The 110435-nt window shown below is 33.8% G+C and overlaps 5 protein-coding genes across 8 annotated transcripts; 4 read left to right on the forward strand and 1 right to left on the reverse strand.

The window, feature by feature from the left end:
• The first annotated feature begins 1044 nt into the window (after positions 1 to 1044).
• Taf4 (TBP-associated factor 4) lies at positions 1045 to 23453 on the forward strand. 2 transcript variants are annotated; one of them, XM_090105860.1, is made up of 10 exons: positions 1045 to 1863; positions 4679 to 4843; positions 7497 to 7652; positions 8415 to 8624; positions 9442 to 9591; positions 19268 to 19614; positions 19714 to 19909; positions 20800 to 20973; positions 21262 to 21417; positions 21928 to 23453. In XM_090105860.1, exons 1-10 carry the CDS (start codon positions 1045 to 1047, stop codon positions 22054 to 22056), a joined length of 2502 nt encoding a protein of 833 aa, XP_089961986.1. In that variant the 3' UTR covers positions 22057 to 23453. The 2 variants fall into 2 exon arrangements, with proteins under 2 accessions (XP_089961986.1, XP_089961993.1); XM_090105867.1 differs by lacking the exon at positions 4679 to 4843 and having other exon boundaries at positions 1216 to 1863.
• A 4175-nt stretch (positions 23454 to 27628) lies between these two features.
• beta'COP (coatomer subunit beta') lies at positions 27629 to 48645 on the forward strand. Of its 2 annotated transcripts, XM_090105890.1 has the most exons (19): positions 27629 to 27747; positions 27957 to 28115; positions 30201 to 30393; positions 31144 to 31292; positions 31759 to 31933; positions 32929 to 33115; positions 33412 to 33545; positions 33813 to 34112; positions 34466 to 34556; positions 38799 to 38964; positions 39645 to 39814; positions 40515 to 40683; positions 41171 to 41319; positions 42006 to 42118; positions 42995 to 43151; positions 43977 to 44106; positions 45021 to 45190; positions 46380 to 46530; positions 47582 to 48645. In XM_090105890.1, exons 1-19 carry the CDS (start codon positions 27745 to 27747, stop codon positions 47612 to 47614), a joined length of 2799 nt encoding a protein of 932 aa, XP_089962016.1. In that variant the 5' UTR covers positions 27629 to 27744; the 3' UTR covers positions 47615 to 48645. The 2 variants fall into 2 exon arrangements, with proteins under 2 accessions (XP_089962016.1, XP_089962007.1); XM_090105881.1 differs by lacking the exon at positions 27629 to 27747 and having other exon boundaries at positions 27945 to 28115.
• A 2944-nt stretch (positions 48646 to 51589) lies between these two features.
• On the forward strand, positions 51590 to 81591 carry LOC149911388 (proton-coupled amino acid transporter-like protein acs). Its single transcript, XM_090105900.1, has 9 exons — positions 51590 to 51722; positions 68421 to 68485; positions 76834 to 76968; positions 77352 to 77502; positions 77795 to 78004; positions 78180 to 78452; positions 78656 to 78834; positions 79157 to 79326; positions 80228 to 81591. The coding sequence occupies exons 2-9, from the start codon at positions 68421 to 68423 to the stop codon at positions 80467 to 80469; spliced, it is 1425 nt and encodes a 474-aa protein (XP_089962026.1). The 5' UTR covers positions 51590 to 51722; the 3' UTR covers positions 80470 to 81591.
• On the forward strand, positions 73541 to 75786 carry LOC149911389 (uncharacterized). Its single transcript, XM_090117019.1, has 2 exons — positions 73541 to 73787; positions 74144 to 75786. Exons 1-2 carry the CDS (start codon positions 73785 to 73787, stop codon positions 74765 to 74767), a joined length of 627 nt encoding a protein of 208 aa, XP_089973145.1. The 5' UTR covers positions 73541 to 73784; the 3' UTR covers positions 74768 to 75786.
• A 6229-nt stretch (positions 81592 to 87820) lies between the features above and the next one.
• Positions 87821 to 98006, reverse strand: LOC149911390 (GATOR1 complex protein NPRL2-like). 2 transcript variants are annotated; one of them, XM_090105919.1, is made up of 9 exons: positions 97644 to 98006; positions 97417 to 97508; positions 93613 to 93769; positions 93227 to 93338; positions 92762 to 92997; positions 91624 to 91734; positions 91277 to 91408; positions 89749 to 89909; positions 87821 to 88412 (listed from the first exon to the last, which is right to left on the reverse strand). In XM_090105919.1, the coding sequence occupies exons 1-9, from the start codon at positions 97758 to 97760 to the stop codon at positions 88220 to 88222; spliced, it is 1311 nt and encodes a 436-aa protein (XP_089962045.1). In that variant the 5' UTR covers positions 97761 to 98006; the 3' UTR covers positions 87821 to 88219. The 2 variants fall into 2 exon arrangements, with proteins under 2 accessions (XP_089962045.1, XP_089962037.1); XM_090105911.1 differs by having other exon boundaries at positions 92762 to 93000.
• Positions 98007 to 110435: the final 12429 nt, after the last annotated feature.

The raw sequence follows: 110435 nt of genomic DNA on the forward strand, positions 1-110435 counted from the left end.
GCACGTAGCGACGCAACTCCCCATACAATTGATGGGAGAGACAAAATAGTTGCGGAGACAAAGTTGCTCGTGCGCGCTGGCTCTAATTCAGTTAGCTTTATTAAGCTATTACCTAGAAATTATTAAAAAAAATGTTAATAAGTAACTACATATTAGTATTTTAAATAAATTGAAACAGCATGAGTAGGTATCCGTTACTATTTGTTTAATTTGATAAATAATGATTTGTAGTTCTACCTAAATAGTCGTAACTTTAGAGCTAGCGCGCACGAGCAACTTTGTCTCCGCAACTATTTTGTCTCCGCAACTATTTTGTCTCTCCCACCTATGGGCTAGTATGAAAGTGCGCGCACGTAGCGACGCAACTCCCGGGAGACTTTTTTGTCCGCGGGTTCGGAGACAAGCCCGCGACGCAACTGTCGCCCTATCTATTGGTTTCAATGCAAGTGCGCGCACGGCGACAAAAATGTTGCCTGTCGGCGGCCGCAGGCCAGTTGCCGCGTAACTGGCGTAGCGATAATACGTATTTATGTCAACGTATTATACAAGTTTGTTGAAACTTGTTGGAACTTGTCGGCGCCGATCAGCGCTTATAAGCGCATGTTCATATATTTTCCTGCGCGGGTTACCAGCGCTTATAAGCGCCGATAAGCGCTTACCAGCGCTTGTCAGCGCTGGTTCGTTCTACACAAAGGAAGCAGGTTGAAGCAGTCCAAGACAAATTTTATATGGCAGCGCTGACAAGCGCCGGTAAGCGCTTATAAGTTTCTAGTTTCCATCTTTCTTTCTGCATACGCCATAAGACGTGTGTAAGTGACAAGACCTACTGTATGCTGTCACAAAAAAATATTATGTAATACAATATTACGAGCGTATTATATATTTGTTAGTAGTTTTTGTTTAAATATTTAATCAAATAAATTGTTTTAAAATAAACAATCTAGATATTATCATTGGTTAAACTTATATAAATTTATCAATTGATGAAATTTGACGATTCAAAAACTGGCAACATTGTTTACCATATCTGTCGATTTTTATAAAATGGCGTCAGCCGAATTTTTAGAGCAAGCACTGTCCACAGACGTTGACGAGAACGCAGTAAGCGCGATTGTTGGTACACTTGAAAATCAACTGGTGACGTCCGTACCGTCGGTATCGTCACAGAACAATATTGTAAATGTTATCCCAAGTAATAATATTAATACTTCTTGTCCAAGTTCTATTATTGGACATAAAAATATATACAACAAGGACCGCAGTGATGGTGAAATAAGTGGTGCTAGCTTTCAATCATCTGTTTCTAGTGCGTCATTCAATGCGCCAACCACGTTTTCTACACAAAGAAATCTAAATCAAATGTTATCCAGCAATGCAGATTCAATGAGTTCTGAATACAATCCAAACCAAATAGACAGTCGTACTATTGCGCACTCTATAGCTAGCGGCACAGTTAGCTTTCCTGCGTCTCAAGCGCAGGTGATACATGCTCAAGGCGGGAGTATCCCTCAGTCAGCAACCAAAACAATAACAATGCAACCTCCGTTAGTTATAAAGCAGGGTACGACGACTGGTCAAGTCAACATGCAGACTGGAATGATGACTGTGCCCATGACTGTAAATTCTAGTATGGCAAATTCTATTCCAAATGTAATGGCCATAAATAAGCCGGGAACACAGAATGTTGTTGTTACTACTCAGAATATGGGGACAGGACAACCTGCTATCATTCCTAATGTCCAAATACTAAACACGCGGCCTGGGGCACCTGCGGTAGCTGCACAGAAATCAGTTGCCACAGTGTCGCCCAGAGTTGTTATTGGAACTCCACAAGTGGTTGGCGCAAGAGCAGCAGTGCCTGGTGTAAGTCTAATATAATTATAGTTCACTGAGTCTTTAATACATAGCTTTTGTGAAACCTTTGTAGAGAACAAATCCAAATTATCATGTGACATATACATAATATGTTTTTAGCTCAGAGCTAAGTAATAAAACAATGTACATAAATGTTTATTTACCTAAAAATGACCTTGTCTTTTAACATAATACAACAAATTGGCTTTTTTCTTTAAAAGTATATAATATTATGATGACTTAAAACAAGTCATAAGCTTAAACATACCTTTGGGTGATTGAAAACTAATTCTTAACACCAAAATCCAATGCAAATCACTGCATGTCTGGTTTCATCAAGTTTCATTATGCATACCTATATAAAATCACAATTTTATTATTTTTATGACACTAAATTCTTTCACATATTTTGTTATTCACAATATTTTGTAAGTTTATTTGGAACATTTTACAGATCCCAGATAACATTGAGCTTTTCAATATAATTCAGAAAATAAAACAATATACAATTAAATTCAATAAAATTCTGTACTAAGTTGAAAATATGTTTAGTTTGTTCAGATAAGTTGAAAATATATTAAATTTTAACAAAGGGGTTTGGGTACTTTTGTATGAGTTAGTAGCGTTGTGGTGACATTTTGCAGCCAGTAATGAAACTTGGATATTTTTAAAGAGCAATTAATTGCGTACATGTAAACATTGATATACATTATTTTGATTAGAATTCTTAAATAAATAAAGGAGAAAACTAAAAAACTCAGAAAAATCTAGATTTTAGGTAAATGAATAATACAAAACCAAATATCTCTGTTCATAATATGTTTCGAGATTTATGTCCATAATAACTATTGCTCACAATATATTGCTCTTATAAAATATCCAAGTATCATTACTGGCTGCGAAAGTTCAACTTGACGCCAACTTTACCCAAACCTCTTTGCAATATTACTTGACATTTGTATTAAATTTAATTTTTTTCTAAACATGATCTTGAAATTATTAATGCATATTATTTTACCAAATTAACTAACTACATATAATTTTAATTAAAACTGTAATTTCCTATAGTTAATTAAAGGTACAGTAGACCATGTATGTAAATAATCTAAATATATATATATACAATGTAATCTGTATCCTTTGTTGGAAATTCTGGAATAACAGATTGAAAACTGGCAAGAGATGGCGCAGGATAGAGTCAAATGGAGGCTCTTATTGTCAGAGGCCAAGACTCACTTTGGGTCCCTGCGCCACTCTAGTAAGGAAGTAATTAGTAAAATTAAATTGCCCTAAAGATGCAGTAAAAGTTACATTTTCATAACTAAATTGTTTATTATTTTGTTAATTTAGATGTAATAACTGTAATATTGTAGAAAACACATTTGCCAGATTTCAAACTTTAATTAAAATAAAAATTTCTAAAGTGATAAAGAAATCATACATTCAAGAGTTTGAATGTTTTTAGATACATCTAAATTTTTTATAGTTTGTCTATTGTCTCGTTCTTCTATCATAAAAGACATCACTTTTTTAAACAACAAACATTTCTTGCAGTTAAGTTTATCTTGTTAAAGGTGATTGGGTATTTTGTTCTGGGATTTGACACACGGCATACACAAACAAATTTGGGCATATAATATAATGTACAGGCATATGGGCATACAAATACATTCAATATCCTTCAGGATTTTATTGACATAAGTTATAAGTATATTCAACTTTGGTTAAATAATATGGTTATTTCTATTATATCGTTTTACACCTATTCTACAATCATAAAACGCATTTCAAAATGGGAACAATCTACCCAATTACCTTAGGATGAATTATGTGCGTTTTCAAGATGGGAAATAACATATTATAATTAATGTTTATTATAAATCCCCTCTAAAAGCGATACGTACGATAGCAATATCTAAAATACGATTTATTTCTTACCCAAGAACTATATGTATAAGTATCTTTTATCATATTTATGTTTTCCTCAATATACCATGCAAAAACATACATTTGACAAATATATTTCTTTTAATTTTTGTGTAATTCTTGTATAAATATTGTATTGTACATATAAAATGTATTAGTATAATAATTAATTATTGCTCTAACAATCGATGTTGCAGGGCTGTCAGATGTGTGTCCATGTTTAATAAATAAATCAGTCAAGTGCGAGTTGGACTTGTGGGTTCCATACAAATAAGCTAAAAAGCAACTTCAAAAAATGGTCACCTGTCTAATTGATGATCAAACTTAACATTGGCTTTTAATTATTGTTCTAGCAGGAACAGATTTGAAATAATCTTTAAAAATTTCTACTGTCTTACTATCATCATACATGAGAAACAGCCTGGTGACAGATAGACAGACAGCAAAGTGTCAGTATTGGTCCCGTTTTATCCTTATGTATGAAACCCTAAAAATTATATTGAAGAATATAGTTAGTAGTTTATACTCATTTTGGCTCATATCTGGCAACACTATTACATGTCATGGCAGCTTCACTTCTATATGTACTTGAGATGATGGAACTGTATCTGAAAAGAAAAAATTCAATTGTGTATTACTTGTACAAAGTTTTTTTGTATGTAGTACCTGTTAATATACCAAAGACGGCTTCTTAGTTTTGTCATGTCCGGTACATATACAAACTGTAGATAATGTCAGTGTTCACTATCACATGCATTTCACGTTCATTGTTCATCGTTATCCCTGTATCCTTTGATGTGTATCTAACAAATGACCTGCTTATACATTTGCTCGGTTTCCGAAACCATCAATCGCATACAGTCACAAAATCGAAATTGAAACGAGCGTTCATTTTTAGATAACGCTGCAAACACTGCAAAGTCTTCAACAGGGGCAGCAGGGTCATTTGTTGTTAAAGACAGAGAATGGTCAATATCAGCTGTTGCGGGTCGGTCCGGCGCCCGGAGCCAACACGCTAACTGCGCCTCAGCCGCAGACCCTCCGGCTGTCGACTGTGCCGGCAGTAAGTAGGACCGACGGAGACCGGATGCTGGACACGAGTCCCCCCTCCTAAAGTCACCCAAACTTGTCCAATTTCAATTTTGTCATGCATGTTATGGTGGTGGTGCATGTGAGGTAATCTATTAACCAGGTAAGACAGGTACTCAATGTCATTTTGTAATAACTATTAACTATCTCATTAGCTTGATTTGGCGGGGATGTCGAGCACGCAAATGATCCTAAACTAATGGGTAACATGGTTTTATAATATATATTGGGTTTATTTTTATTATGAGTATAATTTATCCTGCCAAAGAGTGTACTCGAAATTTCCCAATGACTTAAAAGAATTTATATATTGATAGAGTATTATCTATCTATTTAGTATGCTGAATGCTATTATTTTACTTAGCTTAATAGCAAACAACAGTTTAGCAAATTAGTTTTGTGTTGACTATATTTTGTGGAACAAATAATCCTTTGGCTTCGCTTTTAAATGCTTTGTACTCATCGTAATCCTACGATAAAAAATTTACCCAGTAAATGATTACCTATTGAGCATATTTTTTTATATCAATTACTAAGCATGATGACTGTTAGTCATATTATAATTACAATGATATTTAATATATAATAATATATATTTCTATTGAGTTTGTATCCTCCTTAATATCCTTTCTATAACCACTTGGATTTTAATGGATATATAACAATGAGAAATATGTTTTTGTAGGACTTTTTACAAACACACTTATTTAGTGTAGGAAAATAGAATATAGTCACCGTAATGTCTTAGTACTTGGTAGTTGTACATTTTTTATACTTGTATTGAACTGAATACCTACTTTATTTACGTGTTTGTAAATTTTTTTAGCATTTAAATATTATAAGTAGTAATATTCCAGAATATTAACCAACATTGTTCATGTTTCAACGAACCGACACACGTTGTCCTAGCCTTTGCTAACTGTCTCTTATGCGAAAGCGAACTTCCTGCGTTTCTTAATTTTTAAAAGTTTTGCGAGATTTGAGATTGTCCTGACAATAATTTAAAAAAAATTATAAATAAATTGGTGGAGTCGACTAATTGGGGAATCATTTTTATTTTTGAGTTTGTTTGGTTGAACGTACTTTTCTTAGGAACTGCTGGTTCGAAGTGAAAAATTATCCAGCCTAATTATATATCAGGGAAAGGTATATACTATATAATATAATATCACAATACGATGAATAAGAGCGAAGCAGCAATAAATCACGTTGCAAAAGCAGGAAAAAGATTTTCTTTTTAAGGCTTCTTTTGGGTACGTTGGGTAAACGGTTATGGACAATTTTTTTTCCTCAAATTAATATTATGGATGAAATCGCGGCGCACACCTAATCTATCTATAATAATCTATGTATCTAGACATACAGTAAACAGTAACCAGACGATTTAGTAGTTTATATTTGAAAAACCTATGTTGTATGTGCATCAAGCATACGTAAAAACTACCGGCCAGATTTTGACATAATTTTAAATGGTGATAGAAATTAGATTAAAATTACAGGCTTCCTTATTTTCGAATAATAAATAAAAAATAATCCATCCACGTAACCTCATAAATTAGCGAATACGTAATTACTTAAATGGCATGTCATTGGATAAATCTTTAAAAAGGAAATAGAAGTTTTCTGAATAGAGCTAAAATGTAAAGTCATAAAAAAATAAATGGACCCTTATCTGAATAGTCACAAATAAAAAATTATTCGAATACATGAGCGAAAAGCTATACTGGCTCTAACATATTAATATCAAAATAGAGAATATATAGCCTGTTGTCTGCGTTAAACGCAAAAACAACTACGGATCATGATACTTTTTTTTTGCTATAAATCAATTACGTAGTGATCGGCAACTAGGCTATACATATCGAAATTATGTTGAAGGATTTAATTTGGGTTTGAATCTACGCACGCGCGAACGAAGTCGCGGTCATAGATAGTATTGTAATATATGAGTACTTAGCTGCGACCCTTAAAGGTTTACATGCAAGCAATACACTGGTATTTAATTTTCTTTCTAATTCTAACGTAACAAGAGCTCAAGTTCGTGTATCGGTAGTGTAGCTATAGGAAAGATGTTTATATGGGTATGTACCTTGGTATGTACCTTTCGTTATCTTTCCACGAGACAGTTGCTAATAGCAACGCGATAGATCGGTCAAGGATCGGGCTGCATTTGACATTAGTCGGAGATGAATTGCACTCGTGTAAAGTGCATAACAATTTCGCGTCTCTTGTAATTTTTTTTAGAACTGCTTGCAATGTTTGATCAAGTAAATGTTTCAATTAAAGTACTTCCCGGTTTAAGACTCGCTCAAAAGTTTTGCAAGTAAAATCGATGTATAGCGTACCTGTTGATTGTGTATATACCTATAGTCCGGGTCGTATATATACACAAATGTTATTTATAACCGATTCCAACCCTCTATCGATTTTGCACGCTTCGGCGTACGATGCATATCAGTTTCCCTGATTAAATGCAGTATGTGATTGATGAAAGTCGTTAAAAGTAGCATATATAGCTCGCGACACGGTTTTTGGGGTTTGATATTTAGTAAATTTTTTGATTTTTGTGTTTTTGGTTTTCGGTGTTTTAGAGTGGAGTGAAATGATTTTGTTTTTATTTCGGTTAGCATCCCGGTGTGGTGACGGTGTCGACGAGCGTGGCTGTGCCGACTCAGATAGGGCAGATGCCATCTGGTCCGGTGGCTACGCCGGTGGCTGTATCCTCAGTGTCGACCGTGCAGGCGTCTGCGCCAGTGCCACAGCCTCCCGTTGTTACCACACAGGTACATTCCAACAGGTTTTTCGGAAAAATTGTGTAAATTCATTTTTCATATGAGCGAACGATGGAAAATTTACGTAATAGTTTAGATTTAAAATATTGACATGATAATAAAAATAAATATTTAAGTTAATTAAATAGATAATAGAAAATAATTTTGGTATTTTTACAAACTGCGCATATTGTCTCGGTTTTGTTCTAGTATCAACAAAATTTATTCGAGATATTACGACGCGTGTAATAAGGGAGTACTTAAGAATACCTATATTGTAGCTAATGCATAAATATTTAAAAGAGCAATAGATCAAGGAACTCATTGTTATGGGATTGGTATTCTGGGAGTTTATGTCATGCTAAAATTGCACTTTTGTATTTTTCTCAATTGACAGGCACAAGAAATGGAACGACGCAATTTCATAGCCAGCGCAGCGCTATAAAGGGCTCCTTTCTTAATTGAGAATTAATTACTTAATATCGAGTATTTTATATAATTACCGGTTTAGTTTTAATTAATATACTTAAACGTTTAATTTTAATATCGAAGTGAAAATTCTTTTTTATTTATTATGCAGCTATTTCCAGGATCAATTCATGTATGTAACATATTTGTACATATTGCCTTTTCTATATCCATCCATCGTTTAAAGAGATCAAAATTCACGAATGTCTTCTTCTAACGTTATAATATCATAGAAACCTTCATGCAAGTTTCTACAATTTGAGTTATTGCTGGCTTATACGTACGATTAAATAAAAATTTGACCAGAAACCGCTGGACAACACGAAGGAGAAGTGTCGGAACTTCCTGGCGAACTTACTGGACCTCTCAAGCAAGGAGCCGAAGTCTGTGGAGAGGAACGTGAGGAACCTCATCCAAGAGCTGATCGACGCGCAGGTGGAGCCGGAGGAGTTCTGCGACAGGCTGGAAAGGTTGTTAAACGCTAGTCCTCAGCCGTGCTTGATTGGGTTCTTGAAGGTATGTGGTTCAGGGTTCGGGTTAAAATAGTACTGTAGTTTTTAGTATTTAGAAGGTGGTCGGGGTAATGGAAGAGTTAAGAGTATTTTGTATTCGTTTGTATCTATATGTTTGTAATCGTTTTAAAGTACGGCGGTTAGTAAATGTGAAATAAACTAATAAATAATTGGGTATCGATTAAATGATGGCCAGGAATTTTCTTGGTCGCAAAGATTACAAAATTTGATAGTTTTTCAGGCTCTTTGTTACGTAACTATATACTATACTAGGTAAGTTTTTCAAAAATAAATGTAAAATTTAGTGAGTGAGGTTCCTAAATACATTTCCAATTTCTAAGAATATCTTCGAGTATTACTCAACAGTTTCTACGAGGAATTTTTCACCGGATGAAGGCGATACCGGCAAATGGTGCTCATGTCAATTAAATGATTCGCACGCTTGATTGGACTTAGCCCATTCGAGATATTTTACAAGCAATTTGTACCTTATATCACTTTGATCACGGAATAGCGCAATATTGCTCTAATCATTTCGAGTACTCTTAATCACCAACAATGTTTTACCCTGATATTACTCGCTCGGGCCGGTTAAAAATTTTCTTTAAAATTGAGCCGCTTTGTTGTACGCACTTATTGTTTCTACAATCGCGATGACATATACACCTTTGTCTTGTTATCTCAAGGCAGATGTGTAATGTGTGTCATTGCGATCCTACAATGACATGATCGGAATCTTAAGGATTCTGAACTGGATCGCGATTATATTTTTGGCAGAATTTTAGAATATTAACTAGATTGGGATGTATATTTTTTCACAGAAAAGTTTGCCTCTCTTGCGTCAATCAATGTGCACCAAGGAGCTGGTGATTGAGGGGATCAACCCGCCGTCACCGCACATCGCGTTCTCGTCGATACCGCCACCGGCGTCCCCAGTCCAACCGCAACCGGTGACGACCAACATGCAAATGGTGAGTTTATATGTTTATGTATGGAGGTCTTCAAGAACAGGTACCTTCCAGCGAAGCGAGCTCTATTTTCCACATCTCAGCTTACCATTAGGCGAGATCGTGGTCAAGCGGGTCCCTATCGTACGATAAAAAAAATGTGTGCGTGCGAAAACTGTATACACACGTAAGAAGTGAAACTTCTTTATGTCCTTATTTTTCACAAAATAATTTACTATGTGCAACTTTACAAAAATACGTCGAATCACGCGTGGTAGGGATAAGAAAAAGATGGCGCGTAACGGAAAAATGTTACGCGTAACGAAAAAATGTTACAATAAATTTTTTTCCAACCCCGATAAAGAAGTTTCACTGCAAAAATGTATGGAACACACGCTTGTAGCTTCGGTGCCGCTAATGGTGCGGACGGAACTGTGGACTTGTCATTACCAGTTCGTGCAAGCCAGTGCAAGTGTGTAGGTAACGCATTGCAGGGGCACTTGTGGTTTTTTTTTGTGTGGTGTCTCTCAATGTTAGCCAGAAGGGCTTCTACATTTTAACGAGGACGCGGGGGTGAACTGAAGGTTCACCCTGGTAGCGACATGCACAAGGGCGTCCCCCCGCCACGGGGATCTCGAACCTCGGCTTGGGCTGTCGCTTGAGTGGAGGAGGCCAGAAGGCCCCTAATCGGACGGGGCACTTGTGGTCATAGGCGATGGTGATTACCATCAAGCGTAATATGCTTGCGATTATGTCTAAGCAAGTATTTAAGTGGGCACATCTGCAAATGCTTTTACCATCAGGTGAAACACCAGCTCTGTTGCCCGCTATGACATAAGTCTCATCGACGCACGTGTGAAAAGGCCACGCTGCTTGCTGATAATGTCACTAATACAATTACTGTCTATCTACCATTATTTGTCATTTTAACGGACAGATGCAAGATAAACAGAACATATTATTCAGAAATTCATAAATTATGGATATAGGCTGGCAAGCTCGCAGTTGCGTGTGGAACTAGGAGTGCTCGTTTTGAAATCATCGTATTTCAGTATGTTTTACTGTTATACTCGGCACAGCAAACCTAGATTCCTATGACAGTTCGTCTTAGTGATTGCTCGTATAATGGGTCGTGTCGATACTTTATTTTTTGGCAAAGGCGTGGCTTGCATTCAGCCACGTCGGTAAACATGTTTTTACAAATATTATAAACTAAAATTTTTAACATCTATTATGTTGTTGTTGTATTTATTTAAGTTTTTTAGCATAGATTAGAAGGTAAGTAAAACGAAAGTTTTCCAAAACATAAAGATGCACCTTATCATTTTCTCGTAATTTTTAACCCGTTAAACTCGTATGCGCTAGTGTATATTTTATCATGAAAATGGATGTCCCCATTTAATTCGTCTGAAAAACTTTTGTTATAATTAGTTAGGTAAATGGATATTTTTCTGGTATAGTGTCACTATTTGGTTTGATTTTTCGGTTTTAAAAATATGTACTCATTTCCACTATCGACATTTGTTTATCGATACTTTCCGCACTAGTCGATAAATGCCAACGATGTAAATTTTTCAGGACGTAAACGTAAAGTCAGATTAAAATAATTTCTCGTAAATGTTAAGAATTGTTATAATTCCAACGGAATATCGTTGTAATGGCATAAAGCTACGTAAAAATTAATAAATGCCATTTTTAGACGCCTCTAATACATTTCTTACGCCATTACAAGTTTGTCCCTTGAGAATACCTGTCAGTGTCGTAGGATTCATCAATCGCCGAGCCAAGTATAGGGAATAGTTAAATTTATCCATTATGAACGGGATGGTGAATTTTTGTGACAGCAGCAAGTAATGATGAAATGGGCTCTTAAATTAACCAATTTAAATTAATATACGTAATTGAAGAAGGGCAAACTAAAGTTCTATATTATGTTGTTATTTTCTCAATTGCTCTACAAAATTAAATGTTTGAATATCTTTTTACAGATGATAAAAAATTTACAATAAATTAACATTAAAGTAAAGATACACTGTACATACAATGAGTAAATTAATATCTCAAATCTGTTCAATCTATCTTGTTAGCTTCAGTTAAGCAGACTGTATAAGAGGTTTCCGAAGGCACTGTCCCTGCTCAAATTTTAATTCTTATATTTATTATAGAAGGTTATAAATTATGGACGAAAATGCATCGTGATAGAAATTTTGGCACTATAATGCATACAAGAGTTTTTTTTTTAGATAAAACATTATTATTTGCATTGTTATTAAAGAGTTATTTTAAAATCGAGGCGGGTTTTGAAACACAGTTTTTAAATGTTGATTTTTTGCAAAGGTTTTGTGTTATTTCACAGTTTTTGTAGCGCTAGATGCAACTCATCTCCATGTATTTATACAGTAGCACCTCTATAAGTCGAATATCAAGGGAGACGCCAAAAAATTCGAGTTATAGAGTTTTCAACTTATGGAGGATTTCGACTTAGGCGGATTTTGATTCGACATAAAGAGTTTGAGGTTTATTCTTATCAATTTTGAGTTACAGAGGTAAAATAAATTAAAATTCAACTTGCAGAGGTCACAAACATGTTTTTATTTATATCAATATTATTTCAAATCATTTTAAAATAAAAAATATGGCATTAAAAAAGTCAGTATTTTTTTTTGCTTTAGATAATTTGGTTGTTCTCTAGCATTTTATAATCTATAAAGAGCAGAAAATTCTTCTTTTTCAAAGATACTGGTTTGCTTTATAAAATTTCGTAAGGTATTCAATACGGTTCTTGCCTCTTTGATGGAAACCAATGGAGCGCATGCGTACTATTCACGTCTTCTATGTCATCTTAATCATTAGTATCGGTTTTCTGAGCTACTGAATCGATAATTTCGTCATCAGATACTTAACGCAAACACGTGTTTCGTGAGTCATAAATTAATTATCGTATACTCCTAAAATGTTTTCTAAGAAACAATAGTATACTGGTTGTAAAATAAAACGTTGCTATGTTCGAGATACAGAGGTCAAATTTGATTTTTCGAGTTATAGAGTGAAAATATGTACCAAAATGGCTTGGAGGGACTCGGTGATTATTTCGACTAACAGAGGGACAAAATTTCAAGTAATAGAGGTTTTCGGGTTTGAAGGGAAGGGAACAAGACATTTTTTCGAGATTTGGAGGTTTTTGACTTATCGAGGTTCGACTTAACGAGGTGCTACTGTATAAATATTATTTACAACTTACAATTTAATTTAACGCTCCAATGAATGTTAATATTATTGCGATAACCTATTTTCCGAGATTCTTATCGGTGTATCGGACTATATTAATAAACTTATTTTTTTATAAGTATTAGTACGGGAGCCAGGAACAGATTTTATGACCAAGTTCCTCTCAAGCGGTAATTAGTAAAATGCATCAAAGTATAGTATTATGAAGCCTCGTGAACGTCAGCTGGAGCTCGGTTGGGGGGAAGAGCGGTTGTAGCCTCCCGTATCAGCTGACGGTTTTTCCACCAAGATACAGCCAGCTGACCTATATATTTATCCACAGTTACATATAAGCTATCATCAGGTAAATTTTTGTTTGAGAGGAAATCACGGAAAATAAATTTTTCTTTAAATTTAACTTTCATGTTCGAGACACCAGCTGACGTATAATACACCATGTTGTAACCAGCTGATTATTTTTTTTCGTTGAGATATTGGGTTAGCTACAATTTGACAAATTTTTAGCTGAGAGGAAATGAATGAATGAATGTATTTTTTTTCCTACGTGCGTGGGAGGCTACAACCGCTCACCCCCCCAACCGAGCGCCAGCTGACGTTCACGAGGCTTTATAATACTATACTCTGATGCTTCTGACGAATTATCTCTTGAGAGGAAATAATGAACCCAATTTGCACCTGGCTCCCTAACCATATAAATTGTAGTTGTCAATTGAAATAAATAAACAAGAAAAACAGAAAATGCTAACAAATGAAACAAATTCTAAATACAAACATATTTAACCGTGGAGTGCAATCAGATCCAAGTAATTAAGTACCAAGTTCAAGTATCAAGTTGAAGGCGTAAGTTTAATTGAAGAATAAACTTCGTTCTAGTATCTCGTATAACATCTAATTGAATTTGAGTTTTCTTTGTATTGCTAAATAGGTCTTCGCAAGTCTTTAAGCTTATTAAAGCTCTATCATGTTGATATAACCATAAATTAACTAGGTATTTTTTATGGATTTTCTTTGCACATTGAAGTGAAGACTTCACATAATAGCATCGTCAACATAAAAGATTTAGGCATTTTTATGAATTATAGATAATCATGGGATTTGTACGATCAGCAGAAATCCAGTATGTAAAATAAATAAACCTCCATGATTGTATATCGCGGAAACATGACTACGAGAACTATATCCACGTCAGCAAAAATAGGGTTATGATTAACTATGGGTTGACCATAAATTATAATGATTTGTGTACTGGTTGCCGTTGTGATACGTGAGCTAGCAACGTTTAAAAAAGTCATTTTAGTATAGTTGGGTTTTTGATATACTGTTTCTCTTGCTATTTCGGTTAGAGTCCGGGCTGTCTGGCTGGCAGTAGTGGTTGCGTTTATTAGTGCGCACATGAAAATATACTTAACCTTAAAGTCATTTATTAACGCGTAATTTTTTATCTTTTGCCTTTATAGATAGATCCATCAGACATATTTTTTTTATTGCAAGACGTTCTTTTCGTTGTTAAATAGGTGCCAATCGCAATTTATTATTTCAAAATAATTAAAATGTCATTGAAATAAGTGAAATTACATCAACATGTACGATTGACTCATTTTGAATATCGTTTAATAGATTTTCTATTGTGTCTGTGATTCCGGAGCCTGAGTTATTACGGGCAGCAAAATTCGAATCTGTCCACACTCCACAGTCATAAACAGGCCTCCACCTTTGGTGTATTACGTAGCAGTAGACTACAAGCCCACATATGAAAAAAATATGGGTCAAATGAACCACCACGGGACATATCTAGTACGAAAGAAGAGCAAAAAATAATAAGATTCATCACTATGCCGTCACTTGTAAGCTGTCCAACTGAGTGCAGATGAGAATTGAAAAGTACAGGTAGACTCGGTAAATTTTGGTCATATATTTTTGTACGGCATTCTTAACCATCGATAGATCCATTAAAAATAATAAGAAACCGCTCAGTGCCGTACAAAAATGTTGGTCCACCAAGTCGGAATTTTAATTTAATTTCCGAGAGTTACCGGGGGTAAATTTGGTCATTTGACCATGTACGGCATCTGTGTCATACTATTGCTATACTGCTTTTAATCCATTATTCCGCAACGCCGTACAAAAATCATGGGGACAAGGGGAAAAAATCGAGAGTTGCAATCCCCTCTCTTTCCCCACTCCAGGGGGTCATTTGACTAAGTACGGCTTCGGTTCCAAAACATTATCTAGCACTCAAAAGTACTATTAAAAGCAATGCCGTCAAAAAATAATTGTTCTTTTAAATGTATACCAATAATCATCTTAATTTCATCGAATTCTTGATATAAAGAGCTGTAAGGTCATTTGACCCTGTACGGGAACTTTTTTTTTAACATGATATTGTAAAATTCAATTGTTGTATAGTATTGCCGTTCAAAAGAAACCGTTCTAAAAAAAGTTATAGAGAAATGCAAAACCAGAAATTTTGTTAAAGTTTAAACATCGTAGATTAATGAAATATAATAGTTTTCTACACTTTATTCGTTGTTTTAAATAGTATTAACATAGATAAATTAGGAAAAAACGATGCCGTACATTTTTGTGCAGACCACATCTTTTAGGCTGATGAAAGCGACGAAAGCTACAATTTTAAGGGTGCTTTATGGCCATTTGATACAGTACGGCATTAACATATTTTTACCCAACTACGGCAAAGCAAAAGGAGGGTTATGGTTTTGACAGGTCATGTATGTATGTTCATCTATTCCCTCGTAACTTCTAAACTACTTATCAGAATTCGACAAATAACATATCATTAGAAGCATCTGAATTGTTCACTGGATAACCAGCGACCAGCTAGCTAAAGGCTATATGGGGTTTCACAAAATCTAATGTGGCGCCCTCTAGCGGACAAAACATACAGAGTAAAAAATAAAGTTAAGATAAATATGCCGTGTTTGGTATCATTTGAAAGCGCTTTACTTGTACATTTTGAATATGTATATAATACTAGCATTTGCTTGTGACTTTACCTGTATTCATGGGCTGATTGCATATAATTCACATCTTTTCGTTCATAGCTTTTTTATTAGTTCATCAATTTAACGGAGTCCATTCCACTTGACTCCGAATTTCCAAGGTGATAATTAACCACCTCGAGCTTCTTAATATTAATGTATATTTATATTTTATTATCAAAATATAAAGCAAACATGTCGTTATATGGATTTTTTCTTTTTCAGATTTTTCCCCTTTGAACCAACGAAAATGTACGGCACATGAAAAAATATTATCTATGCATAAAATACTTTTAAAATAAATTTATTTCGTGTTGTGTCAAATGACCCCCTGAAGTGGGGAAAGAGAGGGGATTACAAATCTCGATTTTTTCCCCTTGTCCCCATGATTTTTGTACGGCGTTGCGGAATAATGGATTAAAAGCAGTATAGCAATAGTATGACACAGATGCCGTACATGGTCAAATGACCAAATTTACCCCCGGTAACTCTCGGAAATTAAATTAAAATTCCGACTTGGTGGACCAACATTTTTGTACGGCACTGAGCGGTTTCTTATTATTTTTAATGGATCTATCGATGGTTAAGAATGCCGTACAAAAATATATGACCAAAATTTACCGAGTCTACCTGTACTTTTCAATTCTCATCTGCACTCAGTTGGACAGCTTACAAGTGACGGCATAGTGATGAATCTTATTATTTTTTGCTCTTCTTTCGTACTAGATATGTCCCGTGGTGGTTCATTTGACCCATATTTTTTTCATATGTGGGCTTGTAGTCTACAGTTGATTCTATTAAATTATAGAAAAATTCAAGTCAGCAAAAATTTATTAAAAATAAGTCTATTCACAATTATATACGTATATAACACGTTGCCGTTGTGGCAGTTTGACGACGAAGACGGTGGCTCCCCCACGCTCACGACGCTCCAGCCCCCGCCCGCGATGAGCCTCACGGGGCCACCGTCGCCGAATCTAAACGTAGTGCCCGTACAGCCGATGATTCAGGTTGGTTTGCGTACCCTCGTATGTTACGAACAGTCGCGTGGTCGTTTTACGTGAAAAAATTGAAAAAAAAACACAATAAAAAAATTGGACGGTAGTTGAAAAAAACAGTTTTTAGGCCGTAGTCAGATAGGTTCGTTAACAAAGAACAATTTTTTTAGGGAATTGTAGGATGTAAATATAGGAAAAAAGTAACAAAAAAAGTTTTTTTTAGTGGTAGATAGTAATTATTATAGAGCTCGTAAAAATAAACAATGTTGTAGGTAAATATCGCGTCCTACCTATGAGTATAGGTAATAGTGTTGTGATCTAAAGCGAATGTAATCACAGAAATAAGCTTATAACTTTGTACATCTCGTTATTAATAATACTGATCAAAGTGTCGCACTGCGAATGTCTATAAACATTTTGCAATTGATTCAAACATTATTAATTTTACATTTCATAATGCCAGACTTATTCATTGTATGCTAAGATATCATCATGAATATGAGATTAGAAAACGGACGAAAAGAAAATTGTAATACGAAAACGAATCTCGTATTATTCGATGGCCTAGATAGTGATATAGTCCAGGATCTATCGAAAACATCTGTCGAAAATAAAGCTACTCACGGAAAATTAGCTTGATAGTTGATAGTAATCACTTGCAAAAATGGGCGAAGGATCCTGGACTATAATTATCTTGATATTGAACGAAAAAAAATCAGTTACTAATAAATATATAAGAACCATCAAATCAACATATTTTATCCTTGTTACCTCTGTTAGCTACCACAATCGAGAGTTTCGTATAGGAAATTATTGGGCGTCTCATCAAAATAAAGCTACTCACGGGAAATTAGCTTGATACATGAATCATGTACAAAATTGGACGATGGATCCTGAACTAATAGGAAAAACGTATCTATGTATCTATCGTAATCGAAGTAGAACTCAATCGAATGTTCAAATTGGAAAATGTATTGAATTGAACAGAATATATAAATAAAATGTAAACTATCGAAGCGTACGAGGGTAACACATCAATGTTATGAAATATCGTCAAGTCCATGTTCAATTTTATTGCTCAGATGTTTTTAGTTAAGCTTTTTAAAGTTTAGTGAGTAGATAGTTTTGTCGGGTAATTTAGTATGTTGTTATATCGGAATGAATTTTGTTTTCATATTTTAAGTTTTCGATCTGTTGCTTTGATAGTAATTTTGTTCTGTTTTATTTTTGAAAATTTTCTCGGTCACGCAATGGAGAGTTTTTGTATACAATTTTTCATTTTTATTTGTCTTATTGTAAGACATACTTTTTCTTAATATGATAAGGTACTAAATGTTGTATTTTGGTAGTTATTATGCAATGTTTTATAAGTGGAAGGATATAAGCCGACTGGACTGAAATTATCCGTTTGAACAGGCATCATGGTCTATCTTTATGTTGCTTTTATCCAAAAGACACCATGCATGTCACATACGCTTACCTATATCTGTTATTCCATTTGATTTCTTCTTTGTAAACACAAGCCTTATTATCATACTGATATTTAAAAAAATAAGAAACAATTCCAAATCAGTATAAAATATATTAGAGTGTATTTACCCACATATAAATTTCATATTCCTCGGTGTGTTTGATATAGGTACTTTCAAATGTAAATCCAGTATAATAAAATGTTAATTTAAAAATAATGTGATACTTCATATTATTATACAATCAAATGCACTGACAGGGTGGATCAACGTTTATAAAAAAAGCTAGCTTATAAATTCATGGATCAAAACGGGGCACATTTTATATTGCAGACATTTTTTATTATTTGGTCCAAAACAAAAATATAATATTTTTTGGAAATAAAGATTATTGTATTATTGTAATTGTTACAAAATATATTAAATAAATGTTAATAAATAAGGCTAATTGTTTTCTGCAATTGTTTGACTCTATTTAATTTAAACAGCTTTTAGGTGTTTGCATGTTCAACTTACACGTTTAAATATTTAGCTCCTGGCAACATTGTTTTACAGCTGAAGTTTGAAATAAATCTCAATGGTTCATGTTCGCTTCTTATATCAGATGTAGTAGTTGTAATGCCTCCTCTACACTACTCGCGAAGTTGAACGAGGTTAGACGAATAGAATAATGTAGAGAGGCAGTTCGGCTTACTTTGTCCAACTTTACCTCGCCTCGGCCGACTTCCGTTTGCCGATCGAGTCAAAGGGCACGAAGTTACCCGAAGTGTGTTCTGAATATGAACGAATGCGCTCCTCGCGAAGTTGGATGAGTGTGAAGTGTAGCACCGCGGACTTCAGTCAACTTCGGCCGAGTACTTCGCCCAGGAACTTCGCGAGTAGTGTAGAGGAGGCATTACTATTATTGTTAAATGTCGTGAAACTTGTCTCTTGATGAACAAATACCTTCTTATTATCTAGTCTTAAACTTGTCTTTCGGATTCTAAAACGACGGATATTATTGCAGCCGAAGCCAGCAACTAAACCCGGTAGCTCGATAGCTGTGTTGCAAAATATACCACTGCACACGAAAATCAATGTGACCAAAGTCGGCAAAACCATGACGGTGAACAGCAAAGCCAATTTCACGAGGCCCGGTGGCCCGTCTGCGGCGTTGTCGACTGTTCTCACCGGCAAGTCGATGCTGAAGGATAAAGAGAAGAAGTCGACTTTGCAGTTCACTCAGCCCTTCGGTGATGACAAGATGACGGGAGATGATGATATCAATGACGTAGCCGCTATGGGTGGTGTTAACTTGGCTGAGGAAACGCAGCGGATCCTTGGATCCACGGAGTTGATTGGGACGCAGATCAGGTACCACTATTTTTTGAAATCATTCCCTATTTTGTTACTATAAAATATTATTTGTTCTTGCCTCCAAATTGCGGCAATAATTACCTTGCCCTCTTTCAGGTCGTGCAAAGATGAGTACCTAGTGCCGATGGGTCTGATGCAGAGCCGTGTCAAGTTGATCGCCAGCAAGCACGGGCTGGACGAGCCCAACGCGGAGGTGGCCGGGATCCTGAGCCACGCGGTCCACGAGCGGCTGAAGACCACCGTGGAGAAGCTGGCGGTCATCGCTCAGCATAGAAGCGATCTGCTCATCAAGGTATACGGGAAATGAGGTATAGTGGAGTAAGTTAGTAAATACAAATAGAAAGCGTTTATTTGCCACTATGTAGAAATAGAAATCTAAATAACAAGACACTATAGAAGTGCTACAATGTTATAATTAGTATGAAAACCACTGTCGCCAAATTCAACACATTTAAACCGATAGATAAACATTACACACAAGTAAACTATGCCTTTTATTGGACAGCTTCATTTTAGTGAAAACTAACTTTAAAAAAATAAATACAGCATTTTATTAAGTACCCTAACGCACGGTTTTACGGTTTATTTTCGAATAACATCCCCAGGTACATGAAATGATCTTTCTTTTTGCTCAGAAAAATACAAATTCGAAAAAATTCGGCTATTCTACAACAGAGGCCGTTAATTTTCAATAGATATAACTTTGAACCTAAACACATAGAAATAAGGTTGAAATTTGTGTTAAACGTGACAATAAGAACGGTCGACTGTGTTATTCATTGTTATTTAGATTACTATGGTGACATTCGGATTACTTGTAAATATTCTTTAATTTTAAGGAAAAACTGCATTATTTCTAAAAAAAAAATAATTACCGATGAAATATTATTTATTTATTAGTATAGCAGGATAAATTTCCGCAATGGGAAATGATGAAACACACTATGTTTACACACGCACGTCTCGAGAACAACTGAATAGCGATGAACGCACTGTGGCTTGGAAGTCACCTGAGTGGCGACAAGGTCACGCGTGCTTACGACTTCTACAGTCTTGACATGGCATTGAAGAAAGATTTCGTAAAGAGAAGAGTTTGGTTTTGAGTGAAATCTTTCAATCATTACAAAAAGAAACTGAAAAACCCCCTCTCAAATCATTATTATAACCCGCAACACATTTCAGACGGATTCCCGCTACGAAGTGACTGGTGACGTCAAGGGCCAACTGAAATTTCTGGAAGAGTTGGACCGCGTGGACAGGAAGAGGCGTGAGGACTCCGAGCGCGAAATACTGCTGCGTGCTGCCAAGTCGCGCTCCAAGAATGAGGACCCGGAGCAGGCGAAGCTGAAGGCCAAGGTTAGTGGAACTTTTGGGGCGATTTAAAAGATGACATGCAATACTGGAGTAAATTTAATGGTCTATCATGGTAGTTTGTGAACAAAGTACATGTGTACTGCCACTCTATACACTTAATGAGCCTTATAGGAAAAACATAAACGATTTTAATTATTATCGTTTTTCATTACTATGTTATCTCTTTTAGTTTTGTGAGATTGGAATTAGTCGTGTTTTGTCTTTCAAATGTAAAAAAACAGTGCTACGTGTTTGGCATAACTTATTAATATTACATTCCCCTATCACCAGGCCAAGGAAATGCAGCGTGCTGAATTAGAAGAACTGCGGCAGCGTGAAGCCAACCTCACAGCTCTGCAAGCCATCGGGCCAAGGAAGAAGGCCAGGATCGATGGTCCCGGTGGTGCGGACACTACTGTTTCTGGTAGTGGCAGCGCTAGCGGATATGTGAGTGTATTTTTTTTTATTGTTGATAGGGAAGCGCTTGACCACAATCTCGCCTGATGTTAAGCTAAGATGTGGTCTAAGATGGAACGCGCTTCCCTAGAAGGTAGGTGGAGTGTATTATTAAGTTATGATACATCTGCTGAATATCACTGGTTTTGCATGGAGTGGCAGATCTAATAGTATAAGATCCCACCGCAGGATTAGTGCGTTCATGGTTTTTTTTGCTAAAACCAAAATTTTATGTATCCTGCGGTGGGATCTTAGAGTATAATTTTGACATATTATGTTTACATATTTATTGTATTATTTCTTATTTATTTTTATGTATGCTGATTTGTATTTATAAACTCTTTTTGCTTGTTACTCTCTATGAGATGACAAAATATAAGAGGTGTACTTTCTAATATAGCACTTCTAGTATTTAATTTTACAAAATATATGTTTCAGACTACAAATAAGCATTCTTTAATTTCCAAAACAAGTGAACTAACAGATGTTTCCCATATTTAGCCCGGTCGCAGCCAGCTGGCTCTGCGTACTCGCCTGAAGCGCATCAACCTTCGCGACATGATCTATTTGTTGGAACAAGAAAAAGACACCGCTCACTCGACAATCCTGTTCAGGAGCTATCTTAAATAAATAATACACTTTGTAAATAAATATTTTTTTTGTAAATACCATTTGTACATAAATCAATTTTCTCAATTTTTTTTTGTATTTTACTCTGTGACGCAAGCATTTCTACACTGAAGAAGATTGTACTATGGAGTGAGTTACTTTTGATGAGTTCGGCTTTTGATTTGTGTGAGACTTGTGCCCATTATGGACTTATTTTTTTAGTGACTATTTTTTTTTGTGGATGTGGCACAAAATGTAAATATGTAAATATTATTTGTAATATAATTTCTAATGGAAAATAATTATGTTTATTTCTAAAAATGTTTTGTATATATGTATTTTGAAATATGAATTATTCAATTGTTTATAATTCAATTTTCACCAGCTTACTTTTTAAATGTAATGTCTGGCCTTATATTGTAAATTATTATATGATATATTATTAACGTTCTTTTTTTAGTATATTAAATGTAATCTGCTAGAACTTAACCAGAAAGATTCAGCGTTTCCGATAATTATAACGTGATTTGTTGACTGACTTCCGAAAAAGAAAAAAGGTTCTACGTTCGTCTGTGAAATTCTTTATGAATTGTATTATCTTCGATATGTAGTTTTATAGCACTTATAGCTACATATAAGTGTAATTAAGAACAAATGGGGTATTATAAATAATAAATAAATATGCTCAAATTATTTATGCCGTAGTTGGCACATTCAATATATGTCTCGTTGTAGTTATAAGTGTAACCATATTTTGTGTTTCAGTTTGTCCACTTTTAATTTACTTATGTGTTTGCTATATAGGATTTCGTATTTTATAAATATTGGTGTTATTTGACGTTTAAGTAAAATTTATTATTATAATTAAAATGATTGTGTAATTTTAATCTAAATAATATATTATGTTGTATAATCGAATTGATGATAGTAGTAAATGTGAATTAATGTGATTGTCTGCATCTATGTAACTTAACCCCGGTTTAATTCTGGTAGCAGTCTTCTTTGTTATTAATAAGACATTGATCATAATAATTGTTAATTGGAGTGTGTTGAAGTACCCTAAATTGAATTTGTTATTTAAGTTTTATTTAGAAAAAAAATTTAAGGTAAAAAAAGCATAGTTTTCTTTACAAAAATTATAAACAGACCAGATTGAATATAAAAGTGCAATTTTTATTATTATATTTTTTTTTATATGAAAAGGATTTGTCAATTTTAATGTTGTTTAAAATATTAACATTTTGTATAAATAAGAGAATAATTTATGTTAAAAGATGCATTTAAAGAACAAATTTTGCTTAATTATATAAGTTCATTGAAAATAGATTTCTTCTTTCTTCCGAACTTATGAACTGTGCTTTTGACAAGATTTATTTTTCACTCAGTGCATAATATAATGTATGTTTTTAATATATTTTACCATATAGAGCAGGCTCCAAGGAGATGTTCGTTTGCATAAATCGCGGACCTAAATCTGACTTCTGATATATATTGTATAGATCCCAGACATCCTATAAACAGATGTTGCCAACCAGTTTTGTGGTCCCCTTCCCCGCACCCCGGTAATTAAATATGGCATACAAAGAAAAAAATAAACATTTCCAAAACATGCCGCGTGGGGTATCAAATGAAAGAGCTTATTGAGTAGATCACGAATATATAGCATACTATAACATTTCTTACACTTTCTCTAAGATTTTTTAGAAAATTTACGAAAATGGTCCATTTTTGAGTTAACTTTAAACCACTATAGATTGAAAACTCATGAATATATTTTTTAAATTATTATTTTAAATAATTAACAATAGTCCATTGTTGACGATTCAATAGTTCGTACAGTGAAATAGTTGCATGGGGGAGTGGGGGAAGCATTCAAAGATGGCGAGTATATTTTCAAGTTTATGCCAGAAATAAAGGCCTAATACAAAAATATCGGTGTCAGGGCTTAGAATAATTATCTCTGCACTGTCGTTGTGTTTGACAGAATAAAAAATATGGCAGAACATTCTTGAATCAGCCTCTTAACTTCATCAGCCTCTTCTAAACTTGAAAATATACTCGCCATCTTTGAATGCTCCCCCCACTCCCCCATGCAACTATTTCACTGTACGAACTATTGAATCGTAAACAATGGACTATTGTTAATTATTTAAAATAATAATTTAAAAAATATATTCATGAGTTTTCAATCTATAGTGGTTTAAAGTTAACTCAAAAATGGACCATTTTCGTAAATTTTCTAAAAAATCTTAGAGAAAGTGTAAGAAATGTTATAGTATGCTATATATTCGTGATCTACTCAATAAGCTCTTTCATTTGATACCCCACGCGGCATGTTTTGGAAATTTTTATTTTTTTCTTTGTATGCCATATTTAATTACCGTTGTGGGGAGAAGGGGACCACAAAACTGGTTGGCAACATCTGTCTATAGGATGTCTGGGATCTATACAATATATATCAGAAGTCAGATTTAGGTCCGCTATTTTTGCAAACGAAACTCCACTGAGAGTCCGGTCTAATAGTGATTGTTATGTAATGCAATAAAAGTAAAGACTAGGCACCCAATCCGCTCACTAATTTTTATATTATTATAATTTTAAGATAAGCAAAGGATTTACTGTGTTAGTTGCATTCAGATTCAATTAGTTAATATTATTCTGTGTCTAAATAAATGATAATAAATCTGATTAAATGTGTAGATTTTTTACAGTTCGTTTTATTTTCATACTATACCGATATCAATTCCTGAACATTGATGTTCTGCGTTTTTACCTCTAGATAAATTTATTTTGATCCATCCTTATTAAAAAGTATATAAGATAAAAAAAATATTAAAGAAAAATTAGGTACCTACCTAAAGGCATGGTCGTATAAAAAAGACGGACGGAGTATCGCCTAAACATTGAGTGAAGCCTAGTAATGGCGGCGACACATCCATGCTCGGAGCAATTACGAGCATCCATGTGTGTGTGCCAGGTTGATTGCCAAATGCAATAAAATTACCCCACACTTTAGTATTTTTATTTTTCAATTTGTTATACTTTTTATGTGTACTCTAACTATTAGAACCTATGCATAAATACAATTACTATTTAGCTTTGACAAATCAACCACTGGACGCAAAACCAAAGGAAAATGTATGAGAACTTGTTCAACCAATATTGGGAGGAGGAGAGGAAATGTCTCCTTAAATATTATTTAAATAAATAAAATGTCAGTTTATAACCAAACAAAGAGGAAACATACTTCATACGATTTCAGTATACATGCACTTGAAATTTTCTAATTAACTGTCTTATAACAGACTAGCGACCCGCCCCGGCTTCGCACGGGTGCAATGCTGATACTAAATACACTACAGAAAAACTGTGAAAGTTGTATATAAAAACATAGCGGCCCGGCCGGCCGGTACCGCCGCAAACGCTACGTCCCGCAATTTTTAAATCTGTAATATCTTCGAAAATATTCACTTAAATCATACGGTGTAAAGGGCCATATAGATCTATATTAAATGAACAATGTATTCAAGGTATTTAATAATGCTGTATTGGTGAAAATCGCTTCGAAAATTAGCTATTATTTGTCGTAAAAAGTAAATGACAAAAAAATGTTATTGTGGGTTATCCATAAGAGATAGACATATACTATCGCGGACTTTTCTGTAGACCTTTTCAATGTGTATAATACTTGGTACATTATTTTGATAAAACTCGTAGGGTTCAGCCTGCGTTTGCAATATAAGCGGAAAAAATGTAATTTTTTACGACATCACATTAGAAACCTCAAAAATAACAGTACTTCTCCACTATTTAATGGATGTAATTATACATATAAACCTTCCTCTTGAATCACTCTATCTATTAAAAAAAACCGCATCAAAATCCGTTGCGTAGTTTCAAAGATTTAAGCGTACAAAGGGACATAGGGACATAGGGACAGGGAAAGCGACTTTGTTTTATACTATGTAGTGATGTCGTAGACAGTATTAAGGGGGCGCATAAAGCAAAATAACCAATCTTCTATTAGATGATACGTGTAATATGCAAGACCAAATCTAAAAAATAAAATATATATCAAACTAGATGATATGTTCAACGATTCTGTTTAATCAAAAACATAAAATATTAAAATTTACTCGATAAAAAAAAATCACCAAGTTAGCTCTAATTTTCACACTTTTACGTTTTCTACTTGACATGGTAATACTTATTATGATTTTTTTTTCATAAACAATTATATTAAAACATTTGCAAGATATTTGTCAGAGCATTTTGTGTAATTACTTTTAGTTTTGGTTTTATCTGCGATAAACCACTTTTGGCGCTCTTTTTTTCTCGAGATAAACGTTTGATTTTGTCACGATAATTACTTATTAAGATAGAAGCGAATGGTTTTTGCAATAGAAAACATTTAGGTTAGGTTAGGTTAGACTTTAATAAAGAACGCACTGTGGAACGCACGAGCCGAGCGAGCAAAGCGAGCGTGCCGCGGTAGCGGCCGGCGAATGCCAGAAGCGAATCGCTTTTTAAAAAAGGAACAATTATAATAACATAGGATATATAAATATATTTATGTAAACGATTTTAGACGCATTTTTTCCTCAATATAAGATATCCGCATTTTCCATAGTACTCGAACCTCTTCGTCGTAAATTATTTGCTATGTCTTTCTTCATATTGTAATAAAATGAACTATGAAGTTTTAAACTGCGAATAATTAAATTTTCGCCAGCGCGGCGGCCGCCATCTTATCACATAAACACAGCGCTTGCAGCGCCTCTACCAATAATTAATGTAACTATTTTACGATATGATCAAATAATTTTGATCATTTCATGAAAAAACCGCGCGTTTAGTGGGCCATATCGAGAAACGATTTCTTATCATTGATCTGCCCAAACCACAACATGATGTGGCCAATAGACATTCGAGCATTTCATGAAATGCGACCATTTCACGAAATGATCGATCATATCATGAAATGAGCAAATCTACGATATGACCACGACATATACATATATTTTTAAGATGTATCTACACTAATAATATTATAAAGAGGAAAACTTTGTTTGTTTGTTTGTTTGATTGTAATGAATAGGCTCATAAACTACTGGACCGATTTTAAAAATTCTTTCACCATTCGAAAGCTACATTATCCACGAGTAACATAGGCTAGGTTTTATCCCGGAAATCCCACGGGAACGGGAACTATGCGGGTTTTTCTTTGAAAACGCGGGCGAAGCCGCAGGCGGAAAGCTAGTTTTATATAAAAATAAAAATATTTGAATTTGTCGTTTTAATTCTAGGCCATTTAGGGTTAGGTTCTGTTTTAATGAAGAAAATAATTTAAACTGTTTTTGCATAAGATTTAAATGGGTTTAATACGTGTCCATTTTATTCTCAAAGTATCCTGCTATCGTAGAAAGAGGAAGCTAGTTTGTCTTTCTACGCCTGCTATTTAAAAAAAAATAATTGGGTTTATGTGGGTTTAAACGTCCATTTTATATTAAGGTATTATTTAAAACTGTGTTTAAAACATTTTTTATTAAATTTTAAGAATTGGCAACACTTGCGAAATAGTATTTCGATCCATGTATCCGATTTGTTTGGCATCAGAAAAAAAATAAAGTGACACGTCCACCCACCCTGTCAAACTTCCACGGTTTCACGGATACTGCATGACAAATTTTCATGTTTTAACTATTAAAAATGGTAAGGAAGGGTTTATATTAAAGTTAAAGTTTTAAATAAAAGGCGAATGTAATTTTTCAAGTGTCGACGAAATTTCAGCCACGTAGATAGTGATTTGTTGGAGTATGTCATCACTTGCATGTCGGCTTCCAGTGATTGTAACGAATTATATCTGTGTAATTGTTGTGTTGGTAGGTGTTTTAATTCTTTATATTATTATGTTTATGAAGCCGTTGCGCTTGGATATCAAGAGGAAGCTGACGGCGAGGTCTGATCGCGTCAAGTGCGTGGACCAGCATCCGACGGAACCCTGGCTGCTGTGCTCGCTATACAGCGGCGACGTCAACATATGGAACTATGAAACTCACACGCAAATCAAAAGATTCGAGGTAAGTAAATCTAGCTACATTTTGTGCACCCTCTCTTTATACACTTGATTGATTGTGTCATTCTGTAATAGTCGGCAATTAATGATGAAATTACCCTGCAATGTTGTAGACAATGAGCATAGTTACTCTTTTTGTACAAATAATTGATCATTAATATCAATATTTCAACTGAAAACTGTTACTAAATAATGATCACCTGTAAGATCCTGATAAAACTGTACTATTTCTTGTAAAGCCAATAAATTGTACTACTATGACATTTAGACAACTTTATTTCATCAATGATTTGGTTTGGAGATTGAGAATTGATGAAAAGTATAAAGTAGGTAGAATTAATCAATAGTTATATTTAAACATTCAGTGATAAGGTACAATTTTCAATTCTTGTTAAAGTAAGTTGCGTATATTTCATGTAATAACTAATCATTTTTCATTCCTATAAGAATTTTTGACCTATATTATTTCTACAAGAAAATGCTGGCTCTAAGTTCATATAATTATATCATAAATTCATCATTTGATTGGAATGAGTACTTCATTCTTATGATTCATTCTGTTAAATTTGTATTATTGTGTCTATCAAATGATCAAAAGTTAAGTTCTTGATCAATTTATAGATAGATATATTGTTTCAATCATTTATTTAGTTATTCCTTATCTAAGAGCGTATACGCACTATGCGGGTAGCCGTCCGGCTGACCGCAAGCACAATTATGTACGGAATATTCATTTCTATGTGCTGTCATTTGTATGTATGTCACTGTGCTGTCTGCGGTAGCCGCATCGCAGTGCATGCTGTCTGCGGTAGCCGCATCGCAGTGCGCATAAAAATGAATATTACGTACATAATTGTGCTTGCGGTCAGCCGGACGGCTACCCGCATAGTGCGTATACGCTCTAAGCTATGTCAGTTTGTCACATCACTCCATTGTCCATTATTTTATGTTTGGTATAAATAGGTTTAACAATTTTTAATGGTCAATAAAATTGTTTAGATTTATTTTTAACTGAGCACTTAACCAATTGAGGTTCCAACTTTTACAAGTAAGCAAATGCAACTATTCAGATATATTACAAGATGTTAAATTTATTTGCATGATGAGACCATCTGATGTTCAGTGTATTAATAACAAACTACATTTATAGATACAGATATTTTTACTTATAATGATATTTATTGAAAGGAATTCTCATTCAATTCATATGTCATGTAATAAGAGGTCTTCTAAGATTTTTTAATCAAATTATGAGTCCTTTTCTGGAGCTGCTGTTTTGTTGCAACAATTTTTATTACTTAGCAGATAGATTATCGTGAAGATATTGTGTCATTTTAATTTAATTACAGTATAGAGTTGGTATGGTGTTTATGAAAAGTCCAGAAAAATTTGGTAAAACATAAAATGAAAAAAAAAATCGATGGTGTTTACTTGAATATATTGTGTTAGATAAATTATTTTTTCCTAAAATATATTGTTAACAAAAGCTTTATTTGGTTCTTTACTGTAAACAATCATTTATTACTTAAAATTGTGGTGATCATGTACATAACATGTTTAATTTTAGCTATTTGACTTTCCGAAGCCCTTACACATTGCATAGTGGGATGAATTCATTTGTATGCAGACTGGTTATTTGCTCACACATATTGTACTGTAATTGTGTTGTGGACTGCAATTGTATTACCCCTCAGCTCTCAGTGTATGACAGGCTGCACATTCTTTTGTGTATATTTAACAAGTATTTGCAATGTGACTGTACAATTACATATTTTTTTAAAGAAGAATGTCTATATACTGGTGAGCAGTTAGTAATATAATCAACTGACTTCAAACCAGAAGGAAGTTCTTAATTAGACTGTATTTCTGTTTTTTATGGTTTCTTACCTCAGAACTTTTTACTGTGTGTATTTGGTAATGGTATGGTACATACGCAACCAATTTGTATGATTCACTATTGACAAGCTCAGCGTCAGTTTATTTTTATGATAAATGTGTTTTTTTTCTCCTCTTGCTGCATCATAGCAATCTGTTGATCACAACAAAAGCCACAGTTTAAAAAAAATATTTGTTATTTATTTATAAACAGGTATGCGACCTACCAGTGCGAGCCGCGAAGTTTGTGCCCAGGAAGAACTGGGTGATCACAGGCTCCGATGACATGCAGATACGTGTGTTCAACTACAACACACTGGAGCGCGTGCATGCGTTCGAAGCTCACTCAGACTATGTCAGGTGTATCGTCATACATCCCACACAGCCGTATATTCTGACCAGCAGTGGTAAGTCACTGTAGTGTTTATTATGTTTATTTTGTGTACAAAAGCACATGGGTTTGGTCTTCTGTCATATAACACTAAGACTGTATTGTTCTTGAGTTTTCTCTGGACCTCATACCCACCCATATTGCCCCTGTGGATCTAATAGTTTAACTCAAACTATAAAAATTTAGGTATACATTAGACATGTAATTTTATAATTTTTATATGTACTTAAATATTTATCACTTGACTTGTTATTACTTGGCATATTAAAAATATAATAATTATGTTTCATCTATATGGGTTACATTTATAAAACCAATGAATGAAATTTATAATTTGATAGTACGTAAAACTGTCCAAGTTATTTATTCTAGACATCATAATTATAATACTATCTGTTGTTAACATATAAAATTGCTCTGATGTAATCTGAAAAACAGACAAACAAATACACTCACATTAAAAATATTTATAAGGATAGTAAGTATTGGTGTAGGTCCATTCATATTTTGACAGCAACAAACGAGAACTTTTACTGGTGTTTTTATAAAAAATGTTGTGGGGTTTTATGAAACCACGGTAAAAGTGAAACTGTTCGAACGGTTCCGAACACTGCTTTGTGTAGCGCATGTCGCGTGACGGTCGGCTGCCGAGTAGGTATACCTACTCGCGATACACGCGACATGCGCTACACAGACCAAACAGTTTGAGACGATGTAATAAAAGTTTCACTTTAAAAATTTACAATGTGTACATCATTGTATCTAGATGACCTGTTGATCAAGCTGTGGAACTGGGATCGCAACTGGGCCTGCCAGCAGGTATTCGAGGGGCACACACACTATGTGATGCAGATTGTGGTCAACCCAAAGGACAACAACACGTTCGCGAGCGCCAGTCTCGATACTACAGTCAAGGTAATTGTTGATAGTGGAAGAAATAATGATTAGAGTTAGGTTTTTTTGCATATATGTATTTAATATGAGTTGGTATATTTCATGTCAAGATATAGACATATGACTGTGTGTATAAATTGCTCAGTCTTTTATTCTAGAAGTCATTCTTTACTCAATAGAAGATTCAGATTCTATGTCATACCTATTGGAGGTAATATAAAGATGTTTATATTATGAATTATGATAAACAAAAATTTTAAAACGATCTGGAAATAATAATAAAAAGTATGATTTATGCATTATTTATTTATAGTTATAATGAAAATCTATATCAGGACTACTAGAATATTACGAAACAATTTCAAAAAGTAACAAATTAGTAAAATTTTAAAGGAAACACGGAACAATACACAAACCTCTTTAGTATCAATATGTTCCCGTTTAAACTGTCCATAAACACAACCCCTATATCCTCCCAACTTACCAGGTATGGCAACTGGGTGCGTCCGTATCGAACTTCACACTAGAAGGGCACGAGAAGGGTGTGAACTGCGTGGACTACTACCACGGTGGTGATAAGCCGTACCTTATCAGTGGCGCTGATGACCGCCTCGTCAAGATTTGGGACTACCAGAATAAGACCTGCGTACAGACTTTGGAAGGTAAATAATAGCGTTAATCCATACTAATATTATAAATGCGAAAGTAACTCTGTCTGTCTGTCTGTTACTCAATCACGCCTTAACTATTGAACCAATTTGAATGAAATTTGTTATAGAGATATTTTGATACCCGAGAAAGGACATAGGCTACTTTTTATCCCGGGAAATAGGATAGGTTTTATCCCGGAAATCTCAGGGGAACGGGAACTATGCGGGTTTTTCTTTGACTGCGCGGGCGAAGCTGCGGGTGGAAAGCTAGTGTGGAAATATGTTGTGCAGTTTTTTGGTGTTTATGGTTGGTTGGTTTAAGGTGATGTAGGAACACAATAGATAGGGTAGAAGATTTGATTGACTGATAAGTTAGAATTATTAGATTAGTTTGTAGTTAAAAAAATTCATGTGGAATAGAGTGTATCAATTATTTCATTTGCATGTTGTTTAAATGTCTAATAAATTCAGCTGTTGTTCATGGTATTGCACACATCTTGATCATCATTATTTCTTTCCATTTTTAGTAGTTTACAACAGCATGTCATGTTAATTTGGAACATAGTCCATACAATCTATACATCCATACTAATATTATAAATGCGAAAGTAACTCTGTCTGTCTGTCTGTTACTCAATCAAGCCTTAACTACTGAACCAATTTGCATGAAATTTGGTATATAGACATTTTGATACCCGAGAAATGACATAGGATAAGTTTTATCCCGGAAATCCTACGGGAACGGGTTTTTCTTTGAAAACGCGGGCGAAGCCGCGGGCGAAGCCGCGGGCGAAGCCGCGGGCGGAAAGCTAGTATACAATATTTTTTTATGATTATTTATGTACTAATCTTTATTTATTCTTCATCGTTTCTACTATTTTACCTGTTTCTTTCGAACAGAATTTACTAGTGACTATTATAAATAATTAAGTAACTATTGACTATTATTATAATTAAGTAACTAGTGACTATTATAAATAATTTTTCAAATTATTGTATCTGTTCAGGTCACGCACAAAACGTGTCAGCGGTGTCCTTCCACCCTGAGCTGCCGATCCTGCTCACGGGCTCTGAGGATGGCACGGTCCGCATTTGGCACGCGGGAACTTACCGGCTTGAGTTCTCACTCAACTATGGCTTCGAGAGAGTGTGGACTATATCCTCACTGCACGGATCGAATAATGTCGCTATTGGGTATGTATTGTTTGGTCTTTTTGCGAAAATTCTATTTGTAGGCACTTCATCTAGAGATTGTTGAGAGTCAAGTGTGAAACACGAGATTTGCATAAGTTTTATGTTTCCTTTTAGTTATTTATGAAAAATAAATGTAACATAAAAAAGTATTAATTATTCCAATGAATACATGAGGATTGTAGAGCTTGTTGTGATATTAAAAAAAAAACTTAAAACTATGATTTATTAAAATAATTAAGTAGAAATATTTATGCATAAGATTATGAAGTTGTAACTAATATTTGTTACCTTTTCAGTTATGACGAGGGAACCATCATGATCAAAGTGGGCAGGGAGGAGCCGGCGATTTCTATGGACGTCAACGGTGGAAAGATCATTTGGGCTAAACATTCTGAGATGCAACAAGTCAACCTGAAAGCCCTGCCAGAAGGTAAACGACATTTCTTTAAAAAACTTCATCAGTGCAAATAATTAGTACTTTTATTTTTATAATAAGTACATAATATGCTATGGTTCAACTTATTATCGTATTAAATTCATGAAGTACCATGGTATCTGCTGATTTTACTATAAGTTCGTAAAAAAATAATAGTAAATTACATTTTATTCAACTTTCATCAGCCCGTTCTTGCCTCCCACTAAACAACTCTTGTATTATAACATTAAAAATAATATAAATCATTATGATTATTCACAGGCACAGAAATAAAGGACGGCGAACGTGTACCAGTAGTAGCAAAGGACATGGGCTCTTGCGAGATATACCCGCAAACTATCGCGCACAATCCTAACGGTAGATTCGTGGTCGTGTGTGGAGATGGGGAGTATATAATATACACGGCTATGGCGCTAAGGAACAAGGCGTTTGGCACTGCGCAGGAGTTTGTATGGGCGCTTGATAGCTCAGAGTACGCGACTCTGGAGAATTCCAGTACGATACGCGTGTTCAAGAACTTTAAAGAGCGGAAGAGTTTTAAGCCCGAGTATGGCGCGCAAGGTGGGTGTTTGTGTTTATAGAGTAGTTTTTTTATAATATAGTTGCCTTTAATTTTTACATGATATGGATGATAAAAAGAAGTTATAGAAATAATAATAAGTTGTAGTAATTAAATGAAGTGGTGGTATCATAGGAAATAGAGGAGCTTTTTATTATCAGAATATTTTGGTAATAATACAAAAAGATTCCGACAAATTTATAACCTCCTCCTTTTTTTGAAGTCGGTTAAAAGACGATGTGAATAGTATCAAAACACGATAATAAAATTAATATCAATAATGTCAAAAACCCATATAAATAGCAGAAAAAGTTAGTATTATGTACAAAAATGCAATTTAAATGATGTATTTCAGGTATATTCGGTGGTTTCATGCTGGGCGTGAAGTCGATCAGCGGCATGGCATTCTCATTCTACGATTGGGAGCGTCTCGAACTTATTAGAAGGTATTCATTTATTTTTTAATTATTTTATTATCTGTAACCAGCTTCTTAGTACATACAAAAATTGTTTGAATAGATTTTAATATTATGTGTTTTGCAAAATTATGCTTTGTTTCTTTTTGTGCTGGGTTTATTTTTGTTTGATTCTGTGTTTTAAGATAAGTAATGTATTTGGCGATTGTAATGACACATGTTCGGAAGCGTTATCTGTAGATAAGTATCAATTTTGTTAATGTTTTTGATTAACACAGCGGCGTGCGGCGGTTCCTTTGATTAGTTAAATTATGCAAGTTAGACCGGGAGATACTGACACAAAATTTCGAGTCATTTGTAACAGGATGGCGGTTCTACAGGGGTCTTAGTACGCAATGACAAAAAGAAAAACGATGGTGTGAACGCTGGTACCGGCGGCTTAGTCGCGTGGGCGTTAGTCGAACTCGCCGGAAAAATAGCGAAGTCAAACGATTTGTAACACAAAAATTTTAGAATTTACCGATAGCCCATAAAAAAGAAGTAGGCGGTAGTGTCATGCCATACTTTTCCGGTGTGACTTACAGCCCGCCATACCGACGCGAATGTATTGATTTAAAAAAAACAATTCAACCATTTGTACCAGGCTAACTTTTGCACAGGTAACCATCGTCGTGCAGCCATTTACGAAAATCGCCATGCCATACTTTTCGGACGATTCCAAATGGTCGCCATACCGCCGAAAATCTGCAAATTTTTTTTTTCGCCGAACCATTTGTAACACCCTAAATTTTTTTTTCAACAACTCCTGAATGATTATAAATAGAAGTGTGGTAATGCCATACCTGTGGGAGGTGGCGAATGTGTATAAGATTTTTTTTTATTGTATGATTTTATTCGTATTTTGAACGATTTGTAACAGTATGGCATTAATCTTTCCTATAAGTTTGAGGTTCAACAAATATAAATACAAAATTTCAAAGATCTAGGTGGTAGAAATCTTCACTTCTATAAATTAATAATAAATTTATTTATGAAGTATGGCAGCACTTTTTCCCCCTAATAGAAGTATGGCAAATATAATAATGGTCATATTTTATCAAATACTCTCCAAAAATCCCAATGCAATACTGGTACAAAAAGTTTGGCGAAAAAAAAAAATTTTTGCAGATTTTCAGCGGTATGGCGACCATTTGGAATCATCCGAAAAGTATGGTATGGTGATTTTCGTAAATGTCTACACGACGATGGTTATCTGTGCAAAAGTTAGCCTGGTACAAATGGTTGAATTGTTTTTTTTTAAATCAACACATTTGCGTCGGTATGGCGGGCTGTAAGTCACACCGGAAAAGTATGGCAAGACACTACCGCCTACTTCTTTTTTATGGGCTATCGGTAAATTCTAAAATTTTTGTGTTACAAATCGTTTGACTTTCGCTATTTTTACGACGAGTTCGACTAACGCCCACGCGACTTAGCCGCCGGTACCAGTGTTCACACCATCGTTTTTCTTTTTGTCATTGCGTACTAAGACCCCTGTAGAACCGCCATCCTGTTACAAATGACTCGAAATTTTGTGTCAGTATCTCCCGGTCTAAGTGTCAGATAGTGCGTTATAATATTAAGTGTGCAGTACTCAAGTATATTACGCAAAGGCTTTGAAATGAATCTACAAATGTAGCTGTAGTTTGTATGTCACAGAAGATAAACCACCTATTAAATTTAAGAAAATACTGATGCGTGAAAGATGCAAATTTCACTATTTGGATGATATTTTAATAATGCGATAGTTTACTTAGCTTATAAGTTTACTGCATTGCAATTTACAAAATTTTTATATGAGAACTTTTATGCTAAACAATTAAGTACCATATCTATAAATATAACTTGCGTTGCAATTTGTATATTATTTTATGTTAAAAATATAAACATCAAGTTTAATTAAAATCGGGTTCAAAGAATTGGATAATTTAATCTTATATTCTATTGGGACACCCTAATCACCAAGTAATTTGAAACTTTAAGTATTATCCTCAGATATGCCTAACATACATAAAAAATTTCATAAAATTCGGTCAACCAATTTCAGATGAGTTTATTTACAAACATTGAAACAGTTTAGTTTTGAGTTTCATCAAAATCTGTTTATTATTTGATTAAATTAAGGCATCTATAATAATATGAAGAAATCCTTACTATCTATAAATGCGAAAGTGCGTTTTTTAATGATTGCTTATCTATCTTTTATGTCACAACGGAGCAATTTAAAATATGTTTTTTTGGATCTGGATATAGTTAGAGATCTATAAGGCGAAGCTGCGGGCATAAAGCTAGCATAAAATAAATTATATTGAACCCCCAATCTTAAACATATATGTTGAAGTTTAGAATTTTAGAGCTGTGCAATATTATCAAGATGTTATGCAATACTATGAAATAATTGAAATTGTATTAATAGCCTGCTTCGCGAATATATTTTTTCCTGAGAAAAGCAAATCATACCGAATGCGAATTTTATGCTTTGGTTTTATTATATTATGTACTGTTCTATCTAATGCATTTATGGTTTCAATAATGAAATATTGAAAATTGTCTGTTTTAAAATGCTGAATAGTGTTGTTTGATTCAACACGATAAGCAACTACTAGTTTGAATTGAAGTATTTGCAACAGGCGAACTTTTGTAATTATTGAAAACTACTGAATATTAAAAAGCTGAATAAAGTTGTTTGTTTCAACACGATAATCTAGTAGCTACTAGTTTTAATTGAAGTATCAGACGAGAGACGAAGTTGCGTGGCTCAGCTAGTTTAGTAATTCAAAAACTACTGAATCTATATGTATAAATTTAAAGCTAACCAGCTTATATTGCTCGCATTATGCAAGCGAAATCACTCCTTTATACATTTTTATTCAATTCACTATTTAAAACTACTGATCAGATTTGGGTGAAAATAAAGGTGCTTAGCTGTTTAATGCGTGGAAGTTAAATAAAGCTGCTGCTGGGTTCGATTCCCAATTAACACTAAAAAATTGGGAGACAAATTATTATTGACTGCTTTTTGTGCGAATGAAAGAATATGGATAAAAAGCTGGATTAAATATCTATTATTATCGATCCCATCTATTGCACAGCAAATTGTGTTATTTATTTTTATGCTGTCTATGCTTAAAAGCGATTTGTAGTTTAGTCACATGTCCGAGGAATCTATACTTAATAATATAAAGCTGAAGAGTCTGTTTGTTTGAACAAGCTCAGGAACTACTGGATCAATTTTTAAAATTCTACCACTGTTAGAATAACGTGGTCTCATTTATACCACAGGCGAAGCTGGGGTGGATCGCTGTTATTGAACAGTTAATATTAATTATAAAAAATGCATATACCCACGGCAATGTGATTGCTTTTTGTGGTACAATGAAAGTAGATTTTGCGAATGGCCTAGTTGCGAATTATAACTTCGATTTTTTTGGTTAAATGAACATAATAACGCGAATTGAAATTGGTAGAACATTTCATGTATAATTACTTATTTATTCACGATCAATTTGTTGATCTTTCGTGCGAAAACCACTGAACGATTTTTAATGATACTTGGCAGTGATATGACAACTTGCTCATGTACCAGAATAAAAGACAAGCTATAGCGTATGTCCTTACTATATCTAGACACTAGAGGGTTTGTACGCGAATGAAACCACGCGGCATTGCTAGTAAAAATATTGAAGTTGGAAATACATCTTATGGTTTGTGGTAAATTTACCATCCGGCGAAAAGAAGGCTTGCTTGCCCGATCTCTATACTAATATTGTAAAGCTGAAGAGTTTGTTTGTTTGAACGCGCTAATCTCAGGAACTACTGGTCCAATTTGAAAATTTCTTTCGGTGTTAGATAGCATATTTATCGAGGAAGGCTATAGGCTATATATAATGGCGCTAAGACCAACATGAACGGAGCAATGCGGATGAAACCGCGCGGCACAGCTAGTTTAAAATAGAATTGTGATATTTATGACAATTTACATTTAGATGTGCAAACAAACTAACAAATAAATTTACGCAAAATGCAGTGCGAAATGAATGAAAATGAAAGCGCTATTATTTATATTTGTATTGCTAATGTGTAACTGGTAAATGCAAACTGTCATAAGGATTGCGAAGTAACTATTTCTATTAGGCTATGTAAAAATAACATAAAGCAACGAATATTTTTTCTATCCATTTTAACGGTTCCACAATGTGACATCTCATATCATATATTGATAATTGCCGCCAGGATAGAGATCCAGCCGCGCCACGTGTACTGGTCAGAGAACGGCAACCTTGTGTGCCTCGCGACCGACGAGTCGTACTACATACTGAGCTACAACGCAGCGGTCGTCAACCTTGCGAGGGAGACCAACAGTAATATTACGGAAGACGGGGTTGAGGACGCCTTTGATGTGAGTTCTGGTCTTGTTATGATAATTGCTAAGCGACGAATGAGTTTACTACATACTGAGCTACAACGCAGCGGTCGTCAACCTTATGAGGGAGACACAAAGCATTATCACCGAAGACAGGGTTGAGGACGCCTTTTATGTGAGTGCTGGTCCATAGTATTGCTATTTTAGTCCACAAGCAACCGATGATTCTATATGAACTTCAAAGCAGCGGCTGTCAACCTTATTTAAAAGGTTAAAGTATCTCTTATCTACTTTCCCAGACTGTGTGAGACAAGAGTGATGATTGAAATAAATAATTAAGGAACATATTAACCACGTCTTATAAAAAATGTCAAAGTAAAATCGGTCGTCGAGATTTTTTTGGGATGGTAGGGGGCAGGATATTCTCATAGGATATTCTAATATTCTCAAGTTAACTCATAATCAATAATTTCACTATTGTACTGACTGGTTGGCTTGGTTTGTACCCTACCTTCCAAGCCAGAGGTCGTGGGTTCGATTCCCACCTAGAGCAAATATTTGTGTGATGAATATTGCTCTGTGAGTATTAATTATCTATATGTATAAGTATTTATTTAAAAATATATATGTATATTTATCAGCCATTTGGATTCCAGAACAAAAGCGAAAGCTGATGAAAAAATGTCCTGAAATATTTATTTATTTTCCCTTCACAGGTGGTAGGAGAAGTGAATGAAATAGTCAAGACCGGTCTGTGGGTCGGTGACTGTTTCATCTACACGAACTCGTTGAACAGGATAAACTACTATGTGGGTGGTGAAATCGTCACCATATCGCATCTCGACCACACTATGTATATACTGGGATACGTGTCGAAGGAGAATAGGTAATTGTTGTGCTGATATTTAAAATATAGTGCTCTATTTAGCTCTATAGATAATATTTTCAATTCACAGAATACCAATAATAAAGAAAGAAAGCAAATACATTTAGTTTTATGACGCGTAAGAGATGCAAACTTAAAAGTTAGAGTGATCAGATAAAATAGAATAAACTTTGCGCAGTAGAGTATCCCTGAAAAAAAAAGACGTGTGGCACTCGGGGACTGCCGCGGTAAAGCTATTGCATGCTATGCCTTCAAGCCACACCTCCGCGCCCGTCGGAGTGAGGAGCGTGATGTTTTTTCGTTACGAAATTTCTGGATTCGGTCCCCGCGCTCAAGGCCCGCGATAGAAGCTATGCAATAGCTTAAAATGAAAACAATAAATTTTTGCAGTAGTCATAAACACAGTACAAATTTTCATGTTAATTAACAAGTAATATGCACCTATACTCATATTATAAATATTTAAGTTTTTGAAAATGTATGGCTGTACTGAATGGATTTTGATGATACTTATCTTTCTGTAGATGATTTAGCTTACGTAAGCTAAAGTGTTACTCTGGTACGTACCAGAGTAACACTTTACGTATAAGAATAATCCTGTATTCCATCGCGTGTGCACTGCAAAGTACTGCTAGTATATCGATAAATACAATTCAATTTCAAAAGTACCTTTTGCATCAGATTCTTTACTCTATTCCAGGTTATACCTAAACGACAAGGAGCTGAACATAGTGTCGTATTCACTCCTCCTCCCCGTGCTGGTATATCAAACGGCAGTGATGCGACGTGACTTTGAAACCGCGGACCGCATCTTGCCTACTATACCGCAGGACCATCGTACTCGTGTAGCACACTTTTTGGAGAAACAGGTGCGTTTTGGTGGTTTTTTTGATGGGATATAAATTATATGGGGTCCTTTTTTCCAAGACACTCTATTTTATGGTATAAGTTCATTGTTAGGTGCAGGGATGTTGTGTTTGTTAGTGAGATATATCTTAAAACTGAATAAGTACCATGCACATACACGGTACCATGCCATAAAATCAGACTATTGATTTGATTGTCTAGTATTTATTACTACAAAATTATTCATTGTTGAAAATTTATTACAGTGCCATTATTAAATCAATATAAAGTCAACAAAATGGACTCTTGCCGGGTCTTTTCAGTGAACTACTTCCGAACCGGTATTAAAAAACTGTATGACAACTCAAGAATACCTCTCGATTCTAGACAAAGTCTTATAGAAGAAATAAATGTTCTGAATTGGAGAAATGAAGTACATTATAAATATTTTTGTACAACAAATGCTTACCTATATTATGAACAAACTAACACACACTCTTTCGAACGCAGGGCTTCAAGCAGCAAGCCTTAGCAGTATCCACTGAACCGGAGCACAAATTCGAGCTAGCGTTGTCTCTGGGCGAATTGCAGCGAGCGAAACAGCTTGCTGAGGAAGCTGCCATTAGTGAGGGAGCTCCTTCGGGCACTTCTGCTGCGAGGTAATAACATTTACATAATATAACATTTATTACCAATATTCACATTTCCTTTTCCCTAATCACTATAATTTGAAGGCAGTGTTGCTAACAGTATATGGAACTCAGGTATTGACATTACAAGTAGGGCAGGCGAGCTTAGCATATACTATTAGCTATGTATGTATGCAACACTATTTTTATACGCTTTATATTAGCTTCACCTGTATTTATTTACGTAAATATAATACGTAGTAATGTGATGGTTATTGTTCAATTAAAAACATTCTATTGTTATGCTTATGACAATGAGGACACAGTTTGGCGTTTTAGTTTGAAGTAACTAAGGCCGTATTTGATCGTACCAAATGACAATTAATCATCCTTTTTAATCATATTTGGAATGTGTAAGGGCTGAAAAATATTATAAATTATACTAAAATTAGCTTTCCGCCCGCGGCTTCGCCCGCGCAGTTAAAGAAAAACACACATAGTTCCCGTTCCCGTGGGATTTCCGGGATAAAACCTATCCTATGTCCCGGGGTAAAGAGTAGCCTATGTCCTTTTTCGGGTATCAAAATAACTCTATACCAAATTTCATGCAAATTGGTTCAGTAGTTAAGGCGTGATTGAGTAACAGACAGACAGACGGAGTTACTTTCGCATTTATAATATTAAACTAAAATAAATAAATAATGATATTTCCACAGATGGTCCCGTCTCGGCGCTGCTGCAGCTGCGGCCGCTGACACCGAGCTGACGAAGACCTGTTACCAGAACGCCAAGGACTACAGCGCACTGCTGTTGTTCGCTGTTAGCACAGGTGATTATTGGTTAATTTTATAATTAATCGATTACTATGTCATGATGTTTAAAGAATCGGTGGTAAATGTTAAAATATGTAATGACGTTTCAAAAGTACTTCTAGAGGAAGTCTAATTGAATAAATAAATGTTTGAGTTTAATATAACTAAAGTATTTACCCTTTATTACTTAACCTTTATTACTTAAAGGGTAAATACTATTACATACTGTAACATCTATAAGTAAATACTTAAAGAGTAAATACTATTATATACTGTAACATCTATAACTATTTTGATTTGTGCACTGCAAGGACATCATCGGCTCATGTTTTATTGAGCAGACTTTCATTGGCCCTTTATCGAATATGAATGTGTAATTCTACGTTTTATATTAATAAATGTATATTTTCTGTCTGTAAACATGTACCAAAATTATATTTATAAAAAACTAGAGGTCCGCCCCGGCTTCGCCCGTGGTACATATTTCGCAATAAAAGGTAGCCTATGTCCTTTCTCGGGTATCAAAATATCTCCATACCAAATTTCATGCAAATTGGTTCAGTAGTTTAGGCGTGATTGAGTAACAGACAGACAGACAGAGTTACTTTCGCATTTATAATATTAGTATGGATTGGTTAAATGTGTAAAGTCGGTTTACTGACGATAGTTGAACGTGACAACGTCCGATTGTACTTCTTTGTCGCTCGTTCCGCGCTCTCGCTTGCACTTCAAGCCTTACATGGAAAGCCTCAGAGCGAGGTAACGCCGCCGAGTTTTTTCGTGCAGCCGGCTCTATCGAATTATAAGACGTTGTCACGTCAAAAGTTAGTTTTATTAATTTAATAACTCAATTACGAATCAATCTTTTACATCAATTCCTTACCTTCCAACAGGTGATAAAGCGCTACTCGAAGATGTAGCCCGCATGTCCGCTGAAGAGGGGGAAGATAACATCGCGTTTGTAGCTCACTTCACACTGAACGAGCTAGACGAGTGTCTGCAGCTGCTCATCAAGCGGAACAAGCTGCCCGAAGCCGCTTTCTTTGCCAGGTTAGTTAAAACAAAAAGACGGGTTGCACTCCGGGAGTTCCGGCAGAAGTGAAAACTTGATTATTAACGTTGAGCATGTTTGATATCCATCCGTCTTACGCTTTTTCGATCAGGTCACGTGTCCTGACGCGAGTTTAAGATTTTATACCCAACGCCGCTAAAGAAGTTTTCACTTCAAAAACAAAGTGTTATGTATGATGGGTTGTATAATAGAAAAAACTTAATCTCTTGCATGTAATAAAACGTAACAAGTAACAAAAAGAATTGTATAGAATGTGTAAATCAAAGATGTCTTCCCGGATAACAGTGTTGCCAGGTGGCGCTATAGGTACCACAGATTATCAATGTCCAATTTATGGCGCCAACACAAAGACTAGTTAATCTATCCCTGGATAGACATTAGGTACAGTGCCACAAACTTAACAGACCCGGTGACAAAAACTGGAACTACAAAAACTACGAACTAAAATCGACATCAGCGACACCGTCACCGGGTCAGTTAAGTTTGTGGTACTATACGCCAGTAATTGCAGCTACTTTCTACTTGCCTGAAACCCGGTATAGTTTAAAAATATTGCTCATTGTGATGTTAGATTAGGATATTATGAAGTACACAACATTGAATTAATGTTATAACGCCTAGAGTTTTAGTCCTGAATTAAGACATGCTTTTTTGAAATAGAACTTTAGAAGATCTTTTAAAAGTTGCCCGGAAACTGTATAATACTGGCAAAATTTATGAAATCATACACAAACACACTCAAATAGTAATTTTCTAACCAGTGATTTTGTCGCAAATGTATTATAACAATGTATTTGTCGCAGATCATACATTCCATCAAAAGTGAACGAAGTAGTGTTGCTGTGGCGCGAGTCGGTGAGCGCGACCAACAAGAAGTCGGGACAGTCGCTCGCCGACCCGATCAACTATGAGAATCTGTTCCCGGAGTATATGGTAAATAATATTCATAATAAATAATTTAATAAATCATTTCAGTAATACTTTACGATATCTTGACGCTTAACGATTTATTTTTTATTATTTTGATGAAAGTCATCTAGAACTGTGCAATTAATGTTTATCGCTTTAAATTATGAACCTGATGTAACTCTTATAGAAATAGCCATTTATTTATAATGCCCTACTGTACAAAAACTTAAATTTATACAGTACTAGGTTTCCGCCCGCGGCTTCGCCCGCGTAGTCAAAGAAAAACCCGCATAGTTCCCGTTCCCGTAGGATTTCCGGGATTTCATCATTTTCCCGGGATAAAAAGTAGCCTATGTCCTTTCTCGGGTATCAAAATATCACCATACCAAATTTCATGAAAATTGGTTCAGTAGTTTAGGCGTGATTGAGTAACAGACAGACAGACAGAGTTACTTTCGCATTTATAATATTACTATGGATAATTAAATACTAATAAATTTGCACAAAAGCGCAGCCTTACCGCTATACAGTAGTCTCTATCCCTGATATATTTCTCTCTAATTATTTCGCAATTCAACCTATGGTCAGACAAATTAAATTGCTCCAATGGAATGTGAAATGCTGAAGTTACTTCGTGTCAAAAACTTTTATTTTACTTACTAGCGGTCCGCCCCTGGTACATATTTACGTTTTCTCTACATAAGAACCATCCTCGTACTTCAAGGAATATAATAAAAAAAGAATTATCGAAATCGGTTCAGCCGTTCTCAAGTTATGCGCAACACATTTTGGGATTCATTTTTATATTACTTATAACAACATCTTATAAGTTATGAGTCATAACATATTATTATTTTTTATTAAGTTACTGAATATTTATATCGCGAACAACTTAACAGCATTCCTTGATTTTCACACTAATAACTATTCTCCCCCAGGAATCCCTGGAACTGGAGCGGTTCCAACAACAGATCGGCTTCACCCACCACGCGCAACTACAACACTTGCCGGAGAACTGCAAGCAGAGCAATATTGAGCGGGACTTAGCGGCTGAGATGCAGCAGCTGCAAGAGCGGGGATTGTATAAACCCGTGCCCCTCGTGGATATGTGAGTTTTAATAGTTATAGTAGAGCCATTTTAATAGGCAACATTTGACAGTTCAACAAAATTCAACAACGTAACCTAGTAACGACGACATAGAATAACATGATATTTCTTTTTGTTAGATCTGCACATTTGCTTAACTTTTTTCAATAACGATTACATATTTATAATAATAATGACCGATACAAGTAATTTTAAGATTTCATTTTACTGATGAACCATTCTAAACATAATAAACAATTTCTGAATTGAAGAACCCGACGTCGCTACAATTTTGTGTCAATAAACCTTTTTTCTTTTTAAATACCAGAGATGTTACTCTAAAAATCGAGATCTGACATCTAGAATCGAATGCATTGATTACTTGTGAACAAAAAACATCATAAATTAATAAATTCGATTTACAAATGTTTCAAATCCGTATCGATTAATTCACTTTAATCGATGTTTTTAAGCAGGTTACCTCTCTTCGAAGATAAAATTGATAGACGTCAAATGTTGCCTATTAAATTGGCTCGACTATAGTAGTAGTTAGTAGAGTTTTAATAGATTTAGGGCCGATTTTTCAATTCTTGAATAATGTACTACCATTTTAAAACGTATTCTAATTGCCCGTATTTGACAGTTTACGTGACATTTTAATATTATTGTGTAGTACTTTATTGGACGGATAAGTTTTATCCAAGCATTGAAAAATCGGCCCTTAATAGATCCTATTACAGCGTTAAGTAGATGGAAGATGAAAATCCATGGAGGGTTGTCGCGTAAGAACCACGGGACGGGGTATGATATATTATGTAGTTAGATATAAGTTTCATATGATGTAAAATTAAATTGTAATATTGACAGGATTTTAAAAGAGCAACTATGGAGTTTCTTGCCGGTTCTTCTCCATAGATACTGCTTTCCGAATCGGCGGTAAATGTTAAAATATGTTTTGACGATACGAAAGTCAAATATCACCAATTTGTAAATAATCTTATATCTCGCTGCGTAGATTTTCCAGTTGTAATGAATGGATTGCTTTTAAGCGGGTCTGAGACTGAAATATTTATATTTCTCAATTGACACTGTGTAAACTTTCAAATTACAAAAACATTTGTACATGCACGGATCAGTTGAATTTTAAGAATAAAAGTTTGTAGTTAGAATAACTCCGTAAGAATAACTTACATGATATTTCCATCCACAGCCAATCAGCAGACGCCGATGGCAGTACAGACACGGCTGAGCCGAAAGTGATGAATCAAAAACGCAAAGAGTCGTTCGACATCATGGAGGAGATTGAGCGGGAGATAGACGACATCGTGCTGGACGATGTGGGAGATGAACCGGATAATTTGGTGAGTTACCCACTGTCGAAAGGGGGGGTTAGGTTTTTGGAAACGGTCCACTAGGAAAGTTTTTGAAGTGAAAACTTCCTTAGCGGCGTTGGGTATAAAATCTTAAACTCGCGTCAGGACACGTGGCCTGATCGAAAAAGCGTAAGACGGACATTGAGATATATATATATATGGAGACGACACCGCCTACATCACTTATGTTCCGTAAAAATCCGCTCAACATACGTCATGTGGCGTATGTTGAGCGGATTTTTTTAATGGTTTTAAAGTGAAACGCATCAAATATGCCTTCGTGTGTGTTACGATATTGCACAAATAATACAAATAATACGGAAATGTGCAAAGGAATAACTTTCATCGGTAAGAACCTAACTAGATAATAATTTTTAAAACTTAGTTAGGACAAAAAAATGGCGCACAGATTTTGTTCGTGGTGTGTCCTCCATACGTATAGTAATATTATCTCAATGAAGACGGATGTTAATAATCAAGTTTTCACTTCTGCCGGCACTCCCGGAGTGCAACCCGTCTTTTTTTTAAAACGTAATCTACTTGGGGTTGGGTTTTCCAACATCATAGTTCTCTTGGGGTTTTTACATACGTAAAATAATATATTATTTATATTTATCAACTTTTAGCTAGGTTTTTAAGCCTCTTGTTGAAACATTTTACATATTATGGTCTATTTTGTAGGATTTTCCTTGTGATAAATTGTTTATTGTAGTGTCTAATAAGGGAGAGTGAATTTTAGGCACAATTTTCAAGTAATGTAAAAGTAATAAAATAGAAATAAAATAAAAAACTTTTTTGTTAGAATGTTAGTATCATTTTTTTGTTATTTATCGCAGAGATCGTGCAATATTGTGTCACTTAAATTTTTACAACCTATGGACCCGATATTGTTATTCTTATTTTGGGGCTTTTATGTTTTTATTTTATAGGAGTTAACTATCAACATAAGAAAGTAAAACTATTATCGGGTGCTTCGCTAATTGACCGTTTTTTGTTGTTTTAGCGATTGAATAAATAATATTAATTTTCTTTTTTCCAGGACTTATCGGACGATGCGGACTTAATTGAATAAACTATACCTAGTTAATGTAGAATTTTTATTTTATATAAATATTATTACGATCATAAAGTGTGTATTTCCTAAAGTGCTAATACAATTAAGATTATTATAGTATTATACACATTTACATTTTGTTTTTTTTTCTCAAAGTTTTTTAAACAAGTTTAATTTGATATGTTCGACACAGCTTTTAATTCTCTCTCGCTCTTACATTGTAAAATGCTGGTACGTTGGAATGAGAGAGATATATGATAATTAAAAAAATCTTACAGCTATAAGTTTTATGAAAACTGAAGTGGGTACAACCATACTTATTTCTCTTTGAGAAATGTTTTTAATAAAAGATGCATTTAGTTTAGTTTTTCATACTTAATAAAATATTAGAATGCATTAAGTCTATAAATATTGACCGTAGTATATAACGGACAATACAGTTTTTGTCTGAATATTAAAAAAAACTCGTCTGTCCCTCTCTGTTATGATACCTTTCTAATCGATGTTTAAATATAAATTTAATAGAAGAAATATAAATATCAAAATATCCAATAGAGCATAATAAATTTTCCTAGAAATTTCCGGATCACAACTTTAATATTTATCATCAAAATGTATTCATTAAAATTAAAATGGAATCTGTGGATATAATATAGACTCGTATTTGGTACGTAAGCAGTAGATTAAGAATTGTTTCTTTTCGTGGTATCAAAGTTAATGTTAAACTAGGGTTACATCAAATCTTCAATATTTAAAGCATAAATTATTGTCTGCTTATCAATATAAATCGGTGAAAATGTAAAAAATGTATGGTTCACCTGTTTTATATATCTTACGGGATTAATATACAACTAATATAAAGATTGTATGTCAATTGATTTCTTATACCCCAATTTGTAACATAAGTTTTTTTTCGATATTTTGTTACATACTTATAATATGTATTTCTAAATAGATAAGTTTAGTGTAATTGTATTTATAATATAACTATAAAATTGTCAAAAACTACCATTAAAGGAATAAAAATAAAGTTATATATTTAAAAAGAATTTTTCATTCTTTCATTTAGTACCTTGCGAATTTGTTTGTTAAATTATCATTCGCTAGGAGTGACCCAGGATACCAACATACCAATAAGCCAATAAAAATCTTAAATAATGTGGCTTTCTGATAGTGAAAGAACTTTCTTTATCGGATCAGTAATTCCTAAGATAACCATCTACAAACATACATAGTTAGAAACTTCACTTCTTCATATTAGTATAGTTTGAATAAATATATCTTTTAAAGTGTTTTTTTTTTATTTATTTTATTTATTTATTATTTCATTTTTTATTTATTAGTCACACGTAATATATTTTATTCTGTAGCGGAAATAATTTGCTATCATTTTTATCTCCCTACCGTGTTTCAGTTGCATTTCATAGAAATTGCAATTATTTGATATAGACCCCTCCGTGGTAACTGGTAGCACGTAACAAAGTATTGTAAATGTATATCATTGATAATACATATAGTATATTATCCAACATTTGAAAAATGTTAGTGCATATACATAGATGCATTATCATTATCACTACATAGTATAAAACAAAGTCGCTTTCTCTGTCCCTATGTCCCTTTGTATGGTTAAATCTTTAAAACTACGCAACGTATTTTGATGCGGTTTTTTTTAATAGATAAAGTGATTCAAGAACAAGGTTTTAGTATATAATTTACATATTAGTTTTTAGACAAAGTGGGTGAAGCCGCGGGCTGTAAGCTAGTTATTTATAAAGAAGTTGAGTCAAAATTGATATTAAGGTAGGTATTCTTTAATAACCTACTTTATACCTCACGGCCTACATGTTAGTAAAATAAATTAGATTTATTTATATAATGAAGTCAATGGCTATTATTATCTTAAGAAGTAAACGTTTTTTTTGAGTAACATCGAATTTGTAATTGATAGATTTTAAGGCTTTACTGCGGAATAATAACTACTAAGTAAAATGTTTTATTTTATGTTGAATGTGGTTACCCTTGTTTGTAAATAAATCATACTACATAAAATAAATCATACTATATAATATCGATTAAAGTATTTCGTGTTTTTTAAACTTCCAAAATATTATTGTCGTTTTCATTGCTATAGTCGAACCTGCTTCATTTGATTCTTTCCAACGGGTTAATCACGTCATACGACCACTTTTTCAATGAAATAATTGAACAGTTTTTTTTTAATATTGAAAATTACATATGAATGTCAATAACTTAGATAAGAATATTATACATATTACATATTATGTTTTATACTATAATATGAATAAATAAATATTAATTATGTATTATGATTGATAATGATTTCTTTTTGAATATTTAAAAATTACCATAATTGATAATATTTTTAAATAATGTTCAAGGTTCTCTGTAATAGGGATCTGGGTGGCAATTTTATTCTCCGACGCCTACAATTCAATTGAGCTAAGTACTTATACCTATTTGCATACTGGTTATTTCCTGTGACATTGTCCGTGATTAATATACACTTTAACAACTATCTCAATGGAAACTTCAATGTCTTACTATTTACTAAACTAAATAAGCGGTATAGTTTATAGGGCTGCGCACCAAAGGAACGGAAGCAAACGGGACCCTATTACTAAAGCTCCTCCGGCCGTCTGCATTCCACTAGGCTGTGTCTCATCAACCGTTTATAAATTTTTACAATTGATGGATTTCTGTCGCCGCTTTAACAACGAATATTAAAAGAGAATATAATAATTACATATTTAAGTTTACAGAGGGTGCTCTCATGCATTTTTCATCATTGTTGCCTTTTTATAGATAATGGCACAGAACTTTTCGTATCTGGTCCGACTCACACTTAGCCGGTTTTATTACGATTATAAATAAGTCGATATAAATATTGGTAGAAGATTTTAATTAATTGAGATGTATGTTTTGCACGCTTGAAGCAATTTTGATATATCTTGCAATTTTGAATAAAAGCCAAAAAAGTCGGTAAATATAGATGCACTTCGTCAAATGTTATAATTATACTTGACGTACTCGAAAAACTAGGAAATGTTCTATAATTTTTCAATGTACGGCAGTTGCAGTATCGTTGCATAGATATTATAATATGAATTCAAATAATAATTCTGTTCGTTGTGTGTTCAAATCAATAAAAAAATATTTAATTATAATATTGTTACAATTAGTTTGTTTTGTACATGTTCGATGATTCGCTATAAAACCGAAAAAATAAATTGGGTGTTATTTTTAATTGATAAATAATAAAAATGTAAGTATTTATACCAAAACCAAAAAGAGCAGGGGATACACTCTATGTAAGGGTGATCATCGCCGCTCGCACTGCGATTTAATTTTTATTATTTTTATTTTTTTCGATGCAACCTGAGCAAGTCGCTAAAATTATGTATTGATTATATAAACGACACACGTCGAGACTACTTAAAAATGAAATTTATATAGCCCAAAACCGATTAAATGATTTTTTTATAATAAAAAAATCACGAAGTTTTTAGGCACTCTATCTACGATAGGTTATACCTTGTTAATTTCTTTTTAATTTATATTATGCTCGCAAGTCGCAATGCTTCTATGAAATAAGCTATATAATAATTAGTGCTATATAACATACACATTCCAAAATAGCATATAAAATTAACTAGCTTTCCGCCCGCGGCTTCGCCCTCTTTGTCTAAAACATAATAAATTATATACTAAAACATTCCTCTGGAATCATTCTATCTATTAAAAAAAACCGCATCAAAATCCGTTGCGCAGTTTTAAAGATTTAAGCATACATAGGGACAAAGAAAGCGATTTTGTTTTATACTATGTAGTGATATGAACACAAACTGCTCTACAATTTTTATTAAACAATTCCTTCCATTTTTCTATAAATTTATAAACACACACACGCATAAAATGCATAGAAAATTGAAATAATAACATTAATAAAATCCTTGGTGGTTTACCGAGAGGCAGTTGCTTGAGAATTAAGATACAGCAGATTTGCATTGTGTCGCGGAATATCAAGTCACTATATCAAGTTAGTTAGCGATTGAACGCTGGCGAGTCGAGTGTTGCGCAAACGCATGCGAGAGAACACGTAACTGTAAGTAGATTCATTCGTAACTTTTCTGCTATGCGATTTTGTTGGCGTATTGCAAAATATTTGTATTAATAGTGATAGTGCGTAATTTAGTGGATTGTTAGAAGATAAGTTTTAATACGTGTTTTAATATTTTTTTTTTAATATGTAGTTTGTTCAAGCAATTTATGGTAATTTATGGTCACTTTATCAAATAATTTTAATTTTATGTTACTACATTCATTAGAATGTATTTTTTTAGAATTCGTTGAATTTATTTTATATAATTTAATTGTAATATGTTTTATCAGTAATTTCTAGGAAAGAAAACATTTCAATTTTTATTTCAAGAAAATAGAGTTTAAATAAGAAAGTAAAATAAAAAATGTTTTACTTTTACACCTACTGACTACAGGTACTACTTAGTAGAGAGAATTATAATTGAAATATAGTTTGTAAGACATCAAAAACAAAATAGAAATCTCTACTTTAGTATGAAAGTAGAGATAATTTTCAGAAATAGAGGAAATTGAAATAAACAGTCTAACTACTAAACTAACTCTACTATGGATAGAGATAATTTAAAGAACATAGAGTTTAATTAAGAACTTAACTATATGGAATATTTGTGATTTACCTGAATCCATACTAATATTATAAATGCGAAAGTAACTCTGTCTGTCTGTCTGTTACTCAATCACGCCTTAACTACTGAACCAATTTGCATGAAATTTGGTATAGAGATATTTTGATACCCGAGAAAGGACATAGGCTACTTTTTATCCCGGGAAATAGGATAGGTTTTATCCCGGAAATCCCACGGAAACGGGAACTATGCGGGTTTTTCTTTGACTGCGCGGGCGAAGCTACGGGTGGAAAGCTAGTCCTAAATAATTTTACGGTAGTTAGTGCAATTATTTTTTGCTCATAATAAATCTGCGTTGTAAATCTTGTCATTTCCGGAATTAAAAATAAGTTAGCGACTAGCAACGTGTAGCTTGTACTTATCTTAATTTAATAGATAAAATTTATTCTATGTTTATTCCAATTTCAAGCATCAATAGCTCGACAAATTCGGATGGATTTAGGATAGATGGAATCGTGTATAAGTGAGTCTTTTTTTTTTGGAAGAAAAATGGATAGCAATTTTCTTGTCAACTGTGGTCTGCGATTAAAGGAGCAGATAGAATGTTATATTTTTTCTAAATATGCAACAGAGCCATTGCGATTTTTATAAAAATATTATAAGTATTCATTTTATTTATTTAAAATAACTATCATTTAAAAACTACTGAAAATATTATATTCTAGCTTCTAGTTTGACGCTTCTTATATGCTTCATAAAGTTAATATTTTTAGTAGGTATAGGTACCTACACCAAAGATTGAATGAATCAATCTTAAATATCCAAAATGCGATATTATCAATAATCAACTTTCATCTTATGAGATAATAATATAAGAGCGATGTCGCTAATCGTATTTCATACAAAAACCATCATGTAATTTATATTTGTACACTTTAGATCTTCCACAAAAATAGACATCGACCCATTTCATTGAAATTTTATGACATTGATAATAGTTTTCAACAACTACTGAAACCGTGTATTGAGGCTAATAGGTCTATTGTGATTATCATATTATCACCTATATTACATACTTAATCGACTACAATTGGGTGTACGACACCCATGCTACCTTCACAAGTGTCAGATCAAGTGCGCCGCATAGAAACGCTCTCGAAAACCTCCCACAAGGGGAGTTATAACACCTCACTTACAGTTAATAAACAATTACATAAATTTTCCTATTGAACGGTACTTGTGTTCCTTGTCGTTCTTAACCGACTTCAAAAAAAGGAGGAGGAGATTTTTTTTTTTATGTATGTACACCGATTACTCCGTGGTTTCTGAACCGATTTACGTGATTCTTTTTTTGTTCGATGCGGGATGGTGTCGAATTGGTCCCATAAAAATTTTATTCGGATAGGCCCAGTAGTTTTTATTTTATGAGCATTTTTGTCTGTATTTGTAAATGTTGCAAGTGCAAGTTTGAAGTCGGTTGTTTTTAACGCAGTTATTGACTTGTTATACAACATATCCGTTTTAACTTTTCATGTAGGTAGGTACCTACATTGTAGTTTGTATTCACCGAAGATCTATTTATTTTGTCACACTCATTGACAAGTAGATACAAAGAACAATGAAAGCATTGAATGAACACGTATTGTCGAGCCAATTTAATAGGCAACATTTGACGTCTATCAATTTTATCTTCATAGGGTGGTAACCTGCTTAAAAACATCGATTAAAGTGAATTAATCGATACGGACTTGAAACATTTGTCAATCGAACTTGAAACACATGTCAATAATTTATGATGATTTTTATTCCCAAGTAATCAATGCATCCGATTCTAGATGTCAGATTTCGATTTTTAGAGTAATGTCTCTGGTATTTAAAAAGAAAAAAGGTTTATTGACACAAAATTGTAGCGACGTCAGTTCTTTAAATCAGAAATTGTTTATTATGTTAAGAATGGTTTATCAGTAAAATCAAATCCTAAAATTACTTGTATCGGTCATTATTATTATAAATATGTAATCGTAATTGAAAAAAGTTAAGCAAATGTGCAGTTCTAACAAAACGAAATATCATGTTATTCTATGTCGTCGTTACTAGGTTACATTGTTGAATTTTGTTGAACTGTCAAATGTTGCCTATTAAAATGGCTCTACTATAAAATACAAACTATGCGGGTGTATGCGGTGTCATAAAATCGTAATCGATATAGATATTTGAAAAGTTAATCCTATTTTTAGAAAATTTAAACACCAAAGTTTTTTTATGCACCTATTAGTTCCGTATAATAATGAAATGTAAGATCTACTTTACTATGCTTAGATAATTAAACTGTATGGTGATTTAAACTTGACCTTATCATGAGATAATGTTACCCACCTGGGTTCACTGCAATTGCAATTATATTTTTGTAAGTATAGTAAAATATACATTGTAATACGAAGCGAAGAATGAACCGGTACCTACTAGGGAAGCGCGTACAATCTTAGACCGCATCTTAGCTTTCCATCAGGCGAGATTGTGGTCAAGCTTCCGGCTTCCCTATTTAGAATAAAAAAAAGCACGTAACTGACGATATGTTGATATTATACCTAGAAATACACTCTAAAAACACAAGGGGAGGAGTCATTTGGAAAATAGAATATTGTCATGAATATATACCAAATGATTTGGTATTAGAATATTGTCATAATTATGAGGTACGGAAATGAAATTATATCTGGATATACTTAATGCTTGGATAATTGGATTAATAGAAACCTTATAAAAATTAAAAAATTACAGTCCGTTATTGCCCCATTCAATACATGCATGTACGGTACCTGAACCTATTTTCAAATGTTATAAGTGAAACGAAATTAAATCAGCGTTAAAAAATTTGTACTTGCTTTCTTAAAACTATGATTTGATCGAATTAAATTCATCAAAACAAAATCGCAATAAACGCAGTCGAACTCCCGAAAGTTAAAAAAGGTTCACAAAATATTCCTTAAGTATTGATACCATATAGGAACCTACCTACAGTAATTACATATTTAAAGTAATATTGCACGTCATTACGGTTTGTTTTTTTCCTATGTTAATGTTAATTGCCAAAGTGCTTACATTTTTCTCATCATAATATCAGCCGATAATATTTATCATAGTAAGTACCTAGGTCAGAATACGATCTTTCTAAGAGATTTACTTAATTTAGATTGATGCTATGCTTAATATATAATACATTGTGAAATATTCATTAATTATTATCAGTTACAATTATAAATCATATTAACTAGAACCCACAGCTAAACCCTTGGTTTACAAAATACCTTAAACTCGTTCAAAGTTTCTAACATTTACTGCGAAGTAATTTAAATGTCGAATTAAATAAATTGCGATAAAATAACTCATTTAAAATGTATATTTTTTTAAATAAATAGTGTTAGATAGATATTTTATTTTTATGATGGACTGTGTGAGCCATGAGTTTTATTTAGGTATTACGCTTAAAAACAGGAAAACGATATAGTTGCAGGTAGGCCAGGTACACACATTACACAAGGATTATTGTTTCACTTGGAATCTTTATGTATGTATAATTTTTCCCGTTTTAAATATTTTGAGATTTTGCTTAATAATAAAATACCAACTTATAACCTCGAGGTTCCGCCTGGATGACTCGTTATAGTAACAAACAAAAAACTTTATGTAGATACTCACGAATAATATAGTTTGCAACTGCTGAAAGAATTTACAAATATCGAAAATGTATAACCTTTTAATTAATCGTTACAATTAATAACATCCAAATCTTTATAAAAATCATACTAATCTGCTTTTCTGATAGCCAAAATAACGGTAGCTTAATGTCGATTAACCCTAGAGCTTTCATTGTCGATTTTGATAGGTATTCCGTGGGTATTCCTTGCGTGCAGTATGAATATACTCAAAAAGTATGTCCTCTAAACGGGGGTCATAGTACTATAGTCATATTATCAAAAATTGTATGCAGAGACCGTCCTTAAGATAAGGTCAGTATTGAAGTGGAATCTCAACGCTCTGCGAGCAAGAACACTGTCGAGTTTGAAGGCTAACCACTTGTGCAATGTTTGTACCAATGACATCAAATCATATTTGTTTACATATATATTTATTAGGCAGACGTAATAATGTGACGTTGCATTTAGTTTTTCACTCTCTTCCTAGCTTGACTTTTACTTTCGTAGAAAGGCCTGCATCCTTCTTCCTCACTTCTTCCTCTTAATTAGGTGACTGTTTAAAAGTGCGATATTCTATTTATTATTTTCTGCAATGTGGAGAAAGAATACAGTCTGCCCTCGTGAAAAAGTTATTATTTTTTTAATTTGATACCATAAAAGTCGCCTTTTATAAAACGACCTTTCAAAAATTCTGATAAAACTGCCTTATGCGTTTAATATGACTAAATATGGACTAAATGTAGTTCTTTTAACCGCACCGACACATTCTTAGAAAACTGTTACAGACAATAATTATACGTTGTCCAGTACAAATTAACAGCTTAAACAACAGAAGAACCGCTGGAACAACAAACTACCTACCTATTATTGAACTGAGTATACCTACGTGTAATTATGTAGATAACACCCTATATTTACCTACAAAGTATTGCTTATTTCTAGCCATATTTATTGTAACACATTGATTAATAATTTGACATAGGTAGGGCAATGATGTAGAACTCTTTAATAGACCTACAAGTTTTTTAAGCCAATTCAAGTATTTCATGTAATTATGTGCTTGCTAATAACACAGAATACATAATGCTGTATTCTCGTTATAGTAATATTTTTATGTTCTAACTTCTAACTTAACTAAATTGACATAATATCATAAACATAAAAATTTAATTATTTTGTTGTACACAATCTACACACTCTCCTCATTGTAGTTAATGAAACAATAAGATAGTTTACAATAATAAAAATACGGATTTTGTGACGTGGCCGGATTCAGCTTCGATGGTACGAAAGTACACGTCCTAAATAATATACACAAAATAAATTAAAAATTCATTCACTAAATATCCGTATACAATTTCACCTTCATACTTCACCTTCGTACTTCACCAGCTGCTCACTATGATGTCGCCGTTAAAAATAATTTTAATCAAAAAACTTACACCAAGATTTTTTTAAGTTGATATTTTTGATAGGGGTATTGTTTTCGTATTCATTATTCAATAGGCACAGAAATTCCTACGATGTTTTATTGCTCTCGATAAAATATACAAATAGCTATTTCTTCCAGACAACCAGACAACCGGTTGAAGGTTGTATGGGGAGAATTTAAGTAATTTAAGTAAAGCCTAATATTGGAATTGAACCCTTAATTGCCTCGATAATTATTGTGATGTGTAAGGGGCAATTTAGAGAAAAACCAAAATTGCTCCGACCGCCGTGCAACCGAGATTGTTCCTATATTGCCCCTGCGGCAGGTACGTGAGTAGCCGGCTTAAAGGACAATCATTATGGATAGGATCTCGAAGAAGTACACTTTTTCCAGTTAAAACTATGAAACACTGTATTTGAGCCAATTTGAGCATATAATTATTTATGTCAGATTTGTCCTATAATTTGTCACTATAATAACCGCTATATCAAACAAACAAACAAACAGCTATATGGTAGCGCACACTAATTCATTCATACTGCAATACTTCCTGCCTAGCTGACGAAGCCATTGTAGTAGACCTGCAGAATATACTCATGTCCATATAATAACCGTATTTTTCTACCGCAATTTTACTATTGCGCCAATTGTGATGACATTGTTGACTCTACATGAGTTATTGATACATCTTCTCAATAAACCCGGTGCCGTCTATGAGCTAGTTAAATCTATATCCATTTTTGTCTAGCAGAAAATGCTCTTACATATTTTTCAAAGGTTTAAAAGTTTAACCTTGTAGATACCTAATTCTAATAGTGATAAGATGAAGGTCGCATTATTTTACTTCAGAGATGAGATTATGAATGTTTATGACTTAAATGTACCTAACTTCTAACACATTTTATTCCTGTGTATGTTACCTATTGTTCCAACTATTTTCTCTATAGCTATTTTTCTTCAGAGTATCAACAAAACGCTTGACATATTTGTCGAGTGTCGATAGCACAACGTGTCGTACTGGTATTTGAATTTGATCTCAATGAAATCAAAGTACTTATCTTTTGAATATGGCATGAGACTTTCTGATTTAAAACGGTGAAAACACGTTTATTTCTATGTTCTCTGTAATTAGTAAACAATGTAATAAACATTTTTTCACTGATATCTTCTATATTATAAAGCTGAACAGTTTGTTTGTTTGAACGCGCTAATGACAGGAACTACTGGTCCGATTAAAAAAATCGGTGTTAGCTAACCCATTTATCGAGGAAGGCAACCCATTGAAGGAAGGAAACCATTTATCACGCTAATACCAATGTCAACGGGATACTGCCTGCTGTATTTCATTTACACAGATTCAGACATTTGTTGACTTATTAGCCGCTTACTGACTGAGCGAGCGATGTTTGGCTCGAGCCGTGGCAGGCCCGGGCGAGGCAGCGCGTGGGTTTGCCTCGGGCGAGGCTCGTCTTGACCGACCGAGGATTTGCCTCACGCGACTGCCTCACGAGGCTGCTCGCTCAGTCAGTACGCGGCTATTTCATTTCATATAAAATATATTCTTTCTTCAATCACGTTTATTTGAATTAAGACCGGTTTAAATTGATTAAAAGTGGTTATGCGTTTAAGATTATAATATTATTAAAGTTGATTTTTCTTAATGCTCTTAATAATATAGATAATCTTATCTCATGACGTATATATATAATCTGTGAAGTCTGAATTACCACATCTTTTATCTTTTACTGAGATTTTATAAAATATATTTTACTATTTTAAGATATGATAAGGAATTAAAATTATTTTGTATACCTCCTACATATACCTGCGTAATCTACGTAATAATAGTCGATTGCATAAAAGGTACGAGAAGCAAAAACTTTTTACAGCTTTTACGACAATTGTAATTACTGAAGACATGATATTGTTTTGTACCTGTTTATAAAGTTCAAACAAACTGTTTGCAGCTCTTTCATAATTATAGAAGAAAACTTTCCATGCAATTTTTTAATGTTATGTTTATTGTATCGATGTTTAGAATGAAGCCACGCGTTAAAGAGGATCTAAATCCTAAACAATGATCAATAAAATAAAATGATACGTGATCTGCGTACGATCACTTCATGGCATATAATACACCATTTAATTTCTATTTTCCTCTAACAATCACGCATATAACTAACTTTTCAAGGCTTTATGTCAACAATCTCATCATGTACATAATAAATACAGGATACAGGTGTTTATCACGTTTTTACACATTAAAAATACTAAAGTAATAAAAAGTAACAACATTAAATTAAAAAGGTTATTTCGTTGTATAAAGAGTAAAATGAATTAAATATGAGAACTTTTTGTGTATAATATAGATAATATTATTATAGTTCATATCAGCTAATGCAAAAATGGGAGTTGGAAAATCCTAAGATTATTTGTTAAATAAATCACAAATAATATTTTTCTCTTTTTATGTTAGAGCAAGCAAAGGGGCAAGTGGGCCACCTGATGTTAAGTGGTGACCACCCCCCATAAACTGTGTAGCGTTATAGTGATTTGCCGGCCTTTTAATAATAAGTAGGTACCTACGCTCTTTTCTTGAAGGCCCCAAATCCCAATGTCGTACTATTTTAGAAATTAAATAAAATCTTACTTACTAAGTTATATGATTATGATATTTATGATTATGATATTTAATAATAATAATAATAAAGGCGTAGGGATGTGACGACCCCATCGCCCCCGGTTGGCATATCTACAATAGATATCCCAACCGTGCAGTCAGTCACCCCGCAGGGCACCTTGTGGCGAGGTGTTGGGGAGTAGCGACCCCGCGGGAACCGAGCGCTCCCGGGGGAGGTCCCTGTCCTCACCTCTGGACTGTCCCAGTGGCAGTTCGGAGTGAACAATGACGAGGTTCAGGATCCCCCACCTCTGGCTTGCCTTTGTTGGCCGTCCAGAGTGGAGCCGCCAGAGCTATATGCTCGGGGGTGGAAGTGTCTAATGGCGTAATAGCGGGGAAACCCGCTCCGGGCCCGCGGGCCCGCGATGGTGAAACCGGTGCCGCACCTCTCTACACCCCTAGCCGTTCAGCTGATGTTGCCCCCTTGTTGCCATTCTCGGTAACCTTTTTGGGAGCCCATCGACCGAACTGGCGAGTCACCGTCTGCCATTATTTTCAATTTTTAATATTGAAAAGGCAGACGTCCATAGTCCCCATAGAACCAATATACCAGTCCATCTAACACCCCCTTCCATAACCCAGTTTTGTTCATTTCCATTTTTCTGCAATAGTCCTACATTGGCCGCGGACTGCCCAGGGCTGTATCTCTATAGTGCAGTCATGGGCAGGCTGCGGCTGGTGTCCCACAACACATTAAATTCTCTAAAGGGCCTCTGCGTGTTGGACCTGTGTCCCCACGTAAGCCTCCCAAAGGACCGGGTATCTTCCTTCTGGTGGTACCCGTGTATTATGGAGAGAGACATAATAATAATAATAATTCATTTATTTCTTTCCAGTACATGTACAGTAACATAATAACATTAAACAGGCAACAGGTGTGGAAAGCTGGTGCCCATGGTAGGTGTAAAACCTGTAATATAGGTCACCAGGTCTCCACCACTCGGATGAACAGAACATTATAGTTTAGACAAATATGTATGTAACTTAAAAATCAAAATTACTTTAGTTACATTATCAAAAGAAAAAAAAATATATATAAAATAAAATAATACAAAGAAAAACTAAAATTAAACATGCAAAAAGTGTACCCGGATGAAGTGTGAGTGATTGTGAAGATTGAGTGAGTGTGAAGTGTGAGTGAGTGTGAGTGAGTTTGAGTGCGTGTGCATCTGAAATCTAAATGTAAACAAATTAGATAAATGAATCAATAAAGGTCTCAGTCTCTGCATATGAAAGTCCCTTTAGCCAGCTATCAAGTAATATTTTCAGTTTGTGATAATTTAATGAATGTACAGATAGAATATTTTGGAGTTTATTATAAATGTAAGGGCCAAGAAATAAAAAGAATCTGTGACTGAACGATGTATTTAATCTAATTGTCGGAGCTATTATATAATTGCGACGCTCAGTAAGGGGATTATAAGGAGTGGAACTGTGTTGTTTTAAAGCGGTTTTAAGAATAAACAATTGGCGAACTGTTAGTACTTGAGATAATTTGTATAATTCTGCTGTTGGATATAATCGAGGCTTATGTAAGCAAACCTTCAAAGCTGCCCTTTGGGCACGTTCAAGCTGAATTAGATAAGATTTATATGTACCACCCCAAGATTCAATTCCATACAAAATAACAGACTGGCACAGCGCTATATATACCATTTTCATAATTGAATTGTCAGCTGATGAGCGTAGTTGCCTAAAAATATACATAAGTTTTCGTATCCTAGTCCCAACAGTTTCTATATGCTCCTTAAAAGCTAGCGAGGAGTCAACAATGATGCCGAGATATTTGATAGATGATACTCTTTCAATAACAGCTGGATTCGATGGATTCGTGATAGAAGGAACCAAAATTTGGAGGTGATTAGTATCAGATATGTCATTGCGTATTGAAAAAGTTACCAATTTTGTCTTTTTAACATTTAAGGTCAGCAAGTTGTTATCTAGCCAATGTAAAACGGAGTTGAAACCTTGCTGTGCAAGATTATAAGTTTCGAGCCATGATTTAGACGAGAAAGCCAAAGCCGTATCATCTGCATAAGAGAATATTACACCATTTTGCAATCTAATATCACACAAATCGTTCACATAAATTAAAAATAGGCTCGGGCCGAGGATGCTGCCTTGTGGCACGCCATAAGAAATAAGGTGCTCGGAGCTTGTAAGAGATCCAATTTTAACACATTGAGTTCTGTTAGTGAGGTATGACTCAAACAGCGATAATTGAAGATCTCTTATTCCAAGGGCCTCCAGTTTAGACAGTAAGATTGGGATCAAAATAATGCAAAAAAATTATATAATAATGCTTATCGACATTCCAAAACAGCCTCCATGTTAGCAGAGCGTATATAATAAAATTCGATTGAGTGCATATCACAAATTCTTGCCAACGAATCGTAAAAAAATAATCATGATTTTCCACAACCTAAACGACTATACTAATCATAATATAATATTGTATGTACCTAAATATAATATATATTTTTTTTATCTGATTAATATTATACATTAATATAAAATTCGTGTCACAATGTTAGTTACCATACTCCTCCAAAACGACTGGACCGATTCTCATCAAATTTTGCGTAGGTACCTGTTGTTATGTGTTTTGATTGTTAGGACCTAGCTAGCTAGTTCCATAACATTATCTATAACATATTTTCTAACTTCTTCCTTTATACATATGTATTAATTTTGCTTCGGTTTGGGTTACGTCATTTTTGTTAAACGTGCTTTAAATGTGCTTAAACTATTAGTTATGCACATACTTAATTAAAATGAAATAAAAAATCTGTAGTTTTCCTATACTTAATACGGATTTATTTTAAAAATGTTCCTTGATATTTTAGCAAATTTACATTCACGTTTTTCGTGTAGAAAAAAATTAAATTAATTATATCTTTAAAATAATTACTAGGTAAGTAGTTAGTTATATATTTTTATCAAGATTAAATTTTGAACATTGAATAAATTTCCATAGCAGGGGTTTCCCGACCTTAACCTCTTATTAATTGTACCATTACAAGGATCTATGGCATATAAGTTTTTACCTCATAGAACAAGATATTTACATCGCAAAATTGATTCAATAAACATAATATGGTTTTGAATTTTATACCTGAGGAAATAAAATTGCAAAAAGGAACAGATTAGAAAATAAAAGTTAAAAAAAAGTTTGACTACGTGACGATATTGCCAAATTCCAAAATTTTACAGTTATATCCAAAAGGTCGCCAAACGCTACGTTAAAAAAACACTTAGTTATGATACTAATAATAAAATATGTGTAGGTACGTGTACTAGTGTACACACGTAAGAAGTGAAACTTCTTTATGACCTTATTTTCAAAAAATAATTTACTTTGAGCAACTTTACAGATGGCGCGTAACGGAAAAATGTCACGCGTAACGGAAAAATGTTACGCTAAATTTTTTACCAACCCCGATAAAGAAGTTTCACTTCAAAAAAAGTTTAATGCTTCTTAAAACTACATTGAAAGCAAACAGTATTAGATAAATATTATTATCTTTTCTACATTTCAAAGGTAAGTAATCAATTGGTCACATATGAAATTACGACATTGTTTCGTTTCTGACTTTGTTTATTTTAACGCTGTGATTGGAATTGAAATAACTACTAAATTTCAATGAGTCTTCTACACTGACAACGAAAACGAAGATTTTATAGAATAAAGAGTAGGTATTCCGTTTCCTCGTTTTTCGAAAAAAAAATACCTACCTATGTGAATATACACAAACAATGATACTATTTTTTAGTGTTAACTTAATTGTAATGAACGTAGACTTAAATAAGTAGGTTTAACACCAACCTTAAAACACAAAATGCTTATTTTATAATATTACCTGAATAAAAAAAAATTGACATGTGGCCTACATTTAGTTGGTAATGCGCGGGAAAATATTCTCAACACTTTAACTAGCTATAAAATAAAATTACAGTACTAATGTTAGTCATTTAATTGCAATTACGGATATCGTATGACATGGCAATATGGATAATAACGTAGTTTTTAACCGACTTCCAAAAAAACGAGGAGGTTATCAATTCGGCCGGTATATTTTTTGTTTATGTATGTACACTGATTACTCCTAGGTTTATTAACCGATTTACGTGATTCTTTTTTTGTTCGATGCGGGATAATGTCGAATTGGTCCCATAAAAATATTTTTATTCGGATAGGCCTAGTAGTTTTTATTTTATGAGCATTTTCTGTATGTAGGTACTCGATGACTTAATTGAAATGTAGCAAGTAACTTTGATTCACTTCCCGGTAACTGATTGAGCTGAAATTTTATATAAGTATGTAAATTGGATAGCGATGAAACATTTTCATGACATAGAGCTGATTTGATGATGGAATCGGAAGGTGGCCATAAGAACTCAGTAATATATATTGACTCAATTTTATCGAGATTGGGCTCGTTTGAATCGTGTTGAAAATTACACTAAAAAGTATCTATAAAATAAAAATAACTGCGTTAAAAACAACCGACTTCAAAAACAGAAAAGTAAAAAATAAAAAAGATTTGATATTATTAATTAACTACTACATATTATTTAGATGTGCTATTTGGGTCGTTTTCAAAATAATTGTACATTACTACAAAATGTTTGTCCCCCTAAAAAATCTTCGAAAAAAATATGGTTACGACTGAAATAAATCATTGTTAACGTTTTACAGACTAAACTTAAGCATACTGCATATCATTTCTGATGAAAAGCAATGAATTGCGACTCAAATTCTTACATAAATTTAATGTGAAAATAAAGTAACAAAAAAAGCTCCATACATTTTTTTATTGTCCCCCATGTGGACGACAATGGAAACCAATATTTTTATCAGAATTTTTGTATGAAACTTCCTATTTTTTTGTATCATAATTAAAAAGCAATGTTTGAAGTGTTATATCTGATAGATTAAACTATTTAAATTACCTTAAATAAACGAAGAATGACATATTATAAAATGTCCCTATCAATCGTTACAATTTCGTGACACTGATTTATTGACATAATTAACCAACTTCTTGTATCACAAAGAAGAGGAATCTAACTCTAATCATTGGCAAAACTGGTCATGTCACGAAAAGTAAGGTCACATTAACGCGCCGCCATTTTGTTCGTCGTCCAGACATGGAAGAAGTCCTGTAGTGTGCTGTGCAAAAAATTTAGTTACATTTTCCTAACGACGTATTCTCAACAAAAGTAAGTACATTTTGAAGAATTCACCTACCGCAATTTTAATATACTTAAATTATGACTAGAGTAATAGATTACACTTTCAATCTAATGGTAAATGTGATTATGTTTTGTGTAAAAGTGTTTCTTAGGTTATTTTTTACATGTTACTGACGAACAATTTCTTGACATTTACTGACGTCAGTAAATTGTAGACGGTAAAGCTGTGGTCTCATGTGTAAAGTATGAAAATAAGATATTAAAATGTGTGTTAATTTAATGTAACGAATAAAAATAAAGGAGAAAAACAATAAATCTCTCAAGATTATTTTTTTGTAACTACAGGCCATACTTTTTTAAACCATGATGTAGGGTTAGTAAAGTCGGGCTTAGGGACTTGACTTTTCCTGGGATCTGATAACTTTTTTATAGTGAAAGCGGATCAGTGAGTCTTGGCCTCCAATTTTACAATTGGTTTCTGATGGGATAACGCTTGCCTTATTGCATTTAGTGTTGATCGCTTTTCCACCCACACGAGTGATGCTTACTTTTGTTTTTATTTTTATTCAAAATACATATATCCAACAGCTTTTTTTAGTTTCAGAATGCCGCTAACCGGTGCCGAACGGCAAAAAAATACATTGAAAAACTAAAAAAGCAAAACCCTGAAAAATATGAAAAGAAAAGGAAAAAACACCTCGAGAAAGTGAAACAAAGACAAAGAAAAATACCAGATCTTAATGACAGTGAAAAAGAAGCTCGAAGACAAAAATGGAAAGAAGCTAATGATAGAAGAAAATAAAAGGAAAACCAAACAGAGAATTATAAAAATTGTTTCTTGATTATTTTGTAACTAAAAATATATTTTTTTTAACTAGTGACTTCTTACTTTTTTATATGTAATATTAGTTACCTTATTCTGAATACAGCCTTACTTTTACAACTTCCTGACATTTCCTAACGAAACAGTTTACTGACAATTTCGTGATGTACAAATATTTTGAAAATGACCCATTTATTAAAAAGGTTTGATGTTGGTGCACGGGCTTAATACTAAGTGCTTAGTGTTTGGCACCGACTTCTAAATATAGCTAGATAGTGATATTTTAAATTTTTTATGACCCTGATATGTACCGTTATTATCCAGAAGTTTCATCATCTAGTCCTTTTGTTATTTCATTGATTTTACTTACTTGTACTATTTTTACACTCATACATTATCATCGAGTGCTTTGTGAAGTGTCCAAATCTGTAATTCATTCGAATATTTCAATACAAAGTACCTAAACAATGTATTTTATTGTGGCAGTAGATATTGCAATAGACATTATTTTTCGAATGGCATGTTTTTCAAATCAATAACACAACAAACTGATCACATACTTTGATTTAGTTAAAAAACAAATAGAAGGTACAGACTCCAGACCAACAGCAATATATTTATCGATTAAGCGGTCAATCACAGTCGCATTTCGGACCTATAGAGCGCAGACTAAAAAATCGAAGACATAATAAAAACGTGGGTAATGCAAATCACCCATTGTAGTCATTGTGAGCGGTAATGTGTTTAAATGGAGGAAATGACCACTCATCATATCACAGGGCCGTGGAGATTCGTCCTGCTCATGTACTTACTTCTTATCAACATAAATCTTACGCTCGAATGCAATTACGAATGCATGACACGCGAATGCTGCTTTACCGCGATTATTTTTTAAAGATAGAACGTTGCAGTGATATTTTGTAACATGAAAATGTTGGTATTACCATAGATACTATTATTAGCGTTAGCTACTATTAAGTATTCTGTGCTACGAGTATAATGCTATAGGTACTATTTTTTTTTATGTCAGAGCAAGCAAAGGGGCAGATGGGACACCTGATGTTAAGTGGTCACCACCGCCCATAAACACCTGTAACACTTCTAGTGTATTCTATGTATTCTTTGCCGGCCTTTTATGGGCAAATAAGCTTTTTTCTTGAAGGCCCCAATGTCGTAGTTGTTCGGGAACACCGCAGGTGGCAAATCGTTCCACAGTTTCACAGTTTTTTACTATACTGGGCCTGTAGACAAAGTAACAATTAAAAAACGATAACGAAGTTAGAAATCGCAAAAATGTATGGGATTGACATACGCCGCGTTAGATCACGTGGTCTATCTAATGTCAATCCCATACATTTTTACGATTTCTAACTTCGTTATCGTTTTGTAATTGTTACTTTGTCTAAGGCCCCTGATTACTATAACCGTCCAGCATCATAATCTATACTAATATTATAAAGCTGAAGAGCTTTTTTGTTTGTTTGAACGCGCTAATCACAGGAACTACTGGTCCGAATTGAAAAATACTTTCGGCGTTAGATAGCTCATTTATCGAGGAAGGCTATATTAGGCTATATAACATCACGATATGACCAACAGGAGTGGAGCCACGCGGGTGAAACCGCGCGGCGCAGCTAGTAATACAATATTTCACATAGTACCATTGTATTATTATGCACACAAAATCACTTTTATTGGATCAATGATGCTAGTTTATTTGGCAGCTCTTGCTAACTATAAAGACATCAGACAGTCAATCTTAATCTAACCGTCTGCTTAAAGGGCAAAGCTGCATTAAGCATTGAAATCTTCGATCAACGATATTGAGAGAAATAATAATAAAAGAATCTTAATGTATGATGCACCTTGGTAGGTCAGGAGCTCGATAAAATATTCCTATTTATAATGTATATATTCTACTAATATTATAAATGCGAAAGTAATTGTGAGGATGGATGTATGTGCATGAGTGTATGTTTGTTACTCTTTCACGCAAATAATACTGAACCGATTACAATGAAATTTAGCCCACAACTTGGATAGGATAGGATAGGCGTTATTCCGGAAATCCTACGGGAACGGGAACTATGCGGGTTTTTCTTTGAAAACGCGGGCGAAGCCGCGGGCGGAAAGATAGTTTAATTGTATAAAGATAAACTATAATTAATGATTATCTTTCTTAACATTTCTCGCATGATCACTCGAATCGCAAATATTTCAACGCAATATTTCATGCGTACAAAATCAATAGCGGATAAAATATGGATATACCCCACTTTTATTTACCGGAAGTTTACGTTTTTTCAGATGAAGTCGACGGAAAAAGTGAAGGTGAGCCACATCAGCGGCAGCGCGGTGTCTCTTGGAGACAGGTATAGTTGCTTACTTCCTAATGCTTATAGTAAAAAATAATTTATTGTAATACAATCATTCTTCCATAAAAATAATATTAATTATTTAGGTAATTGCATGAAAAGAGCTTTGAGATTAATATTTAATTACTTTTAGTCAATTTATCTATTTCATCGTTATAATTGATTGAGTGATTGTTCAACAGTCAATTCATTTATTAATTGTGTACCCTTTAACCAAATAAATTTTTTATGCTTACATGTGAATATCAGGTCTTTAATAAAGAATTATACTAAACTACTAGTGCTCATAAATTCGTGTAAGTGTCCGATTGATGTTATTGTTTTAACAGAAGTAGGTATCTCTCATTCAATTTGTAATTTATATAACATACCTGGTTATAAAATGCACACTGAGCTACGATCCAAACAAAAAGGAGGTGGAATAATAGTTTATGTAAAAACTTATCTTAAATTTACTACAATACCCATCAAAAATACTAGCTTCGAATCAATTATTGGCACTTTAATGACAGCCGATAACTACTCCGTAACATTATGTGCATTTTATAGACCACCTCAAACAAATAAGAACACTTTTGTGAACGAGCTATCTAATGTATTAGATAACAATAAGACATCCAATGTTATCATACTCGGGGACGCAAATATCGACTTAAAATCATACACTGCTATTAAAAACACTTATTTTGATATGTTGTCCGAGCACGGATTCTCAATGGGAATTTCAGATTATACTCGAATCGAAATGAAGTTAGACAAAATAACAAAATCTTGTATCGACCATTTATTTACACGATTAACCACTATGAATCCGTGCACGGCCGTGGTCGATACTGTTCTGGCAGATCACCGAGTTATTTTGTTAGCTTGCGAAAGTATTCGTACGCATCATATACAGCGTGATTCCATAATGTGTAATAAAATGTTTTATGATAGTAAAATATTATTTGAGGAACTAAATAACATAGATTGGTCTGTTACAAAAAATATGTCCTGCCCTACAAACATTTACAATTTTATTCGATCCAACTTTAAATCTGCTTATGATAAATCTAGTAAATATAAAAAACAAATTAATATCAAAAAAGTTAAACAACCGTGGATTAAACAATATATGATAAAAATGTGTGATGAACGCGATAAATTATTTAATAAATGGAAAAAAGACTCATCAAATAAATGCCTCAGAGTAAAATATAATAAAATCCGCAATAAAATTAATAAAATATTTGAAATTAAACGAAATAAATATTATGAAAATGAAATAAAAATGAATACAAAAAATCCCCGCAAACTCTGGCAAATCATAAACTCAATATGTGGTAGGGCTGCTTTGTCAATTGATGAATTTATTACTAATGCTTTTGATACAGAAAAAGAGACGTGCGCTATCATCGCCAATAAATTTGCCAATGAATTCAGAAACGCAGTTAAAAAAATCTTACCATCCTGTCCGAATAATCTTCTAAATGATAAACATTACATCAGACCAACCAACGTTAGCTTCTACTTTAAAAAAGCCAACCCTAAAACTATAAAAAAGATTATTTTGAATCTTAATAGCCGAAAGGCGCCTGGTAGCGATGGCATTAGAGTAATAGACGTTAAAAGTATCTCAAGTAAAATAGCAGCTGCCATTTCACATCTTATCAACACTAGTTTTCTGTCAGGAATATATCCTAATGAGTTGAAGCAAAGCTGCGTTCGTCCTATATACAAAAAAGGAAAACAAGCCGACGTAACCAACTATCGACCAATATCCCTTTTGTCGTCTATAGATAAAATCATTGAGAAATTTATAAGTGATCAAATACATCTGTTCTATTCTAAAAATAACGTAATCTGTAATAATCAATATGGTTTTCAACCACGTAAAAGCACCACTTCTCTGCTATCAGATTTTTCGGACACCGTGAACATACACCTGGATAACAAAAAACATGTTTTAGCTCTTTTCATAGACTTTTCTAGGGCTTTTGACACCTTAAATCATAAGTGTCTTATAGCAAAGTTAGAGTCCTCTGGGATCAGGGGTCCAATGTTAAAATGGTGCGAAAATTACGTCAATGATCGATCTTTCTACGTAAAAATCGACGATTCTGTGAGTCGGGTGTTACCTGTTACTGAAGGAACAGCCCAAGGGTCGGTGATCGGTCCCCTCCACTTTATCACTTACGTAAATGACATGAATAACGTTCTTAAGCACTGTACTTCCTACCAATATGCGGATGATACTTGTTTGCTAGTTGCAAATCATAATGTTGAAAATGCTCTTGTTAATCTACAACAGGATTTTGACCGTATAAATAAATGGTGCCACGATAATGGACTTGTTCTTAATGCAGATAAAACCAAACTAGTACATATTCACTCTCCGTATAATAAAACATTGTTCGATGCGAACAATGTGATAATAGCTCATAATCATTATTGTTTGCATCAACATAATGTGCGCAATTGTAACTGTCCAAAAATCGAAACTGTAAGTAGTCATACGTATCTGGGACTTATAATTGACAGAAAGTTTAACTGGCAGCCACATATCAACTCTGTTTGTGATCGACTCCGAGCTATTCTAGCTAATATAAAAATTATTAAAAATAAAATGCCTTTTAAAATTTTGCTAATGCTATATAACGCCCTAGTTAATAATGTTATAAGCTACGGTATAAGTAGCTACGCCCGAACCTTTAAAAGCTATTTGAAGAACATTGAATCACTACAACTAAGAATATTAAAACAAATAGTATCTCCTAAGATTAAAAAATTATGTAAAAATAGTAATGAAAATCTCTTTCACCATTGTAAAGTTTTGCCGGTAGAATCTTTGTTCCATTACACAATATTAAAAGAACAATTCTTTAACTTTGACCTGCAGAAAAAAATTGATAACGTAATCATTACCCGTCAACAAACTAACCAACGCTTAATCATTCCAAAAATAATTAACATTTATGGTAAAAGAACAACTCGTTATTTAGTTCCTCAATTACTAAATAATCTTGATTTGAACCTAAAAAAAAGCATAATTAATAATAATATTAAATCTAAATTAAAATTGCATTTTGTAAACAACCTGTATATTGTATAATGTCATATAATAATTGTCTGTAACTTGTCGCGTGCACACGAGCGCGCTGTGTATTTGTCGTGGATAGATTGCTTTGCATGCCGGACAAATCTTTGTGGTTTTTGGCATGTTCAATTATGTAAAATGTACTTGTTATTGATAAATAAATAAAAAAAAAAAAAAAAAAAAAAAAATTATAATTAACCTATTTCTTTTCTAAATTATATCTACGATGCTTTCTCGTTCATGAATACGTTTGACCAATGCGGTCATGTCGTTTATTCTCGTTTATTTGATTTAAAAGAGAATGTTTTAACGGTTCAATGAGCTCACGATATTGGTAAAAAGCAAGAAACACCTCTCACATCTTAATGACCAAATATATATTTGTAATCAATCGAACATCACAATATTATGTCGGTATATTCTTCTTCGTCGTTGTCCTATGCGTTACTGACGGTTTATGGTGCTATGCCTGAGCAATGTTTTTGGTGTCCAAACAATCCAATGCGGGATCGACATACTTATATAGTTAGTTACCAACATGCTTAGTGGTAGTAGTGCAATAGTGGCAATGTAATATAAACAAACGTTTATGGAGATAGGAATCTAATAAAATTTCGGGAAAGCCCAAAGCTTGCGACAATGTGTTGCAAGTGTTTGTGCCGGAACGCAGAGTTGCCTTGACATAGTGTACGGTTTATATATTACAATATATCCATATTGTTTAATAGTAAAAGTATGTAATGTTTAAAGAATAGAAAAAAGATTAGGTACGAGGCGGGATTCGAACCCTATCTATAATTCTTATCTTTTTTCTATTCTTATATATAAAAATGAATCGCAAAATGTGTTGGTAAGCGCATAACTCGAGAACGGCTGAACCGATTTCGATAATTCTTTTTTTATTATATTCCTTGAAGTACGAGGATGGTTTTTATGTAGAGAAAACGTAAACATGTACCACGGGCGAAGCCGGGGCGGACCGCTAATCTTCTTATATATAAAAATGAATCGCAAAATGTGTTGGTAAGCGCATAACTCGAGAACGGCTGAACCGATTTCGATAATTCTTTTTTTATTATATTCCTTGAAGTACGAGGATGGTTCTTATGTAGAGAAAACGTAAACATGTACCACGGGCGAAGCCGGGGCGGACCGCTAGTATCTTAATAAATATAAATCTCGTGTCACAATGTTTGTCCTCAATGGACTCCTAAACCACTTAACCGATTATAATAAAATTCGCACACCATGTGCAGTTCGATCCAACTTGAGAGATAGGATAGTTTAAACATGTAGGTACCACGGGCGAAGACGGGGCGGACCACTAGTTTCTATTTATAAAGCATTTGAATGGTATAAAACCAAAATAACAAATTTAGTAAAAGTAGATTTTATACTTATAAGTCATTTCAATTTTTTTATATCAAACTTACTATAAGGTACACGTTCTAATAAATCGTAGAAAACCACCTTTGACCGGGTTTCACCTAAAAATTGGTGATCGATTTTTTTTCTCTATAAGTCTTCGACAACTCTATCGAAATATTGATATCTATTAACAACGACATTTTATCTAAAGTAGGTCTTTGTATAGTTCAGTCTGGAGATATAATGAAAAATCTCCTTGTACCGATATATAAGCGGAATTAGGGTCTCTATAGGGCTAAGTGCTAACGTTGACCAACTGCAGTCTGCAACTGTCTGCATATATGGTAGTGCTGTAATGTCAATATGCTTCGAAAAGCATTTTATGTAATGGTAGCGTGGCAGTTTCTTAATATTAATTAAACGACACTAAGATATTATAATTTATATACTTACTCCTATACATGGCTCCCCAATTCGGGCTATTTCGTAGCAAAATAAAGTAATAGAAAAACATTGTTTAATTTCCTTCTTTGAGGAACATGATAAAACTGTATTCAATAAAGATTGAAACAATCTGCCTACTATTAAATTTATTCATAATATAATCAATAACAAAGGCATAATATTTCTTAGTAATAATAATTAAAACATTCCATTTATTCTGATTCGACTTTTTAATTGTGACTATGCTGCAAAGGGCCTTGAAAGCCATTACTTAACAGAAATCCCCATATAATATACCATCTCAGCGTTGCGATAACTTTGCGTAGGATCTACACTTTCACTTTTGACTCTATCCCGCGTTTTGGTGATACAGTGCTTCTTGGACTACCAGACTTACCACCGGACACAATGGTAAGTTCTCTTTACCTTTTATATTTCTTTTATTATTGTAAGTGCGATATTCTGCTGCTTGCCTTAGCAATAATACAACTGTTAATAAATATTTGGAAGTCATATTACGAGCCATAGTTGACGAATTATAATTTAAGGTGATTTCTGAGAACTGTCGGTGTGATAATTAAACATACTAATAGTTACATTTAAGCAAAGTTGTTTTCAGTGTCGCTCGTTTAATATTTGCTTGCCATTGCGAGATGTTTTTTAATGTACGTGTAACTGCGTGTTATTGTGCTGCCTATGTGATATAAAATAATTTTTAACATCTTTAACTAGACGTAATGTACTAATTGTAGTATCGATGTTTTCAGAAAACTACAATAATTCTACTGCTCCTGCAATGCATCATAACAATCGTGCTTTCTCAAGACGGACCGGCATCTAAAGACCTCGAAATAGATGATTATGAGGACCTGGGAAGAAAGCACAGAAAGAGGAAGAAGCATCAAAACAACCCTTGCTCCGGGAGATCATTTGGGGGCGATTATACGAGCACGTATATATCCGCTCCAGTGACTAATTACTTCTTTGGATGTGGCGGATTCCCGGCGCCGGTCGCACCGTATCCTGCTGATTATGGCAACGGTGGACACGGCCATGGTGGTCATGGTCATGGTGGACACGGCGGTCACGGTCACGGTCACGGTGGTCACGGCCATGGTGGCCACGGTGGACATGGTGGTCATGGGCACGGTGGACAAGGTCAAGGAGGACAAGGTGGTTTCGGACAAGGGGGTTTCGGGGGCTACGCGCCCTTGAATAACGGCTACAATGGATTCCAGCAATACAATCCCGGTTATCAAGGATTCAACAGTCCTCTGCAAAATATTGTTTCTTCAGCCGCGTCTGGCTTGGGCAACGCAGTCGCCGGTTACTTCAACAGGCCCAGAAAAACGTATAGACAGATAAACAAATTGATAAACAACATCTTTTGAAATTGAGTGAAGTGATCCCGTTATTTATTGAGTGATTGTTGTCGTGAAATTTGAGTGATGGTATTTTATGATAATGTATTATTGTTAATCTTCGTAGCTTGTTGTGTAATTTGATAACTTTATTATTCTCCGTTTAAATATCGTGGTTGTTAATCCTTAACTACATATTTCCACAGTTTCTATGTGATTTTAAATTGAGGGCTGGATAGTGTCAGCTAGATTGTTATTTTAATATTTAACGTTGTAAATATGTCGTAAATAATAAGAATAATTACTCATTATAAGTAATAATTAAGTTTTATTATCGAAATAATTCTAAAGTATTAAAGTAGGTAGGTAATTCTATTATTAAGTTCTAAAATAATTAACATTGCTTAGGTATAATTGCGTACCTATTTCAATATATTTCATTAAATGAATATAACCATAATAATTTTACTTAGGAGTTTATTATTACGAGTCAATGTCATGCAGTAAATGATTATTTTATTTCCTTGTATATGTTTCTTTAATGAAAATAGGTAATCATGATAGCTCAGATTTCAATTTGCATAAGAATCAAGTTAGTATTAACTCAAAGATTAATATTATAAAAGATCGGATGTTATTGAATTTTGATGGCATCAAGAAAAAACCAACTACCGATATAAATATTTTTTTGGTGAAGATATTGTATATTACCTATAAGGTGCTGGTAAGAAGGTCAAATCACTCCATAGATAAAGTACTTAGGCTACAATAGGCAATAATTATAAAGGCAATATTTTTAAACTAGCTGTAAAACCACAGCACAGTATTCTATATTTGGTTGACGATTAATGAAATTTGTATACTTACCTACATATATTTTTACAGATAAATGTTACCCAAGTAGAGTAAGTGTTAAAGATGTTACTCCTTTTGTATTTTTAGCATTAGGTACAAATCGCATGACTGTAAAATATTATAATAGTTTGTAAGTTATAGATTAAAATAAATACATTTACAATGATTTTTTTTCTTTTATAAACATAGTTAAAGTAAACTCGTCCGTTTATAATATTTTTGCTGTACCTATAAAAAGTTTACTGCCTACTTTAAACTCGGTCTTTAAATTCACTGGAAGGTTTTTTTCCGATTGCGTTCTTTTTATATGTTTTTACAAATCTATTATCATCTAACGACTCATTAAATTACTAGAAATAGAAATAAAAAGATATCTACAAATAGGTATAAGAATGAATCCCTATTTCCCGAGTCAAGACAGGGCGCAACGCTTGCGGTTCAGCTATTTAGCAGATAACTTATAAAATATAAAATTTTCAATTGGTTCTTGCCGAAATTCTTTACAATTTGATAATTGTATCAAATGTAGGTATTATATAAACATTCTGCAATTCGATTGACCTTAATGATTAGCGAGTCAGTGACCGTATTTCTTGGGTAAGGTTCGCTTGCATTTAAACACAGCATTACGAAAATAACTTAGTTTTAACTTGTTTTGTCATTAAAAATGCTATAGAAAAGTGTAATAATACCTGCGATCGTAGTACTTTAAAAGTTATGATATGAAGTATCTTATTAATGAACATTTTATAATTTTGGATAATAAACCGTACCAGTAATACAAGTTCATTTTATTTCTACAAGCGACAGTCTTCTTTTTACAATAGTAGAGCGCATGGCCGTTATATCCAAAGGACACTGAATTAGACTCGTTTATCAAATAAACCAATATCACCTAGGTACCTACTTGATCTAAAAGCAAGCTCCCTTATCTGTACAAGCCAAACTTGTGAGCCAAACGTGTTTAGCTACTATTATGTATTCTGTGGCCAAACAAGAATAAAATCTCTATTACAAAAAATATACCACCTATTTTCCCTAATATTCATACATCTCTATGTCCCAACAAATCACTATAAAATGTCATTTTAGAACAAGCGTGCATACTCCTAAAGCATACTCGTGCATATTAATGAATTTTGCGCGCTATATACCTAATCATTTTTCCATATGAATACTATTCTACAAATACAAATCTACTCAGACTATTTTTTTATTGAAATTAATAAAAATTCTTCCAGTAATCTATCAGAAGGGTACGGCGCCTACCAGTCGCGGGAGCAAATAATTCTGAAGAACCACGGACAGCGCGACTTCGAGAATGGGAAAGAGGCGGAAGCGGACGACGGTCACCATCAGGTTTCACATCCCACGTCGTGAGTATGGTCACAGATTAGATACTAGTGGTCGCAGTTCGACGCTGCTAAATTAATTCATAAATAATTTTACAATCCTAGGCGCTTGACTCTGGATAAATAGTACCTCCAGCTGTACGGTACCAAGCCTAGGTAGCTCCTGAATAGTATAGCTTTCTGTTGGTAAAATAATTTTCATAACCGGGTAAATTCTTCCAAATATTATCCCTATAAATATAGGTACATAGTTAGAAAATTTTATATTTATAATGATAATAATTAGCCGTTTTTGCGGTCTATTAAAAGTTTGTGTTTTAGTATTTTAACATCGTAGGATTTTTTATCCTTGTATTGGAAACGTGATAGGCTAATGCTGTTTACAGTACCTTGAGCTTTTTTTGTAGGTACCTGGATACAATGTTACATCTCTTCCGAGGTAACATCGGCACAGGACTGCTGGCTATGGGAGATGCGTTCAAGAACGGCGGCATCGTATTTTCGCCCATTATGACCGCTGTGCTGGGAATCATATGCGTGCATGCGCAGCATTTACTTGTGAGTTTTGTGATTTATATATGTAGAAAAAGGGATGATATAACAAAGATAAACCTTTGAAGATACAGGGTACCCGTAACCCGGTACCTACTAATATGAACTGCTCACACATCTTACCTAGTTATAATCTTTTAATTAAGAACGAATTAGTATATTGATATATGATGCGTTTCTCCGGCGGTAAAAACGTCTCATGATCTTTTCTTATTCCTTTAAATTTTAAGATATTTTTAGATCTTTAATAGGTACTTTAAGCACTAATAACGATAAATATATTTGTAACCTTTTCCAGTTAAACTGTTCCGAAGCGATGTATCGCGAAACTAAAAGGGACAGACCACCAGGCTTCGCGGATACCGTGGCGCTGGTATTCGAATATGGTCCCGTGCGGTTGAGGAAAATGGCTTCCACCATGCGGATTATGGTCAATACATTCCTGTGTATCACACAGTTGGGATTCTGCTGCGTTTACATCGTCTTCATCGCGAATAATGTTAAACAGGTAGACATGAAATACAAACTTGATTGAAGTTGTATTTAAGATATTATACGAGATCTTAGTTTAAAATATTTTAAACCGTTGGCTTTGCTCAAACAACAAATTAGTGTTTATGGTCATAATTTAACTGACGGTACCAAAACGACGAGCTGTTCTCAATGGCGTATCTTTTTTTCAGATTTGCGATGAATACGGTGTTACAATAGACCTATCAGTGCACATGATAATCGTGGTCATTCCGGTCCTTCTATCGTGTATGGTACGCAACCTCAAGTACCTGACACCATTCTCTACATTCGCCAACGTATTGATGGCCGTGGGAGTGGGTGCGGTGATGTATGAAGCTGCTCAGGACCTGCCGCCAGTTCAGGACAGAGTGTACTTGGCCAGTTGGCAACAACTGCCACTGTACTTTGGTACTGCCGTGTACGCTTTTGAAGGGATCGGTCTGGTAAGTTAGATTATTTATCTTTTATATATCTATAAAGGATATTATTAGTATTAAAAGAGTTTGATAATGAAGAACCAGTTGAGCTTTAGATTGACATCAAAATTTGAAGATATTTTAATCATATAATAATAACACTATTAAAAGTGTATTTGGAGGTTTCTTTGGGTGGAAATTAACATTTTATAAATACATAAACATTACAGGTTTTACCTTTAAAGAATGAGATGAGACAACCCAACCAATTTCAAAAGCCACTCGGAGTGTTGAATGTTGGTATGGTGGTGGTGGGCGCCATTTTTATTTCCATGGGATTTCTTGGATACCTCAAATGGGGAGAGAATGTCGCAGGGAGCTTGAGTCTTAACTTACCACCTGGACAAGTGTAAGTAATATTTATGTATTGTTTAATGACACATTTTTTCCAACGTATCTATATAGACATATTGTTATATTAGAGCAGTCTACTAAATTGGTGGTTGGCCTGAGCGTCTCTGTAGGATGGACAAGGAAGGTTGGGAAAAAGCAACGGGCATCCGGCTCTTCCACTCATTGCACGAGACATTACTATGCTTTCACATACTACTTCTTGACGCCAATATTCCGTGGAGTTGTGACAGATTTCTCGTCACACATTAAGCTTAAGATACAAGATTTTCTTCTGAATAATTAATTTCGTTTCCTCTCTAATCAATGTTATTCTCCAGGTTAAGCACAGTCGTCCAGGGTCTGATAGCCCTCGCCATGATGTTCACATACCCGCTGCAGTTCTACGTGCCGATCGCGATCACGTGGCCCGCGCTGCGCAAGCGCTTCGGGAAAACCTCGCCCGTCGCTAAGGAGCTGGGCTATAGGGCATTCATAGTTATGATTACTTGTGAGTAGTTTTAGATAAATACTATAATATAGTTTGGTGTAAGTAATAGGTTAATTTATAAAACAGATACTTTTACATATAAAGATATTCTTTAGTTTATTGCGCCATAGCTGAGGTGTATCATCTATCCAATTGTATACCTGCAAATCTCAATTTCTTATTTTGTTTTATAAATAAGTCGCTCCCTAGTTACCAGAAGGATGTAACAACAATTTAATCTGTTTATCAATTTTAACAATTTTTATGTTCATATTTACCTATTCCATTGCATCTTCACAACCACCGAGTTTATAAAATGTGTGATATTATACGTATTATAATATAGATTATGATAGATTAGCCTTTTTCAAAATGGATAAACTTCATGACAGAAGAGTCACCCTTGACTTAACATTTTTGTTTAAGTTGTTAAACGGAACAATCGATAGCCCAGATTTGCTCAATAGTATAATGTTTAATGCTCCCCGTTCGATTCCCAGAAAACCTATCCGAACCTTCAGCGTTCCACCTTGTAGAACAACTCTCGGTTCAAACTCACCAGTTTTTCGCTTATTGAGAACCTACAATGAATACCTCACTAAAGTTCCGAACCTTGATATTTTTCACGATAGTTTGCCAATGTTTAAACGAAAAGTGCACAGATCATATCACATCACGTTTTAGAATTAAGCAATATTGAATTAATTTACTTACTTTAGTTGTATAAAACATCCTCATTGACTACATTTATCTTTAGTTTTTCTTAGAATGCTGTGTACATCTATAATAGGGTCAAGCATTAGAATATTCTTACTTTGTATTTATTATTAAGGAATGATGTATGCGCGATCTGTCGATGTACCCAAATAAATTAATAAATAAATAAATAATATTTTAGTTATATAAAAATTCTTTGTTACAGTTATCCTCGCTGAATCGATACCAGAGCTGGGTTTGTTCATATCCCTAGTCGGAGCCATCAGCAGCACCACGCTAGCTCTAATGTTCCCGCCTCTCATACAAATAGTTTACGATGCACACAGAAATCAACTCACTCTATTCGTTATACTCAAGAATTCTCTTATCATTCTTATTGGTTTATTTATTTTCATCACTGGCACTTATGAGAGTTTAGCACAAATAATAAAATTCTTCCGTGGATGATTTTATATGTATTCTTTAAATAAGGAAAGGTCAAATAGCCCGGAAGGGTTGAGAAACTTTTTGTTTGCGAAATTTCCTTTTCAACCCTTCACTAAACAGACGCGTGTAATTGTCACGTGTACTCTTTCAAACAAATTGACTCATACTGTGGCTTTAAGTATTTCCTGTTGTGCAATGGAAAATTATTTCGTTAAATAGCCAGTCGTTTCCAGGATATTCGGGAGATAACCACGATGTCTTGAGTGTTGAGTGTTGTTTGATGTTATTCCCGTGTGGGAAAGTGATGGCGCTAGTCAATATAATATATAGTGTAGTCATTTTACCACAGTGGCAATAATATTGCTTTAGACATCATTGTACGGGGGCATCTCCTGTGGGCATCTCTCAATAAAACCAGTGCCACGATCTGTCACTATTGTGCTAAGAATTTGTAATGTTGGTTAAGTTTCATAGCTTTTCAATAATATAGACTTGTATTCGTGTATGTAATGTAATAAGTTATGTATTATAAGATTTTTCATTCAACGGGAACCTCCTGTTGAGTGAATTGAGGTCGTGAAAGCAAAAATGGCGTAAGTAAAACTTCATAAAAATTACCTAAGTGCTAAAAATGGATTTAGATGATGATTTGTAATTTTACTCAGGCCGTTAATGCTCTCGCGGCCGGAATGATATTGATAAGAAATTGACAATTCTCTTTAGGGTTTAGCGAATTTTATCCATACGTTGTTATGATAATTATCTTACTTAATTACCTGTTTCTCTTTTAGTATTACAACAAATGCGAATTTAACGTAGCTATTACGATTAAGTATTAATTAACTTTATATGTTAAATAGCGGTGCTACTGTGATTGTTATAAATTATTTATTCCATCTAACGCAAAAATAAAAAAATCTTCCATAGCAAAACAAATTTAATGAATTCACTTTATTCGATTTGCATATATTTATTTCTTTATAATGTAGATTTAGCTAAATAAATTAAACGAATTTGTGATATTCATAATTAAAGATATTCTAGATTATTACTTATAGTTATATGAAGGACCATTACAATATGTTATTATTATGATACCTGTGATGTTATTGTGTATTCGAATAAATGATTATACATATATTATATATAATAGTTTTTATTTTGTCATTTCCAAATTCCCCTTAAAATTACGTGGTGAGATTTTGAAATATAATTAAATTAATACTATCACTTTATATAACACACATAACACATTTACGATTACAAAGAAAACCGTTGTACCGCAAAGCCAGTGTACCGTAAAATTTGTGTTGCTTGTTGTAATGGATTAAAAAGTTCCTACATAGTTCCGTACAAGAGCAGCTCAAGCAGTTGACGGCTGAGCGACGTACACGGACTGCTTGTTGACTGCTCGAGCTGTCCCTACCAACCACGCAGTTGACGGCTTGAAGCGGTCGCGACTGCTCGAGCAGTCCATGTACGACAGTGAATGAATGTCTATAGTTCACCGCGCGGTCGCGGCTTCAAGCCGTCGGTCTCAACTGCTTGGAGCAGTCCGTGTACGGCCGCCCTTAGTGGTTCCTAATTAATTGCATTTTAATATAATCACTACATAATTCAAAGTCGCAACATTTGAACAATACCACTTGGATTAAACACAATTACTAACTAAATTTCTACCTACCTCCTATTTCTAGTTTATTATTTATCCTTCTATCAGTTGGTTGCCTGGAAGAGATCACTCTTAGGGCCGATTTTTCAATGCCCAGATAAACAGCTAGATAGACTTTATTCTTCAGTTAACAAAATATTCAATTTTTCAACAGACGAATAGGACGTATCTATCGAATAACTACGTTATTTGAGGAATAAATCTATTTGCCGCTCCAACGGCCAGATAGCGCGCTATTCGACGGTTAGGGCGTATTCAGAAAGAAAGCTTGAAACTTATAAGCGCTTATCGGCGCTTGTCATGTTCATATATTTTCCTGCGCGGGTTACCAGCACTGACAGGAAAATATATGAACATGACAAGCGCCGATAAGCGCTTATAAGTTTCAAGCTTTCTTTCTGAATACGCCCTTAGGCGTTAGAGTTGACAACTGACGCGTCAAATTTGGGATATTTTCGTATGTCATAACATAGAGCGTAGAATTATTAACAATTAAACCTCTTTCTATATAATTATTATCAATTAAAATCATATTGAAATTGATGTTTTTGATAGTACTGATGACCATGCCATTGAAAATTTGCCGAACGCTGCCTTTAAATATGTCGTTTCCATCGTAAAATATATAAATTGAAACACAAATTTAACCAAACTCTTTACTCGAATCAAAACAACAATCAACAATCATAGAAGACAAGAGCAATACAAGACGTGAGTCATAATGACGGTTGTTGACAAATTGCAAGAGTTGACTCTATCCCGCTCTAACCTGACTAATTTAATATGTTTGTTTCGCCACTCCGAGAGCAGAGCTGCCAATATGGAAATATTTGGTCAGATAGTTGTTCATCAAATAAATCACGATTGAAAAATAGGCGAGCCGTTATGAGTTAGATAATTAATTGAATAAATCTATTCGAGGGGTAGTTATTAGACTGTTTATCTCGGGATTGAAAAATCGGCCCTTAAGTGATAAGGCCGCCTTCTGTGCTGTTTTTCTCTTAGAATAAGTTTTGTTTGTATTTTATGTATTTTGGCAGCACAATAAAGAGTATAAATAAATAAATAAATTTTATTACTACTTAAGAATAAGGGCAACAAATAATAAAAAAACTAGTGCTTCACTAAATATTTATTATAAATTGCTTCTAACAGACAGTGATGTGAAGTTACAAATTAATTAAAAAATCGGCATTTGCACAAACGTTGATACGTTTATTACTTTAAAACCATATTAATCAAATTATTTTCTGACAATAAACAAAAAAATAAACCAATTATTGACCCTCAAAATCCACTTGACAAGTAGGTATCAATTTCGAAACAAAAAAATAAATAAATTAGAAATTATATCAAAATCTATACAAATTTATAACAAAAAACTAGTCTCACATTAATTCACATTTACATATCAAATAAAGTTACACAAACATATCGTCAATTAGGTTTGTCTACAAATAAATAATTATTTTTAATAATAAATCGATGAAAAATACATTAAATATTAAAATATGGGCGGAATATTATTATTATTTTATATCCGAACTATGTTTAACTGCATAAATTACTTTATTGTAGTTTGTGACTAATTATATCTTTTTACAATTCCACAACAAAATCATAATATAACATAAGTTTAATTTTATAAATGCTGAAGACATGACAATAAATGTCGATTGATATAAAAATAAAAAAATTAATCAATTCTTCAAAATTTTTACTCAGATGCATGCTATTATAATGATTATAGGTAGGTATTACTCTTTAGTACAGACTTTTATAGACAAAAAATACTTAATTCACTGGTTCATGTAATCAACATTTGCGCAAACACATAACGCTAGTAGGACATCGCAATGCGCTAGTACACCAAAGAGCTACAACTAACTACTTTGTACTACAAATAAATACTTAGAAAATAAATAAGTACCCAACGATCGCAGTCCATCCGTTTCCATAAGCAAATGGCTATACCCATACCTGCTTCACCTCATATCATTATGCGTCGAATAATTCAACTTTGTTACAATTATTATAAAATATTCGCATCGATATGAATTGTCAAATATTTCCTCGATAAAAAAACATGCCATTTTTTTGCCGCATTCGTAAACCAATGTATAATACAAGATATATTGAAAATGGGATCACAATTTCAATATAAATTTAACTAATTACAAGTTAAAACCCACGTCCTTACCTATGGGCAGCCATTTTCTAAACCCTACCCATTAACCTCCTAATAAGACACTGTTCAATAAAATTCAAAATTATAGCTTACAAAATAATACTGTCCAATACGAACGCTAAACCGTTCATTCACACTTTATTCGATTTAAACGAGAGGGGAATATACTTTAAATATTATAAATATTCTAATATGTATTCTGTATTCAAGCAAACATATCAAAAATACAATTATGTAATAGATATTATTATCATCTTTCTATTAATATTAATATTAAATTAAAAAATAACAATAACAGAACATTGGTTTACAAATCGTTACAATAAATAATGAATTTCAAAAGGGCGGGCATATTTAATTCACATTTGTATTGAGTCTACACTCACACTCTTCTTCTGCTTTGAATATTACATTATTTATTGGCACGGTTTATACTATACATACTTGCACTTATGAAATTTGTACATTTGATAGCACATGGTATTTAACTGGTTGATTTCCAGAGTCCAGTTTCACAGCTTTCTGATAAGTTCTGATTATCTCATCTATCGGTTAAACCAACAAATAACGTTGCCATAATGCGTCATATAGGCTATAAGGCTACAATATCAGCAAGCGATGAAACTGGCCCTGTATCGTTTTCATTAATTAATAAAATCATATTATATTATCAGTCGTATACTATTTTAATGTACAACATAATATCCCAAAATTTATTGTTATAAATATAAATAAAATTTTGATGTACATCCCCTCGTTCTAATACACTCACAGCTCACGTTAAAGCGCATTTTTTATTGACGCTCGACTCCACAGAGCAATATCCACACTTATTTACTAATTTTGTGAATCATTTATAAAAGCACAAGCAGTGAAATATAATTAATAAGATTTTATGACTAATAAAAGAAATGGATTGAATATATTGTAAACTGGAGTAATCAATTAGGAACAAGAAGGAATATATTCTACATAATTTAGATTTTTTCAACTAGTTTTAGAATAAAGATATTGCTTACGTTGATATTATTATAGAACACCAATTAAAAACACTATAAAGGCCTTTCATAATATACAATATCAGTCGGATATCTTTTAATCTAAGTACACTTTATATCAGTTTTTAAATTCATTACAGCCTAAATCATTATTATTCACACTATCTTGTCCCTAATTCAGTTAAACACAGTAGTTGGATTATTTATAAATATGTGCTTAAATAAAATTACGGTGTAATAAACGGAAAGCTGTATTAATACTGTTACCGAGTTTTTCATTGAATAATTAATTATATAGTATGATAATATTCTTCTGAAAACTCTTAATCACATTATGTAGTTTGAGTTTAATTTATTATCTATTTAAATGTTGGGCTTACAAAACTTCACCTTCTCAATAAACGCATATTGTATAATAATTATGTAAATTCGCAATAAATATTACCATTATTATATTGATAGCAATGAGACCCCACAATAAACAACACTAATAAACCCAAATTTTAATCAACGTACTTAGGAAATTATAAGAGTAAATTTTAAAGAAATTTTTATTAGATAAAAACTGATGAGAAATCGAACCTAACATTTTTGACAAAATTTTAAATAAAAAATGAATTAAAGGTCATTTTGCTTTATACATCTATTCAGAATAGCTTAATAAAGCTTCAAGCGTAGAGTGAACAGTTACCTTCTAGGGAAGCGTCTACTATCTTAGACCACACCTCAGCTTAACATCAGGCGAGACTGTGGTCAAGCGCTTCCCTATCGACAATAAAATAAAATAAAAAATCACTCAATTAATACTCATCCGTCATTATTATAGTCTTAAACAAAATATTATATATGTTTGTTCAGATAACAAATACACCGAAAGCCATAGTATAAAGAGACAAGTAGGCCAACTACCGCCGTTTAGGAGCGCACGGCCTAAACTCGCGAGGCGCAGGGTTGATATTTTAAATAATTGTATAAACAAACACCAACCGCTCACAGCAATGGCACGGCTCTCACGAGACTGGTCCATGAGAAGGAACCGAACGGCGTTGTGTGCGTCAAGTTTACGTACGGACATGAACGCGGGGCATGGCCAAGTACTCTGCGTACATACAAACACGCGATGTAACTTTGCTCGAAGATAACTTACTTTTCTCTTTATACTATGGCACAGCTCAACATGCATTAAACTAGAAGTAAAATAAATATTCACTATCTCTATATTGCAAGTGACCAAACGTGGTCAAGAATAAAATATTCGATAGTTTCCAATCTAAATGCTACGTCGGCAGTACGATACTGTTATTCGTCTAAAGGCGGCTAAATAAAATAAATTAAAGGACAAAACCGCAACCTAAAAAGCAAAGAAACTTAATTTTAGTGATATTAAATATTATTATTAGTGCCACACTGGACAAATTAGTGGAATAATAAAAATTAAATCATTCTATTTCTGTCCCTTTTTAAACGTTCAGAAACGTTCATTAAATGGAAAAAGATAGTCTTAGCCGTTGCGGTAATTGAGAAAATAAAGCTTACATCTTTCTCCCTCACACGAATGCTATTTCTTAATTAAGAAGAAAGAAATACATATAAGCAAATGCGACAATATAATATTTGTGGGCGTGAGCGATTGATTCAGTTAGCCTAATAAAGTGAAATATTGAAATAATCCCAATATGAAATAATAAAAAATAAAGTAAGTATGTATTTAAGTTCTTCGTTTTGTTTATGAATAAAATATTTTAATAAAGCCTTAACCGAAAGAGCATTAAAATGTTTGCAAAACTACTTCTTTACACCTTGCTTGGAAATTTTGCTAATACTGTTTATTGTTATGAGAAATAAATTCAATTAAATAGTTAATTATATATTAAATTTTTTTTCATGAATTGGAAAGTCAAAAAATTATACTAATTTAATCTGAAGTCAAAGAATGTATTATATATTTTATTTGTTATGTATTCAATATGGAAAATTTAATAAAAGTATAAAAAATTAAGAATTTAAAAAGATATTATCTGATAGAAAATATAGATCTCATACAATGAAAAAAAAAACTAAAGTCCTGGCTTCATACTGTCAAACAATTCCTTTCTCTTACGGACTAAGTCAAAGGAGTTATGTAAAAATTTAAGGATCCATTAAAGAAAGAAATTGATTCACAGTATAGGAACGAGATGATAGAAAAAAATATATACCGGCCGAATTGATAACGTCCTTCTTTTTTTGAAGTCGGTTAAAAATCGTAAATTTTTCTTTTTGCATTCGCACGAACATCAATTTAAAAAAATCGAATTTGTATGGAAATTGACTAAACATTTTCACTAATAATGTCGTAAGATTACGATGACAGCCGCAACTTGAGCTACATAAAAAATACCAATATAAGCTACAATCCGCAAATAAAAAAATAAATTAAATATCACTGTAAACATTCACTAAAACATAAAATATACAAAAATAAATTAATTACGTAAAAAAAGTAAAAAAGACCACAACTTAATCCATCTTAACCATCTATACCAGAGTGGTTGCGTCAAATTCTTGGTCACGTTTTTGAGGGGGGTTGAAAATTAATGTCAAATTTGCAAGATCACAATTGAGGAGGAGTTTGTCATCACTATTATTAAATATACCTTAAAAATGTCAAGATAATAAGATTTTTATGGTCAAAATATTTTAAGGGGGGTTATTACCATCTATGTCATTGAAAATAGTCAAAATGTCAAGATTAGATTAGATACTTTCGAATGCTCATAATATTTTAAGAGGGTGCGTTACCATCTATGTAATAAAAATAGTTGTGTTGTCAAAATGTCGAACTGTCAAGACAAGTTTTTCGTGGTCAGAATATTTCAAGCGAGAGTTTTACCATTTATCCTAGTAAAAAAAGCGTCAAATTTTCAAGGATGTCTATCTCCAAATAACCGCAACATTGGGGTCATCATCTATAATCTGGTCGAGGGTCGGCAGGTCGATTCTCGCGATACAACAGATCTCATCAGCGCAGTGCTTGCCCGTGAACAGTCGTCTGATGCCAACTGCTGCATCGACGCGTGTGTTGAAGCCGTTCGGCCGAGTCGTGCTGCGGATGTATACTGGGTACCTGGAATTAATAAAATCATGTTTCTAATTCTGATATTGATATCACATTTTTGACGTGACAACGTCTTATAATTCGATAGAGCCGGCTACACGCACGAAAAAACATGACTCATACGGCGTTACCTCGCTCTGAGGCGATCCATGTAAGGCTTGAAGTGCAAGCGAGAGCGCGGAACGAGCGACAAAGAAGCACAATCGGCCTTAAGACGTTGTCACGTTCAACTATCGTCAGTAAACCGACTTTACAGAAAACCAATTTTTTTTTGAAAAGTACTAATTTCTAGCATAATCGGTGGAATTGTACGCGTACTTAATAAATTATCTGATTCCCATGCTATTTTCGCCTCCGTAAACTTTAAATTTCAAACTCGTTCTATCCGCACTTGGTCAGTCTGGAGCTGTAGTAAGTCGACCTGACTCAACAGAATGGTAATGGAGCGCGTATCTAGTTAGTAGATCTGCAGTAAGTCTACATGACTACATAGCACAAAAGTGAGACGAGTGTTTAGTAAGTTCACGTATATTCTTATTATATATTCAGTGTTTTTTAAGCTATTGCATAGCTTCTATCGCGGGCCTTGAGCGCGGGGACCAAATCCAGAAATTCCGTAACGAAAAAACCTCACGCTCCCCACTCCGACGGGCACGGAGGTGTGGCTTGAAGGGATAGCATGCAATAGCTTTACCGCGGCAGTCCCCGAGTGCCACACGTCTTTTTTATTGTTTGTAGTATGTGTTGAAATATTTTTTCTTAATTCTAAATTATTCTAATAGGTGCTGAATCTTGTTATTTTATGCTCTTTTGTCGTTCTGGATGGGTCGCCTGGTGGTAAATGACTCATATTTTTTTTATATACCGGCCTGTAGTCTTAATAGACTACAGCAAAAATAATTTTTTGCTCACCCACATCATATTGTTAAATTTCCTCTGATTGTTGGGTTGCCTGATAGAGATCGCTACCTAGCGATAAGGCCACCCTTTGCTGTTTCTGTAGTATTGTCTTTGTTATATGTATTTATGTATGTTCAATGCAATAAAGTATAATGATTAATAAATGGGCTGGTTCCTACCTCATTAAAACAATATTTAAGGAGGCTGGATTTACCGGTGAATGACAGTGGGGATACAGCGGGCAGTCCTGCTGGACAACGCTCGGATAGTCCGTAGGTTCCTCACTCAGTCGCCCTAGGCTCCGGCCGTCTGGCCACTCAGGCGGAGTTTTCCACAATACCGCCGCGCGGCGAGATACTTGCCCCCCCAAATAAATAAATATTCCAGTTCCAAAGTCACGTGATAACTCCGCCCTGCTGCAAACCCCTGACTACGTGCTACGTACCGCTTGAGGCAGCGCACGAGCCCGTGCAGCTGCGCGAACACGATGAGGCGGCGCACGTCGAGCGCGGGCCCGAGCGCCGCCGCGTGCCGCTCGCACACCGCGCGCAGCGTCGTGCCCTGCTGCAGCGCGCACAGCACTGTCACCACGTCCGCTAGTGATGGCTGCAAATATAATAATACATATTTTTTTTAACGTGATAACGTTTTTAAAATCGTTTTAGTCGGGTGACATGTTCAGAAACTTGTGTCACACCAAAACCTCACGAGCGCGATCGCAGGTATAACGAGAGAGAGACGGAGCGATCTCCTGGGCTGTCTCATCATTAACATCTCGATCGTAAACATACTTTACAAACAACCAATTTTTTTTAATGTTGGTGGATTTTTGACGTGACAACGTCTTATAATTCGATAGAGCCAGCTGCACGCACGAAAAAATATGACTCATGCGGCGTTACCTCTCTGAGGCGTTCCATGTAAGGCTTGAAGTACAAGCGAGAGCGCGGAACGAGTGACAAAGAAGCACAATCGGACGTTGTCACGTTCAACTATCGTCAGTAAATCGACTTTACAGACAACCAATCTTTGGAGTGAAACTTCTTTATCGGGGTTGGAAAAAAATTTAGTGTAACATTTTTTCGTTACGCGCCATCTTTTTCTTATCCCTACCACGCATGATTCGACGTATTTCTGTAAAGTTGCATATAGTAAATTATTTTTTGAATAATAAGGTCATAAAGAAGTTTCACTTCTTACGCGTGTACACTAGTATACGCACCCTTTTTTTTATGTTGGTGAATTTTTCATTCTAACTTCAAAATGTTAAAAAAAGTTAATTATAAATTTATATTTGAAAAAGGCCTTAAATCCGAGCCTTCCAATTACGTTTATCTAATATGTCGACACAAGTGGAAAAGATACGATATCAAATATGAAAAAAAATTCGAAAATAGCACCTCAAAATTTTATAAATTCACATTTTTTGTAAGGGTTCCGTACTGGAAAGATAAGTAAAACTTGGCCCTATTATTGCTCTCTGTTTGTCCGTTCGTCTTTCACCACTCACCAGGCTGTATCTCATGAAAAGTGATATTTGGATAATTAAATTTTCCAGGGATGATGTACTTCAGCTGTTGTCGCTGTATTATAATAAACGGAGGTTGGCACGGTGATAAATTGATTATATGGCAAATTTTTGACACATGCTATAACACTGACTCGACCCTTCTAATGCTAGAACAGGGGTTTAACGGTTTTTTTTAAATAAGTACAAAAAAAATATTGATTTGTACCAGTCTGGCGCATCAACAAGGGTAATAACAAAATGGAAAATAATGGCGATAGTCGAAAGTGTTGGAATTTAACGAATATTTGTGTCACATAAATTCTTGTATTTTCCCAGAGTCGATGGTGAAAGAGAGGGTTTCTCATTTTTTATCAAATGTTACCCTTATAATGAACACGATAATAGTTTACTTAAATTCAAGATAAGACAATTTATAACCTTAAGTTTAAACTTAAAAACATACCTTTTCTTTAAGATCTCCTTTGTTGATAAAAGTGAGACAAGACTTCTGCATCTCTTGGTCACTGAACAGTCGGCTGAGATTCGGCGTCGCTCGGTACATGTTACTGAATTTCAGCACTGGGATTAGTGTTACCTAAAAAGGGAAATAAATATAATTTTCGCAGCGATTAGATTTTACTGAACAACAAAACCACAGTAGAAAATATGACACAATTTTTTTATTGACTTTGAATCTAATAAGGTTGTGTAATTTTTAGGTTGTTTGATAAGTAATTGAAGATGTTGATTTCATAAATTCGCAATTACCCCAATGCAATTTGATCTATATGAAAATAAATAGATACTTACAACGCCATAATAAACTAAGTTTTGTATACAGGATTTGACTAGCGTCTTTTCAACATTGGTGTCAGAGGCTATTTTTGAAACATGGTTGTATCCATTTACGAAAGGCAATAGCTAAAAGAAAAAAAACTTTATTAATAATAAAATTTAATAAGTACAGTACGTTTGTATGGACGTTTGGATGTTTGTTGTCCTATAAGGAATATAGGTCAGAATAACACATAAGCTATAAACACTAGATTTTGCACGTGGGTTGGTCCGCGGGTGAAATCGCACAGCTAGGACTCACATTTAAGAAAAATTTACTGATTTGGTACCAGATTATTGAATCATTTGGTTTTGAACTAGTATCTTTAATATAACATATTTATTTCGCTTCTCATTAAATTAGGTCTATAATCAGAATAAATTGTTTGCAATATAAACAAAATATTTTGCCAAGTGCAGACCATTTCACACACAGTCTTAATTTGCTAGATAATCAAATTAATTTCGCACATATTGTTAAATTGTTGTAGCAATTATAGTGTTAAAAAAAAACAAATTGCAGGCAAACACTACAATAGTAAACACACTAATACTATAACAATTATAAATAAATAAATAAAATATTATTATAATAAAAATATATATAAATATAAATAAATAAATTAATAAAAATTTTAATATCTTTTTCGGGATGCAAAGATCTCTGTAGCAAATTTTATTTATATCGGTTCAGTGGTTGTGTCGTTAATAAGAAACAGACAGACAGATAGAGTAACTTTCGCATTTATAACATTAGTTTGGATTAGCTTTTCACTCGCGGCTTTACTCTTGTCGCCTATATGTTATTCATACAATATTGCATAATATTGCACAATCATCGTAACAAACATAGTAACACATCCTTCTCTATGGTTTTTTGTTCTACATCAATATTCATTGAAAATCACACTCGCAAAGTATCTATGATCCATTCATAAGACCAAGTTATAACGTGTTTTTATTATAGCCACATTCGCAGATTTACTCAACACATAAATTATATTTGCATTTGCAAAGCTTTATACAGTCACATTTCAATATTTAAACAAACACATAGGTGCCACAAAATGTACAACAAAGAACAATCAAAAACATTCTTGAAATAATTTTATACCTGTCGTGTAGTCAAGTCCCAGTCAGCATCCATATCAATCTCAAATGGTTCATCATCCTCGACATCTAGATGTTCCTGACTCTGTCGTTCGGGTGACCCTTCAGGTGGTCTGGTCCGTGGCGGTCTGCCTGGTCTGGGCAGACCCACGGACGAGACCAGAACTGGCACATCGAAATCGTGCACTGCTGGGGGATCCTTACGAACTTCAAGCACTTTTAAATGCATTACTGTGTCGCCTTCTGAAACAAATTATTAATAAAAACAAAAGTATGCTGGTAATTGGAATAATGAATCACAGATGGCTTTGAGTCATTTGTACATTTTGCATGATTTTATTGTATTAGACTGTATACAATAAAAAGTAAATAAATAAATAAAAAAGGTGTTGTGTTTTAAATTTTGACCTGAATACATGCACCTTTAATTATGTTTTTTAAAATAAACACTGATAAATTAACCACTTACCGACCAAAGTTGCTCTCCTATAGGTGTTCAAGTCATGTAATAAATGAGCTAATAGTGTCGGAAGCTTGGACGAACCACTTGAGACAAATCGTGTTTCTTCCTCCATGATTGTCTATAAAAATATTACATCAGTTAGTATAGTAATGTCAATGAAAACTTTTAATTTATAAGTATAAATTTTAATTAATAAGTATAAATTCATACTTCTAAAAATAATACGAGGGTAAATTATGAAAACAGCAGATGTAATGGAAAATAAACAACCAAATTTAGCCTGAAATTATTGTAAATTACTAAGGAATTAGGCATAAAATGTAAAGGCTCACACAAAATAAGACATTTTCCTTATCAATAAATTAGCTAATTCTCTTATAGTATTTACTTACCAAATGTTCACCGAGCTTTTTAACAACAGGTTCATACTGTACAGTTTTGGACCAGCTGTCACACACAAAACACAAGTTGAAGAGATACATGTTGCGTTCATATCTTGGATTCTCTATTCGTATCGGATAGCCTACTATTTTGTGACCTAAAGCATTGCTGTAAAGAAAATTTAAATCAAATAAAATTCATCACTCAATCACTTTTCACTATGATACAATTTAATGAATGTGGATGACATTTTTTATTTATCATATTGATTAATACTGTAATTTGTTTTGTAAATCTAACAAAATCAATGAAAAAAAAATGCAGTAATTTGTTATGAACACCATTTCTTAATAATATTAGGGTTGACTTTAGAAACGTGCGGCACGAATTTCGGCGCGATTTTAATTTTTATCGATCGGTAATGATGCCCCGAAACATTCATTAGCGGCTTTTCGTGCGGAAACGTGTAATTACAGAGAAATTAGTCCATTGAATGAGTCCCTCCAAGGGGGGTCTAGAGTGCGTGAGTTAGTAACGTAAGATGTTTCTTCGGAAACATGTCAAGAGTCCCTAGGTAATAAACATACTAAAACCCCGGGCCACTAGGAGGAGCCCCGGAGTGGGGGGAGGGGGGAAATGGGTCCATTTTTTCATTTTTCGCTTAAATCTCAAAAACGGTACATGTTAGAGAAAAACTTTCAAGGAAAAATTGAAAGGCCATAAAATTATCTACAAGTTGTACCTGAATCATTTTTTCCTATATCCTACCGTTTCTGAGTTATACGCAGTAAAACATGATTTTGGCTCAAACAATTTCAACATCAATCGATCAAAAAATATTTCTTTCTTCCAAAAAACTCAAATGTGCAACTTGTGACCAGTACTGATAGATTGCTCTTAATTAGTTCTATAATTGGTAAAATAAACACATTCCTCCATGGAAGCCTTTAGGAGGAATCGATTGTCAAAATATTATATTAGGGCAGTTTGAGTTACTGAACTTGATCTTTTTATTTTTTTCTTCCAAAAAACTCAAAAGTGCAACTTGTGACCGGTACAGATAGATTGCTCATAATTAGGTCTATCATTGCTAAAAATACCAGATTCCACCACGGAGGCGTTTACGGGGAATTGAATTTTATCAGGGTAGTTACGATACATGAACTTTTTATTTTTTTCTTCCAAAAAGCTCAAAAGTGCAACTTGTGACCGGTACAGATAGATTGCTCATAATTAGGTCCATCATTGATAAAAATACCAGATTCCACCATGGAGGCGTTTACGGGGAATTGAATTTTATTAGGGTAGTTAGTTAAAAAGTTCATGTATCGTAACTACCCTAATAAAATTCAATACCTCCTAAAGGCCTCCATGGTGGAATCTGGTTTTTTTATCAATGATAGACCTAATTATGAGCAATCTATCGGTACCGGTCACAAGTTGCACTTTTGAGTTTTTTTGGAAGAAAAAAAATAAAAAGTTCAAGTATCGTATCTACCCTAATAAAATTCAATTCCCCGTAAACGCCTCCATGGTGGAATCTAGTATTTTTATCAATGATAGACCTAATTATGAGCAATCTATCTGTACCGGTCACAAGTTGCACTTTTGAGTTTTTTGGAAGAAAAAAATAAAAAGATCAAGTTCAGTAACTCAAACTACCCTAATATAGTATTTTGACAATCGATTCCTCCTAAAGGCTTCCATGGAGGAATGTGTTTATTTTACCAATTATAGACCTAATTAAGAGCAATCTAACAGTACCAGTCACAAGTTGCACTTTTGAGTTTTTTGGAAGAAAAAAATAAAAAGATCAAGTTCAGTAACTCAAACTACCCTAATATAGTATTTTGAAAATCGATTCCTCCTAAAGGCTTCCATGGAGGAATGTGTTTATTTTACTAATTATAGACCTAATTAAGAGCAATCTATCAGTATCGGTCACAAGTTGCACTTTTGAGTTTTTTTGGAGAAAAAAAATAAAAAGTTCAAGTATCGTAACTACCCTAATAAAATTCAATTCCCCGTAAACGCCTCCGTGTTGGAATCTGGTATTTTTATCAATGATAGACCCAATTATGAGAAATCTATCTGTACCGGTCACAAGTTGCACTTATGAGTTTTTTGGAAGAAAAAAATAAAAAGATCAAGTTCAGTAACTCAAACTACCATAATATAATATTTTGACAATCGATTCCTCCTAAAGGCTTCCATGGAGGAATGTGTTTATTTTACCAATTATAGACCTAATTAAGAGCAATCTATCAGTACCGGTCACAAGTTGCACTTTTGAGTTTTTTGGAAGAAAGAAATATTTTTTGATCGATTGATGTGGAAATTGTTTGAGCCAAAATCATGTTTTACTGCGTATAACTCAGAAACGGTAGGATATAGGAAAAAATGATTCAGGTACAACTTGTAGATAATTTTATGGCCTTTCAACTTTTCCTTGAAAGTTTTTCTCTAACATGTACCGTTTTTGAGATTTAAGCGAAAAATGAAAAAATGGACCCATTTCCCCCCTCCCCCCACTCCGGGGCTCCTCCTAGTGGCCCGGGGTTTTAGTATGTTTATTACCTAGGGACTCTTGACATGTTTCCGAAGAAACATCTTACGTTACTAACTCACGCACTCTAGAACTTTTTATTCAATGGACTAAATCTTTTTTTTAATTTTTGAGATTATGTTCAAAATTGTTTGAGTTACATTGACAAAACTACAAGAATTGTGTTTGAAAGAGATAACAAATGTCTTAATGTACATATTAAAAACCATAGTTCATTCAAAAATCAAAAGCATGTTGCTGAGGGGACAAGAATTCATACGGATTATAATTGGCGAGCATATGATTGTTTGGGGCAATATGGGTATGTTCATAAAAAAGGTAATCACTCAGACCCAGACAACCCATTTGTTGCCTCTGACCCATTTGAGTCCCAGTGGCATGTTGTAAAAAGATTTTTTAAAAAAGATAACTATAACCACCCAGCAAACTTCGGTCATAATAAAGAGTATGTGGAGACGATGGGTGGAAAAAAATAAAATGGATCCATTCATTGCCATTGTAAATTGTATCAAACATGACGTATACAAGATTTGAATAAATAATTATTTAAAAAAAATGTTTTTATTGTATGTATATTGCATACAAATTGTTAATCACAGAAACGAATCTGTCCACCCCGATTCCACGTGGTACTTGTCTGTCATACACTAGAGTGTATTAAAAAAGTCGGAGGCGGGGAGGAGCGTGGCGCCCGCGTGTGCTGAGGAGCAGGCAGAGTCAAGCGAGCCGGAGTGGCTGAGGCTGGTCGCCAAAGGCGACCAAAAAGCCGAAGCTACGAAGGCGAGTGAAGACTCCTGCCTGCAACGAGGTACACAGGGGCAAGCGCCACGTTCTGCAGCGCCGGAGCAGTCAAGAAAGCCCATAATCTTCGTTATATTTCTAACTACATCACTACATAGTATAAAACAAAGTCACTTTCTCTATCCTTATGTCCCTTTGTATGCTTAAATCTTTCAAACTACGCAACGGATTTTGATGCGGTTTTTTTTAATAGATAGAGTGATTCAAGAGGAAGGTTTTAGTATATAATTTATTAGGTTTAAGTCAAAGCGGGCGAAGCCGCGGGCGGTAAGCTAGTATAAATATAATCTCAAAAAAATTAAAAAAAAAATAGAAGGGGGGTTTCCTCACCCCCCCACTTTATAGGGGGTCTCCCCTTACCTCCCCCCTCCCTTTCCCTCCCCTCCCCCCCCTTAATTCGTGCCGCAAATTTCTAAAGAAATACCTAATATTATTGTACAATACTTACACAGTCATTGTGCATTTCTGGATTTGAGGTTTTGGAATGATGTAAGCACTGATAGAATCAAACAGTTCCTTTGAAATGTAGTCTTCTGGGAACTAAAATGTATATGGTAATGTTAAATATTAAAAACAAAGAGTTCTCCTTAACAGTAATAATTGCAAAATTTGCACATGTGGGCGCCAAAGCATATAATATATACCTGTATACCTAAGGAAAGTAAAAAAACTTACCTGACATCCTATTTTGGGGCCAGCAACAGGGTGAAATTCACCCAAAAATATACACCGTATGGGCCCCTCACGTCCACATCCCTCATAATAACGCGTTTCCATGACTTTGGAGGACATTTATGGTGTTTTTTTTATTTACACGATTAACATACTCGCTGCGCCGAGTACAAAATATATAAACTTAATATTTCTTCATTATCGCATTCTATTTTAAATGGAACTTCGAGACCGCCATTTGACCTATGGATTTAGAAAAATAAAAGAAAACTCGTTCGTACATAACACAAAGGAATGTACATTTCCTTATGAATTTCCAAGAATTTAAAAAATTCTAATAAATCAGGACAGTTTTGCAGTTGATGACTGATGAGGTCCCACAGACCATGCAAAACTTGGCAGACATTGACAGTTGACATTAAACTGTCAAAATTTGCCATATTATAAAATGTCATAAAACTAATCTTATCTGTGCAAATACAGAATACTATATATTTTTATCTAATTTTTTTAGAATGACCATAACACCATAATATTATCTAAGTTAAAGTTAAAATAAAAAAAGACGTATGGCACTCGGGGACTGCCGCGGTAAAGCTATTGCATAGCATGCCTTCAAGCCACACCTCCATGTCCGTCGGAGTGGGGAGCGTGAGGTTTTTTTGTTACGGAATTTCTCGATTCGGTCCCCGCGCTCAAGGCCCGCGATAGAAGCTATGCAATAGCTTAAAATAAAAAAAATATTAAAAAGACAAAAATTGATGAGTTAAAAAGGTAAATAAATGTTTTCCTATTGTACCAAATTTTGTATATGAATATTATATTCTTTTGACTGGTCGGTTGGCTTGGTTGGTAGTGGCCCTGCCTTCCAAGTCACTGGTCGTGGGTTCGATTCCCACCCGGGGCAAATAATTGTGTGATGAACGTAGATGTTTGCTCTGTGTCTGGGTGTTAATAATTATCTATATAAGTACATCTTCTTATATATAAAATTCTCGTGTCACAATGTTAGTCTGCATACTCCTCCGAAACGGGTGGACCGATTCTCATGAAATTTTCTGTGCATATCGGGTAAGTCTGAGAATCGGCCAACATCTATTTTTCATATGTACCACGGGCGAAGCCGGGGCGGACCGCTAGTCTTATACATATATAAAATTCTCGTGTCACAATGTTAGTCTGCATACTCCTCCGAAACGGGTGGACCGATTCTCATGAAATTTTCTGTGCATATCGGGTAAGTCTGAGAATCGGCCAACATCTATTTTTCATATGTACCACGGGCGAAGCCGGGGCGGACCGCTAGTAACTATTTATTTAGAATTATTTGAGAAGTGCTAATTCAGGCTCTGGTGTACCAAATTTCATACCCATTCGGTCAGCTGATTTAGCGCAATAATAAATATAAATTTACATATTTTATAGGTACCTAGGTACATCTATATAATATAACTAGATTTCCGCCCGCGGCTTCGCCCGCGCAGTCAATGAAAAACCCGCATAGTTCCCGTTCCCGTGGAATTTCCGGGATTGCGTATTTTTCCCGGGATAAAAAGTAGCCTATGTCCTTTCTCGGGTATCAAAATATCTCCATACCAAATTTGATGAAAATTGGTTCAGTAGTTTAGGCGTGATTAAGTAACAGACAGACAGAGTTACTTTCGCATTTATAATACGTACCTATTAGTATAGATGTGCTTTAATACAAGCAAAAGATTAAGTACAATATTAAATAAACAATTTATTGAACCTATTAAGTACCTAGTACCTACCTATCTACCAAAATTCATAATCTAATAAAATTACAAGCTCTAATCATTGTGTCAATAGATTTACAGCGTGTTTATTTGTGAAAAAAAAAAAACGTCATAACACCAAATTATTTCGAAAAATATTGAAATATGAATCATAATAGTCATAACATCATTAGCAGTTTTCTGGCCGCTTCAAGAGCCAATTAATTGGTAACGAGTAATTGTTAATATATAAATAAATATTATTTTATTATAGACTTTTGCGTGAGCGTACCTAACTAATGATTCTTAGAAAAAGGAGTGGAAGGTCCTTTGTCTTGAATTAAATAGTCTGTAACATTTCAGGTCGCAGACGGATCAACACCTATTGAAATTAAAGAAAATCAATTATTACTAGTAGATAATAAATAGACGTTACAAATACCACCATAATATTTTATACTCATTTAACTATGTGAGGAATATTTATTTGGGTGGGTACCTACCCACCTAGTGAGTAGGACATAAAATGACTTATCGTTCGGTATGTTAATAAAGAGATTCTGAAAAAAATGATGTAAAAAAGAGGTTTAAATTATGGGTTTTTAACAAAAAACTACATATAGTCTAACTAGACAGTAGACTCATATTTAAACAATATTTTAGTAACATACAACCTATCCCAATACAATGCGGACAAAGTCGGGACAGGCGGTTAGTGTATGTTACATACTTTATGGTAAGATAATTTCGTGTTGGACCGAGACAAGCCCGGATCTGATAGACAACATGCATTATGTAGAAGTAGGTACAAATGTAAATCATATCAAAGGTGACATGTGGCCGAATATGTTTAAAATATAATATTACCTATCATTTTTATTTTTTAGACACAGGCCCGGAGTGGATAGGTACATATATGAAAACTAAGTAGGAGTTTTAGCGTTATTCAATCTTATAGAAATATGGTTTATTATTTATTACCTAAATAACTAGCAACTCGTTTTTGTCATGTTTTTGTAGTTAGTTACTCAAATAACTTATTTTGTATATTTAAAACAATTGTTACGTAGGTACATATCGTAGACCGTAGGTACATGTCCAAGTCGAGACATATAGAAAACATAAATATCCATATAGAAAAACAAAAAAATAATTAAAATATTTTCAGGCATTGTTGAGTGGTGTATCGTGTAACTAGCCCGACTTCTGACTGATTAACTAATAATTTCAATCTTAATTTAGTACTTCAACTAGGCGATTATGTATTCTATAGTTCAAAAGTTCAAACTGATATTCTAAAGCAGAATTACATTGATTTAAATTGTTGATTTCGTTACTGTTTCAATCTGTTTCTTCTGAGAAATTGAGCTTGAAATGGTCCTTTATGCATAATTAATTATTGATTTAGATAAACTATAAAGTTAATCTACTGCGTATAATAGGATTAATTAACGTGATAACACGAGGGCTGCGTAGTGTGATGTAGGTACCTATCCCGGCGACTAACTGTCTACTCGTAACAAGGGAGCCATTCATTGTTTCAGTCATATTAAGTGTAGTGTATAGGTGGAAGTTGGAACACAATACACTTTGATGATAGCCAGTAAGCCTATGGATATATGTTCTGAATTCTAATGATTCGAGCATTCTATGATGTCTCATTACATTACTAGATATGCCCATTGCCTATGACTTGAGTGAAAGGTATATTATGACCAAAAGTAGCCTATAATGTAATTTTTAGGGTTCCGTACCTCAAAAGGAAAAAAACGGAACCCTTATAGGATCACTTTGTTGTCCGTCTGTCCGTCCGTCCGTCCGTCCGTCTGTCAAGACCCTTTTTCTCAGGAACGCGTGGAGGTATGAAGCTGAAATTTATATCAATTACTCAGGTCTACTGTCCCTTGAAGCTGTGAAAAAATCAAACTTCTAAGCCAACGCAATCAAAAGATACAGCCGTTTATGCCGCAAATTTTCGACACTTGCAAGGGAATCAAAACCTACAGGGTGCTTCCCGTGAACTCAGAATCTTGAAATTTGGTACGAAGCAACGTCTTATAGCATAGATAAAGGAAAAATTACGAAAACCATAAAAAACCTTGCAGATTTGTACGGAACCCTCGGTGCGCGAGTCCAACTCGCACTTGGCCGGTTTTTTTTTATTTATGCGTTGACCGTTGCATGTGATTTTTTTTTTCGTTGGTATTATATGTATAATTTTCTGAGTAATTATAACTTTGCATTATTTTAATGTGACATAAAAAAATATAGTAAAAAAGGATACTCATTAAAATCTTATTTATAATAAATCATGCTTTCAGAAACCACTAAAACCATTAAAGTTTACCTACGAATCTTTTTCATTTCATAAAATTTGTACAACAAAATTGCGTCAGAAATTTCAGTCCAAACTCTAAATACACCTAACCATCCATTCAAATGCCCTATTTGTTTTGACTACATTTCAATGGACGGTCACGTAGGTGTCAAGATACATTTGTAAAGAGCTAGAAGACACTGAAACACATTAACCTAGTCATGTGAGGGTTGCCCGTGAACCGGGAAGTGATTCTCAAGGTTAAAGTGGGACATGCGCTGTACTATTGGTAGGGGATGGAGTGACTTTGTACGGCCGTTCTGTATAATGAATAGAAAAGTATTGTTTCGAACGAATAAGCTATATTTGCTTATGTTATCTGGATTATAAGTGTGGTTACAATCAAATCTCGACTGTGACATTACTCATTTATAATAAGTAACTGAAACAATTCTACCTCAAGAAAATTTCTGCTGGGTAATTGTGAAAGAATTCTTGTTCGTTTTTTTTAATTCGTTAAAAATTTCAGTTGTCACATAAACATTCATTTCATAAAAAATATCATAATAATTATTGTATGGAGATATTGTATGGGTAGGTACATAAGATAAGTAGAACACGATTTGCTTTTAAATCTCACGTCGCTACAAAATCACCTCGCCGCCGCTACCCTTGTTGTCCGTCACAGATTTCAGTATGAAAATTCTGTAACCAAACGCAGAGAACTATTCCTTCCCAAACAATATCTGGGCCAGGTACATCTGTGTGTACTATGTTATATCTTCAACGAAATATATAAATTCACCAGTGATGAGTTGTTCCATGCTCGTCGAGGCTACCTCTTCCACCATCGAAGACGATTTATACACGTAAGTGAAGATTTGTTTATTCTACATTAATATGTAAAGAAATCAATAAGTGTCAGCTGTGAGCGAGGTCCAACTGGCCTTGGTTCTTTTGTGTATACTTTCGTCTCTATGCATTTTTCAAGGCCAATGTCGAGGAGGCTCGCCGCCGAAGTGAAGTTTAGCGGGGGTTGGTTTTGTTGATGTTATGGAAATACTGATTTAATTAAAAAAATTTCGAATTGTAAGTTATAACATTGATGAGCATTAATAACTTAACAATAATATCATATGAGTATTTATGTAGGTGGTATATATTTTTTTAATATAGTCAGATAGGCATATGATTGATCATAGTCCCACCTTATGAAACGCGGTACCGTCTATGATGGTATATCACGACTTCATGTCTATAAGGTGCAATACTTCTCTTATGTACTTTGATTAAAAGTGTTTAACAGCCCTGTATGTGTTTACTAGGATAGATTTATGTTATGTGTCATTTGATATCTGTGTGTTATAACTTTTGTCTAATTAATATCAATACGACATTCATTACCGTCACAATAACAAAACACATAACTAGCTTTTCGCCCTCGGTATAGCAAAACCCGCTTAGCTGTTGCAGTTTCCGTTTTCCGGGATAAAATCTATGTCTACTCGGGTTTCAAACTATATTTGTGCCATATCAAAATCGGTACAGTGATTTAGGCGTTTTGAAGAGACCGTATAAAAACTGATAGACACACAAAAATATAATAGTAGAGATAGCAAAATTATGATATCTTCTTAACACGTTAAATTAAATTATTTTATGATATGACATGTTTATTGAAAATAGAAAATATTAGAAACATTATAAAGTTTCAGAACGATGACGGAGAGGGTTTAAATAAAAAAGCAAAGAAAAAACGTCGTATGCACAGTAATTGCAGCAGCAGATCGTTTATCACATAGGTACATAGGAGAGCAGTGTCTGCAATCGATACGACGTTGCGGGTAGTTCGAAATGCGGTAATCACACAGCGTTAGGTGCCACTTCACCAATAAAAAACTTATAAATCTACACGAGCACCGCTTTCGCTCGTTTCAAAAGGTAATAAAACCGAAATTGTCACGTCGCGCATCGAGCAATTTTTTTTCTTTTATGTATTTGTCATCGTCGAATTTGTGAATATAATTCGGGACCGGATTCGAGGTATCGACAGTATGCATATTTGATTTTCGTCAATTTACTTTGCAATTTAAATGATAGGTTGGCTCTGCTATGGTTCGGTTCAAATTGTTGTCCTTGATGGGTTCCCAATAACCTACTGCCCGTGTTTGAGGCCTGGATGTTACGAGTTTGTAATATTTTACGTAACACCCGTGCGTTTGAATAATATGAGGGTATTTAACAGATGTCGGTCCGTTGCACAATGCGGACGCTCATTGACAATGGCAGAGTATATCGCGTAATAATAGCGTTCCTGAATTAGACAGATCGATTAATCGCATTGTACAATTGATTACCTAGTCACTACTGGCTAGTACACTAGTCTCCCATGTTTTGTTCACAGATACATAACTAATAGATTTATGTTTCGTCTGAATAGTAGGCATGTGTGGATTATCAATGGAAATGTTTAGATGTTTATAAAAAGCTGCAATCGGAAATTCAATCTGGCACTGTTTGGGTAGTCTCACAACAGCAGTTGTTACCTTTATCTCAATTTTTAAAATTGTTTGCTAGTCCTTTTAAACAAACAAACAATCTAAACACGTTATTTGTACACGTTTTTTATACACGATTAACGTTATTTGTGCACCTTCTAGAATTCTTACCTTTAACTTCAAATGTCAAGATCCCCCTTCCCCCTCAGACTACGAAATCTATAAAGCCTAACCGCGAAGTCACCTCTATTCAAGTCATATCTAAATATTTAATAACTTTTCAACCAGGCCGACACGCTACCTGATAAATGATATCAATTTCAGTTGCAATTATTATACGAACAGCTTGCTTACAGCAAGCTTAAATGATTAATGAAATTTGAATCGTAGCATGTGTTACGATTTATCAACCTACTTCAAAAAAAGGAGGAGGTTCTAAATTCGATATTTTTTTGGGTTTGGTCACAAACTTTCGAGTGGGTGAACGGATTTTGAATTTTGATGTTTCTTTTTTTATTTGAAAACCTTCCGGTTGATCCAATTTTTATTTTTATCTAGATCTTACAATTATTTAAAGGTGGTTTTTTATATTTTACCATGATTTTACTTATAAAAATAAATAGTGAATCCTCACGCGGGTGCAATTCAGTGTTGCCAACTTTATTTTCTAGAAGATCGTATCACACACTAGGGAAAATCGTATTTTACCAAGAATTCTAAAAAAAAATAGTATGTTTTAAAAAATTCAATAAAACTGCAGCAAATTATTTAAATAAGAAATGTAATTGTACTTTTTAATAGAATGAAATACAAAATTTATCTATTATAATTAAATCACTAATTATTAGTATTGGTATAGGTGATTATTACACAGCAGTGCCATGTATAGATATAAATTAAAATATCAGTCGCTATCAGAGTCAATACACGTAACATCAGATGCAAGAGTCGAAGAATTGATTCTTTTGTACATACTTAAATTTAATTTGCACAACATGTCGCTGGATGGCTGGAAATCGATACATGATCCTGATTCCTTAACATGTTGTGCAGCCAACAAAGTTCCATTTACTGTATCTATCATTAATTTATTTCGAATTTTTGTTTTCATTAGATTGACGTGACTGAATACTCGTTCGCATTCGAAAAAAAGTTTAACGCTCGTTCAAGTTTAAAAATGGTTGGGTGAGTGCATTATGAATAAAAAAAAAGTTTAAGGCTCGTTCAAATCTGTAGATTGTTATTGTTTTTATAAATCAACAAATAAAATTAATCGGAATATTTTTTTTCCATGTTATTCTAATATTTGAAAAGATCGTATATTTTGCGTACGATTAGGAATTTACGATCGTACATCGTACCAAAGCCAAAAAGGTCGTATAAATACGATTTAAATAGTACGGTTGGCAACACTGGTGCAATTAGTCCAAGGAACCCTTGAAGTGCAAACCTATAATGTCCATATTCTAAATTATATATTTGTACGTAATCTTACTTTTAAGTATCTTAAGTATTTTTTAACATTTAAAATGTATTTATTTCTTGTATATATGTTGATGAATATTATTTTGTTTTAGATTTAAAGAAGACCCTGAGTCCCCGGTTGCAGGCTCGCCAGGTAAGCTTCCGTGCGAATGCTGTACATTTATGCACATAATATTTAATGTTGCCCTTGGATCCCGATCAGATACTTTGTTTTGGTCGGAAATAAGAAAACAGGATATATTATAATATCTTGAAAAAAAAAAAGAATTATAATATGTCAGTTCAGATAAAGATGTACCTACATTGCCATTTGACAGTTCAGATAAACCGTAAAATGATAACTAAAAAACTATTCATCTCTATTCATATAACTTAATAATGATAAAATCCATGTATGACCATCATCGTCCTTACATAATTCTATAAATACCTAAAACTGCAATTTATCTACTGCATTTCTCAACTCTTACACTAATAAAGATAGGTGTTAATTTATCTAACGACGGGCGAAACACATCGTTTAAAATCATTTTACTACGATAAAAAAGACATCAAACACGCACGAAGCAGCAAATATTTATTCTCAGGCTACTGGTGTTGATGACCGATCACTTTTTATCTAATCCTTATACATATAAGCTGTAGGGATTGGCAACAGAAAAACATGACAACACCACTTATGGTAGAATCACGGCGTGGTAAACCGCGTGCTAGACTTGTAGCTAGCGAAATGATAGATTGGATTAAACTTAATTTACAATTGGATTAATTCATGTTTAATTTATTTATTTTTGTCTACTTAGTGTACATACATGAATTAGAATATAAAGAAAAATAACCAATATGATACCAGAATTATATGTATGTATAGCACAATTGTTGTCTTATCAATAGGCAACCACGGGGAGAAGGCAAAAACGCGAAATATTTATAACGAATATGTAATATTATAGTGTTATTGTACTTATTTTTTGTGAGTTACTAGCCGTTAGCGCTTTCTTTGACGATGTATGGGGATATTTTCAGCTAGTAAACAACAGATCGATACCGGCTAATTTAGGGTAGATGGGTTCCTACAAATTTTTGTAACTCAGTAACAGATACATAGTACAATATACAGTAACGAATATCTTTTATAACTAACTTGAGTATTGTGTATCGTTGAATATGTATTTTATGAGCAAATTAGTCATTGATGTTGATATAAAAGGTTTTGAACATCGTACTTTTTTTGTCGTCTTAAAAAATTATATCTTAGATTCACAACATACCTAATTATTTAGACCTAAGTACTATGCTAATAGTTAACATAATATTATTGAGTTCCTTTTTAATAAAACGAAGGTAGGTACTTTATAACCTATAAAAAGCTCTGTAAAATAAATATAGCTTCGTATAAGCTCGACGGTGATCGAGTGCGATGCACCAACGTTAGAAGCTATAAGCTAGTTATTCCGGGATTGCGTGATTATATTTGACATTTGCCTTAAAAATGCATTTTTAACGAACTTAGATACCTACTCGGATAAAAACAGGTTTTAAAATTATTCCGTGTGAATTCCACGTACGGGCGTAATGAAAAGTGTTACAGTTATCTAGATCCAACGATTAAATGTATAAGATACACAATTTCAGATTATTTCAGATAATACTTTACAAGATTCAGCCTGCGGTTTTGCTCGGGTGGTTGAAATTTGATTGCCAGGAAATGTTTACAAAAAAATATGTCAGTCAGTTGCTGTGTTGCAACGTGTAAGACGGACAAACAAACAAACATATTTTCACGTTTCAACATTTCAGCTTGTGAGGGTTTCTTTTTCCACTTTTTCTAATTCATTCAAGATTGAAACACAGACTTTAATTCTAGATTTTGTAATTTATTGGTTTATAATTTATATAATACCTTTATTTAAAAAGGATTTGCGTAGTATCTACTACGCATACAATAAAAATAAGTGAAAGTGTTATACAGATTAATATGGCATACAGGAAGATGTAGACATGTTCAGAATATTTTATGTATATTGTCACGTAAAAGTACCTACTGACTGACTTAATGTTGTTATCCATCTATCAGATTATATTGATTTGGATGGAAAGTCTCATACAGTACTAATTTTGAACTTAATCTTGGTTATCAGCAAATCTTGTGAGACAGCCGGCCTATCCACTAATGGCATTGCTTTGCAAAACCTTTCCGTTCGATCGAAACACAAAATGATCTTTAACATAAGGACGTGATGTTCAAATTCTATTGCAACTGTTTTGCAACGTATTTGATTAGATGCTAACACTCGCACATTATATTTTCATTTGATTTTAAATTGTAGTTCGTTAGAATAAGGTTTCATTTGCAACGCGTTGTGTTTTCTAACAGCTATACCGGGTTCAAAGACCTACACGTCTTCCTGCGCAAGCGTCATAGAAGCTGTGCTTTTTACACGGTACAACTACGCTGCATGGATTTATATTATTGTTATGCTGTTTGCAATTTTTTCTCTAAAATTGTTAAAGTATAATTTTGAGTACAATTGCTTTTATATAAAAAAAGTCTCATTAATCATTCACGTTTGTAGTTTCAAGGTAGGATTTGTTATTTTTTGGTTTCTTTACAATATACATGATTCTTATGTACAGTTATATTTTGATTAAACTATAATACATTATACCAGTAGTTTGGAAAGTTAGGTCGTGACAAGAAATTTAGTTGTCATTGAATTGTTTCGATTGATTGGTTTGATTGCGCAATAGTAATTGCAGGTTTAGTGTATCTGAATCAACTTACTAGATTGCTTATAAGTATCTATAACGATTAAACTATCAATTTGAAATAGTTTATATATTTTGCTCTGGCTTCGCGATTGTTGAGTTTATATTTTAAGACCATGTGAAAGGTACGTCTAAACTTTTAGATGATTGGTTTAATTTACCACGATCAAAATGGAATTTTCCGAACTAACCGATATACAAAAAATACTTAGTTATGCTGTTTTATTAATATTAACAATCCAAAAGTAAAGTCATCATAACTATTCACATAAAACTATTCAACAGACGCGTCTGAAATCAATGCATTTATTTGCATTACATAGATAGATGATAACGCTGAGAAACACAATACATACCTATAGCAATATAGTACATTACTATTTGTATACGTAGTATATTATTATTAGTCTGTGCTACTATCTATACAGGGTGTAATCGTTAAGTGTGCACAAGCGATTATTCCGTAACTATTGCAGATATCAAAAAACTTAACCTAATCGTAAAATGGCCATAATAAATTTTTAAAAATAAAACGAGAAATATCAAAAAATGTTACATTAAACGCTCCCAATTCCCATACATTTTATTTCCCATACATTTTGTATTCGTAGCAGATTTTCGAAGTGATGTTCTCATTGTGCAATACAATGAGGAGCTCTATTTACAATTTCTAAATGAACTTCCCTTCAAATTTGCGAAGTAATTAAAGCAGAAAACCAAAAAAAGAAAGAAAAAGATAAAATCATTCATATTAAATGTACATGGGATATTCGTATCTCATACTAAATGTATGGGAGGGTTTCAAGTTATTTTTTTAGATATTTCTCGTTTTATTTAAAAAAAATTATAATGGCCATTTTACTCATTAGGTTAAGTACTTTCGATATCAGTTAAAAGTTTTTTGATATCTGTAATAGTAACGGAATAATCGCCTGTGCACACTTAACGATTACACCCTGTATACCTAGACCTATACCTCAAAGCCGTGGACTGAATCTATGCTCATAATGCAGCAAATAATAATAATAATAAAATAAATCTTTATTTCACCTTTAGATTATACAAAATTGAATATGAGGCTCTGGTTCTCTTGCTAGGCATAGCCTGTGTGAGAGCCAGTCCCTTCCCTTAATACATCTTGGTCTTGATAAAGGTAAAAATGAAAAGAAAATTTATACAAAGGCAAAATTAAAAATAAAAATAAAAATAAAAGGGAGAATAGCCAACTCTGTGAATGTGTGCTGTGTGTGTTATATATAATACCGCCTAACCAATCCTCATACCATACGCTCAATAACTATAACCACACGTAGGTATTCAATTATCTTCGATCATTCATAAGTTATAAATAAACACATTGCATAGCTACTGTTGAAAATTTTGTCCATTTGGGCGGCGCGCGTCACGGCCGGCGTCCTATAAGAATTGTAAATATTCTCTTGAAATTCAATAAGTGTTTTGAAGGTTTCATCCCGCAGACGATTTTATTATACCGTTATATCAAATAAGTTTCATTTCATTGGTGGCGGTGAATTACGTAAAATTATAGTAGGTATCCATATATGCATGCATTATTAAATCGAATCATCTAGATTCCTTTGGGTTTCCGCATTTTTATTGAATTATAACTATATAATTATTGTATTTACTGTACCATAATTTAAAGGTAGCTTCATAGAGATGAGAAGTATTTGGAGGAAAAAATATTTGAAATTGTAAGAACGATATAGGTATGTATGCATTATGGAGTGGACATTGTTTTTTGAAGACAGTAAATGTTTTGTATCAGCAATATTGTATATATTGAATATAATCACAATTTACCCCCTGGGCATGGTATTCAGTTAATTAATAGTAGCATACACTATGTACCTACTAACCCAAAAGGAATAGAATCGTACATTTCATAAAAAATCTCAAAGTTCAAGGTTTCGAATAAATAATAAACCATATTGTCTCCCCCTCATCTAAATGCCTAAACAACAACATA

The sequence above is a fragment of the Colias eurytheme genome, chromosome 1, assembly GCF_061535395.1.
Source record: "Colias eurytheme isolate Ceu_HAF_F1 chromosome 1, ilColEury1 Martin Lab GWU primary, whole genome shotgun sequence".
Taxonomy (NCBI): domain Eukaryota; kingdom Metazoa; phylum Arthropoda; class Insecta; order Lepidoptera; family Pieridae; genus Colias; species Colias eurytheme.

Bases quoted from the DNA above. Each gene is read 5' to 3' on its own strand.
- LOC149911390 (XM_090105911.1), bottom strand. From the start codon at position 97,760: ATGTCCTCCAAAGTCATGGAAACGCGTTATTATGAGGGATGTGGACGT. The intron at 97,509-97,643 runs GTAAGTTTTTTT...TATACATTTTAG, and splicing joins GCCCCAAAATAGGATGTCAG to TTCCCAGAAGACTACATTTC. The intron at 91,409-91,623 runs GTAAGTATCTAT...TTCCCTTTTTAG, and splicing joins ACTTAGTTTATTATGGCGTT to GTAACACTAATCCCAGTGCT.
- LOC149911388 (XM_090105900.1), top strand. From the start codon at position 68,421: ATGAAGTCGACGGAAAAAGTGAAGGTGAGCCACATCAGCGGCAGCGCG. The intron at 77,503-77,794 runs GTGAGTTTTGTG...AACCTTTTCCAG, and splicing joins TGCATGCGCAGCATTTACTT to TTAAACTGTTCCGAAGCGAT. The intron at 78,453-78,655 runs GTAAGTTAGATT...TAAACATTACAG, and splicing joins CTTTTGAAGGGATCGGTCTG to GTTTTACCTTTAAAGAATGA.
- beta'COP (XM_090105881.1), top strand. From the start codon at position 27,945: ATGTTTATGAAGCCGTTGCGCTTGGATATCAAGAGGAAGCTGACGGCG. The intron at 38,965-39,644 runs GTGAGTTCTGGT...TTCCCTTCACAG, and splicing joins GGGTTGAGGACGCCTTTGAT to GTGGTAGGAGAAGTGAATGA. The intron at 39,815-40,514 runs GTAATTGTTGTG...ACTCTATTCCAG, and splicing joins TACGTGTCGAAGGAGAATAG to GTTATACCTAAACGACAAGG.
- Taf4 (XM_090105860.1), top strand. From the start codon at position 1,045: ATGGCGTCAGCCGAATTTTTAGAGCAAGCACTGTCCACAGACGTTGAC. The intron at 4,844-7,496 runs GTAAGTAGGACC...TATTTCGGTTAG, and splicing joins GGCTGTCGACTGTGCCGGCA to CATCCCGGTGTGGTGACGGT. The intron at 19,615-19,713 runs GTACCACTATTT...GCCCTCTTTCAG, and splicing joins TTGATTGGGACGCAGATCAG to GTCGTGCAAAGATGAGTACC.